This window comes from Pyrus communis, chromosome 14, assembly GCF_963583255.1.
Source record: "Pyrus communis chromosome 14, drPyrComm1.1, whole genome shotgun sequence".
Lineage (NCBI taxonomy): Eukaryota > Viridiplantae > Streptophyta > Magnoliopsida > Rosales > Rosaceae > Pyrus > Pyrus communis.
Genome location: NC_084816.1, coordinates 1989648 through 2112500, shown reverse-complemented (window position 1 = coordinate 2112500; position 122853 = coordinate 1989648). Strand labels below are relative to the sequence as shown.

The window sequence follows — 122853 nt, the reverse complement described above, 5'->3', positions numbered from 1 at the left end:
TGAACAAACAAAGGGATGGGTCCTACACCAAGAGAACTCAAAGATGTCGATGCGGAAGTGCCTTGACGCCGGAATTGTACGTCTCGATTTTAAGTCCTAAAGGGGACGCAAAACAAATATGAGTGGACCAAGTTGATATACATATATATATATATATATAAATAAAACAGTTAGCAGCATACTAATCCCCAAAGTTTTATAAAATCTCAATAGCATAATATATAATAGGTTTTTCCGAAAACCATAGCATGCCATAAAACATTACAAAATGTATCTCGTATATATTGTGCTAACTAGTGGTATCAGTATCAATATCAGTATCTCTCTTCTGCACAGAACAATGCCCTCCACATGCTCGCCCGAAGGCAATATAAGTATCACCTTCCACGTGCACAGAACAATGCCCTACACACGTCCGCCTGAAGGCAATATATATAGTGACCACTAGATACGCATAAAACCATTGAACATAGTGTTTCCACAACATAGGTACATATATCCAAAAGCATCTTCATAGTATAAAGTCATTCATCATCTATACTATAAAGAAGTGTTATAAAAACATGTTCTAAATCGTGTATCGTCATCCATCAGATACCCTACAAAAACATGATTTTGATAGAAAATGAGGTATTTCAAAGTAAGCTCAGTATAGCATGATAATCAATTTCACATAAAACGTAATCATTAAATCATGTTTTTCATGTATGCGTTTCTACTATAAAACATGTATTTTAGAAGGGGTCCACTCACCGTACACCATTGATGCAAAGCCTTACCAAATGGGAAACAACGGAATCATCGCTATTAATTGCAACTAAGCACATAAAGAGTACAATTAACAAAGCTATACTCAAACGAATAAATTTAAAGAAATGGACGTTATAAACGGGTTCAGGACGTCGAAATTAGCTTAGGAGGGATCCCGGACGAAATCCAAAAAAAGTCAACGGTCAACGGATCAGGGTCAAACCGGGTCAAAGGGTTTGGGTTGGACCGGGTTGGGCCTATAGGGTTTTAGGGTTTCTAAATGGGCTGGGCATTGAAGCCTGGCCCAATTGTTTTAGGTTTCAAAACAATAAAATAAAAACAAAATTTAAATAAATAAAAAGGGTTTTGGGCTTTGGGTTTTAAGGATTTGGGCTTGAAAGCCCGGTTTGAAAACTGGGTTGGGTCTTAAAGTCTGGGCTTGGGTTAAGGGGTTGGACCTTGGGTTAATGGGTACCCATTTCTAGGCCAAGATTTTGGTCGGTTTCTGGGCAAACTTCAAACGCCCATAACTTCTTCATTACTCAACCAAATCGAGTGATTCAAATAGTAAAGTTGTAGTACTCGACGAGAGGAAGAGAATGGTACCTTACACGACGGCTAACTCGCCGTGATTTGGCTGGAAAATGCCTCGAAAGAGGTGGTGCTCGCCGGAAAATTTGGAAAAGCTACTCCGAGCTATTTTCTGCAATTCAAACGTATGCACAACTTAAAATAAGCTTCGATCTAACCCTAAAACACATCCCAGGGGTTTTTAGAAGCTTACCAACGTTGGAAAATCACGAAATTCGTCGGGGAAGACGATGAACAGTACCCGCTGAGAGAGAGAGAAGGGTTTAGGGTGTTCTTCCTTTGTTTTTTAGAACACAAGGGTGATGGTGATGGTGATGGTGATGGTGTTTTGTTGTTGTTGTTGTGTGGTTTGATGGTGAGGGAGATCAGGGTTTGTAGAGAGGAAGGACACGAGTGAGAGGGAGAGAGAGAGAGAAAAAATAATGATCTGAGAGAGTCTTGGAGAAAGAGAGAAGAGAGAAAGACAGATAGAGGAGAGTTTTTTTTGGGGGGGGGGGGGTGGTGGGTGCTGCCATGTGGCATCGTGTGAGTGGAGAGGGAATCTCCAATTGAGATCCGGGTTGGGTGAGGTTTAGAGGTCCAAAGAGCACATTTTTATAAAAACTATAAGGGCACAATTGAAATTACCAGGACATTTGGGGGTGGGGTTTCACACAAAGGCTGCTACGATCTTCTTCTCCAAATGACATGTTTCACTTTCCTGTACTTAGTTAAACCGTTCCACGTGGGAAAGTTACATGTAGGGGTAGGTACCGTAATTGACTCTAAGCAAAAATTGCTATGAAGTTCTGAATTTTATATTTTTCTGTTTGTACCTTCTACTTAAGATGCGAATGACTTGGTTAAGAGGTTGAATTTTTATAACTACATCAATACTCAAGCATTACATTGTGCGTATAACTGTGAATATCCTAAGTTAATGATTGATGTAATTCTTAATTGCTCACGTGTGTGCATATAATCGAATCTATAAAAATTCTTCAATATGACTACACAAACATATGAGTGTTTCAAATGAATTTGAATTTACCAACTATCTACATTGACATGATACAATGTGCTTAAAATTTTACTATTATTTAAAGAGTCTAATAGTAGTAGTTGTATAGCTGGAGTTAGTTAGACAAGGGCAGTGTGTAATTAGTTGTAAATGTTATGGTCATTTTTACTCTTGTATTGGTGTCTATATATATTGTTGTAAATGTATTATTTAGGGCACAATGAAATAAGAAGATATTTTTCTACTTCTCTGAGTTCCTTACAAGCTAAGTTTCTACATGGTATCAATCGCCACCGCCTCCCGGCCTTGGTGAATCTTCGATCTTCACGGCTCCGTGTTCACTTCGATCTCTGGTGAATTTTTCTTGGTGATTCTTCGCTCTCTTGTGTCTCTCTGTATTCTGTTTGGTTGGATCTTGCTATTGTCTTCAAGCATGGCGTCCGATTCGTCGTCTTCTCCCTCTCTTTCAAACCCTAATTTGGTGCCTAGTTATACCTCTCTGACGATTCAAAACATTGGGAGTATGGTTCCTCTCAAGCTTAAGAGCTCGAATTATCTTCCATGGCATGCGCTCTTTGCTCCCATTCTCCGTCGTTACAAGCTTCTTGGTGTTATTGATGGATCTAAGCCCTGTCCATCTCCCTTGCTTTCTGATCGCTCACCCAATCCGTTATTTGAACAGTGGTATGAAAAAGATCAGAATCTTTTGATTTGGTTAAATTCTACACTCTCGGAGGAGATCATTCCTTTTATAGTTGGGGTTTTTTCTTCTCGAGATCTTTGGGTTAAATTGGAGCAACGTTTTGGAGGAATTTCAGATGCTCATGTTCATCAACTTCGCTCTCGTCTTCAGTCTCTTCAGAAAGGCTCTCACTCAATATCTGAGTATCTGCAACAAATCAAGGCAATTTCTGATTCTTTAACTGCCGCCGGTGCTGGTGTGTCCGATCGTGACCTCATTGCTGCTACACTTCATGGCTTACCAGAGGAATTTGACTCGTTTGTTGATTCTATCACTCTTCAGCTTTCATCTACTACTCTGGATGAACTGCATGGTCTTCTTCTTACCAAAGAGTTGTCAATGGCTCGTCGCAAGAAATATGTTGCTACTGAACCCTTTCAAGCGTATGCTGCTCAGAATCAACCACCCTTACTTCCCACACCCCATTCCTCTCAGGCTTATGCTGCTCACAATCAACCAATGCAAAATTCTTTTCGGTACAACTCTAATCGCGGTCGGAATACCAATCGTTTTCCCAACAACAGAGGCAATCGTAACTATCAGGGCAATCGGGGCAATCCTTCTAATTCTGGATTCAATAGGTATCACAATCAAGGCTTTCGTTCTCAGGGTTCCTCTCATTCTCGTACTCCTTGTCAAATCTGTGGATCCACAAGCCATGAAGCCATTAACTGCTATGATCGCATGAATCCGGACATCTTTGGGAAAGTTCCTCCTACCAAACTTGCTGCCATGTACACTCAGTATGCATCCAAACCATCCCCCTCTTGGATTCTTGATTCTGGCGCTACCTCTCACATCACTCATGATATCTCCAACATTACTTCTCCTACTCCTTATACTGGTGATGATAAGGTCTATATCGGCGATGGCAAAGGTTTGTCCATTCATCATACTGGCAGCACATCCTTAAATACTGATCATGCTTCTTTCAAATTGAACAATGTTTTACATGTTCCGCAAATGAAGCACAATTTACTCTCTGCATATCAATTTCTCAAAGATAATTCATGTTCTTTGACTTTGAATTCCAATGGCTCCGTTATTAAGGATCGTTCTACGGGGAAGATGCTTTTGCGGGGACTGGTTAGAAATGGTTTCTATCATCTTCAAGGTATTCCTGCTTCTTTCTCTCCATCTTCCTTGCCATCTCGTGCTTTGGTCTGTACTAAAGCCTCTGTGAATATTTGGCACAGTCGCTTGGGGCACCCATCTTCCTCCATCTTCAGGAGAGTTCTATCTACCAATAAGCTTGCTTTGCAAGGGAAGCACTCTGTTGATTTTTTCTGCTCTGACTGTGCAGTTGCTAAGAATCACAAGCTTCCGTTTTCCTCATCTACTTCATTTTCAACTACTAGTTTAAGCTTTGCTACATTGTGATGTTTGGGGCCCAGCTCCGGTTGTTTCTGTTTGTGGTTACAAGTACTACCTTCTCATTGTGGATGATCATAGCAAATATACTTGGTTCTTTCCTTTAAAGGCCAAATCTGATGTATATTCCACTTTTGTTGTGTTCAAAAACTATGTTGAAACTTCTGTTGGCAATAAAATCAAATGTTTGAGATCTGACTCAGGGGGTGAATTTACTAGCAATCAATTTAAATCTTTTCTTCAAGCTCATGGTATATCTCATCAGCTCAGTTTTCCCCACACGCCTGAGCAAAATGGTTGTGTTGAAAGAAAGCACCGTCATTTAGTTGAGACAGCTCGGACTTTATTGGTAGCATCCAAAGTTCCTCATTTGTATTGGGTTGAAGCCTTCTCTACTACCATTTATCTTATCAATCGACTGCCTATTTCTAGTTTGCATAGTTCTCCATGGGAAATTTTATTCAAGTTTTTTCCAGACTACTCCAAGTTAAAGGTTTTTGGTTGCTTCTGTTATCCTTGGTTAAAGCCCTATGTTTCCTCCAAGTTGGAAGGCAAGAGTAAAGAATGTGTCTTTCTGGGATATAGTTTGCAGCACAAGGGATATAGGTGTCTTGCTCTTGATACTCAGCGAATATATATCTCTCGCCATGTGCAATTCAACGAGACACATTTTCCCTTTCATCATCTTTCTTCTGTGTCTGCTCCACCACCAACTCCTTCTTCCTCTGCCATTATTGATTTGCACTTCTCCATTCCTCAGCCATCTCTAGACTTCTCTTCCTCTTCCAGTTCATCTCTTCCACCATCTGTGCCTTCCTCCATTGCACCTGTTTCTTCTCCCTTCCCATTGTCCAACCTTGCGTCTATTCTTGAGCCATCTTCAGATGCTATTAACGCCCATCCTATGCTCACTAGATCTAAGGCTGGTATTTTCAAACCAAAGGCTTATTCTGCAACTAAACATCCATTACCTCTGGCTGTCGATTTTGTTCCTTCTACATACTTACAAGCTTCCAAATATGAACACTGGAGACAGGCTATGCAGGAAGAGTTTAATGCTCTTCAACTCACTGGTACTTGGCACTTGGTTCCTCCCTCTCCATCTCAGAATATTGTGGGTTGTAAATGGGTGTTCAGGATTAAGAGGAAACCTGATGGCACGGTCGATCGGTATAAAGCTCGTCTAGTAGCTAAAGGATTTCATCAGCAAGAGGGTGTTGATTATCAAGATACCTTTAGTCCAGTGGCCAAGCCGGTTACCATTCGAATTTTATTAACTCTGGCTGTTCAATTTGACTGGTTTCTCAATCAGTTGGACATTAGCAATGCCTTTTTACATGGGGAACTCAAGGAAGATGTCTTTATGAGTCAACCACCTGGTTTTCTTGATTCTAATCTTCCTCATCATGTGTGTAAACTACAAAAATCTCTGTACGGATTAAAACAAGCTCCCCGAGCTTGGTTTGATAAACTGTTTCAAGCCCTGCACACATTTGGTTTCACACAATCCTCTTCTGATGCTTCTCTGTTTGTTCTGCAAGCATCAGTTCCAGTTTTTGTTTTGGTCTATGTAGATGACATTCTTGTGACTGGTCCTAATACCAATCTTTGTCAGCAATTTATTCAAAAGCTCAGTCAAGTGTTTCCTGTTAAAGATCTTGGCCCTCTTCATTATTTCTTGGGTTTAGAGGTTCATCGCACTTCTGAAGGTCTTTTCATGCATCAGGGCAAATATCTCCTCGATCTTCTTCACAAGACTAATATGGCAGGTGCCAAACCTTGTGTTACTCCTCTTGGTACTTCAAAACTTGATCACAGTGGTCCTTTCCTCTCTAATCCCACAAAATATAGGTCTATCGTGGGTGGCTTACAGTATCTCACCTAGACAAGACCTGATCTCTCCTTTCCTGTCAATCAAGTTTGTCAATTCATGCATGCTCCCAGGGAACAACATATGCAGGCTGCAAAACGTATTCTTCGGTTTCTCAAAGGTACCCTTACACAAGGTATCTGGTTTAAAAAGGGTTCTTTAGATCTCACTGCCTATTCTGATGCTGATTGGGCTGGTTGTACTTATGATCGGCGATTTACCAGTGGGTTTTGTGTTTTTCTGGGTGCGAATTTAATTAGTTGGGCTGCTAAAAAGCAACCAACTGTTGCCCGATCCTCAACAGAGGCTGAATACCGTTCTTTAGCTCATACTGCAGCTGAACTTACTTGGATCTGCAAGGTGTTTTCTGATATTCATCTCTCTCTGTCTAAAGTTCCTGTAATTTGGTGTGATAATATTTCTGCAATCTCTCTTGCTTCCAATCCTGTTTTCCATGCTCGGACAAAGCATGTTGAGGTAGATTATCATTATATTCGGGAGCTTGTCTTGGCTCGGTTGGTTAAAGTTCTCTATGTTTGTAGCCATGATCAACTTGCTAACTTACACACCAAGTCTCTATCCAAGCACCGATTCTGTTTTCTTCGGTCCAAGCTTCCTCTTGGCACCTTTCATGCACCAAGTCTCAGCTTGAGGGGGTGTAAAGAGTCTAATAGTAGTAGTTGTATAGCTGGAGTTAGTTAGACAAGGGTAGTGTGTAATTAGTTGTAAATGTTAGGGTCATTTTTACTCTTGTATTGGTGTCTATATATATTGTTGTAAATGTATTATTTAGGGCACAATGAAATAAGAAGATATTTTTCTACTTCTCTGAGTTCCTTACAAGCTAAGTTTCTACACTATTGATCAATATGAATATCATTAAAATAACTAATGAAGCTCATAGCTATCCATGCGTGTATGAGAAACTATAATTAAAATAAAGTATTTGACGTATGTACTCAATTAGAATATTTAATTAAGGTATTTTCAATTGATCCTCAATTAATGAATATAGTATACATGGCAAAATAGTTTGTTCTACAATTGTTTTTCAATGATAGATAATTTTATTTCACTATTCGTTTTTCCTTTCTTGATGTGGGTTTTTTAAAGTTCCTTTAGATTATGTTTGAGCAAGAGGGATTTTCAAACTTTAAGGGATAGATGAAATGTTAGTGAGAAATGGAACTGTTTATGTTACGAAGGCATGTATGAGATGAGAAATTTGCAAATAACTATGCTTATGGAGTGCATATCTAATTGTTTTTGATATTTTTGTTCTATTTCTTATATTAATTGCGATGAAAAAAATTTGATACATAAAAGTTTGAAAATCATGATATTTCTAGATAGTAAAGTGAAATTACCCTAAATTTATTGTTTGGTTCTATTTGACCCTTTTTTTTCCACAGCAATAGTCAAATTTTATTGGAAACACCAACCACTTACTACGGTGATAATGAATTTGTTCCACGTAAGTTTTTCTTTTGTAGTTGAAAGTTTTATGTTGTTGTCTTAAATATATAAACAGGCATCAACTCATGTAGATCCTCTTTGCAGTGCAGCTCGCAATGAACGAACCTTGGGTTAACAAACACGCATGGAATCCTTTTGTAACATGTATACTATGTGCTTTGCACACGTGTTTCTACTGAACGGGCAAACTTCACCGAGATAACAATCACGAGAGAATACTATTCATCAAAATTCAAAACATATAAGAATTGAAGGAGCAGTAGTGACAAAACGAAGATAGAGATTTGTATGAATGGAGACATCCTCAAACAATAAAGTTACAATTAAAAATCTAAAAATTTTACAAAACAAACACTTATATATTAATCTATAAAGTTTTTCATACAAAATACTTAGAATCATTGTTGGCGAAGTCAGTAATTGGTACTAAGAGAAATGCTAAAGAGATTCTCTCAAAGTGGGACTTTTCATAGACTTTCCGTCACCTCATGTTTTTGGTACAATGTTTAATAATGTTAGTATGGGGATTGTGCTAAAAACATGAGGTGACGGAAAGTTCATAGAGATGTCTACTTTTGGAAGAGTCTCCTTAGCATTTCCCTTGATACCAATTAACATATAGGTTTAATTTTTATTTTAATTAGGGTTGGTCATTGAGATGCAAAATTGTACAATTTTGCTGCACCCAAAAAAATTTAGAATGGGGGCATCCATCCCTTCTAGGCCTATAGTGGCTCCGTCCCTGAGTCATGAGGTGAAAATTTTATATACGGCTCTGTTTCTACATGTTTTGGCTACATTTCGGCTCCAAAGCGGGTCATCACCTGCTCAACTGTGTGCAAAGAATAGAGTTTGAAAATCTGCCACATTTTCTGCTCGTCATAGTTGTAACCCGACTTGAGGAGTAAATTGGGGAAGGTGAAGTTATAATTCGATTGTCATTCACTCACATGCAGGTAAGGTGGAGCCAATCCAGCCACACACATGATGTACCCTTTTGTAGGTTGATCAGTATGGTAAAATGCTTGCAAAATATTAGCTACATTATCCTATTAAATTTTGAAAAGTATCACGTTCAAAACTAGATCATTACACACCTCAATCACGACGTTAACAGTTTATTCTTAAACTTATGTTATCATAGGCTATTGGGAACTTCATCTTGCACTTGAGTGTTGCTTTGAATTTGAGAGAACACTTCATCATGATTTCCAAATGAAACCATACCTAAGAAATTAGGCGCAACTTCACCTTCACCTTTACTCCTGGCCATTGACCTGGATTTATAGGTTTAGTTTCATCCAAGGACAACATTCAAGCTTCTTTTTCGTGAAGTCCAATTTTAGATAAAACCTAAGTTGTACTAGATGTCTATGGCATAAGATATAATTTATGTTGAAATAACGAATTTGAACCTCCACGTGATAGTCACGCGAGTTTGTTTAATGAAGACTAAATTGGAAGTTTGAGTTTGGACCCCAGTTGCTAATAGCCCTCATCACGATGATTTAATTAACAACTTTTTCACCACGAGAGTGACATTGAAAGTGAAGTGTCATCACAAGAACCACGAAAAAAATTGGCCTAATTTTAAATATATTTTGTCTTTAACGTTAATTGTATAAATTAATAGAAAAGATAATTCACATTAAATTAAAAAATAAAAAAAAAGTTGGGGGTAGAATAATAAAAGATGGATTGAATTAAATTTCTCTTTACCCTATAGCTGAGCTCCACCAGAAACCCTACGCTGAGCCCCTCTTTGCCTTGAGCCTCAACCAACCAGGTAAATTTCCCACCATCGGTTTACTTGCGAATTCCTCTGCTATTATTTTCTTTGCTTGTAATCAGTATGGGTTGGATCAATAGGATGATGCATTTTGGGATTATATTTCTTTCTCTGATCGTTTGATTGTATTATTTTTCTGGGACTCACAACTCCTTTTTCTTAAATGGAGGCGGGGTAATGGCAATGGCTGCTTCCCTTCGTTGTATGCTTCGAAAGACTCTGAATATTAATGAGAAAAGTATTCAGGGTATCAACAGAACTTTTGGGAGCATAGCTGTTACTAATGTTGATGCAACTTCTAGCGACAACAAAGACCACAATAATGTCCAAGCACAAGCAGACGTTCTGTTTAATTCACTGCCTCGTGAGCCTACGACAGGTACAGTTTCCCGAACTGGTTACCGCACTGGCCCTGGGGCCGATCGTATACTCGGAAAAGGGAGGCAACGCATTCTCAAACCTGGACGCAAGAAGGAAACGAGGTATGGACGTGAACCGTCTGATAAACGGTTTGGTCTCAGACCATGTGACCGCCGAGTTGGCTATCACCACGGACACACTCTACCTGGAGAAGGTCTCTTTACCCATGGCGTCCCCTACGAAGTAAGAATATCATTTCTCATTAATTATATAATCAGGATTTCTACATTAAGGATTATTCAGGCAAAAATTTGGCTAAGTTTGTAACTGTTAGCAGTTTGATTATCCACATTTCCTGTTCAGATTTTATTTAATGAACTGTGTTCTTCTGCCATATTAGGGCACCAAATCTACGCAATTAACCACGAGTCTCTATATGTGTCTTCTTATGCGTTCAGGGTTGCCCCAAATGTAGTACACTGAAATGGGAAGAAGTTGACCGTAAGAAAATGGGATTGCCGATACTATTTGCTGCTACAAGGTGGAAGGCTGGGCGTTGTCATCGGTGTGGTGCTGCTACTCCTGCCACTGCTGCTGCTAGAAGAAGAAACAAGGGCAAGGAGGATGTGACGCTGGAAGAACTTATATCATTTGCAACGTACTACGCAGAAAAATATTGTCAAACATATGCGGATCCTGCTGATAATGCCAGGGCAGTGGAACAGGAAGTGCGATGGGCAGTGGGTCCATTGTAAAGTGGATTGCACCATTGTAGAGAGGCTGGCGAGCTTTAACAAAATGAAGAAACCGCAACCGCAAAATGAATGGACAGCAGTTTGAAAGATTTCTAGCTATTTGCCATTAATTAACGGACTGCATTTTTACAACGTTTTTTGTGTGTTTGGAACGGTAGAAATGTTTAATTACTTTTATGGTATGCTATGGGAATGATTAATCATCAGTTTTACTCTCTCTCTCTCTCTCTCTCTCTGTCTCTCCCTCCATCCTTGTATTAGTATACTGCAGCCACAACCCAGGTACTTCCATAATCCTGGGCCGTGAATTCACGATGGAGACCAAGTCGATCTCAGACCACAAAGGCCCCCTCCAACCTGAAAAGGCGTCGTGTTTGCGCATCACATCTTTTCTATCAAGTTTGTCAATTGTTCATGCATCATCATCTTTTCCATATGGTTTTTATGCTTCTTTGGTCTGAATTTCCATGTTCTCATGGCCTCATATGCTACTTCAGCTTCTCTCCTCCATTATCTGAATAAAAATGTGGTGACTTTAGAAGGGTAGACGATATCAATGTATTGGCTTTTGTTAGGGGTAAGAGGTTGGTAGGGGTGCATATGCATAATTGTTTTTCGTCACTGTGATAAAGCGTTATCTGCATGTATTGGCTTTTGTTAGAGAGAAAAAAAATTGCTATACCTAGAGTTTGGTTGTATTCTAGCGTTGTACTAATGGTTTTTTGATCTCCATTTCATTAATGAGGTAATGGTTTCAAAATCTCATTGAACTAAAGAGACACTTGGATTTCATGCTAACCACATGTATTTACTCACATGCGAAATCATTTGGATTACATTTATTAACAGATGAAAATGAAAATTACGCGACACTTACTATATGAAATTTAATACCAAAAGGTCAAGAAGTAGATTAATTGAGGAATAATTGATCTCCTCCTTGCTCTGTCTTCTTTAAAAAGCAATAAAGTGTAAAGTTATATAATTACTAAATTAAAAATTAAAAAAATATATAAAAGAAAATCGGTCTATTTACATCAATAATGTTAGACCAACTTCAATGGTGGGCTAAAAGCCCCTCCAAAATTTCCCTTCAAACTCACTCCAACCCAAGGGGAAATTTTGGGCTAAATGCTAAACCAATGCCAAATTCCCCTAAAAATTTAGCCCAGAAATCGGAGTAGACTCCACCCAATATTTATCGGAATTTAAATTTTTTTAGATTAAAATGTTTATGAAATTAATTTACGATGGTCTACATATTTATTTTTTAAAAAAAAAATTAATTTAACAAAAAAAATAGCCTAAGTTCATTCTTTAATAATCCCAAACTAAAATTTTGGCTAGAACGGTTGAAGCAGAAAAACTATTTCTGGGCTAAAAGCTAAATTTTCCGGACTAAAAAATTTGGCTTTTGGCTCAACCATTGGATATGGTCTTAGAGATACAAACTTATTACAACTATATATAGCAATTTCTTATTTAGTACAAATAAATAAGTTTCAAAGTGATGACATAAGACATAAAATTAATGAAACGTCACCACATTAATTAGCATTTAAAATCAATTTGCACATTTAAGCGCATACTGAGGCTAGTTATAAAAAAGATTACTTTGTTCTTTTGACTCAGGTGGAAATATTCCTATCCTATTGAGATTTGACTAGAAAACCTAGAAGGATTAGGATGAAGTGGTAAGTGGCAACTTATGAAGTTCTAAGGACAATGGTTTTATCGTCATTTTGTCCCTAAAAAAATTCAAAATTCAAAAATAATAAAAAAAAACCCAAAAAATCAGAAATTGGTTAAAATAGGATATTTGTTGTCACTCCCTTCCTACTTATAACTAAAGAGACCACATTCGGACGCATCAATTCATTCAATCTTCTCAAAGTTTGCAGCTTTTGAGCAAGAACCCTCCTTCCTTTCCCAATCCCTCGATTTCCCAGATCTGCAATTTCTCCATTGTTTCACTCCGGGCAACCTAAACCTTTCAATCTTCAACTCTCCCGATCTGAAAGAAAAGAGGTAATTTTTTGGTCAATTTTTGTTTTAGATGTTGATCGATCGTGGGTTTTGTGGGAAATTCGTTATTGTTGGTGTTTTTGTGATCTGATTGTGTAAATCGTATCGGGTTTTCGGTTGTATATGAATTGCAAGTTTTGATTTTTCATACTACCAGATTGACTTTTTAGGGTTAAAATGTGGTTTTTCGTTAGAGTGAACAGTGATTTTCGTTAAAACTCCCTAATTATAAACTGTATCGTCGTCCGAATAGCTAGCTCTTGTACGAATTTTTTGTGCCCTTTTCGTAGGTTTTCGTTGAAATAGCTCAGTCCTGTGCTTTTGTTTTTGGCAGTTTTGTTGGGTTGATTGGATTTGATGGATACCAATAAGTGGAGGCCTTCTCAAGTTGGAGAGGCCGCCATGGATGCCGGCGATTGGAGGAGTCAGCTGCAGGCTGATTCAAGGGAAAGAATTATCAACAAGATGTAAGTGTTTTTCTTTGTCCATTTTATTTGGTTTCAAGCGGTAGTCTAATTTAGCGTAATCTAATCTAAACTATGGCGAGAGGGGTTCGAACTTAAAACATATTTTAGTGGATTGTAACTGATGTTGGTTTTATTGCATGTATAGAATGGATACATTGAAGAGGCATCTTCCCTTCTCCGGACAAGATGGATTGCAGGAACTCAGCAAAATTGCTGTAAGGTTTGAGGAAAAGATTTATACTGCAGCCACAAGCCAGGTGCTTCCATAATTCCGGAGTTCTTATTTCTTATGGTGTATGAAATGTTTGCGTACTGAAATACTTACCTATCTATTACATATATGAATTCTTAAAATAATGTTGTGTATGTTTGAACTTTCTTCATATTTTGGATAGAACTGTATTCTAAGTTTAGCTTGGATTTTATTTTTATTTTTGTAGTCGGATTATCTACGGAAAATTTCTCTGAAGATGCTCACAATGGAGACCAAGTCTCAGAATTCAACGGGCAATCCTTTACAATCTAACTCTGCTGGTAACAGCAACAGGCCCCCTGATCCAGGTAAAAACAACTATTGAAAACTGCCCTTTTCTCTCCCGGCTAGCTTTCTTCTTGGTGGTTAATTTATTGCGAGAAACGTTCTTTCTTTTTCTTAATTATTCTTGCATTTCTTAACTGAGATGATTCGTTCTTGACATCTTTATTCGCTCGTATTTAATGGGTCAAATGATCAGTACAAATGACATTTATTGTATTCTTGTTTTGACGCTTGTTTATGTGGTGTTTATTCTTGCTACTTTACTTGAATAGGGTCTTTTGGTATGCAACCCCAAGTCCCCAATCAAGGTATGCAATCCGAAGTCCCCAATCATGGGCAATCATTCTCTATGCCGTTGCCAGCTAATCAATCTCAAGGACGCCAACCACTTTTATCACAGAACATTCAGAATAACATTCCGCCTGCTGGAGTTCAAAGTTCGTCTGGCTTATCATCCGCACTACCTCCTTCTTCCGGTTTAACCCAGACTCCTATCCCAAGTATTGTTGGACAGAACCCAAACATGCAAAATACGTCCGGAAGTTCACAGAATTCATTAGGGAATTCCATGGGCCAGGGGGTACCCTCCAATGTCTTTGCTAATTCTCAAAGGCAAATGCCAGGAAGGCAACAGGTAGTTCCCCAGCAGCAGCAGCTGCAGCAATCCCAGAATTCCCAGCAGTATATGTACCATCAGCATCCGCTTTTGAAGCCAAAATATCAGCAGGGAAATATGCCACAACTTGTGCAACAGCAACAGCAGCAGAACCTTTTACAACCAACTAAGTTGCAGTCTTCCCAGCAATCTGTTATGCCAACATCATCTGTTATGCAGCCTTCGGTGCAATCATCTCTCTCGAGTCTTCAGCAGAATCAAAAATCTGCTAGGCAACAGTCATCACAACCCATGCTTCAGCAGCATTCACAGCCAGTTCTCAGGCAGCAACAGCAGCCTCAACAGGCTGCTGTTCATCAACAGCAAACACCAATGGCACAACAGCCAATATTACCCCCGCAACAGCAGCAGCCGCCGCTTATGGTGCAACAGCCAACTGCTTCAAACTTGTCCCAGAATCAGATGATTGGACAACAAAATAATGTCGGGGATATGCAGCAGCAGCAACAACAGAGGTTACTAAACCAGCAGAATAATCTTTTAAACCTGCAGCAACAGCAACAGCAGCAGCAGCAGCAGCTGTTAATGGCTCAGCAAAGCAGCCTTTCTAATATCCATCAGCAACAATTGGGCCCGCAGAGTAATGTTACTGGGTTACAGCAACAGCAGCAAAGCAATCTTTCAAATATGCATCAGCAACAGTTGGGCTCTCAGAGTAATGGTACTGGATTACAGCAACAGCAGCACCTTGGAACTCAAAGTGGTAATTCTAGTATGCAACCAAATCAGCACTCTGTACACTTGTTGCAACAATCCAAGGTTCAGGTGCAGCAGCAACAACATCAGAATGCATCTAACATGTTACCGACTCAAGGACAGCAGTCACAACCGCAAGCATCACAGCAACAAATGATGTCACAGATTCAATCACAGCCTGCACAGATGCAACAAATGAGTTTGCGAGAGCAGTCAAATCCACTGCAACGAGATGTGCAGCAAAGGCTTCAAGCATCAGGTCAGATATCAGGAACCATGCTTCAAGCTCAAAACGTAATGGATCAGCAAAAGCAGTTATATCAATCTCAGAGACCCGTTCCTGAGACATCATCGAGTACGATTTTTGCACTCATGCACTTTCCTGATTTTATGCATGTGCTTTCATGATATCTGGATTATCATAGGTGCACATTTTGGACGGAATCTTATTTTATTCTTATTTTACTTTTGTATTATGTGTCATTTGGGTCTGTTATTATAGTTAATACTGTCATTTTTATGTCATTAATCTGATTTTGTTATGAAAATGGTCTTTATTATATGTTTTTATGGGGGCACACATTTTTTGGATGACTTTGGTAAATATATTATTTTGTTGTGGTTGCCCGATGTAGGTGTCTAGACTCTCTATGGAAGTAGTCTAATTTTGGAAATTTGTCTTTACCATATATGACTTCTTGTAGTAAAATGTAACATGGCTGTGCATTGGACTTCGTCAATAGAAATTTTTATGCCTGGCTATCTTGCCAATTAGGCGTGTCCCATCTTCCCACCACTTGTTCATTGTCACCATCACTTTTAAACAGATGCATCATACCTCTCTATCAAACATGCGGATTTCTGTTCTTTTCCAGTACTTCAGCATCTAACCATCATGGAATGGAGAACCAGAGTCCTATGCAAATATCTGGTCACATTAAACTATAGTGCTAAAGCAAGCCTCGGTCTTTCTTGATTTCTTGCTTTTCTTTTTAGAGGTTGATATGTGTAGTGGTAGTGGACATAAAATTTTGTGATTTATATTTGGTAATTGGATTTATATAAAAGGAACAGAGTTAGTCTTGTATGTTGCAGCACAGGGGAGGGAAGATAAAAAGCTAAATCCCAAACTGCAAGAAAAATAAATTCAAAGTTAGTCTTGTATTCTGAATATCCATAGGCTGAATTAGGGTTGAGTAATAGAGATTGACGTGGTTATATAATCTAAAAGTAAAATCCCACAAGGAAATGAAATAATTATAGCAAATAATAATCCACAAGGATAAGGAAATAGTTATTAAACCCGACTAAGAGAATAAATAGCCTAGTTACGAGTTTTGCGCCTACGCCTCAAATTAGGTATACGGACCACCTTAGTTACCATAAGTTTACCTTTCACCTCTTGTGCTTCATGTTTACAATCAGAGTTCTTTCGAGTGATTTACTGGTGAAAGCTGAAGCTTCTGTTGCCTTTGATTTTAGTTTTTGTATCTGTCTTTTCATGAGCTATGGTAATAGAGACGCTGTTCTGACCTAATGTTATCCCATTTCCTCTCGATAACTCCACAATTACTTTTAAACAAAGAAATAGAAACCTTTGAAGTCTTCCCATAAAAAAGTAATTGCCCTCATAAGCAGAAAGTGGAAGCAAAATTGCACCTGAAGTGTTTCATACCTTTGGGTTTTTACTTTTTCCTTTGGGTTTTTACTTTTTATTCTTCAGTTTTGCTTCTATTGGTTTATAGATAAAGAGCTTTCGGTCCTGTTTACTAAATGTCGTTGCCCATGGATTTATTTTCCCCAATCTAGAGCATGCATGGTCCTTTTCCACTGGCTCATGAAGCTTCTTGTTTGTTCTTAGATTGCTTATGATGTATGGAATCATATTTATATTTTGTTTTACAAAAAATACATTTCAACTGTTTGGGAAGGATAATTTTCCAAATCAATGTTCTGCATGCAATGCTTTTTTTTTTTCTTTCTCATTTTTAACCCTCGTGTTCAAATTTCATTTTATGTGCAAACATTGACATATATCTCTCTATATTTTGTAGCTTCTCTAGATTCCTCAGCTCAGACTGGACATGCAAATGGGGGTGATTGGCAAGAGGAGGTCTATCAAAAAGTAAAATGTCCTGACTTCTTGTCCATTTGATGGCTTTCACATATAACATCTAAATATAAAAATACAAATTATTTGGCGTGGGGGTGGGAATAGAGCTACTGGAAAATAATTATGCTAATGCCAAAATTGCCTTGAATGGGGATTTTGAAGAATTACCTGCTAGTTAAGATTCCTTGTGGGGCAGCTTTGTTAAGCTACCATCTGTTGGAAGTTAATTAAAACTTGCTTCATTAGATACAAGCATATATGAATTCATGCTGTCTGAATTCATGCTTGCATGCACGGGCTCATTTCCATTGGCATTGATGTTATGATGGTGTCGGCAAGCATGTAGCTGCAGCAAAGTTCTTTCTAATCATCTTTGTATTTATAACTTTCATTTGCAGATCAAAGTCATGAAGGAAAAGTACTTACCTGAACTAAGTGAAATGTATCAGAAAATTGCTACTAAACTTCAGCAGGTATGTAATCAATTCATTTTTTTCTTCTCTCATAATTTGTTGCTTGAACTTTTAGCAATAAGCAGGGCTTTCCCTGCTAGGTTATTGTGGTGCTGCTCTTTGATAGATTCTACCTTGATCTCCCTTTTAATTATTGTACCCATGTAGACCGCCTACATGGGATTGTTACCTCACCAATAATGCTAATAAGATTTTGCAACAATGTTGTTACTCCTTAAATTGCCATTCTTTTGCTTACTGACGTCTGTTCTTTCTGTTTGCCAGCACGATTCTCTTCCACAACAACCAAAGTCAGAGCAGCTTGAGAAGCTAAAAATGTTCAAAACCATGTTAGAGCGCCTCATATCAATCTTACAGGTTTCCAAGAGTAACATTTCACCTGGTTTGAAAGACAAGTTGGGTTTATATGAGAAGCAGATAGTAAATTTTATTAATACAAATAGACCGAGGAAGCAAGGTCCTCCTCTGCAACAAGGGCAGCTCACCCCACCTCATTTGCACTCCATGCAGCAGCCGCAGTCTCAAATTCCTCAAGTGCAGTCTCATGAAAATCAAATGAACCTGCAGTTGCAAACAATGAATTTACGAGGTTCTGTGCCAACAATGCAGCAGAACAATATGACAAGTTTGCAGCAAAATTCAATGTCTTTGATATCTGGGGTTTCAACAGCACTGCAGAACATGATGAATTCATTGCAGCTGAGTACAAATTTGGATTCAGGACAGGGAAATGCACTGAACTCTTTGCAGCAAGTTCCGGTGGGATCTATCCAACAAACACCTGTCAGTGCTCCCCAGCTAGCTAACATGAATGGTTTGTCATCACAGAGTGGGGTTAGTATGCTTCAGCCAAATATTAACTCCCTTCAGTCAAATTCTGGTATGCTTCAACACCAGCAATTAAAACAGCAGGAACAGCAAATGCTTCAGAATCAACTGAAGCAGCAGTATCAACAGCGAATGCAGCAGCAACTGATACAGAAGCAGCTGCAACAGCAACAGCGGCAGCAGCAACTGCAGCAACAGTTGCAGCAAGCAAAGCAGCAGCTTCCGGCGCAGATGGAGGCGAACCAACACCAAATGCCACAGCTTCATCAAATGAATGATGCAGATGACTTGAAGATGAGACAGGGGATGGGTGTTAAGCCAGGGGTTTTTCAGCAACATATGTCCTCAGGCCAGCGTGCTTATCCTCATCAGCAGTTGAAATCAGGATCTCCATTTCCTATTCCTTCATCATACCAACTCCTTCAGGCTGCATCTCCTCAAATTTCGCAACATTCTTCTCCCCAAGTTGACCACAAGAATCTACTGACTCACCCGAAAGCTGGAACACCATTGCAAACTGCCTGTTCACCTTTTGTCATCCCATCTCCTTCAACTCCCATGGCTCCATCCCCCATGCCATGGGATTCTGAGAAACCTTCCTCACTACCAAATGCTGGGAATATCGGACATCAACAAGCTGCTGGGGTGGGAGCACCAGTCCAGTCTTTTGCAATTGGCAGCCCTGGGATATCGGCATCTCCTTTGCTTGCTGAATTTAGTGTACCAGATGGTAGTCATGTTAATGCTTTGTCAACTATTTCTGGCAAGTCGAGTGTTACTGAGCAGCCTCTTGAACGCTTGATTAAGGCGGTTAGTAAAGTGGTTCTTATTACATATTTCTCTTTTTTTTTTGAGTGCTGTAATGATGTTTCAGTACTTACCATCTAAGTTGGTCTTTTCCTTCCCTCACTTGTGCTTAAATTAAATTTCTGTATTTTGAACTTGCAGGAGAAATCGATGTCACCTAATGCTTTGAGTGCATCTGTCAGTGACATTGACTCAGATGCATTGAGTGCATCTGTTTGCTGCTGTGAGGTGGAAGGGTGGGCGTTGTCATCATTGTGGTGCTGCTACTCCCGCCGCTGCTGCTGCTAGAAGAAGAAACAAGGGCAAGAAGGATGTGACGTTGCCGATAATTAATTAAAAAGACTGCATTTTTATGACGTTGTTTATGTGTTTGGAACAGTAGAAATGTTTATTTACTTTTATTGTATGACTATGGGAATGATTTATCATCAGTTTTACTTTTATATGGTTGAATTAGGCGAGATTTTTCAGTGTGATCGTCACGCGAGGTAGTACACCATGTGTTTATATATAAATGGTGGGATGTGTGTTAAAATGTTAATAATTTAAAAATTAAAATTTTCCACCACTTACATAAAAAAACACATGGTGTATCATCTGTGTTTCCGTCACAACTAAAAATTTCTCTTGATTTAGGAGAGATTTTTCAGTATAACCGTCACGCAAGGTAGTACATTATGTGTTTTTATATAAATGGTGGGATATGTGTGTTAAAAGGTTAATAACTTAAAAATTAAAATTTTCCATCACTTACATAAAAAAAATAAACAGTATATTATTCGTGTTCGCGTCACAACTAAAAATTTCTCGTGAATTAGGGGAGCTCTTGTATTATTATACTGCAGCCACAGCCCAGGTACTTCCATAATCCTGGGCCGTGAACTCACAATGGAGACCAAGTCTCAGACCACAAAGGTCCCCTCCAACCTGAAAAGGCGTCGTGGTCCACATTCGCTGCAAATTCGATCTTTTTCGTATGATCTTTTCTATCAAGTTTGTCAATTGTTCCTGATGCATCATCATCTTTTCCGTACGGTTTTTATGCTCCCTTGGTCTGAATTTCCATGTTCTCATGGCCTCATATGCTACTTCAGCTTCTCTCCTCCATTCTCTGAATAAAAATGTGATGACTTTAGAAGGGTAGAGGATATCAACGTATTGGCTTTTGTTAGGGGTGAGGAGGTTGGTTAGGGTGCATAGACATAATTGATTTTCGTCACTGTGATAAAACGTCATCCGCATGTATTGGCTTTTGTTAGAGAGAAAAAAAATTGCTATACCTAGAGTTTGGTTGTATTCTACCATTGTACTAATGGTTTTTTGATCTCCATTTCATTGGAGGAGGTAATGGTTTCAAAATCTTGCAGGACAAGAGGTTGTTATATTGAACTAAAGAGACATTTAGATTTCATGCTAACCACATGTATTTACTCACATGCGAAATTATTTGGATTCTTCCATTTTTTAACACATGAAAATGAAAGTTACGCGACGCTTACTATATGCAATTTAATACCAAAAATGTCAAGAAGTAGATTAATTGAGGAATAATGAAGTGTAGATTAATTGAGGAATAATTGATTTCCTCCTTGTTCTGTCTTTTTTGAAAAGCAATAAAGTGTAAAGTTACATAACTAATCAATTTAAAATTAAAAAATATATAAGAAAATGAATCTTTTTACATCAATAATGTTTGAGACACAAACTTATTAGACCAACTATATATAGCAATTTCTTATTTAATACAAATAAATAAGTTTCAAAGTGATGATATAAGACATAAAACTAATGAAAAACTGACACATTAATTGGCGTTTAAAAGTCAATTCGCTCATTTGAGCTCGTACCGAGAACCTAATTATAAAAAAGATTACTTTGTACTTTTGACTTAATCGGAAATATTCCTATCCTATTGAGATTTGACACGAAAGCCTAGAAGAATTAGGATAAAGTGACAAGTGGCAACGTACAAAATCCTAAGGACGATGGTTTTATTGTCCTTTTGTCCTCAAAAAAATTCAAAGTAAAAAAAAAAAAAAAAAAAAAAAAAAAAAAAAAAAAACCTAAAAAAATCAGACATTGGTTAAAATAGGATATTTCGTTGCCTCTCCCTTCCTACTAAAAACTAAAAAGACCACATTCGGACGCATAAATCCATTCAATCTTCTCAAAGTTTGAAGCTTTTGAGCAAGAACCCTCCGTCCTTTCCCAATCCCCCGATTTCCCAGTTCTGCAATTTCTCCATTGGTTCACTCCAGGCTACCTGAACCTTTCAATCTTCAACTCTCCTGTTCTGAAAGAAAAGAGGTAACTTTTTGGTCAATTATTTGTGGGTTTTTGGTTTTAGATGTTGATCGATCGTGGGTTTTGTGGAAAATTAGTTATTGTTGGTGTTTTGGTGATCTGATTGTGTAAATCGTATCGGGTTTTCGGTTGTATGTGAATTGCAAGTTTTGATTTTTCATGGCGCCTAAATCGTGTTTAGAATCAGCTTGAATGAATGCAATTTCTGATGCAAAAAAATGCCTGCGTAATTATAAACTGTATCGTCGTCCGAATAGCTAGCTCCTGTACGAATTTTTGTGCCCTTTTCGTAGGTTTTCGTTGAAATAGCTCAGTCCTGTGCTTTTGTTTTTGGCAGTTTTGTTGGGTTGATTGGATTTGATGGATACCAATAAGTGGAGGCCTTCTCAAGTTGGAGAGGCCGCCATGGATGCCGGCGATTGGAGGAGTCAGCTGCAGGCTGATTCAAGGCAAAGAATTGTCAACAAGATGTAAGTGTTTTTCTTTGTCGATTGTTTTTTGTTTCAAGCGGTAGTCTAATTTAGCGTAATCTAATCTAAACTATGGCGAGAGGGGTTCAAACTTAAAACATATTTTAGTGGATTGTATACGAATCCAGTTTTGCTATTATGAATGCTACCCCCGTTTTGGTAGTCAGTAACTGATGTTGGTTTTATTGCATGTATAGAATGGATACATTGAAGAGGCATCTTCCCTTCTCCGGACAAGATGGATTGCAGGAACTCAGCAAAATTGCTGTAAGGTTTGAGGAAAAGATTTATACTGCAGCCACAAGCCAGGTGCTTCCATAATACCAGAGTTCTTATTTCTTATGGTGCATGAAATGTTTGTGTACTGAAATACTTACCTATCTATTACATATATGACTTCTTAAAATAATGTTGTCTATGTTTGAACTTTCTTCATATTTTGGATAGAACTGTATTCTAAGTTTAGCAAGGATTTTTTTTTGTTTTTGTAGTCGGATTATCTACGGGAAATTTCTCTGAAGATGCTCACCATGGAGACCAAGTCTCAGAATTTAATGGGCAATCATTTACAATCTAACTCTGCTGGTAACAGCAACGGGTCCCCTGATCCAGGTAAAAACAACTATTGAAAACTGCCACTTTCTCTCCCGGCTAGCTTTCTTCTTGATGGTTGATCTATTTCGAGAAACGTTCATTCTTTTTCTTAATTACTCCCGCATTTCTCAACTGAGATGATTTGTTCTTGATATCTTTATTCGCTCGTATTTAATGGATCAAATGATGAGTACAAATGACATTTATTGTTTTCTTGTTTTGACGCTTGTTTATGTGGCGTTTATTCTTGCTATTTACTCGAATAGGGTCTTTCAATATGCAACCCCAAGTCCCCAATCAAGGGCAAAATTGCACCTGAAGTCTTCCCATAAAAAAGTAATTGCCGTCATAAGCAGAAAGTAGGAGCAAAATTTCACCTCAACTGTTTGGGAAGGATAATTTTTCATATCAATTCTACATGCAATGCTTTTTTTTTTTTTTTTTTTTTTTCTTTCTCATTTTTAACCCTCATGTTCAAATTTCATTTTATGTGCAAACATTGACATATATATCTCTCTATATTTTGTAGCTTCTCTAGATTCCTCATCTCAGACTGGATATGCAAATGGGGGTGATTGGCAAGAGGAGGTCTATCAAAAAGTAAGATGTCCTGACTTCTTGTCCATTTGATGGCTTTCACGTACAACATCTAAATATAAAAATACAAATTATTTGGCGTGGTGGTGGGAATAGAGCTACTGGAAAATAATTATACTAATGCCAAAATTGCCTTGAATGGCGATTTTGAAGAATTAGATGCTAGTTAAGATTCCTTGTGGGGCAGCTTTGTTAAGCAACCATCGATGGTTGCGAGTTAATTAAAACTTGCTTCATTAGATACAAGCATACATGAATTCATGCTGTCTGAATTCATGGTTGCATGCATGGGCTCTTTTCCATTGGCATTGATGTTATGATGGTATCGGCAAGCATGTAGCTGCAGCAAAGTTCTTTCATCTTTGTATTTATAACTTTCATTTGCAGATCAAAGTCATGAAGGAAGCGTACTTACCCGAACTGAGTGAAATGTATCAGAAAATTGCTACTAAACTTCGGCAGGTATGTAATCAATTCATTTTTTTTCTTCTCTCATAATTTGTTGCTTGAACTTTTAGCAATAAGCGGGGCTTTCCCTGCTACGTTATTGTGGTGCTGCTCTTTGATAGATTCTACCTGGATCTCCCTTTTAATTATTGTACCCATGTAGACCGTCGACATGGGATTGTTACCTCACCAATAATGCTAATAAGATTCGCAACAAAGTTGTTACTCCTTGTATCGCCATTCTTTTGCTTACTGACGTCTGTTCTTTCTGTTTGCCAGCACGATTCTCATCCACAACAACCAAAGTCAGAGCAGCTTGAGAAGCTAAAAATGTTCAAAACCATGTTAGAGCGCCTCATATCAATCTTACAGGTTTCCAGGAGTAACATTTCACCTGGTTTGAAAGACAAGTTGGGTTTGTATGAGAAGCAGATGGTAAATTTTATTAATACAAATAGACCGAGGAAGCAAGGTCCTCCTCTGCAACAAGGGCAGCTTCCCCCACCTCATATGTAAAGTGGATTGCCCCTCCAACCTGAAAAGGCGTCGTGTTTGCGCATCACATCTTTTCGATCTAGTTTGTCAATTGTTCCAGATGCATCGTCATCTTTTCCATATGGTTTTTATGCTTCTTTGGTCTGAATTTCCATGTTCTCACGGCCTCATATTCTACTTGAGCTTCTCTCCTCCATTCTCTGAATAAAAATGTGATGACTTTAAAAGGGTGGAGGATACCAATGTATTGGCTTTTGTTAGGGGTGAGGATGTTGGTAGGGGTGCATAGACATAATTGATTTTCGTCACTGTGATAAAGTGTCATCTGCATGTACTGGCTTTTGTTAGAGAGCAAAAATTGCTATAACTAGAGTTTGGTTGTATTCTACCTTTGTACTAATGGTTTTTTGATCTCCATTTCGTTGGAGGAGGTAATGGTTTCAAAATCTTGTGGGACAAGAGGTTGTTATATTGAACTAAAGAGATTTCGATTTCATGGCAACCACATATATTTACTCACATACGAAATCATTTGGATTCTTACATTTATTAACACATGAAAATGAAAGTTACGTGACGCTTACTATATGCAATTTAATACCAAAAAGGTCAAGAAGTAGATTAATTGAGGAATAATGAAGTGTAGGTTAATTGAGGAATAATTGATCTCCTCCTTGTTCTGTCTTCTTTGAAAAGCAATAAAGTGTAAAGTTATATGACTAATAAATTTAAAATTAAAAAAAAAAAAAATGAGTCTTTTTACATCGATAATGTTAGAGACACAAACTTATTACACCAACTATATATAGCAATTTCTTATTTAGTACAAATAAATAAGTTTCAAAGTGATGATATAAGACATAAAACTAATGAAATGCTAACACATTAATTGGCGTTTAAAAGTCAATTCGCGTATTTGAGCGCGTACCAAGAAGGTAGTTATAAAGAAGATTACTTTGTTCTTTTGACTCAATCGAAAATATTCCTATTACTTTGTTCTTTTGACTCAATCGAAAATATTCCTATCCTATTGGGATTTGACAAGAAAGCCTAGAAGGATTAGAATAAAGTGGTACGTGGCAACGTACAAGATCCTAAGGACAATGGTTTTATTGTCCTTTGGTCCCCAAAAAATTCAAATTTCTGAAAAAAAAAAAAAAAAACCTTAAAAAATCAGACATTGGTTAAAATAGGATATTTCGTTGCCTCCCCCTTCCTACTAAAAACTAAAATGACCACATTCGGACGCATCAATCCATTCAATCTTCTCAAAGTTTGAAGCTTTTGAGCAAGAACCCTCCTTCCTTTCCCAATCCCCGATTTCCCCGTTCTGCAAATTATTATGCATTTCTAAATAGGGCGCAAAACAAATATGAGTGGACCAAGTTGATATATATATAAAACAGTTAGCAACATACTAATCCCGAAAGTTTTATAAAATCTTAATAGCATAATATATAATAGGTTTTTTCTGAAGACCATAGCATGCCACAAAACATTACAAAACGTATCTCGTATATATTGTGCTAACTAGTGGTATCAGTATCAATATCAGTATCTCTCTTCTGCACAAAACAGTGCCCTCCACATGCCCGCCCGAAGGCAATACAAGTATCATCTTCCATGTGTACAGAACAGTGCCCTACACACGTCCGCCCGAAGGCAATATATATAGTGACCACTAGATACGCACAAAACCATTGAATATAGTATTTCCACAACATAGGTACATATATCCAAAAGCATCTTCATAATATAAAGTCATTCATCATCTATACTATAAAGAAGTGTTATAAAAACATGTTCTAAATCGTGTATCGTCATCCATCAGATACCCTACAAGAACATGATTTTGATAGAAAATATGGTATTTCAAAGTAAGCTCGGTATAGCATGATAATCAATTTCACATAAAACGTAATTATTAAATCATACTTTTCATGTACGCGTTTCTACTATAAAACATGCATTTTAGAAGGGGTCCACTCACCGTACACCATTGATGCAAAGCCTTACCAAATAGGAAATAAAGGAATCATTGCTATTAATTGCAACTAAGCACATAAAGAGTACAATTAACAAAGCTATACTCAAACGAATAAATTTAAAGAAATGGACGTCATAAACGGGTTCAGGACATCGAAATTAGCTTAGGAGGGTCCCGAACGAAACCCAAAAAAAGTTAACGGTCAACAGGTCCGGGTCAAACCGGGTCAAAGGGTTTGGGTTGGACCGGGTTGGGCCTATAGGGTTTTAGGGTTTCTAAATGGGCTGGGCATTGAAGCCTGGCCCAATTGTTTTGGGTTTCAAAACAATAAAATAAAAACAAAATTTAAATAAATAAAAAGGGTTTCGGCTTTGGTTTTTAAGGATTTGGGCTTGAAAGCCCGGTTTGAAAATTGGGTTGGGTCTTAAAGTCTGGGCTTGGGTTAAGGGGTCGGACCTTGGGTTAATGGGTCGGGTAGACCCATTTCACGCCAAGGTTTTGGCCAGTTTCTGGGCAAACTTCAAACGTCCATAACTTCTTCATTCCTCAACCAAATTGAGTGATTCAAATAGTAAAGTTGTAGTACTCAACGAGAGGAAGAGAATGGTACCTTGCACGACTGCTAACTCGCCTTGGTTTGACCGGAAAATGCCTCGAAAAGGGCGGTGCTCGCCGGATAATTTGGAATAGCTACTCCGAGCTATTTTCTGCGATTCAAACGTATGCACAACTTAAAATAAGCTTCGATCTAACCCTAAAACACATTCCAAGGGTTTTTAGAAGCTTACCGGCCGAAAGAGAGAAGGGTTTAGGGTTTTTAGAAGCTTACCGGGGAAGACGATGAATAATACCGGCCAAAAGAGAGAGAAGGGCTTAGGGTGTTCTTCCTTTGTTTTTTAGAACACAAGGGTGATGGTGATGGTGTTTTGTTGTTGTTGTGTGGTTTGATGGTGAGGGAGATCAGGGTTTGTAGAGAGGAAGGACACGGGTGAGAGGAGAGAGAGTGTGAGAGAGAAAATGATGATCTGAGCGGGTCTCGGGGAAAGAGAGAAAGATAGATAGAGGAGAGTTTTTTGTTTTTTTCTGTTTTGTGGGGGGGGGGGGGGGGTTGTTGCCACGTGGCAGCGTGTGAGTGGAGAGGGAATCTCCAATTGAGATCCGGATTGGGTGAGGTTTAGAGGCCCAAAGTGCACATTTTTATAAAAACTATAAGGGCACAATTGAAATTACCAGGACATTTGGGGGTGGGGTTTCCCACAAAGGCTGCTACAATCTTCTTCTCCAAATGACATGTTTCACTTTCCTGCACTTAGTTAAACCACGTTCTGCGTGGGAAAGTGAAGGAAAATTTGTTAAAAACAAGTTCATTTGAGCAACATCAACAACATGCAATTAACAATTAAAAGGCGGAATCATGTTTATATGCACTCAAAAACAAAACTTAACCCATGAACTTCAAAGCCTAGTAGATAGGTGAACCAAGACTCAACTCAAAACAAAGTGAGTTGAGAAATCAATACCTTTGTAGATTCCTCTTTGCATAAGCAAAGGCTAATCACCCAAAGAGAGGGCCTTCATTCCTTGCATCTTAGATCCATGGATTTGGATGGATGAAAAGGTTTCTCCAAGTTCCCAAAATTGAAAACCTCTAAGTCTCCACACCAAGGCATATTGTAGAAGAAATGAGTGACCTTGGAGGAGTTTGATTGCTAGATGATCCCTCCAAGGTGGCTGAAATTTTAGAGAGAAAAGAGAGCTTGTGTTCTCATCCTTTCCCCAAAAATTACCCTTAATGAATTTTGGCTATTAAGTCATACTTATTCCTTAATTCATTTGAGTGGCAAACTTGTAAATAAGTCCAAAACCACTCCTTCTTTAACATGGGATTTATTGGGCTATTTGGGCCTTTGTGAATCATTATTCATTAAGTTGTCACACAACTTAAGTCAATGGACTTGACGTTCGAAGCCCATTGGGCCTTAAGGTCCAAAACCATCCCGAGGTCTTTTAACGAACTTATTCGTTTGATTAATAATCATATTAATTAATCCTTGCCATAAATAATTAAACCATTTAATTATTCTTACTCATCTCCGTTGAATCTTCAATCTCTACCTTACACGGTGTACGATCCATTAGGTTCCTTTTAGCGAGGCAGTGGGCGATTCAAACTCTTTCAAATCGATTGTGAATTGGAACTTACTTTCAATTCTCCCGTTAGTGATAATACACTTTTAGGGCTTCCACAAACCATGGTTGACGCCTAGCAGCATGTCATGGTTACCCAAGCTAATCAGAAGAGGTGGAGAACCTATTCAGTTTTAGGATTACAAATGCAATACGGTCTTTCTCTAATACAATACTCTTGACCACATTGTTTGGTTTGATAGTTTATTCATGTCTACTATCCAATGTGAGTCTTGTGCTTATATGATTACCTTGAATGTGATCTGGAACGCATTCCAACATCTCATTCATACTCTGGCCAGAGATTCTAAATCATATCATAGAGTATTCTCCCTCAAACAGTTTGAAGGTTAGAGATCCCTTGTTGCGCATTCACTTGCCTCCATGGCTAAGTGGCTTAACCCCAACGATGCCGTGGACACCCTCCTGATGGAGTGACTTTGACATAATCAAAGATTAAGGACCTAACCACAAGACAACTGTGATGCCTCAGGTCAAAAGACTAATTTGCATTATCCCAACCATGAGTTCTCATGTGACATGAATATGAGAACTCTTCGTTGATCGTGTTCAGTGAACTCATTCTCTATTGAGCACCTACGTACTTGTCTTGATGTCACACACACCAATGACTCGAGACTAGTCACTCTCCCTGAGAGAAGACATAGCACGTACTGATCTTAACGGACTGTCAATGCCCAATTGACAATCCTATGATCAGGAACGTTTAGGATGTGTCAACGAAAGAATGGTCTCATGAATCTAACTTCTTTAGATCGCATTCTTCCAATCACATATTCCTTGGACTTATCGTTTAAGCATATAACATTTATATGAGACGGCTCAAACAATAATCTTTGCCCTTTACATTTAAACTACATTAGTTTGAAATGTCCGTAAAGTATCATCATATGATTGGTTTTAGGGCACATTTCCAACAATCTCCCACTTGCACTAGAGCCAATCAGCTTAGTCATCAGTGATGATACCTCTTCTGTAATTCATTTCATAAATGGCTGAGTAGTAGGCCTAAACAATGGATATCTATATGTTATCCATAGAAGCAACCTTGAGAATAACGACGTCACCATTATACATGATTTTCAATCATGTGGTTCAGTCTCTCATTTGAGTTCGGACCTTGATGAGACCTTGATTCCCTGGCTTGAGCTATCGCCCCATTAGTGTCATACACTTTCTGGTTGGAACCGAATGGAGAGTTCATAAATGAACTTTCCCATCCAAACAACAATGTTGTAAGCTTCTATATGGCAATATATTTTGCATACATGATGGAACACATTAAAGTCATTACTTTTAACATTTCCACCCAAATATCTCTTTAGTCATAATAAAGAGATATCTCATTATCACTTCATTCATAATGAAGAGATATTCTATGATGGATTAGATTCATAATCTAATACATTTACGCTTCCATTACGTTACTCTAATTCTTCCTCATTCTTGAGGAATCCATCCTTAGTATTTCTTAAATACCTAAGGATTCACTTGACAGTTGCCATGGTTCTGATCCTGGGCTTGCACTGATATCATCTTGTACCGTTCTAGGTACAACTTATATCAATGTTTTCATACAATATGAAATACATAAATCACCTTTCTGCGTATGCATAAAGGATTCTATTTATTTCTTTGGGAGTCAAAGGGTACATTCCCTTTGAGAAGAACAACTTCCTAGTCTTACTAGAATTGTCATTCTAATTGAAGTTTATCATCATACGAGAAACTTCCTAGCATCTCTTGTCTATTTTAGGGATTGATATAATCCAATTATATCTTGAAATCTATCATTATAGATTTCCATCCCATGTATGTAGACTATGTCTCCCATATACATTTTATCATTATAGAATGTTTAAAGTCATAACTTTAACGATGAAGAATTCCTTTCATTTTCAAAATTAATATATATCATGTTTATATATATTCAAATTTAGGAATATGATTAACTCCCACTAATCTTTTGTAAACCTAGTAAACAAAAGATTCATTTACATCTTTATGAGAAATCAAACGATTTGATCCTTTTTCTCATAAGATGCTTATAGCTCCCACTAAGTGTAGTCATAAGGATTTTCATTCTTATTTCTTTCGATTTAAGAGGTGTAACTCTATGACATAGTCATAAAGTTCAAATCATTCAACTGAGACGATTTATAAATCCTTCTCGACTACCTTGGAGCTTGTGGTGTAGGAACTAGGTTGTTATATTTGTTGATCATATCAAACAAATATTGCTTATTAGCACACAACCCCAAATCTTAACATGTTTAAGATTTGTCTTTCTTTCCAACTACATCTTATGGAGTTATGAAAATTTTGGAAGATCTTCTAATTGACAATCATATTGTTTTAGAAGTATATATATCCTATATATGGGTAATAGATAACATCCAACGAACTAAATTTTATTCAAGTTCGTTCTTCTCCTAATGGAGAAATTCATTATCTTATGATGCTATTTTCCTTGATATCTTTCAAGGAAACTCATCTAAAGTGTTATCTTTCCTTGGATTTGATCCAAGGAGGTAAATACTTTAGACGTCTTACTCATCAACTTACATTTCTTGAATTCTTTGAAACCTTTTGCAAAGTATTCGGACTTGTGTTTATTCAAAATAAACTATAGTCCAACCGAGAGTGATCTTCGGTGAATGTCATACAACATGAGTAGTATTATGTTGTGGACAAGTGCCACTAACATCTAAGTGAATTATCCTTAACAACTTTGTGATTCTTTCTTCTTTCCAAAAGAATAAAGATTCGAACATTTCGCCTCTATACAATATAACAAGAAGGTATTGGATCCGGATCTAACGATCCAAAGCATCCATCTATGACCAACTCGTAACTTATGTTTTAGAGGTATCATAACTCAGTTGGGATTAGTCACTACCTTGCAACCTTTTGGGTTTTAAGCATCATCGTATTCTAAACAGTTAAACTACCACATCATCTCTACTATAGAGACAACCAATTAAATTACAATAATCTAATTATTGATTAATAAAGAACAATGTTTTGTCAAACAAAACATTTATCCATCTCTACTATAGTGACGGATTTAAGTTCCTTAAAATTGGAATGTAAAGACAATCTTTAGTGTTTTCCAATTTCTTTGGTAGTTCATATGAGGAAGTAAGTACAATCCGCTTTCGCAGAGATCTATATTTTATTCACTTTCCGAATGTGAAGTACTTTCTCTTCTCTCATTAATCTTCTACTTTTTATTAGCACACTTTTACAACAATTGTAAAACATAGTTGCTAATATAGAATCATGTATTCAAGTAGAAGAACCAACTGTTTTGAACTATTTCAAGAACATATTACAACACCTTCGAAAGGTGTGTTCTTGACACTTGCAAGACATTTCTTGCAAATACCCCTTCCAATGTCCATCCTTTCATAAAGAAAGTTTGTTCCCTTGGAGTTATTTTGCCTTCTTCATTTGACTTCTCCTTTGACTACAATAGTCATGGTCCCTAAACTCCCACTATCTTTCTTGAAACTTATTTCAAGTGTGTTATACACATCAAACGATTTGGAGAGCGTGCGGTTATTGTTCACTATATAGTTTATCATAAACTTAGTGAACCATTAGAATAGGGACACAAAGATGAAGTCCTTGCCTAATTTCCGTCTCGTTACGTGGTTTAACACTTCAACACTCAATGATTCAAAATCATCATAAGTCCATGTTGATGTACTATTTTTGTCAACCAACCATTATGTTCTCAACATAATTACAAACTTTCAAGAGTTGTTCAAGGCAACTCTCATTTCTTCATACAACAATTTGTAAATGGAGAATCATGGCACATAAAGTGTCCATGCCCTTGTGCTTACTTCTCAAGTTCCTTGTTCGTGTAACAAAGAGACAAGCACTAGAGTTTGCATTGTCCTCTTCATGGTAGACTTATCTAACATGTTCTTCCATTGATACATTATCAATAGGAAGATTGTGAGGATGAGAGTACTTAGGCACTTTTACAATCCATTCAAGACAATCTATGGGATTGTGGTACCAAGTTCGGAAACTAAAGCGTTCGGTTTTTCTTTGTCAAGTTTTGGATAGCGTTTGCAAATATATTGGTAAACAAATACATAACGAATATAAATTGATTGATTTTAAGCTATTTGATCCGGGTCTTTAAATCAAAATAGCACCACCCACTATTTTTAGCAAATTCCATATCCCTCATCGAAATTCGAGAGTTTTTGGAGGAAACTCTTAGTAGGGTATGGGAGGCTCACTATTACCAAGCCCACCTCACGATGATACGATGTTGGCTAGCATTAATAATAATGAGAGAGTACTCTTACTCATTTGCATCTCTTGCAAGTACCCATCTTATTTGGCCTCTAGAGAATGTTGCCTCACAATGATATGATATCGGCGCCATTGCACTTAGTTAAGTTATTCCCACCATGCTTAGTTCATGAAGGGGTTCAAGAATAGCCTCACAATGATATGATGTTGGCCATCCTCGTTGCCTACACTCACCTCATCATATGCGTATAGACTCCTCTTGAGTGTAAGCATGCACTTTGTACTCCCCCATGATAGGGTGAAGCCGGTGTACAAGTCACAAACGATTGGAGCCTACCACGGTGGAAGGCCACGAAGAGATATTCAAAGCATCTCTCGCTTATCAACTTAATAATGGTTTGTTGAGGGTTTTAGGTCTCATCACATATAAACATACATTTTAATCCAATTAAAACATTTTGGTCCTATTACAACTATTGGTCTATATGATTGATTTAGTAGTATATAATACTTCCACTATGCTTTTAAAACGGTTTTTAAAGCAAGACTATATGGTACTACTAACATAAGATTTGCATTCATTGATAGACTATATAGTTGCCTTAGGGCCTTAGGATGACTATGAACCTTTGATTCGATTCAACACGAGCCTAGTGTTGAATCTCGGTCTAGGGATGGTGATTGATTTTAGTTACGCGTTTAATCACATTAAGGCGTGTTGTCTTATTGGGCGTTGGACCCAACTACTCCAATTTCATGCATATCGAATAAAACAAGAAATGAGTACTTCAAAGTAAATAAGAGCTTATGCTCTTTTACAACAATTGATCAAATCAAATTACTTTAAAGTAAAGAAGAGCTTATGCTCTTTTACAACAATTGATCATATCAAATTACAACCAAAATTTAATCTACACATTCCCATGGTTCAAACAAATTTGAAACGGCCTTTCACATAGCTCAATTATAGTAGGCTTAGGTTCATAATCACCCTTTCTTTAATTAATTAACGCTTTAACTAATTAAACTTGAATGCAACATTTTCATTTGGTTTTTGTATCCATAGAATTGATTTAAATGGAGCTAAATGAAATGAAAATCCAATTCTCATTTAAAGAGACAAAACAATTTTGTTCTCTACCTAATTTGGGCCAAAAACAATGACCTCAACTTGTTTGGGCCATTTTGCAAAAACTTAAACTTTTGGGGTCACTTTGTAAAAACACAAAAGTCCACTACTTCATGTAATTACAACTAGAACCCAAAAAATTTCCACAAAAGCTAAAACTTCATTAAAGGAGCAAAACAATTTGTCCTTTTAGTGATTTTGGACCTTTACGTAAAAACATAAACTTTTGGGTCAAAGTACAAATACACAAAAGTATCAAAACTTTATGTAATTGCATAAAAGCCCCACAAGGACCCTAATTGAGTAGGGTGGTTGGTTTTGAAGCAAAGTAATAAAAAAAAATTTCAAAGTTTTTGTAAGTGGGGTGTGTGAAATGGAATAAATCATTACACACCTACCCACTAAAATTTCTTTAACTTTTCAAAATAAATATCTAATATATTTAAACATAAGAAATATTTCAAAACAAAAACTTTATGAAATAAATCAAAACTTTGAATCAAAACACCAAACCTTTTGTTCTTGGCAAGAACATATCAAGAACAATGAAGAACATCCATGAAAACCCATAAGAGCTCCATGAACATTCTTCACCCAAAAACATACCAAAACCACTCAAACTTAAGAGAAATAACATACAACCATACTAGGGTACATAGAGGTTCCAAAAGTCACTTTAAAACACTTTTAACAAGTCAAACAAGAACCCAAAAATCCACCCTTTGGATTTGGCCGAATTTCCCCAAAAACATGGCACCAAATTTTAGCTCCAAAATTCATGCTCATATGAACTACATCTACAACATTTGAGATGGCAAATTTTCTAACAAAATTTACATTCAAAAAAGCAAGAATAAAGCTTGTAACAATTACAACATTCAAATCACAAACTATGAACTACAAAACCCAAAAGGATTCACCAACTACTAGACCTAGGCTCTTGATACCACTTGAAGGAAAATTTGTTAAAAACAAGTTCATTTGAGCAACATCAACAACATGCAATTAACAATTAAAAGGCGGAATCATGTTTATATGCACTCAAAAACAAAACTTAACCCATGAACTTCAAAGCCTAGTAGATAGGTGAACCAAGACTCAACTCAAAACAAAGTGAGTTGAGAAATCAATACCTTTGTAGATTCCTCTTTGCATAAGCAAAGGCTAATCACCCAAAGAGAGGGCCTTCATTCCTTGCATCTTAGATCCATGGATTTGGATGGATGAAAAGGTTTCTCCAAGTTCCCAAAATTGAAAACCTCTAAGTCTCCACACCAAGGCATATTGTAGAAGAAATGAGTGACCTTGGAGGAGTTTGATTGCTAGATGATCCCTCCAAGGTGGCTGAAATTTTAGAGAGAAAAGAGAGCTTGTGTTCTCATCCTTTCCCCAAAAATTACCCTTAATGAATTTTGGCTATTAAGTCATACTTATTCCTTAATTCATTTGAGTGGCAAACTTGTAAATAAGTCCAAAACCACTCCTTCTTTAACATGGGATTTATTGGGCTATTTGGGCCTTTGTGAATCATTATTCATTAAGTTGTCACACAACTTAAGTCAATGGACTTGACGTTCGAAGCCCATTGGGCCTTAAGGTCCAAAACCATCCCGAGGTCTTTTAACGAACTTATTCGTTTGATTAATAATCATATTAATTAATCCTTGCCATAAATAATTAAACCATTTAATTATTCTTACTCATCTCCGTTGAATCTTCAATCTCTACCTTACACGGTGTACGATCCATTAGGTTCCTTTTAGCGAGGCAGTGGGCGATTCAAACTCTTTCAAATCGATTGTGAATTGGAACTTACTTTCAATTCTCCCGTTAGTGATAATACACTTTTAGGGCTTCCACAAACCATGGTTGACGCCTAGCAGCATGTCATGGTTACCCAAGCTAATCAGAAGAGGTGGAGAACCTATTCAGTTTTAGGATTACAAATGCAATACGGTCTTTCTCTAATACAATACTCTTGACCACATTGTTTGGTTTGATAGTTTATTCATGTCTACTATCCAATGTGAGTCTTGTGCTTATATGATTACCTTGAATGTGATCTGGAACGCATTCCAACATCTCATTCATACTCTGGCCAGAGATTCTAAATCATATCATAGAGTATTCTCCCTCAAACAGTTTGAAGGTTAGAGATCCCTTGTTGCGCATTCACTTGCCTCCATGGCTAAGTGGCTTAACCCCAACGATGCCGTGGACACCCTCCTGATGGAGTGACTTTGACATAATCAAAGATTAAGGACCTAACCACAAGACAACTGTGATGCCTCAGGTCAAAAGACTAATTTGCATTATCCCAACCATGAGTTCTCATGTGACATGAATATGAGAACTCTTCGTTGATCGTGTTCAGTGAACTCATTCTCTATTGAGCACCTACGTACTTGTCTTGATGTCACACACACCAATGACTCGAGACTAGTCACTCTCCCTGAGAGAAGACATAGCACGTACTGATCTTAACGGACTGTCAATGCCCAATTGACAATCCTATGATCAGGAACGTTTAGGATGTGTCAACGAAAGAATGGTCTCATGAATCTAACTTCTTTAGATCGCATTCTTCCAATCACATATTCCTTGGACTTATCGTTTAAGCATATAACATTTATATGAGACGGCTCAAACAATAATCTTTGCCCTTTACATTTAAACTACATTAGTTTGAAATGTCCGTAAAGTATCATCATATGATTGGTTTTAGGGCACATTTCCAACAGAAAGTTACATGTAGGGGTAGGTACCGTAATTGATTCTAAGCAAAAATTGCTAGGAAGTTCTTGGAATTTTATATTTTTCTGTTTGTACCTTCTACTTATGATGCGAATGACTTGGTTAAGAGGTTGAATTTTTCTAACTACATCAATATTTGAGCATTACATTGTGCATTTTAACTCACAACTGTTAATGATTGATGTAATTCTTAGTTGCTCACGTGTGTACATATAACCGAATCTATAAAAATTCTTCAATATGACTACACAAACATATGAGTGTTTCAAATGAATTTGAATTTACCAACTATCTACATTGACATGATACAATGTGCTTAAAATTTTACAACTATTGAGTATTGATCAATGTGAATATCATTAAAATAACTAATAAAGCTCATAGCCATCCATGCATGTATGAGAAACTATAATTAAAATAAAGTATTTGACGTATGTACTCAATTAGAATATTTAATTAAGGTTGTAAACACGAAAAGTTCCTGAAACAAGAAACAAGAATACCGTGTACAAAATATATTTTGTGTTTAATGATTTTTGAGGTTACAATCTCTTTGTAATTTGATCCTCTGATTCTATCTTCGTAGGGTGTAGGTTTGTGGATGAGCTGTTGATCCAAAGGGCCGTCGGGGCTTGATCTAGGGATGAACAGTTGATGAACGGATCTTCGAGGGCTTTTGGGCTTGATCTTGAAGAACAATTGGATGTATGGATTTCTTCAAGGGCTTTTGGGCTTGATCTTGAAGGTTGATGGATGAGCGGATCTTCAAGGGCTTTTGGGCTTAATCTTGAAGAACGATTGGGTGTGTGGATTTGTTGAGGTTGTTGATCCAAAAGGCCGTTGGGGCTTGATCTTAGGATGAACGGATGATGAACACTTTCTTCAAGGGGCCGTCGGGGCTTGATCTTGAGTCGGTGGAAGTTCTTCAAGGGCCGTTGGGGCTTGACCTTTGAAGGAGGGTTTGACGAAGAACGAAGAGTGTTTTCTTGATCCTTCGGGATTTGCTTGAGAGCTTTAGAGTTTCAAGGCTTCAAGGTTTTGGTGTGATGTGAATTCCCTTCTTTCTTTCTCTTCTTCCTTTCTTTTTCCTTCTTCTTCAAATGAATGCCTTGGCTTCCTATTTATAGAATTCCAAAACTTGATTTTTGGATTTAAATAATCAGATGAAATAAATCATTTCTGCCAGATATTGACACGTGTCCTATTTGATGACCTTTCCAATTTATTTTGATTTTTCGTTGAGTCACACGCTACATGTAAAATTTATGTGACACGTGAGCGTTGAAATTTTAATTATTGGTTAACATTCATTTCACCGAAATTTCGATGTCTACAAATGCCCCCACTTCAAGGCGCGTCGATGACATGTGCTTGTCACGTGTAGAAGATGCGTTTTGAAGTCCCTTAATGTAGATGTCAACCCAAGGGCCGTCGAGGCTTGATCTTGAATTGAGCTGGAAATTTCTTCAAGGGCCATCGAGGCTTGATCTTGAGTTCGACTGGAAGATTTTCTGGTTTCCTCCAATCGTTGATTTTCCACAAGCCTAATCTTGAACTGGGCTGGAAGATTCTTTTGGTCTCCTCCGAAAGTCTGAACTTACTCCTTTTATCTGGAGTTGAATTTGATTCAAGGGTGGTGAACACTTGATTTTGAATCAGACTTGTGATTTCTTCAAGGGCCATTGAGGCTTGATCTTGAATTCGACTGGAAAATTTTTTGGTTTCCTCCAATCGTTGATTTTCCACAAGCTTAATCTTGAACTGGGCTGGAAGATTCTTTTGGTCTCCTCCGAAAGTCTGAACTTACTCCTTTTATCTGGAGTTGAATTTGATTCAAGGGTGGTGAACACTTGATTTTGAATCGGACTTGTGATTTCTTCAAGGGCCACTGAGGCTTGATCTTGAACTGGGCTGGAGGATTCTTCTGGTCTCATCCGCTCGTTGATTTTCCTTTGTGCTACTCTTGAACTGGGCAGCAGGATTCTTTTGGTCTCCCCCCGAAGGTCTACGAGCGGTTTCAGGATATGGCAGGCAAGTACGAGGTGGAGGTGCTGACCTGTTTCTTTGTTCAATCTTTCCAATTCGTATTGAATACGAATCGGCAAGATTGAAGTTTCCTTGTCTCTTCTCTGGCAGTGTATCAACCGTTGAAGATGACTACTCGAGAGCAATACTAGGTAAGCAATCAGGAATAGATTCCAGGCAGTCGGTTCCAGATCGGAAGACTGACTCCAAGTGCCGGCTGATTGCTTCTTTCACTTTGCCATGCGAGTAAGAACAAGGACAAAGGAAAAGACAAGGAAAAAGTATGATATGAGATACCTTTGCTTTCAAAGAAGCAGCGAATGAATCAGCACATATATTTGTTGTGCTTGTCTCCACATGCTTCGATGTATCATTTTCACTTGCCTTACTTGCTCCCTTTGCAGAAGTGGTATTTCCTTATGCAGGTTTGGCATCTTCTCTTGTAGTATTTGTCCTCTGATGCAGGAGTTGAATGCAAACCTTGCATTTGAATGGACCATCACTTCTTGGTGGCAGCGCAAGTTTGAGTGGAGGTTCCGACATATTGCTTTCTCTGTCCTTGTCTTGGCAGGTGAGAACAAGGGCAAAGGAAAAGATAGGGAAAAAGCATGATATGAGATACCTTTGCTTTCGCCCTTGATGATATGAGATACCTTTGCTTTTGAAGAACTTAGAGTGAGTAGAGAGAAACAGTGCGAGAAGACCATTGGGAAGCTCCTTAGACTCCTTCCTTGCATCACTGGTGTGAAAACTTGATCCAGCTGGTGCACCATTTACAGGTGTGGATCCTTTTTTTTTTTTTTTTTTTTTTTTTTTGGGCGCTTGATTCCTCGGCTGCAGACTTTAAGATGGGTTTTGACTTGTCATCACCCTTCAGATCATTTGAATTACCAGCAGCTGATGGAGCCACGTGACTCCCAGAGGCACCGCTCTGCTTGCCTGAATCTCCTTCGGTCTGAACCTGGGCATCTGGAATCAAGTACGACAGGCCCATCTTCGAAAAGTAATTAACAAGCTTCACAAGCACCAGATTGGATGATGCAGCTTTTGAAGCCAATTCAATAGGAAACTTCGAAGCGAATTCACGAAGTGACTCTGGTTCAGACTTCAAAACTTTGATTCATCATCGTCGTCATCAATTTGTTGATGGGTTTGTTGGTTTTGGAAAGGAAGCAGACCACAACTGTGTGAGCCAGAAAGTTGAAGCGAGAGGACAGAGACGAGGCTTTGAGCTTGTGGTGTATTCCATTTGGATCTGGTGGATGTTTTGTCATGGGCCTGGATTTGGGCTGCTCCTTTTTGTGGGCTTCAACTTCTGTTTCTTTGAGTTGGCATGGGTCTTAAGTGTAGGCAAACCCACTTTAACATGTATATATATATATATATATATAGATTTTTTTTTTTTTTTTTTTTTTGAGTAGAGAATATTTTTTTTTTTTTCTAATACATAGTAACATATGTATTTTTTTTTTCTTTTCTTTTGTAATAAAATTGACTTTCTTTAATGAAATATTTATTTATTTATTTTGATGTGACTGTACTTGAAGTTTTGAAGTTTCAAGTTGCCTACGTACTCTTCCAACGAAGAGATCAAGTCATAACGTAGTTAAAATGAATGATGGTTTTGATGATGATTTTGCCGTACACAGTTTATGCTCTTGTGGGCCAGGAGCGTTTGGTGCCATTTGCAGTTTCAGCTCATGCAAGCAAGGAGCATTTGTTGTCGCCTTTTATGCTCGTGCGGACAAGGAGCTTTGGTTGTCGCCTTTTAGGCTCGTGCGGACAAGGAGCTTTTGATTGTCGCCTTTTAGGCTCGTGCGAACGAGGAGCTTTGGTTGTCGCCTTTTAGGCTCGTGCGAACGAGGAGCGTTTTGAATTTGTCAAACGATCTTAGAGAGGCATTCCTTGCAATCTTCATAGCAAGGAGTCTTGACTGAGTGATTGAAGAAGTCTTTGGGGAAGAAATCGCGCATCGTGATGGCAACGGACGATCTTTGTGTCATAACTTCATCATCCTCAACACTTTCATGTAGCTTTAAAGGTTGACGGTGGCTGCTTTGCCCCCTTTCCGATTGGTGAACTTGTGGGGGAGACCTATGTTTCTTGTGCATTTTCTTTGGAGTGACATAAGTCCATCCTTCAACTTCACTTGACTTGACTGACATGGTTTTGGAGCATGTCCCCAGCGGTTGAGGTGAAGATTTTGAGTTCAAAGAGCCAGAAGTGATGGTGGTATAGTCTGACTTCACCACATCATTAAGATCTAGCTCGATGATCCATTTCTGAGCCAACTTCATGATGAGATCTTTTAGCACAAAGCACTTTTCCGTCGGATGACTAATGAAGCGGTGGAATTTACAGTACCTTAGACTGTCAGTACGGTTCATATCTTCTGGCCGTTTGCACTCAGGTAGGTCGATCACCTTTTTGTCAAGCAAGTCTTTCAACATGGCAACCACGTCAGAGTCGGGGAATGGATAAGTCTTCTCCTCAAGCTCCTTCAAAGTGCGTTTACGTATCTCTTGATCACGAAAAGCTTCGGTTTGAATCGCCTTGCTTCGTGTATGGATTTTGACTGGAGTTGTGTTGACCGTCATTGCTTCCTTGGTGGGTTTCCATGCAGCCTTATCCACCTTTGGCCCCAAAACTTTGTCATTCTTGTAGTCGGCGATTTGTTCTTTCTTCCCATGACGGGTGATGCTTAACTCCATATCATGGGTGCGGGTGGCTAACTCCTCAAATGTTCGTGGTTTGATGCCTTGAAGGATGTAGTGTAGTCCCCACTGCATGCCTTGAACGCACATCTCAATGGCAGAGGTTTCAGAAAGCCGATCTTTGCAATCCAGGCTTAATGAACGCCATCTATTTATGTAGTCAACGACAGGTTCATCTCTCCACTGTTTCGTACTGGTCAGCTCTAGCATGCTTACAGTACGACGAGTGCTGTAGAAACGGTTGAGGAATTCCCTTTCTAGCTGGTCCCAACTGTTGATAGACTCGGGTTCGAGGTCGGTGTACCAGTCAAAAGCGTTACTTTTCAGCGAACGCACGAACTGTTTGACGAGGTAGTCTCCCTCTGTCCCAGCATTGTTGCAAGTTTCAACGAAATGGGCGACATGTTGCTTCGGGTTGCCTTTTCCATCGAACTGCATGAATTTTGGGGGCTGATAACCCCTTGGCATCTTCAAAGCATCAATCTTCTTGGAGTAAGGCTTTGAGTACAGTGCGGAGTCATGCGAGCTTCCTTCGTACTGTGTCCTGACAGTGCTTGCGATCATCTCCTGTAGCTGCTGGATAGAGAGAGATCCCATGGATGCCGTTGCTTGGTCTAGCTTCGGCTTCTCTTCAACTTTCTCCGCTGGTGGCTCCTCTTCTTCGTCGTCTTCTTTCTTTAATAGGCCAATATTTGGGTCGACTTTCACGTCGGGCAGCGCATCTAGTTGGTTGACAAGTGCGGCAATCTGCAAGTCCTTCTCTTCCACAGTCCGTGTGAGCTTTGCGATTGCTTCATTCATCTGAGCTAGCTGCTCCTCGATTGAAGTTGCTTCAGTGGTCATGACTTGCATGGTTGTACTGCCGCTTGGATCAGGGTCGGAGAGTAGGGACTCTGAGTATTTCCTCGGGCTTTCGTCTTCTTTACCTTCTTGAACCGTGATGTAGAAAACATCTTGGATCTCCTCTTCAGTGCCGTTCTCTTGAGTTTGTTGGCATGAAGATTTGCCAGTGTGGACGATGATGCGCCTCCTTACCTTCAGTGGTCCTTTTGTGTCGACCTCTAGGATTGCTTGGCGCTCCATCCTTGAAGGAATCAAGCTTCGAGCGTCGTCTTTTTCTCCTAACCCATCGAGCTTTTCTCCTTTTGGGGTTGTCTTCCTCTTTCCAAAAGGCTTACCATTATCTTCAAATATTTCTGAAGCTGATCGTCGCAGAGGAGAGATAGCTGTGTTGCTTTGTTTCTTAGGCTTTAACAACCTTTCAAAAACAGAGCTTTGGGATGTTGGCGCGTTAAGCCTCTTGAAGACAGAGGTTCGGTCTTGACCACCAATGCGATTAAGCACTGAAGTTTTGGAGCTTGAATGGCTCATCCTATTGAAGACCGACGTCCGAGGGAAGGGTTTAGGCTCTTCTTGGTCTTGTTCAATGCTCACGCTGATGTGTTGAGCGCTAGCTTTCTTCACTTTGCTTGAAATCTTCACGGGTGCATTTGGTGTGAAGCCAAGTCCAGCTTTGTTGTTGTCAACTCCATAATCATGCTCCTTCAACTTCTTTTGAGTCTCGGTGAGGTCGCGATCTTTGTCGTTGACGGTGTTTGAAACCTTCTTTCCAAGATTTGAAGAGGAAGCAAAGTCATGCCTAGCCTTTGACATGAGTTCGTAGGCATTTGGGTTAAAGCCTTCTTCGATCTTCTTAGTTGGAAGAGAGCTTGGTTTCACTTTGACGCCATGCTGCGCCTCCAGACGGTTGATGAGTCCGGCGGTTTGCAAGTTTTTCTCCTCTGCAGTCTTTATCAGCCTTGCAATTGTTTCCTTCATCTGAACCAGCTGTTTTTCAATGGAGGTAGTGCCGATAGTCATGACTTGTTCTTTGTTTGAAGCCATGGACTGTGCTTGAATATCTTGAACGGAGACAGAGATGAGAGGTAGAGAATGTCCCACTGGGCGTGCCAAGTTTGTAAACACGAAAAGTTCCTGAAACAAGAAACAAGAATACCGTGTACAAAATATATTTTGTGTTTAATGATTTTTGGGGTTACAATCTCTTTGTAATTTGATCCTCTGATTCTATCTTCGTAGGGTGTAGGTTTGTGGATGAGCTGTTGATCCAAAGGGCCGTCGGGGCTTGATCTAGGGATGAACAGTTGATGAACGGATCTTCGAGGGCTTTTGGGCTTGATCTTGAAGAACAATTGGATGTATGGATTTCTTCAAGGGCTTTTGGGCTTGATCTTGAAGGTTGATGGATGAGCGGATCTTCAAGGGCTTTTGGGCTTAATCTTGAAGAACGATTGGGTGTGTGGATTTGTTGAGGTTGTTGATCCAAAGGGCCGTTGGGGCTTGATCTTAGGATGAACGGATGATGAACACTTTCTTCAAGGGGCCGTCGGGGCTTGATCTTGAGTCGGTGGAAGTTCTTCAAGGGCCGTTGGGGCTTGACCTTTGAAGGAGGGTTTGACGAAGAACGAAGAGTGTTTTCTTGATCCTTCGGGATTTGCTTGAGAGCTTTAGAGTTTCAAGGCTTCAAGGTTTTGGTGTGATGTGAATTCCCTTCTTTCTTTCTCTTCTTCCTTTCTTTTTCCTTCTTCTTCAAATGAATGCCTTGGCTTCCTATTTATAGAATTCCAAAACTTGATTTTTGGATTTAAATAATCAGATGAAATAAATCATTTCTGCCAGATATTGACACGTGTCCTATTTGATGACCTTTCCAATTTATTTTGATTTTTCGTTGAGTCACACGCTACATGTAAAATTTATGTGACACGTGAGCGTTGAAATTTTAATTATTGGTTAACATTCATTTCACCGAAATTTCGATGTCTACAAAGGTATTTTCAATTGATCCTCAAATAACGAATATAGTATACATGGCAAAATAGTTTGTTCTACAATTGTTTTTCAATGATAGATAATTTTTTTTCACTATTCGTTTTTCCTTTCTTGATGTGGGTTTTTTAAAGTTCCTTTAGATTATGTTTGAGCGAGATGGATTTTCAAACTTTAAGGGATAGATGAAATGTTAGTGAGAGATGGAGCTATTTATGTTACGAAGGCATGTATGAGATGAGAAATTTGCAAATAACTATGCTTATGGAGTGCATATCTAATTGTTTTTGATATTTTTGTTCTATTTCTTATATTAACTGCGATGACAAAATTTGATACATAAAAGTTCGAAAATCATGATATTTCTAGATAGTAAAGTGAAATTACCCTAAATTTATTGTTTGGTTCTATTTGACCCTTTCTTTTTACCAGCAATACTCAAATTTTATTGGAAACACCAATCACTCACCACGGTGATAATGAATCTGTTCCACGTAAGTTTTTCTTTCGCAGTTGAAAGTTTTATGTTGTTGTCTTATATATATAAACAGGCATCAACTCATGTAGATCCTCTTTGCAGTGCAGCTCGCTATGAACGAACCTTACTTGGGTTAACAAACACGCATGGAATCCTTTTGTCACATGTATACTATGTGCTTTGCACATGTGTTTCTACTGAACGGGCAAACTTTACCGAGATAACAATCACAAGAGAATACTATTCATCAAAATTCAAAACATATAAGAATTGAAGGAGCAGCAGTGACAGGACAAAGCTAGAGATTTGTATGAATGGGGGCATCCTCAAACAACAAAGTTACAATTAAAAATCTAAAAAAATTACTAAACAAACACTTATATATTAATCTATAAAGTTTTTCATACAAAATACTTAGAATCATTGTTGGCGAAGTCAGTAATTGGTACTAAGAGAAACGCTAAAGAAACTCTTTCAAAGTGGGACTCTCCATGGACTCTCCGCCATCTCATGTTTTTGGTACAATGTTTAATAACGTTGGTACGGAGATTGTGTTACAAACATGAGGTGACGGAAAGTTCATGGAGAGGTCTACTTTTGGAAGAGTCTCCTTGGCATTTCCCTTGATACCAATTAACATGTACAATTTTGCTGCACCCAAAAAAATTTTGAGTGGGGGCATCCGCCCCCTCTAGGCCTATAGTGGCTCCGTCCCTGAGTCATGAGGTGAAAATTTTATATACGGCTCTGTTTCTACATGTTTTGGCTACATTTCAACTCCAAAGCGGGTCATCACCTGCTCAACTGTGTGCAAAGAATAGAGTTTGAAAATCTGCCACATTTTCTGCTCGTCATAGTTGTAACCCGACTTGAGGAGTAAATTGGGGAAGGTGAAGTTATAATTCGATTGTCATTCACTCACATGCAGGTAAGGTGGAGCCAATCCAGCCACACACATGATGTACCCTTTTGTAGGTTGATCACTATAGTAAAATGCTTGCAAAATATTAGCTACATTATCCTATTAAATTTTGAAAAGTATCACCTTCAAGACTAGATCATTACCCACCTCAATCACGACGTTAACAGTTTACTCTTAAACTTATGTTATTACATAACTCTCTATGGATAGAAGTAAAAACTAGAAACAATCTTTGAAGACAAATGATGTTAATTGCATGCACCTTAATTAATCGAAGATGATTTTTGAATTGCATTTTTCGACTCAAGGACAGCAGTCACAACCACAAGCATCACAGCAACAAATGATGTCACAGATTCAATCACAGCCTGCACAGATGCAACAAATGGGTTTGCGACAGCAGTCAAATCCACTGCAACGAGATGTGCAGCAAAGGCTTCAAGCATCAGGTCAGATATCAGGACCCATGCTTCAAGCTCAAAACGTAATGGATCAGCAAAAGCAGTTATATCAATCTCAGAGACCCGTTCCTGAGACATCATCGAGTACGATTTTTGCACTCATGCACTTTCCTGATTTTATGCATGTGTTTTCATGATATTTGGATTATCATAGATGCACATTTTGGACGGAATCTTATTTTATTCTTATTTTACTTTTGTATTATGTGTCATTTGGGTCTGTTTATCACAATGTATTATAGGTAATACTGTCATTTTTATGTCATTAATCTGATTTTGTTATGAAAATGGTCTTTATTATATGTTTTTATGGGGGCACACTTTTTTTGGATGACTTTGGTAAATATATTATTTTGTTGTGGTTGCCCGATGTAGGTGTCTAGACTCTCTATGGAAGTAGTCTAATTTTGGAAATTTATCTTTACCATGACTTCTTGTAGTAAAATGTAACATGGCTGTGCATTGGACTTCGTCAATAGAAATTTTTATGCCTGGCTATCTTGCCAATTAGGCGTGTCCCATCTTCCCACCACATGTTCATTGTCACCATCACTTTTAAACAGATGCATCATACCTCTCTATCAAACATGCGGATTTCTGTTCTTTTCCAGTACTTCAGCATCTAACCATCATGGAATGGAGAACCAGAGTCCTATGCAAATATCTGGTCACATTAAACTATAGTGCTAAAGCAAGCCTCGGTCTTTCTTGATTTCTTGCTTTTCTTTTTAGAGGTTGATATGTGTAGTGGTAGTGGACATAAAATTTTGTGATTTATATTTGGTAATTGGATTTATATAAAAGGAACAGAGTTAGTCTTGTATGTTGCAGCACAGGGGAGGGAAGATAAAAAGCTAAATCCCAAACTGCAAGAAAAATAAATTCAAAGTTAGTCTTGTATTCTGAATATCCATAGGCTGAATTAGGGTTGAGTAATAGAGATTGACGTGGTTATATAATCTAAAAGTAAAATCCCACAAGGAAATGAAATAATTATAGCAAATAATAATCCACAAGGATAAGGAAATAGTTATTAAACCCGACTAAGAGAATAAATAGCCTAGTTACGAGTTTTGCGCCTACGCCTCAAATTAGGTATACGGACCACCTTAGTTACCATAAGTTTACCTTTCACCTCTTGTGCTTCATGTTTACAATCAGAGTTCTTTCGAGTGATTTACTGGTGAAAGCTGAAGCTTCTGTTGCCTTTAATTTTAGTTTTTGTATCTGTCTTTTCATGAGCTATGGTAATAGAGACGCTGTTCTGACCTAATGTTATCCCATTTCCTCTCGATAACTCCACAATTACTTTTAAACAAAGAAATAGAAACCTTTGAAGTCTTCCCATAAAAAAGTAATTGCCCTCATAAGCAGAAAGTGGAAGCAAAATTGCACCTGAAGTGTTTCATACCTTTGGGTTTTTACTTTTTCCTTTGGGTTTTTACTTTTTATTCTTCAGTTTTGCTTCTATTGGTTTATAGATAAAGAGCTTTTGGTGGACTACTGTGTTTACTAAATGTCGTTGCCCATGGATTTATTTTCCCCAATCTAGTGCATGCATGGTCCTGTTCCACTGGCTCATGAAGCTTCTTGTTTGTTCTTAGATTGCTTATGATGTATGGAATCATATTTATATTTTGTTTTACAAAAAATACATTTCAACTGTTTGGGAAGGATAATTTTCCAAATCAATGTTCTGCACGCAATGCTTTTTTTTTTTTCTTTCTCATTTTTAACCCTCGTGTTCAAATTTCATTTTATGTGCAAACATTGACGTATATCTCTCTATATTTTGTAGCTTCTCTAGATTCCTCAGCTCAGACTGGACATGCAAATGGGGGTGATTGGCAAGAGGAGGTCTATCAAAAAGTAAAATGTCCTGACTTCTTGTCCATTTGATGGCTTTCACATACAACATCTAAATATAAAAATACAAATTATTTGGCGTGGGGGTGGGAATAGAGCTACTGGAAAATAATTATACTAACGCCAAAATTGCCTTGAATGGGGATTTTGAAGAATTACCTGCTATTTAAGATTCCTTGTGGGGCAGCTTTGTTAAGCTACCATCTGTTGGAAGTTAATTAAAACTTGCTTCATTAGATACAAGCATATATGAATTCATGCTGTCTGAATTCATGGTTGCATGTGTTAAGGAATCTGCTCCATCAACTGCACAATTGGGATACAACCTGGACAGAAGGAATACTGCACGTGGCTGCAATATTCCTTGACAGCAGACCTCATGTGCTCTGATGTATTGCAGCATGGGCAGCAAGCACGCCAGCTTTAGTTTATTGCATGTGTCTTTAGTTTATTGCATGTGTGTGTGTGTGTAAGATGTATATAAAACATCTAACTGTCATTACAATAAAGAAAAGGAAATATATCATTCTGTATATGGTATCACGAGCCCAAAAACTCCAACGAGCAATTTTTTTCTGATCCCTCTCTTTCCTGTCTTCATCTATGGCCACTGACGCCGCTACAACCAACCCTCTACCAGACCTCAACTCCACTACTCCCACCTTGATCACCATAAACGCTACAGCCCAATTACCTGTGAAACTCACACCCACCAATTACCCATCCTGGCGTGCTCAGTTCAACGCCCTTCTTTACGGCTACGATCTCATGGGTTATGTGGATGGTTCTCATCTCTGCCCATCAACCACTCAAACCGTGCTTCGCACCTTTTGGATTCGGCAAGATCAACTCCTCCTTCATGCGATTCTTGCTTCCGTCTCCCCGCAGGTCATCTCCCTTATTGCCTCTGCCAAGACATCCAAGGAGGCTTGGGACAAGCTTTTTCATCTCTTTGCTAGCAAAGCCCGTGCCTGCGTTCTTGGTCTCAAAGAACGCCTTACTCTCCTGCGTCGTGAGAACAAGCCTGTCTCTGAGTATCTACAAGAAGTCTGCATTATTGCAGACGAGCTTGCCATCATTGATGTCCCCCTCTCTGATGATGATCTCCTCCTCTATATTCTTAATGGTGTTGGCTCGGACTTCAAGGAGATTGCTGCTGTAGTTCGCTCCCGCGACACCTCAATCTCTTTTGAAAACCTGCATGACAAACTAGTTGAACATGAAGCTGCTATCAAGTGTGATGATACCATTGTTGTACCCCCAGTGATCACTGCCAATATCACTCAGACATCTCGCTTCCACACCTCAAATCGTGGCTTCCGCTCTCACAACTCCAACTCCAACCGTGGGTCCTTTCTCTCTCGCAATCCTTCTCGTAGTTCCTTTGAGCACCCCCACACATCTTCCATTGCCACCAATTCTCGTGGTTCCTACAAGCCCATCCAACAATCCTTCACCGACAATGGTCGCCGCTCTACCAACATGAACAACACAGGTTATCGTGGTTTCTGTCAATGGTGTGGCACTCAAGGTCATAGTGCCAAACGCTGCCCTCAACTCCAATCTGGACCTTCCAGTCCGCTCGTGGCCAATCCTACCACCCATGGCCGGTCCACCTCTTCTCCAACATGGTTGCTTGATTCTGGTGCCTCTCACCATGTTACCTCCAATGTCAACACTCTCTCTGGTGCAGCCATATATGATGGTCCTGATGAAATAACTATTGGTAATGGTTCAGGTTTGGGTATCACACATGTCGGTTCAACCACTTTACCCTTCTCATCCTCCCAATCTTTCAGCTTATCAAACGTTCTATGTGTTCCTTCTATGAAAAAAGACATTATTTCTATCTCTAAATTTAATAAACAAAATAATACCTCAATTGAACTTTTTCCTGATTTCTTTCATGTCAAGGATCTGAGCACGGGGGCGGTTCTTCTTCGAGGCCCGAATAAGGATGATGTGTACGAGTGGTCTCATAAATCATTTCATCAACCACAAGCTATGGTGGGTGTGGTGGTCTCTCCCAACCTCTGGCATCGTCGTCTTGGTCACCCCAGCCATCAAACTCTCCAACAAGTCCTTCGTATGTCTTCCATTAATGTGTCTTCCAAGTTGTTCAAGTCTGTTTGTCATTCATGTCTATGTAATAAAAGCCATCGTCTCCCGTTTGGAACTTCGTCTCTCACCAGTCATGGTGCATTAGACCTCGTTTATAGTGATGTTTGGGGCCCTGCTCCATACTCTTCAATTGATGTTTTTTCTTACTATGTTATCTTTGTTGATCATTTTACAAAATATATATGGCTCTACCCTCTCAAAAAGAAATCTGATGTGTTTTCCACTTTTGTCACCTTCAAAGCACTTGTTGAAAATTACTTCAAAAGAAAAATCACTAGGTTATACACTGATGGTGGGGGCGAATTTATCAAACTCCAACATTTTCTCTCATCCAATGGCATCACCCATCTTCTTACACCACCTCACACTCCTCAACACAATGGAGTCGCCGAACGACGACATCGTCATATTGTTGAAACTGGTCTCACACTTCTTCATCAAGCTTCTTTACCTCTCACCTATTGGTCTTATGCCTTTAAAACAGCTACCTATCTTATCAACCGTATGCCCACTCCGATTCTTAATAATCTCTCCCCATTCACTCAACTATTTGATGAACAACCCAACTACTCCCGTCTTCGTACATTTGGGTGCTTGTGTTTTCCTTGGTTACGTCCTTACAATTCCAATAAATTACTCCCTCGTTCCCGCCCATGTCTCTTCCTTGGTTACTCATCTAATCAAAGTGCGTTTCAGTGTCTTGATCTTTCCTCCCACAAACTTTTTATCTCTCGGCATGTTCAATTCGATGAGTCCACTTTTCCTCTTGCTAACCTCCCTTCCTCCACTCCCCATGTCACGGTTGATAACTCTCACACTTGGGTCTCTTCTCTTTCTCCAGTTACTCATGTTCCTGTCCACTTACCCACCAGGCCTGTTGAGTCGGTTGTTTCTTCTTCGCTGCCACCACACGTCACATCATCATCATCATCATCAGAATCTGCCCCTGTCTCAGAACCGTCACCATCCGCTGCCCCGATCCCTATTGCTGCTGCTATCCCTTCTCTCTTACCGTCACCCAATCGCCAAGCATTGGTCCCTACCTCTACCGCACCTATATTCACCCCACCACTTTCTCCAAACCAAACTAATCACGTCCAGCCACCTCCTCCCAACAACTCCGTTCGTACATACACTAGAAACCCTCATAGGACTGTTGTCACCTTTCCATCCTCTAACCCAACCTTCCCCAACCCCCCCGTACCTCTTGTGCTCCCCGATCATTCCATGATCACCCGTGCCAAAGCCGGTATCCACAAACCCAATCCTTGGTATGCTATGACTGCTACTAAACATCCCATTCTCTCCTCAGTTGAACCGACATGTGTCTCTCAGGCTGTCAAGGATCCCCTTTGGCGGCAAGCAATGTCCAATGAGTTCAATGCGTTAATTCGCAATGGTACATGGGAGCTCGTTCCTTCCCTTCCCTCTCAAAATCTTATTGGTTGTAAGTGGGTGTTTCGTATCAAACGGCATCCTGATGGCACTATTGACAGGTACAAGGCACGCTTAGTTGCCAAGGGTTTTCACCAACGTCCTGGTGTTGATTTTTCAGAAACTTTCAGTCCGGTGATCAAACCTACTACTATACGCATTGTTTTGCATCTTGCCGTGACTCATGCGTGGCCAATTCGTCAGTTGGACGTCAACAATGCTTTCCTTCATGGCACACTCCGTGAAAATGTCTATATGGTCCAACCACCTGGTTTTGTTGACTCTAATCATCCATCTCATGTGTGTAAATTGAGGAAAGCCCTCTATGGCCTCAAACAGGCTCCCTGGGCATGGTACAAGGAATTACACTCATTTCTGCTCTCCCATGGCTTTGTCAATGCCATCTCTGATGCCTCACTCTTTCTCTTGAAAAAAGGGACTGCTGTAATTTATTTTTTGGTTTATGTTGATGATCTTCTTATTACAGGAAACGATTCCTCACTTGTAGCAAAGTTCATTCACCTGTTGGCAACTCGGTTCTCCGTCAAAGACCTGGGCTCCTTACATTACTTTCTTGGTGTTGAAGTCCTTCCCACAGCCACTGGCCTATTTCTCTCTCAGCACAAGTACATTCATGATCTTCTTGTCAATGCCAAGATGGATGGTGCAAAGGCTGTCAGTACGCCTCTCTCCACCACTCACTCACTCATGCTCCATGATGGCTCCTCCCCAACGGATCCTACTCCCTACCGTCGTCTTGTTGGTGGACTACAATACCTCAGCCTTACACGCCCTGACATCTCATTCACAGTCAATAAGCTCTCTCAATTCATGCATTCTCCTTCCGAGACTCACTGGCAGGCACTCAAGCGTCTTCTCCGCTACTTGAAGGGTACCCTTTCCTTTGGCCTTCATCTTTGTCGTCGCCCCTCTCATCGTCTCTATGCCTTTTCCGATGCTGACTGGGCTGGTGATCGTGATGATCGCAAATCTACGACTGGCTATGTTGTCTATCTTGGTGGCAATCTCATCTCTTGGAGCTCCCGAAAGCAGCGGTCTGTCTCTCGCTCCTCTACCGAAGCCGAATATCGGGCCATTGCTGCCACCACTGCTGAACTCATATGGATTCAGTCCTTACTGCGTGAACTTGGCATTTCTCTCCCCACAACACCGGCTGTTTCTTGTGATAACATTGGAGCCATGTTCTACTGTGCTAATCCGGTTCTCCATTCCCGTATGAAGCATATCGATATTGATTTTTAGTTTGTACGGGATCGTGTCAATCGTGGTCTTCTTTAAGTCTCTCATGTCTCCACTACTGATCAGCTTGCAGACGCTCTAACCAAATCCTTGCCACGTCCACGTTTCCATCTCCTTCGTTCCAAGATCGGTGTCTCCGATGGTGCCACCGTCTTGCGGGGGCGTGTTAAGGAATCTGCTCCATCAACTGCACAATTGGGATACAACTTGGACAGAAGGAATACTGCACGTGGCTGCAATATTCCTTGACAGCAGACCTCATGTGCTCTGATGTATTGCAGCATGGGCAGCAAGCACGCCAGCTTTAGTTTATTGCATGTGTTTTTAGTTTATTGCATGTGTGTGTGTGTAAGATGTATATAAAACATCTAACTGTCATTACAATAAAGAAAAGGAAATATATCATTCTGTATAACATGCACGGGCTCATTTCCATTGGGATTGATGTTATGATGGTGTCGGCAAGCATGTAGCTGCAGCAAAGTTCTTTCTAATCATCTTTGTATTTATAACTTTCTTTTGCAGATCAAAGTCATGAAGGAAAAGTACTTACCCGAACTAAGTGAAATGTATCACAAAATTGCTACTAAACTTCAGCAGGTATGTAATCAATTCATTTTTTTCTTCTCTCATAATTTGTTGCTTGAACTTTTAGCAATAAGCAGGGCTTTCCCTTCTAGGTTATTGTGGTGCTGCTCTTTGATAGATTCTACCTTGATCTCCCTTTTAATTATTGTACCCATGTAGACCGTCTACATGGGATTGTTACCTTACCAATAATGCTAATAAGATTTTGCAACAATGTTGTTACTCCTTAAATTGCCATTCTTTTGCTTACTGACGTCTGTTCTTTCTGTTTGCCAGCACGATTCTCTTCCACAACAACCAAAGTCAGAGCATCTTGAGAAGCTAAAAATGTTCAAAACCATGTTAGAGCGCCTCATATCAATCTTACAGGTTTCCAAGAGTAACATTTCACCTGGTTTGAAAGACAAGTTGGGTTTATATGAGAAGCAAATAGTAAATTTTATTAATACAAATAGACCGAGGAAGCAAGGTCCTCCTCTGCAACAAGGGCAGCTCACCCCACCTCATTTGCACTCCATGCACCAGCCGCAGTCTCAAATTCCTCAAGTGCTGTCTTATGAAAATCAAATGAACCCGCAGTTGCAAACAATGAATTTACAAGGTTCTGTGCCAACAATGCAGCAGAACAATATGACAAGTTTGCAGCAAAATTCAATGTCTTCGATATCTGGGGTTTCAACAGCACAGCAGAACATGATGAATTCATTGCAGCCGAGTACAAATTTGGATTCAGGACAGGGAAATGCACTGAACTCTTTGCAGCAAGTTCTGGTGGGATCTATCCAACAAACTTCTGTCAGTGCTCCCCAACTAGCTAACATGAATGGTTTGTCATCACAGAGTGGGGTTAGTATGCTTCAGCCAAATATTAACTCCCTTCAGTCAAATTCTGGTATGCTTCAATACCAGCAATTAAAACAGTAGGAACAACAAATGCTTCAGAATCTACTGAAGCAGATGTATCAACAGCGAATGCAGCAGCATCTGATACAGAAGCAGCTGCAGCAACAACAGCAGCAGCAGCAACCGCAGCAACAGTTGCAGCAAGCAAAGCAGCAACTTCCGGCGCAGATGCAGGCGAACCAACACCAAATGCCACAGCTTCATCAAATGAATGATGCAAATGACTTGAAGATGAGACAGGGGATGGGTGTTAAGCCAGGGGTTTTTCAGCAACATATGTCCTCAGGCCAGCGTGCTTATCCTCATCAGCAGTTAAAATCAGGATCTCCATTTCCTATTCCTTCATCAAACCAACTCCTTCAGGCTGCATCTCCTCAAATTTCGCAACATTCTCCTCCCCAAGTTGACCACATGAATCTACTGACTCGCCCGAAAGCTGGAACACTATTGCAAACTGCCGGTTCACCTTTTGTCATTCCATCTCCTTCAACTCCCATGGCTCCATCCCTCATGCCATGGGATTCTGAGAAACCTTCCTCACTATCAAATGCTGGGAATATCGGACATCAACAAGCAGCTAGGGTGGGAGCACCAGTCCAGTCTTTTGCAATTGGCAGCCCTGGGATATCAGCATCTCCTTTGCTTGCTGAATTTAGTGTACCAGATGGTAGTCATGTTAATGCTTTGTCAACTATTTCTGCCAAGTCGAGTGTTACTGAGCAGCCTCTTGAACGCTTGATTAAGGCGGTTAGTAAAGTGGTTCTTATTACATATTTCTTTTTTTTTTTTAGTGCTGTAATGATGTTTCAGTACTTACCATCTAAGTTGGTCTTTTCCTTCCCTCACTTGTGCTTAAATTAAATTTCTGTATTTTGAACTTGCAGGAGAAATCGATGTCACCTAATGCTTTGAGTGCATCTGTCAGTGACATTGACTCAGATGCATTGAGTGCATCTGTTTGCTGCTGTGAGGTGGAAGGGTGTGCGTTGTCATCATTGTGGTGCTGCTACTCCCGCCGCTGCTGCTGCTAGAAGAAGAAACAAAGGCAAGAAGGATGTGACGCTGGAAGAATTTATGTCATTTGCAACGTACTACGCGGAAAAATATTGTCAAACGTATGCGGATTCTGCTGATAATGCCAGGGCAGTGGGAAAGGAAGTGCAATGGGCACTGCACAGTGCATTGCAAAGTGGATTGCACCATTGTAGAGATGCTGGCGAGCTTCAACAAACCGAAGAAACCGCAAAATGAATGGACCGCATTTTGAAAGATTTCGAGCTATTTGCCAATAATTAATTAAAAAGACTGCATTTTTATGACGTTGTTTATGTGTTTGGAACAGTAGAAATGTTTATTTACTTTTATTGTATGACTATGGGAATGATTTATCATCAGTTTTACTTTTATATGGTTGAATTAGGAGAGATTTTTCAATGTGACCGTCACGCGAGGTAGTACACCATGTGTTTCTATATAAATGGTAGGATATGTGTGTTAAAAGGTTAATAACTTAAAAATTAAAAATTTTCACTATTTACATAACAAAAAACACAGTGTGTGTCATCTGTTTTTTCGTCACAATTAAAAATTTCTCTTGAATTAGGGGAGCCTTGTGTTATTATACTGCAGCCACAGCCCAGGTACTTGTATAATCCTGGGCCGTGAACTCACAATGGAGACCAAGTCTCAGACCACAAGGGGGCGTTTGTTTGCCCTCACTAAGTTGGATTGGACTGGACTGGACTAGCTATTAGTCCAATACTGTGTTTGTTCCATGATGGGACTAACATTAATGAGACTAAAGAGGACTAGCATGGACAAAACCCTTCACTAAGAGGTCTTAGCGAGACCCCCCAATAACCATGGGACTAGCTAAGACTATCCTCTCTTTCTCGTCCTCGTCATGCTCAACGACCACTCTCGACAGACTCCTCGTCATCTCCGGTCACCTAGATCAATCATTAACTTTCCGACTCTCTTTCAGATCCATTTCACAACCAACTTTCATACAAAATATACCAAATTGAAGCTATGAGTGACAAGATTACGATTTTACCTGAATCGAGGCCAAAATGTGGTCGAATGTGGCTAGAAAATGGCCTGGAAGTCTCAGCCTGTTTGGGCTTCTTCAAATCCATGACAGATTCGAGCATTCAAAGCTAAGATCTCGGTCCAGGGATGGTGATGAATTTTTTGGCGATGCTAACTTCATCCAATTTAACGAGGAAATGGTAGGAAAAAATGAAGAAAAAGATAAGATCATAATAAAATATTAATAATTTATATATTAAATAATATAATAGTATAATTTGTCATTATCCAGCTTCTTAGTCCAATACTGCACCAAACGCTTCACTAAGTTAGTCCAGTTTAGTCTAGTCTAAGCCAGTCCAGCTTAGTCCTTGAAGCTAATCCAGTCCGAGATAGTCCGGCGCAACAAACGCCCCCCAAGTCCACATTCGCTGCAAATTCGATCTTTTTGGAATGATCTTTTCAATCAAGTTTGTCAATTGTTCCTGATGCATCATCATCTTTTCCGTACGGTTTTTATGCTCCTTTGGTCTGAATTTCCATGTTCTCATATGCTACTTCAGCTTCTCTCCTCCATTCTCGGAATAAAAATGTGATGACTTTAGAAGGGTAGAGGATATCGATGTATTGGCTTTTGTTAGGGGTGAGGAGGTTGGTTAGGGTGCACAGACATAATTGATTTTTGTCATTGTGATAAAGCGTCATCTGCATGTATTGACTTTTGTTAGAGAGAAAAAAATTTGCTATACCTAGAGTTTGGTTGTATTCTACCTTTGTACAAATGGTTTTTTGATCTCCATTTCGTTGGAGGAGGTAATGGTTTCAAAATCTTGTGGGACAAGAGGTTGTTATATTGAATTTAAGAGACATTTAGATTTCATGCCAACCACATGTATTTACTCACATGCGAAATCATTTGGATTCTTCCATTTATTAACACATGAAAATAAAATTTACGTGACTCTTACTATATACAATTTAACACCAAAAGGTCAAGAAGTAGATTAATTGAGGAATAATGAAGTGTAGATTAATTGAGGAATAATTGATCTCCTCCTTGTTCTGTCTTTTTTGAAAAGCAATAAAGTGTAAAGTTGCATAACTAATAAATTTAAAATTAAAAAATATATAAGAAAATCAATCTTTTTACATCAATAATGTTAGAGACACAAACTTATTAGACCAACTATATATAGCAATTTCTTATTTAGTACAAATAAATAAGTTTCAAAGTAATGATATAAGACATAAAACTAATAAAATGCCGACACATTAATTGACGTTTAAAAGTCAATTCGCGCATTTGAGCGCGTACCGAGAAGCTAGTTATAAAGAAGATTACTTTGTTCTTTTGACTTAGTCGGAAATATTCCTATCCTATTGGGATTTAACAAGAAAGCCTAGAAGGATTAGGATAAAGTGGCAAGTGGCAACGTACAAAATCCTAAGGACAATGGTTTTATTGTCCTTTTGTTCCCAAAAAAATTAAAAATTATAAAAAAAAAATAAAAAAAAACCCTAAAAAAATCAGACATTGGTTAAAATAGGATATTTCGTTGCCTCTCCCTTCCTACTAAAAACTAAAAAGACCACATTCGGACGCATCAATCCATTCAATCTTCTCAAAGTTTGAAGCTTTTGAGCAAGAACCCTCCTTCCTTTCCCAATCCCCCGATTTCCCAGTTCTGCAATTTCTCCATTGTTTCACTCCAGGCTACCTGAACCTTTCAATCTTCGACTCTCCTGTTCTGAAAGAAAAGAGGTAACTTTTTGGTCAATTATTTGTGGGTTTTTGGTTTTAGATGTTGATCGATCGTGGGTTTTATGGAAAATTAGTTATTGTTGGTGTTTTTGTGATCTGATTGTGTAAATCGTATCGGGTTTTCGGTTGTATGTGAATTGCAAGTTTTGATTTTTCATGGCGCCTAAATCGTGTTTAGAATCAGCTTGAATGAATGCAATTTCTGATGCAAAAAAATGCCTGCGTAATTATAAACTGTATCGTCGTCCGAATAGCTAGCTCTTGTACGAATTTTTGTGCCCTTTTCGTAGGTTTTCGTTGAAATATCTCAGTCCTGTGCTTTTGTTTTTGGCAGTTTTGTTGGGTTGATCGGATTTGATGGATACCAATAAGTGGAGGCCTTCTCAAGTTGGAGAGGCCGCCATGGATGCCGGCGATTGGAGGAGTCAGCTGCAGGCTGATTCAAGGCAAAGAATTGTCAACAAGATGTAAGTGTTTTTCTTTGTCGATTTTTTTTTTGTTTCAAGCGGTAGTCTAATTTAGCGTAATCTAATCTAAACTATGGCGAGAGGGGTTCAAACTTAAAACATATTTTAGTGGATTGTCTACGAATCCAGTTTTGCTATTATGAATGCTACCCCCGTTTTGGTAGTCAGTAACTGATGTTGGTTTTATTGCATGTATAGAATGGATACGTTGAAGAGGCATCTTCCCTTCAACGGACAAGATGGATTACGGGAACTCAGTGAAATTGCTGTAAGGTTTGAGGAAAAGATTTATACTGCAGCCACAAGCCAGGTGCTTCCATAATACCATAGTTCTTATTTCTTATGGTGCATGAAATGTTTGCGTACTTAATAGTTACCTATCTATTACATATATGACTTCTTAAAATAACGTTGTCTATGTTTGAACTTTCTTCATATTTTGGATAGAACTGTATTCTAAGTTTAGCTTGGATTTTATTTTTATTTTTGTAGTCGGATTATCTACGGAAAATTTCTCAGAAGATGCTCACAATGGAGACCAAGTCTCAGAATTTAACGGGCAATCCTTTACAATCTAACTCTGCTGGTAATGCTTTTTTTTTTTTTTTTTTTTTTTTTCTTTCTCATTTTTAACCCTCGTGTTCAAATTTCATTTTATGTGCAAACATTGACATATATATCTCTCTATATTTTGTAGCTTCTCTAGATTCCTCATCTCAGACTGGATATGCAGATGGGGGTGATTGGCAAGAGGAGGTCTACCAAAAAGTAAGATGTCCTGACTTCTTGTCCATTTGATGGCTTTCACATACAACATCTAAATATAAAAATACAAACTATTTGGCGTGGGGGTGGGAATAGAGCTACTGGAAAATAATTATACTAATGCCAAAATTGCCTTGAATGGGGATTTTGAAGAATTAGATGCTAGTTAAGATTCCTTGTGGGGCAGCTTTGTTAAGCAACCATCGGTTGGGAGTTAATTAAAACTTGCTTCACTAGATACAAGCATACATGAATTCATGCTGTCTGAATTCATGGTTGCATGCATGGGCTCTTTTCCATTGGCATTGATGTTATGATGGTATCGGCAAGCATGTAGATGCAGCAAAGTTCTTTCTAATCATCTTTGTATTTATAACTTTCATTTGCAGATCAAAGTCATGAAGGAAAAGTACTTACCCGAACTGAGTGAAATATATCAGAAAATTGATACTAAACTTCAGCAGGTATGTAATCAATTCATTTTTTTTCCTTCTCTCATAATTTGTTGCTTGAACTTTTAGCAATAAGCGGGGCTTTCCCTGCTACGTTATTGTGGTGCTGCTCTTTGATAGATTCTACCTGGATCTCCCTTTTAATTATTGTACCCATGTAGACCGTCTACATGGGATTGTTACCTCACCAATAATGCTAATAAGATTTCGCAACAAAGTTGTTACTCCTTATATTGCCTTCTTTTGCTTACTGACGTCTGTTCTTTCTGTTTGCCAGAACGATTCTCTTCCCCAACAACCAAAGTCAGAGCAGCTTGAGAAGCTAAAAATGTTCAAAACCATGTTAGAGCGCCTCATATCAATCTTACAGGTTTCCAAGAGTAACATTTCACCTGGTTTGAAAGACAAGTTGGGTTTATATGAGAAGCATATAGTAAATTTTATTAATACAAATAGACCGAGGAAGCAAGGTCCTCCACTGCAACAAGGGCAGCTGCCCCCACCCCATATGTAAAGTGGATTGCACCGTTGTCGAAAGGCTGGCGAGCTTCAACAAAACGAAGAAATCACAACCGCAACCGCAAAATGAATGGACCGCATTTTGAAAGATTTCTAGCTATTTGTCAATAGTTATTTGTGTGTTTGGAACAGTAGCTATGTTTGTTTATATTTATTGTATTACTGTGGGAATGATTTATCATCAGTTTTATATGGTTGAAATAGAGGAGCTCTCTCTCTCTCTCTCTCTCTCGTATTAGTATACTGCAGCCCCAACCCAGGTACTTCCATAATCCTGGGCCGTGACTTCCCAATGGAGACCAAGTCTCAGACCACAAGGACCCCTCCAACCTGAAAGGACGTCGTGTTTGCGCATCACGTCTTTTCTATCAAGTTTGTCAATTGTTCAAGATGCATCATCATCTTTTCCATATGGTTTTTATGCTTCTTTGGTCTGAATTTCCATGTTCTCACAGCCTCATATGCTACTTCGGCCTGGTTTAGTACTGAAGTGATTCTGAAAAAAACTAGGAGCTGTTTTGATGTTTGGTAAACATTCAGCTTTAGTTTTTTTTCATAGTTTTGGGTGAAAAAAGCCAAAAATAAGAAGTTGCAAAACGCAGCTTTGAAAAACCGGCTTTTTTTACATCTGTTTTACATAAAAGTTTACCAAATACTAAAATATTGTTTTTTTTTTTCCAAAGCACTTTTACAAAAAAGTTTACCAAACAATCTGCTGTTTTATTTCACAACTGCTTATTCTCACAACACAGCAGAATCAGCTTTTTTTCAAAGCACAACAATACCAAACCAGCCCTTCAGCTTCTCTCCTCCATTCTCTGAATACAAATGTGATGACTTTAAAAGGGTAGAGGATATCAATGTATTGGCTTTTGTTAGGGGTGAGGAGGTTGGTTAGGGTGCATAGACATAATTGATTTTCGTCACTGTGATAAAACGTCATCTGCATGTATTGGCTTTTGTTAGAGAGAAAAAAAATTGCTATACCTAGAGTTTGGTTGTACTCTACCATTGTACTAATGGTTTTTTGATCTCCATTTCATTGGAGGAGGTAATGGTTTCAAAATCTCGTGGGACAAGAGGTTGTTATATTGAACTAAAGAGACATTTAGATTTCATGTCAACCACATGTATTTACTCACATGCGAAATCATTTGGATTCTTCCATTTATTAACACATGAAAATAAAAGTTACGCGGCTCTTACTATATGCAATTTAATACCAAAAAGGTTAAGAAGTAGATTAATTGAGGAATAATGAAGTGTAGATTAATTGAGGAATAATTGATCTCCTCCTTGTTTTGTCTTCTTTGAAAAGCAATAAAGTGTAAAGTTATATAACTAATAAATTTAAAATTAAAAAAAAATATAAAAAACTCAGTCTTTTTACCTCAATAATGTTCGAGACACAAACTTATTTGACCAACTATATATAGCAATTTCTTATTTAGTACAAATAAATAAGTTTCAAAATGATGATATAAGACATAAAACTAATGAAATGTCGACACATTTATTGACGTTTAAAAATCAATTCGTGCATTTGAGCGCGTACCGAGAAGCTAGTTATAAAAAAGATTACTTTGTTCTTTTGACTTAATCGGAAATATTCCTATCCTATTGGGATTTGACAAGAAAGCCTAGAAGGATTAGGATAAAGTGGCAAGTGGCAACGTACAAAATCCCAAGGACAATGGTTTTATTGTCCTTTTGTCCCCAAAAAAATTCAAAATAAAAGAAAAAAAAAAAACCTAAAAAAATCAGACATTGGTTAAAATAGGATATTTCGTTGCCTCTCCCTTCCTACTAAAAACTAAAAAGACCACATTCGGACGCATCAATCCATTCAATCTTCTCAAAGCTTGAAGCCTTTGAGCAAGAACCCTCCTTCCTTTCCCAATCCCCCGATTTCCCAGTTCTGCAATTTCTCCATTGATTCACTCCAGGCTACCTGAACCTTTCAATCTTCGACTCTCCTGTTCTGAAAGAAAAGAGGTAACTTTTTGGTCAATTATTTGTGGGTTTTTGGTATTAGATGTTGATCGATCGTGGGTTTTGTGGAAAATTAGTTATTGTTGGTGTTTTGGTGATCTGATTGTGTAAATCGTATCGGGTTTTCGGTTGTATGTGAATTGCAAGTTTTGATTTTTCATGGCGCCTAAATCGTGTTTAGAATCAGCTTGAATGAATGCAATTTCTGATGCAAAAAAAATGCCTGCGTAATTATAAACTGTATCGTCGTCCGAATAGCTAGCTCTTGTACACGAATTTTTGTGCCCTTTTCGTAGGTTTTCGTTGAAATAGCTCAGTCCTGTGCTTTTGTTTTTGGCAGTTTTGTTGGGTTGATCGGATTTGATGGATACCAATAAGTGGAGGCCTTCTCAAGTTGGAGAGGCCGCCATGGATGCTGGCGATTGGAGGAGTCAGCTGCAGGCTGATTCAAGGCAAAGAATTGTCAACAAGATGTAAGTGTTTTTCTTTGTCGATTTTTTTTTGTTTCAAGCGGTAGTCTAATTTAGCATAATCTAATCTAAACTATGGCGAGAGGGGTTCAAACTTAAAACATATTTTAGTGGATTGTATACGAATCCAGTTTTGCTATTATGAATGCTACCCCCGTTTTGGTAGTCAGTAACTGATGTTGGTTTTATTGCATGTATAGAATGGATACATTGAAGAGGCATCTTCCCTTCAACGGACAAGATGGATTGCAGGAACTCAGCAAAATTGCTGTAAGGTTTGAGGAAAAGATTTATACTGCAGCCACAAGCCAGGTGCTTCCATAATACCAGAGTTCTTATTTCTTATGGTGCATGAAATGTTTGCGTACTGAAATACTTACCTATCTATTACATATATGAATTCTTAAAATAATGTTGTCTATGTTTGAACTTTCTTCATATTTTGGATAGAACTGTATTCTAAGTTTAGCTTGGATTTTATTTTTATTTTTGTAGTCGGATTATCTACGGAAAATTTCTCTGAAGATGCTCACAATGGAGACCAAGTCTCAGAATTCAACGGGCAATCCTTTACAATCTAACTCTGCTGGTAACAGCAACAGGCCCCCTGATCCAGGTAAAAACAACTATTGAAAACTGCCCTTTTCTCTCCCTGCTAGCTTTCTTCTTGGTGGTTAATTTATTGCGAGAAACGTTCTTTCTTTTTCTTAATTATTCCTGCATTTCTTAACTGAGATGATTCGTTCTTGATATCTTTATTCGCTCGTATTTAATGGGTCAAATGATCATTACAAATGACATTTATTGTATTCTTGTTTTGACGCTTGTTTATGTGGTGTTTATTCTTGCTATTTTACTTGAATAGGGTCTTTTGGTATGCAACCCCAAGTCCCCAATCAAGGTATGCAACCCCAAGTCCCCAATCATGGGCAATCACTCTCTATGCCGTTGCCAGCTAATCAATCTCAAGGACGCCAACCACTTTTATCACAGAACATTCAGAATAACATTCCGCCTTCTGGAGTTCAAAGTTCATCTGGCTTATCATCCGCACTACCTCCTTCTTCCGGTTTAACCCAGACTCCTATCCCAAGTATTGTTGGACAAAACCCAAACATGCAAAATATGTCCGGAAGTTCACAGAATTCATTAGGGAATTCCATGGGCCAGGGGGTACCCTCCAATGTCTTTACTAATTCTCAAAGGCAAATGCCAGGAAGGCAACAGGTAGTTCCCCAACAGCAGCAGCCGCAGCAATCCCAGAATTCCCAGAATTCCCAGCAGTATATATACCATCAACAGATGCAACATTCGCTTTTGAAGCCAAAATATCAGCAGGGAAATATGCCACAACTTGTGCAACAGCAACAGCAGCAGAACCTTTTACAATCGACTCCGTTGCAGTCTTCCCAGCAATCTGTTATGCCAACATCATCTGTTATGCAGACTTCGGTGCAACCATCTCTCTCGAGTCTTCAGCAGAATCAACAATCTGCTATGCAACAGTCATCACAACCCATGCTTCAGCAGCATTCACAGCCAGTTCTCAGGCAGCAACAGCAGCCTCAACAGGCAGCTGTTCATCAACAGCAAACACCAATGGCACAACAGCCAATATTACCCCCGCAGCAGCAGCAGCCGCCGCTTATGGTGCAACAGCCAACTGCTTCAAACTTGTCCCAGAATCAGATGATTGGACAACAAAATAATGTTGGGGATATGCAGCAGCAGCAACAACAGAGGTTACTAAACCAGCAGAATAATCTTTTAAACCTTCAACAACAGCAACAGCAACAGCAGCAGCAGCAGCAGCAGCAGTTAATGGCTCAGCAAAGCAACCTTTCTAATATCCATCAGCAACAATTGGGCCCGCAGAGTAATGTTACTGGGTTACAGCAACAGCAGCAAAACAACCTTTCAAATATGCATCAGCAGCAGTTGGGCTCTCGGAGTAATGTTACCGGATTACAGCAACAGCAGCACCTTGGAACTCAAAGTGGTAATTCTAGTATGCAACCAAATCAGCACTCTGTACACTTGTTGCAACAATCCAAGGTTCAGGTGCAGCAGCAACAACATCAGAATGCATCTAACATGTTACCGACTCAAGGACAGCAGTCACAACCGCAAGCATCACAGCAACAAATGATGTCACAGATTCAACCACAGCCTGCACAGATGCAACAAATGGGTTTGCAACCGCAGTCAAATCCACTGCAACGAGATATGCAGCAAAGGCTTCAAGCATCAGGTCAGATATCAGGAACCATGCTTCAAGCTCAAAACGTAATGGATCAGCAAAAGCAGTTATATCAATCTCAGAGACCCCTCCCTGAGACATCATCGAGTACGATTTTTGCACTTATGCACTTTCCTGATTTTATGCATGTGCTTTCATGATATCTGGATTATCATAGGTGCACGTTTTGGATGGAATCTTATTTTACTTTTGTACTATGTGATTTGGGTCTGTTTATCATATTGTATTATAGGTAATACTGTCATTTTTATGTCATTAATCTGATTTTGTTATGAAAATGGTCTTTTATTATATGTTTTTATGGGGCACACTTTTTTTTGGATGACTTTGGTAAATATATTATTTTGTTGTGGTTGCCAGATGTAGGTGTCTAGACTCTCTATGGAAGTAGTCTAATTTTGGAATTTTATCTTTACCATATATGACTTCTTGTATTAAAATGTAACATGGATGTGCATTGGACTTGGTCAATATAAATTTTTATGCCTGGCTATCTTGCCAATTAGGTGTGTCCCATCTTCCCACCACATGTTCGTTGTCACCATCAATTTTAAACAGATGCATCATACCTCTCTGTCAAACATGAGGATTTCTGTTCTTTTCCAGTACTTCAGCATCTAACCATCACGGAATGGAGAACCAGAGTCCTATGCAAATATCTGGTCACATTAAACTATAGAGCTAAAGCAAGCCTTGGTCTTTCTTGATTTCTTGCTTTTCTTTTTAGAGGTTGATATGTGTAGTGATAGTGGACATAAAATTTTGTGATTTATATTTGGTAATTGGATTTATATAAAAGGAACAGAGTTAGTCTTGTATGTTGCAGCACAGGGGAGGGGAGTTAAAAAGCTAAATCCCAAACTGAAAGAAAAATAAATTCAAAGTTAGTCTTGTATTCTGAATATCCATAGGCTGAACTAGGGTTGAGTAATAGAGATTGACGTGGTTATATAATCTAAAAGTAAAATCCCACAAGGAAATTAAATAATTATAGCAAATAATAATCCACAAGGATAAGGAAATAGTTATTAAACCCGACTAAGAGAAATAGTTAGTCTTATATATATATATATATATATAAGAGAATAGAATATATATATATATATATTTATATATAAATAGCCTAGTTTCGAGTTTTGTGCCTACGCCTCAAATTAGGTATACGGACCACCTTAGTTACCATAAGTTTACCTTTCACCTCTTGTGCTTAATTTTTACAATCAGAGTTCTTTCGAGTGGTTTACTGGTGAAAGCTGAAGCTTCTGTCGCCTTTGATTTTAGTTTTTGTATCTTTGTCTTTTTCATGAGCTGTGGTGATAGAGACGCTGTTCTGACATAATGTTAACCCATTTCCTCTTGATAACTCCACAATTACTTTTAAACAAAGAAATAGAAACCTTTGAAGTCTTCCCATAAAAAAGTAATTGCCCTCATAAGCAGAAAGTAGGAGCAAAATTGCACCTGAAGTGCCTTTCATACCTTTGGGTTTTTACTTTTTATTCTTCAATTTTGCTTCTATTGGTTTATAGATAAAGTGCTTTCGGTGGACTACTGTGTTTACTAAATGTCACTGCCCATGGATATATTTTCCCCAATCTAGTGCATGCATGGTCCTGTTCCACTGGCTCATGAAGCTTCTTGTCTGTTCTTAGATTGCTTATGATGTATGGAATGATATTTATATTTGTTTTACAAAAAATACATTTCAACTGTTTGGGAAGGATAATTTTCCATATCAATGTTCTGCATGCAATGCTTATTTTGTTTCTTTCTCATTTTTATCCCTCGTGTTCAAATTTCATTTTATGTGCAAACATTGACATATATCTCTTTTATGTTTTGTAGCTTCTCTAGATTCCTCAGCTCAGACTGGACATGCAAATGGCGGTGATTGGCAAGAGGAGGTCTATCAAAAAGTAAAATGTCCTTACTTCTTGTCCATTTGATGGCTTTCACATACAACATCTAAATATAAAAATACAAATTATTTGGCGTGGTGGTGGGAATAGAGCTACTGGAAAATAATTATACTAATGCCAAAGTTGCCTTGAATGGGGATTTTGAAGAATTACATGCTAGTTAAGATTCCTTGCGGGGCAGCTTTGTTAAGCTACCATCGGTTGGAAGTTAATTAAAACTTTCTTCATTAGATACAAGCATACATGAATTCATGCTGTCTGAATTCATGGTTGCATGCACGGGCTCATTTCCATTGGCATTAATGTCATGATGGTGTTGGCAAGCTTGTAGCTGCGGCAAAGTTCTTTCTAATCATCTTTGTATTTATAACTTTTATTTGCAGATCAAAGTCATGAAGGAAAAGTACTTACCCGAACTAAGTGAAATGTATCACAAAATTGCTACTAAACTTCAGCAGGTATGTAATCAATTCAATTTTTTCTTCTCTCATAATTTGTTGCTTGAACTTTTAGCAATAAGCAGGGCTTTCCCTGCTAGGTTATTGTGGTGCTGCTCTTTGATAGATTCTACCTTGATCTCCCTTTTAATTATTGTACCCATGTAGACCGTCTACATGGGATTGTTACCTCACCAATAATGCTAATAAGATTTCGCTACAAAGTTGTTACTCCTTATATTGCCATTCTTTTGCTTACTGACGTCTGTTCTTTCTGTTTGCCAGCACGATTCTCTTCCACAACAACCAAAGTCAGAGCAGCTTGAGAAGCTAAAAATGTTCAAAACCATGTTAGAGCGCCTCATATCAATCTTACAGGTTTCCAAGAGTAACATTTCACCTGGTTTGAAAGATAAGTTGGGTTTATATGAGAAGCAGATAGTAAATTTTATTAATACAAATAGACCGAGGAAGCAAGGTCCTCCTCTGCAACAAGGGCAGCTCCCCCCACCTCATTTGCACTCCATGCAGCAGCCGCAGTCTCAAATTCCTCAAGTGCAGTCTCATGAAAATCAAATGAACCCGCAGTTGCAAACAATGAATTTACAAGGTTCTGTGCCAACAATGCAGCAGAACAATATGACAAGTTTGCAGCAAAATTCAATGTCTTCGATATCTGGGGTTTCAACAGCACAGCAGAACATGATGAATTCATTGCAGCCGATTACAAATTTGGATTCAGGACAGGGAAATGCACTGAACTCTTTGCAGCAAGTTCCGGTGGGATCTATCCAACAAACTCCTGTCAGTGCTCCCCAGCTAGCTAACATGAATGGTTTGTCATCACAGAGTGGGGTTAGTATGCTTCAGCCAAATATTAACTCCCTTCAGTCAAATTCTGGTATGCTTCAACACCAGCAATTAAAACAGCAGGAACAGCAAATGCTTCAGAATCAACTGAAGCAGCAGCAGTATCAACAGCGAATGCAGCAGCAACTGATGCAGAAGCAGCTGCAACAGCAACAGCAACAGCAGCAGCAGCAACCGCAGCAACAGTTGCAGCAAGCAAAGCAGCAGCTTCCGGCGCAGATGCAGGCGAACCAACACCAAATGCCACAGCTTCATCAAATGAATGATGCAAATGACTTGAAGATGAGACAGGGGATGGGTGTTAAGCCAGGGGTTTTTCAGCAACATATGTCCTCAGGCCAGCGTGCTTATCCTCATCAGCAGTTGAAATCAGGATCTCCATTTCCTATTCCTTCATCAAACCAACTCCTTCAGGCCGCATCTCCTCAAATTTCGCAACATTCTTCTCCCCAAGTTGACCAGCAGAATCTACTGACTCACCCGAAAGCTGGAACACCATTGCAAACTGCCGGTTCACCTTTTGTCATCCCATCTCCTTCAACTCCCATGGCTCCATCCCCCATGCCAGGGGATTCTGAGAAACCTTCCTCACTACCAATTGGTGGGAATATCGGACATCAACAAGCAGCTGGGGTGGGAGCACCAGTCCAGTCCCTTGCAATTGGCACCCCTGGGATATCGGCATCTCCTTTGCTTGCTGAATTTAGTGTACCAGATGCTACTCATGTTAATGCTTTGTCAACTATTTCTGGCAAGTCGAGTGTTACTGAGCAGCCCCTTGAACGCTTGATTAAGGCGGTTAGTAAAGTGGTTCTTATTACATATTTCTCTTTTTGAGTACTGTAATGATGTTTCAGTGCTTGCCATCTAAGTTTGTCTTTTCCTTCCCTCACTTGTGCTTAAATTAAATTTCTGTATTTTGAACTTGCAGGTGAAATCGATGTCGCCTAATGCATTGAGTGCATCTGTCAGTGACATTGGCTCAGTTGTTAGTATGATTGATAGGATAGCAGGGTCAGCCCCAGGTAATGGATCTAGAGCTGCAGTCGGTGAGGATTTGGTTGCGATGACAAAGTGTCGTCTGCAAGCAAGAAACGTTATGACTCATGATGGATCAAATGGGACTAGGAAGATGAGGCGCTACGCTAGTGCCATGCCCTTAAATGTTGTGTCTTCAGCTGGCAGTATGAATGATAGTTTCAAGCAGTTGATCAATTCAGAGACATCTGACCTGGAGTCAACTGCAACATCTCGTATCAAGAGGCCTAGGGTTGAGGTATTAATCATTTTTTTTTTTACTCACTAGAAATTACAGCTGCTCTAACTTTAGGCAAACTTAAAATAATTAAAGTTTCACATTAAAAATGTATATTTCCAGCAAGACTTCAAAGCTAGTTGTTTTGCTGTGCACCTACACATACACTTGATGTGACTGGAGTGCTTTGGCAATTGGTACATTCTGAGGGGCATTCGGCTGCGAGTTAACTGTTCAAGATGCTAACTTTTGTTAATGATTATTTTTTTGGGGTGTATGCATGTCACTGTCTGTCCATTGCTGATTTGGACTGAATGTTGCTTATTTAAAGAATTCCTTTTTCGGAGCTTTTCAATGTCTGACAAAAAAGGGCTTTTCCTGCTTCTTCATTGGACATAAGTGTGCGGCTTATCTTGCAGGCTAATCATGCTCTTCTGGAAGAAATAAGAGAAATAAATCGGCTGCTTATCGACACAGTTGTTGATATCAGTGATGAAGATGTTGACCCTAGTGCAGCCGCTGCTGAAGGGGGTGAGGGGACTCTTGTCAAGTGCTCTTTTGATGCTGTGGCTCTCAGTCCAAGCTTGAAATCGCAGTATGCTTCAGCACAAATGGTAGGCTCTCAAATGTTAATGCCATGAATTTTTACATTTCTTCAAAATATTAAATGTATTGTATTTACTTGGCTTTTAATATTTTGCAGTCACCAATTCAGCCATTAAGACTACTTGTTCCCACAAATTACCCCAACTGCTCTCCAATACTCTTGGACAAGTTTCCAGTTGAAGTCAGGTGAGAAAATAAGGATTCTGACTTTAGATGTTGCTGCTGTTACATAAACTAAGGGCTGGTTTGGTATTGCTGTGCTTTGAAAAAAAGATGCTTCTGCTGTGTTGTGAGAATAAGCAACTGTGAAATAAAATAGTAGAGTGTTTGGTAAGCTTTTTTGTAAAAGTGCTTTTGAAAAAAAAAAAAAAAACAGTATTATAGTGTTTGGTAAACTTTTATGTAAAAAAAATGCGAAAAAAAACCGGTTTTTCAAAGTTGGGTTTTGCAACTTCTTGTTTTTGGTTTTTTTTCACCCAAAACTGTGAAAAAAAGCTGAAGCTGAATGTTTACCAAACACAAAAACAGCTCCCAGCTTTTCTTAATACCAGCTTTTTTCATAATCACTTCATTACCAAACTAGGCCTAAGGGACCTGGCATTTCCTACTGCGCATCCTGGTGAAATCCTATTTCAAATGTTATCTTTTCTCGATGAAAAAAAAGCTCATTAGATGCATGCTCTGTTTCCCAATTCAATTTATATCGTGTCTCACTAGAAGATGTGGTGCCATGACGATGAGGCAGAATGTCTCAATTATTTTTTCATTCTCTTAGAGTTTTATGTACTCATTTTGGTTTCACGTGTTAAATTTAAAAGCCTAAATTTGACTGTAAATGTTCTACTTTTACAGTAAAGAGTATGAAGATCTTTCTGTGAAGGCCAAATCGATGTTTAGCATATCTCTACGAAGCATTTCACAGCCCATGTCCCTTGGGGAGATAGCAAGGACTTGGGATGTTTGTGCACGTGCAGTTATTTCTGAGCATGCGCAGCAAAGCGGTGGAGGAAGTTTCAGCTCAAAGTACGGGACATGGGAGAACTGCTTGAGCGCTGCTTGATCGATCCTGTATTTATCCCTGAACAAAGGTATTCCGAGGATTGTTGTGATAACGGCGGTGATATTTCGCTGTGATGTTTGAAGCAGTTTTTTGATAGTCTATAGGCAGACGTGTATAGGAGGAACTTACCTTAGTCCGTTGTGGGAAATAATCTTGGGGGATTTATTTAACTTCTTGTTGGTTTTTGTTGAAAATGCGGCCTCAAGCCGCTTTGTGACGTCTGTTTGTAAAGAGTACTGTGTCAATATTTTCCTTGGGTTGTTTATAAGATGGGGATATCCAAGTAAAGAGTAATTGAGCTTGGCGGAGTCTGGTGAGATCAAAATACATGGAGTCATATGTTTTTGTTAAAAAAACCTCTATGAATGATGTGGTCGAACTCATGTGATGAGAAGAGCTAGCAGTAGTAATGCATGTTGCACACTCAACGTATTTTGACACCTTGATCAATGTGGGTCTCACAATGGATCCCACACTCATCTACCTCTCATAGCACATCAGCTACGAGAGGTTCTTGGGTACGGCACCTCCAATCCGAGTGGAGAGATTTTTCAATGTGATCGAAAGATGGGGTGGTGTTAAAAAAATTAATAACTTAAAAAATACAATTTTTCATCGCTTATATAAAAATACGTGATGTACCATTCGTGATCCAATCACAATGAAAGATTTCTCATCCATATGGTGTGAGGGGAGGGCGATCAAAAGTGGTCAGGATAGCATGACAAATTAGGGGGGTGTGGGGTAGAGAATGATTTTTCGTGTATGGATCTGTAGGGGTGAGGTGGTCCGGAAATCAAACCTTGGAATTTCCCATCAATACTAATACTCCTTATGCAATCACATTTGGTAGAGTCTCACATCGGAGATAGAACAAAATAATACACAGTGAGGGAGAGGATTGTCGTCCTTGTATCATGGTGTGGGTTCAGACTCCGTTGGCTCTAATACTCCTAATATATCGTTTGATAAAAAAAGATATCATTGATAACATTTTTGATATAACCCAACAGATTGTATTAGGAGGTTAGGTTTGGAATAATATATCGAAAACTTTTATAATATAACCCCACACCTCGTATTAGGTGGTTAAGCGCAAAACAATATCAGCTTTTTGGTAATGGGTCATGCTGAACTTAAAGTTTATCACATTAATATTGCTTGATTAATTTTAATGCTTAGAAAAATTGTAACTTAATGAATTTAGGTCATGGACAAAATTTTAGTCGGAAAAATTCTCGGAGTTAGACCGAACTAATTATATTTTGGACGGAGTTTCATCCGATGGGTATTAGACCGGACAGCCACATGGTCCGATCGGCCGACGAACCCCTCCAAAATGAGCCAAGTCAGCCTAGCATTACCCAAATAATAAATAGATAGAATATTGGCATTTCCAATAGAGAAAAACAAAAAACAAACTGAAGAAAAAAAATACTTGTTCCGCACGCATCAATTTGAATTCGAGCCTTTGATCCGGATCCCTCCCTTTCTGCAGTTTTCCTATGAATTTTCATATCGCTCCAGTTCAAGCTGCCTGCATTTTTCAATCTCCAACTCTTCTCAAAGAAAACGGTAATTATTATTTTTATTTTTTGGTCAAATATTTTTTTTTTCTTTTGAATTGTAACCGAAAACACCGTTGTTGTGCATTTTTATGTCCTCTGATTCTTGTAAATCGTAATTTCGTTTCAATTGCATACGAATCGAAAGTTTGGGTTTTTGTTCTTCATCTGTGAATTTATGGATTTTGTATTGGGGATTTTTCATGACAGAATCATGTTAAAAACCATCTAAAATTGATACATTTTCTGACATTAAAATAATAAAATGCATTAAAAAATGTGAAATTATATCATCCATCGAATAATTTTATCAAATTTTCTACAAATTTTGTGCCCTTTACGTAGGTCTCAATTGAACTTCCCCAGTCTTCAAGTCTTCTCAAGAAAAAGGGCTTTTCTTTGGGCTTGATTTTATATTCTTTTGAACATTAATCGATTAGGGTTCTGTCATTGTTTGTTAATTTCTTTTTTCTTGTCCTCTGATTGTATGTGAAAATTGTAAGTTCTAAACCAAAATCATGTTTAAAATCAGTTTAAACGGATATATTTTATGGAACAAGAATGCCTTCATATTTAGAAACTCTATCATCCTTCAAATTTATCGAATTTTGTACAATGTATGAGCCCTCTTAAGTGTGTTTCATTTGAAAGTTGCTCAATCTTGTGTTTTCTTTGTTTGACAGGAGGTCGGGTTTCTTGCATTCGATGGATACCAGCAATCAGAGGACTCCTCAAGCTGGAGAGCCCTCCATGGATTGGAGGAGCCGGCTATGGCCAAATGCAAGGCAAAGAGTTGTCAACAGGACGTATGTGTTTTTGTTTTTTAGATAGCTTGCCGCGTTGAATTATTTATCATGAACTCACTTTTATTTGTTATGAACATGTAAAGAATTGAATTGTTGAGGAACCATCTTCCTGACTCTAGTCAAGCGGCATTACAAGAAGTCAAGAAAATTGCTATAAGCTTTGAGGAAACAGTTTACACTTCTGCCACTAGTAAGGTACTTCCACAACTCTCTTTGGCCGTAAATTTAATTCTTGATGTAAGGGTACTTACATATGTAATGCATTCTAAGTTTAGAGTGCCATGGACTGGATTTTCTGTGCAGTTGGATTATCAGAGCAAAATTAATCTGTATTTGCACACATTGGAGACCAATTCGCAGAATACAATGGCCAAATATTTGCAATTGAACTCTGGTAGTAATAGCAACAGGCCCCGTGATCCAGGTAAACAACTATGAAAGCTGTGCTCCTATTTCATGCACCTCCATAGATTTGAGTTACTCTGTCAACTACCTCTTTTGTCTCCTGGTATGCGTGCTTTATGAAATGGATGAATAGTTTTTTGTATTCGACATAATGAGAGAGAAGTTCTGCCATTTCCTTGATCATGACATTTCTTACCTGAGATGAGATTCATTGTTGATATGTGTATCTGCTTGTATCGTGTAAATTCAAGACTCGAATCTAGTTGCTATGTACATTTTTTGTTAACAATTTTCATTCCTTTAAAGCAACGGATCAATGTTGAGTGTGTGTGATGGTGTTTATGATCTTGGTTTGACACTTGATTATTTACGGGGAAATGTTTATTTGGTGTTCTTTCTGTTTTATTTGAGTAGCGTCTTTTGGTATGCAACCCCAAGTGCTGAATCAAGGGCAATCACTCTTTATGGCGTTGTCAGCAAATCAATCTCAATCACACCAACAAGTGTTGGCACAGAACATTGAGAATGAAGTTCCACCTGCTGGAGTTCAAAGCTCTGCTGGCTTTTCATCTGCAATACCTACTTCTTCCGGTTTAACCCAGGCTCCTATTCCAAAAATAATTGGACAAATTTCAAACATGCAAAATATGTCTGGAACTTCACAGACCCTTGATATGATTTCTAATTCTCAAAGCCAAATGCAACAGATAGTTCCACAACAGCAGTGGCAGGAGCAAGGATATATCCCAAAACTTGTGCAATCTCCACTTGAACAGCAGCAACAGCAACCAACTCAGTCGCAGTCCTCTCAGAAATCTGTTAAGCACATATTAAATCCTATCAAACCTTCCGTAGTGAAATCATATCTATCTAGTCTTCAACAGAATCAACAATCTTCCATTCATCAGTCAACACAATCTATGCTTCAGCAGCATCCACAGTCAGTTCTCAGGGGTCCCCAACAAGCGAACAAGAGTACCTTGTCATTACAGAGTGGGGTTAATACGACACAGGCAATTGATTCCCTTCATTCGAGTTCTGGTATGCTTCAATACCAGCATATAAGACAAGATCAAGAAGAGCAAATGCATCGGAATCTACTCAGCCTACGATTTAAGCAGCAACAGATGCAGATGCTGGAATGGCAGCAGTATCAGCAGCGATCACAACAGCAAGCGAAGCTGTTGCAGTCACAGCACCAAGCCATGCAGCAGCAGCTACAGAAGCAGTTAGAGCCGCAAGAAAAGCAGAAGCTTCTGGTACAGCTGCAGGTGCATGAAGAACAAACACCAAAGGTTCATCAAATCCATGATGCAAACTTGAAGATGAGAGCGGGGATGGATGTTACGCCAAGAGTGGTTCTTCATCAACATACCTTCACAGATTCCCCTCAGCAGTTGAAAGCAGGATCTCCAGTTCCTACTTCCTCAACCACCCAACTCCCTCAGGTTGCATCTCCTCAAATTTTGCAACGTTCTTCTCGACAAGCTGACCAGCAGAATCTAGTGACTCGCCCAAAAGCTGGAATCCCTGGCCATTCTGCAAGTTCACCAATTGTCATCCCATCTCCTTCAACTCCCATGACTCCATCCCCGACGCCAGGGGATTCTGAGAAACCTTCCTCACTCTCAAATGCTGAGAATGTTGGACATCAACAAGCAACTGGTGTCGGAGCACTGGTCAAGTCTGTTGCCATTGGCACCCCTAGGGTATCAGCCTCTCCTTCACTTTCTGAAACTAGCAAACCAGATAATCCTCATGTTAATGCTTTGTCAACTGTCTCTAGCAATTCGAGTGTTACAGAGGAGCCTCTTGAGTGCTTAATTAAAGCGGTTAGTAAAGCTGTCTTTTTGCTTCTCACTTCATTGTAGTGGTTATAATGATGTTTTAGTAAATACTAAGCTCTCGTTTTCCTCAAAGTTTTCCTGCAGTGGTGTGTGACATAAAATTTCTGGATAATTTTCAGGTGAAATTGATGACACAAGATGCATGGATTTCCGCTATCAATGACATTAGCTCAGTGGTCAATATGATTGATATAATACCAGGGTCAGCACCAGGTAATGGATCTAGAGCTTCAGTTGGTGAGGATCTGGCTGCGATGACAAATTGTCGTCTGCAAGAAAGCAATGTTATGACTCGTGATGGAAGAAATGGGACTAAGAGAATGAGGTGCTCTTATAGTGATGTGCCCTTAAATGTTGTGTCATCTGCTGACAGTACGGATGATAGTTTCAAGCAGTTGACCGGTTCAGAGACATCTGACCTAGTGTCAGATGCAACATCTCGTATCAAGAGGCCTAGGACTGAGGTACTAATATTTTGTTTGGTATATACTTCTAAAATTGACTGCTGTTGCAGTGGTAAGGCTGTGATTGGGCCCTATTAAATAGGTAACTTGCATGAAGAAAATGAAATTTCTAGTAACGCAGTTAAGTGTTAAGCTAGCTAGTTGCTTTTCCGCGCACCTATGCATACACTTTTGAGTGCCTGGAGGGCTTTGGCGCATTCTAAGATGAGGCATTTGATTCTGCGTGAGTCGGCTGTTCAAGATGTTTCCTTGTTTTTGGATTGGAGAAGAAAAGAAATATTGTTGAATGAAGTTATTGTGCTTAAGAAAAATAAAACAGCATTTGAGGGCATAATGTTTCTTTTTCCTGTGAGGGGAGAGAGACGGAGAAAAGAGAGAGAAAGAGATTCATTATTCGATCAAGAATTTGCTGAATCAACCTTAACATATATCCTACATCGGTGGTCTTAACTTAATGTTGTTTTTCTTTTTGAAGAATTTCCCATCTTGGTGTATTTCAATTTCTGGTCAATAGGCTTATGTTTGTCATTGGACATAATGTGGCTTGTCTTGCAGGTTAATCACGCTCTTTTGAAAGAAATAAGGGAAATAAATCAGTTGCTTATCAACACAGTTGTTAGCAATGATGAAGATGTTGATCCTAGTGCAGCAGCCACTGCTGAAGGGGATGAGGGAACCATCTTCAAGTGCTCTTTTGGAGCTGTGACTCTCAGTCCAAACTTGAAATCACAGTATGATTCAGGGAATATGGTGGGCTCTTAAACGTTAATGCAATGACTCATTACCTGTCTTAAAAATATTTTAACTTCATATTTACATGCCTTTAACATTGTGCATTGTGCAGTCAAAAATTCAGCCACTAAAACTGTTTGTTCCCACCAATTATCCCGAGTCCTCTCCGATACTCTTGGACAAGGTTCCAGTCGAAGTTAGGTGAGTAAATGAGGACTCTGGCTTTACATGTTGCAGCTGTTACATAAACTAAGAGATGTTGTATTTCCAATTGTGAATTCTTAGCCACACGGGCTTGTGTCTTTTTTATTTATTGTGGTGAAATCTTTTCGTTTCAAAAAGACAATACCCAGTAAACGCATGCTTTATTCCCCAGTTCAATTCATAGTTTGTCAGTAAAAGTTATGAGATGCCTCAACGGTCAAGCAAAGAATCGATTAATGTTTTTCGTTTCAGTTTTGAGTTTGTAAACTTATTTTACTTTCATGTGTTTAATCAAAATTTTTTTCTTATGATTTGACTCTAATTTACTTTGACAGCAAAGAGTGTGAAGATCTTTCTGTGAAGGCAAAGTCAAGGCTTAGCACATCTCTACGAAGCATTTCACAACCCATGTCGCTTGGGGAGATAGCAAAGACTTGGGATGTTTGTGCTCATGCAGTTATTTCGGAGCACGCGCAGCAGAGAGGTGGTGGAAGTTTCAGCTCAAGGTATGGAACATGGGAGAACTGCTTGAGCGCTGCTTGATCTTTTCTGCAGACCTAAACAAATCTATCTTAAGGGTAGTTATCTTGTTATGAGAACCGCTATGAAAAATTTTCTTCCGCTGTTTCGCTGTGATGATTGAAGCAGTTTTTGGATGGTCAGTGGGCAAGCGTGTATAGGATAAACTTACCAGAAGTAAATAATATTGGGATCGGTTTTAACTTCTCCATAGGTTAGTTCCATGGGTTATACTTTGAATACTGTAAATCATCTGTGATCGCCTGTATGTTTTCGTTGGCTTGAAAATGCCACGCAATGAATGCAATGTTTTCCGACGTTGATCTGTTTGTAAGTTTGGAGAAGTTTACACAAAAAAGACAGTCAGAAAAAGCACAAATGCAACACATGCCATCAACTGGCTTTATTTCAAACCCAAAGACACTGAGAAAAGCACAACTGCTGCAAACTTACTGCATGCATACATGCCAATAATTGGATTTATTGCAAACGTAAACAAGACGACGAGAAAAATGCAAATGCAGACCGGAAGCTGGCCTAATTGTTCTCAGATCAATTTGTTCTTCGTAGCAATCGCGGCAGTTTTGTTCTATGTCTTTGATGGCTTTAACAAAGTGGTGTAAACCAGTATTCGGAGTTGGATTGCGCTCCAGCAGGCAAAGCAAGTACCATGATTTAATTCTTTCCAGCGTTTGTAAGTTCAATCCACGGTGTAATGGTCCAATTGAAAGTAATTCTGGAACATAAACTTTGTCGTTGCCATTACGCAACACATCAGGAACTCTAAATATAGAATGCTGAGCTCGCAACGGAGATTGCTGCTGATAAACTTTGTCGTCACCACTAATTTTACCGTGCTTTGTTTATGTAACACTTCTTCACACTGCTTCTGATAAACATATATATATATATATGTAAATACACACACACACACACACACACACATGTATATGTATGTAAGTGAAAAGAAGAAGATATGAGAGAACATTCAGACAGGGTCGTATAAGTCTATGTAGGGGATCAAAACTTACGCAGAGATGATCGAATTTCGAAGCAACAATCCTCTTTGCAGGCTCTTGCTTGGATTTAGAGCATTATCTCCATATCTCATGCAGATCGGAGTCTTTTTGTTTTTTCTCACTGGGGAGAGCAGAAGGAGAACGACAGAGAGATTGAAAGATGTCACATTAACAGTGTACAAAAAGACTTGTATGATCAAAGGCCCGACAACACCTGAAGAAATTTCATTACTTAGTACTTACACCTATGACGTATATGATACATCGTGCATGACTAAACGAACTCCAATTTGGAAGATTATTTTTGTAAGAATGATCTTTTAATGTAGATAAAGAAATTGGACAGTTCTAATTATGAAATATGTACAAGAAAGATACGTTATTTGAAAGTGGTGGAATGAGCTCATCCTAAGGAGAGAAAGCAATTGTTATCCAAAAAATAGCCGGAATCGTTCAATTTCTTAATCTTCATTTGAAGATCACTTCTACAAATGTAGCAAATAGATCAATAATGTAGGTACTAAATAATATATTTCATGATAAACGGTCCATACGGTTGATTTCAAGTCTTTCTATATACTGGTAGAATACTCCCCATAAGAGTTAACTACTTTTCTTTGGTTTGGCATGGTCTTAGCTTCTTTATTTTCTTCTTGGCTTGGTGCTCACAAAAGAAAAATAAATGCAAAAAGAAAAGGGGGCTGGGGTTTCTACTAAAAAATTATTGCATGTGACTGTAACACGATGCATCGACCCTCTTCACTTGTACTCGAGGCTCTCCTATTCTTAATTTCACTTAGAACTCTACTTGATTGAGAAATTTTTTTAGTATCGGAAACACGGTCAATACAATAAATGTGATAATACAATTTATTAAAATTTTGAAGAAATTTATTTTTTAATCAATTGTATTATTATACTTGATTTGTTGAGTTGTGTTTCTGATTTATTGAAAAATTATTTCACCAACTTTTAGACAGTGCACACTGAATTAAATTTCAAAAAATAGAGAAAACCAGTATGGTCCAACCCAAATAAAACCAAGTCGGGGGCCTTAACCCGATAGCGCCGCCATTCTTTCTTACTAACCTCTTACCATACGATATGGCAATTGGCTCTTTTGATTTTTTATTTGAAAAAACAAAATAATAATTTTTTTTATTTTTTTTTAATAAAGTTAGTTACTGAAGTTGGTTTTTTTTTTTTTTTTTTTTTTTTTTGAATATTTCTTATTTTATTTGAAATTTTAATGGGAGAGGGCAATTTTGGGGTTATGAATGTTTCACCATTTTTGCTTTCTCCCCTTGTATATATAGATATGTTTACAAACAACAAAACGGTTCGTTTCCTATCTCTTCTTCCTTCCTCTTTTGTTCGGAAGCGGCTCGCTTCTCTCTGGTCTGAGTCAATCGAAGAACAATTTTGAACCAGGTTTGAACCAGGTAAAACCCTAATTTCCAATCAATAGGAACTCGAATTCAATTATTTACCCATGTATTCAATCTTATGTTCGTGCCAGTTTTTGTACTTTTATAGTTATTGATTTCTAGGAACAAATCCGAATATTGTTTAGGTTTACGTTTGGATGCTGAGAAAAGCCCGGTAGAAATTCAAAATTTTGTTAGAATAATTGGGGAAATTAAGAGAGGATTGTTACTCATCTGTTTACTTTATATAATCTTTCATGAATTTGTTTGATTGGTTGCTGGAAAACGCATGGATACGAAGAGAAATTGAAATTTTGGGTTGCATTAACTTGAAATTGGGCTTGATTTTTATTGGGTGTTTTGCTAGAATCTTTCCGCATCCTCGGCTTCGTGTTTGTCGTGCCACCACTAGGAAAAGAACACTACTGTCGGATTGGTGTGTGTTTTTCATTTGATAGGAAATAAACTTGAATTTCAACACTCTTTCCCGTTTATGTATACGTACATCGTCATTGTATTTTGATGTGCTCATTGCACTCAGATGTATATGATGAGCATTTTGCAAATATATGTAGTCATTGCAGGCTTGTGGATGATTTATGGATATTGTGCTTATTGTTTGGTTGTCAGGTGTTGTAAAGACAGGTAGAAGACATGACGACAGCAGCTAGACCCACGTGGGCACCTGCTAAAGGTGGTAATGAACAAGGTGGTACTCGGATTTTTGGCCCGTCACAGAAATACTCATCAAGGGACATGGCTGCCCATACATCTTTAAAACCAAGGTAGATCTTTGTCAGTTACTGATTTTGATGCTTGTTAAACTTTTTAGAGTGCATGACGTACAAGTCTAAAATCCATGATTAACAAATGCAACTCTGCATATGTTAATACTTCTTTTTCCCCTCCAAATTTCCAGTATTCTGTGTATCTTTCTGGTTCTGGTAATATGTGAGTGCGTTTTCCCGGGATTCTAATTTTGGACTTTGCCTTTCTTGGCATGCGTGTCTAACAGAAAGCCGGGGCAGGACACCCAGGATGAGTTGCAGAAGAAGAACCTCCGGGAGGAACTGGAAGAGAGCGAAAGGAAGCATTATTCATCAAAGGATAAATCTTATAGTTGTATGATATCTTCCTCGCATTTTTTACAAGCACTTGGGGGCGAGTTGACTAGTTTTTATTGTATTTTTTTGATATCTTGAGTCTATAGGGGATGTGATGTTATCTCTTCATTGTTTCTAATTGATATGTGCATTGTGCAGATGACAGAGATCGCAGGAGGGGTAACCAGCTGTTATTGGAAGGTGTATATTCTAGCTCTTATATTTTACATTTTTAAGGCAGCAAGTTCATAAATAAGTAATCGCTAAATTTACTAACTACATAAAATATTTGTGCTCATAGGGGGCAGAAGGGACACTGAAATTGTGCCACGTAATATAGATGCTGATGATTCTGACGTGGAAGCCCAAAGTGATGATGAAAGGTTGGTATTCTTTGCATATACACTTGAATCCAAATGTATAACTATAAATACTTCCAGTGAATTGCCAGCATAGCTTTGATGTTGAAGTATTAAAGTTCTATCAAATATTTTGATGCAAGACATGCTTGGATATATGGTTTTGTGACCAAGAAGAATTGCTTATGTATTGACTAGATGAACATTTATGTGTTCTAGTTCTTTTCATGGTTGCTGTGGGCTTTATTTGCTTAACTTTCAACATGGAAACAAATGCGCATAATTTCTTTGTTTACAATCACTCATGACTTGTCTGCTTACAGTTTATTTTGGATATTTCTCAGTAGATAATATAAACATTTATGGTGGGGGTTGGTTTGCGTAGTTATGAACTTCTTGTTTCCCGGCTTTCCATTTGAAACGGTAACAATATCTGCAAATCAAAAATAGCTATGACAGACTATTAACTAGCCTTTCATTTGTCGATAGTAATGTTTTCTTTGCTTGCATAGTTCAATCCATTTCTTGCGGTGTAATGATATTACTACGTGTTTTTCTCATATATTTGGAACATTTACTTTGATTATAGTGGTGAAGATGATGATGACGAGGAGGATGACATGGAAGCTCTATTGGCCGAGCTTGAACAAATAAAGAAGGAAAAAGCAGAGGAGAAGTTACGGAAGGTGAGCTTTCAACGAAGTGATGTGACAGAATATTTAAGATTATCAATTGCTTTGATATCGCTGAGTATAACAAAAATGTACTTTATGCTTTCCACAGGAAAGACTAGAGAGGGAGGAAGAGCTTAAAGTCAAGGAAGCAGAGCTTATCCGAGGAAACCCATTGCTTAATGGTGCAGCACCCGCATCGTTTAGTGTGAAAAGAAGGTTAGTTGCGATTTTACTCCTAGCTTGTTCTGTGATCAAGTTAGGATTTTCCAATGGCTCCCTTCGGTCACTTTTTTTAATAGCTCTCGTCTTTGTGGATCTTATGGCTCAGATGGGATGACGATGTGGTGTTCAAGAATCAGGCCCGTGGTGAAACCAAGACTCCTAAGCGCTTCATCAATGACACAGTCAGGAGCGACTTTCACCGCAAATTCCTGCAGAAATACATGAAGTAACATCTTAACGTAAATCGCTCTCTTGAGACGTGACCCTGAAGTATCGAAGACCAAAGAAACTTTTCGTCTTTAACAGTTGTATCTACTGTAATGTTGGAATTGAATGCAGTAAAGATGTAAGCTGGATCTTGAGATTGAATGTTACCTATTTATGAATGTTTCGGATTTGGAAATGCGATTGTTTATATCTGTTATGTTTACTTAATTGCTTCGACGAAACAACGTACGGTTTGGTTCAATTCGGTCTAAGATTACACTCCTTTTAGTGTTAAAACCAAATCAAACCGCGCAGCTGGTTCAAATATCTTGGCCGGTTTCTTGCTCATCTTATGCAAGTGATATTCTACACTAACTCATCTATATTACAAGAACGGAAATTTGAACCCCCATCTTATGCAAGTAATATTCTACACTCACTCATCTAAATTACAAAAACGGAAATTCGAACCCCCGTGCATTGAGGCATGCTGGTGATATATATTTTGGAGCTATATCACAGTGACAAAAAACAATTATGTTTATGCACTATAGTACGAGTTTGATCTATTATTCTCTTCTAACAACTAACTATTTAATCAACTAATGTTAAAAACCGGAATGAGATGTATTTTGGAGTAAATATCATAAAAAAAAGTTGCTCAAGAAACGACGTCGAATCAAACTCTTTCCGGCGAAACGAACAGAACAAAGAACTCAAACAACCGCCACTCTACACTGAAAATCCAAAACTCGCAGAAAATCTCTTCAATTCCATCAATCGGCAATGGAAGATTCGCGGGAAATACTGCTGAAGTCGTTGGAGAGCTCCGGCGTATGTGCCCCGGACGACGTTCGTCTGTTAAGGACCTGACGCTGGCTGCCTTGGTCTCTATCTGCGGCCAGTCTCTCAACCTCACCGGCCGAACGACGCCGTTTCCCACTTCCCTCCCCGACTCCTCCGTCGCCGACCAGTTCAAGCTCTGTACGGACATTGCCTCCGGGATCAAGAGCCTCGGTTACCTCGCCGACCTGAGCTTCCATCAGGTAAGAATCGTATCGTTTGCTTCTCAAGTTACGATTTTTGGATTACGTGTTTGGTGTTTGTTTCCAGAGAAAATGCGAGAATGTGAGAGAAAAACTAATAGAAAATAAGAAAAGGCAACGCCTTTCAATTTTTCTGATACTAAATTGAATTGGGTTTATGGAACTAGAAGTATATAATTTACGTACTGTTGCAAAATTAACTATGAAATTTAGTTTCTTTTTGTTTCAAGGAGAAAGCTTTTCTTACTAAATCAAAGTTAAGCTTGATTAGTGTAGTCCCTGGCTGTTAATGTTAGTGAGAAACAATTCGAGAATCAAACTTTAGGGAGAAAAAGCCCCTGACCTGTCAACTGCGAATGTTGCGTGCAATAATAGTCGGTAAATTAAGAATAGTTAGGTCCATGGGAGATTTTGTTTTCTTCGAAATGGCGTTTGATGTGTTAGTGACTATAATTTGGTGTTTTGAGGGGTTTATTTGTTAAGAGTCCTGAAAAAATTACAAATTGCGTGACACTGAACTATATATGTATACCAGGGTCTGGCGCGGGATGTTTGCTCACCTTGTACTCACTTTGATGTGTATATAAACTATAATGTCGCCAGACTGTCATTTAGGACCGTTTTGATTGTGTGAAGTCTGGATTGAACATGCGGTTTCAAACTGTCTTGGTTTATTTGTATGGTGACGGACAAACTTCCAGTGTATTCAATTGAATCTTTGAATTGTATGAGATTGCTTATAATTTGATTTAAAATTTCTCTCTGTGTGCGTGTTTTCTTTTGCTTCTGAGTGTAGTTCTTGTCATTCTTATTGTTCTGAAATTGTGCTTAGAAACAGACTATATGTGTTGCTTACGGCAGTTCTTGTATCCATCTGAAGAGGGCTCGTACAAGTTGATAAGGTTCTTGGTGGAGAGGCTTTCAGATTTGTCTGAAGTTGGCGGAAAAGCTGGTCCAGAGGGTGTCAATGATGAAAGGAAAGAGAAAGAAGGTAGCTCTGGAAGCAATTTGGAGGACCAAACAACTGGTGACAAGGAACCAGATCTTAGTCGTGACAAAGTTCGAGTCAAGTTGGACAAACTCACATTGAAGAGTGAAGTACCTGAAATAAGCGTTAATGATGTGTGCACCTCTAGCACAGGAAGATTCAACAAGGACAGACAAACTAATGTATTTAGCGGGAATCATTCGACTGAAAAAGTGCAAAATCAGGAGCAACTGCTCATGGAGGAGGTTAAAGCAAAAACTTCAGAACTTGAAGAAGAGTTGGAATTAGTAAAAGAAGCAGCAGATATGGCATTTGACGTCCATCATTCTATTGAATTTCACCTTGAGAAACTTAATGAGCTAGTAGATGTTCGAAGGCATCACCTTGGGGAATTGACGTCACAGTGGTGAGATGTAAATCTTTATTTAATTGTTCATGATGATTAAGTTAGTTGTATATCGGACTAATATATACCTTTATAAAAACTAAACTTTAACGACTCGTGTCTTCATGCGCTAGATATAAATATTGCAAACGGTGCTACCTTCGCCAGCATATATGTATGTATTGTTTCATCTGTTACCAATGATTTTTCTCAGGGAAGCAGTCAGAAAGCCCTTGGAAGCAAAAAAGGAAAGTCTTCAGGTGTCTGTATATGCAAATAACCCATATACTCAGGAAAAGCTCCGTAAGCTAAAAGATTATGAACTGGAAAAAGAATCCATCTTATTTGAAATTCGAAAAAGGTACGTTTCTCAAAATTAAATAAATGCAATTTCTAGGTCATATTGTCTATGCTCCTGCTGTCTTCGAAACTTCTGTGGTTGGTGATATAGTTTGGGAATCTTCAGTTTTTAGAAAGTAACATATTTTGTTATTAAAGGTACACGATGGAGGGGATATAGAAAACTTTCTTGTATAAATTGTGATCAAAGATTGCCCATTGTCTGTTTCATTATCTTACTAATATTCAATTTCACAACTTCGGTTGCTTGCTTGTTGGTGACGCATTTATGATTCTGTAGGGAGGAGGAACTTTCTAAACTGTCAACGGATCTAGAGAAGCAGCCCAAGCTGGCATCAAGAAAGTCCTACATTGAAAGGGTCAAGGAGATCACAAAGAACAGTCGGAAACAAGAAGCTGACATAGAGCAGATCTTAAAAGACACCAGGGAGCTTCAGTTAGAGAATAACTCTATTCAAGAACGTCTTCATCGGACGTATGCTGTTGTAGATGAAATGGTGTTCAGGTACGAAATTCATTTACCATAAACTGTCCGTGACTTAAAAATACGTAGTTACGACAAGTCCATCACGGTACTTATTAATTTGAAGGGAAGCAAAGAAAGATGCAGTTGGGAAGCAGGCTTATAGGCTTCTCACTAGCATCCACAAGTGCTTCGAACAGATTCGTGAGAAAATCTTGGCAACTGATAGAATACGACGAGAAGTAGGTGAACATGAAAAGAAGCTAGCGGCCATGGCCTCGCGAAGCTTAAATGTAGACAAACTACAAGCCGATCTTGATGCCATCAGGAGGGAAAATCAGTACCTAGAGAAATGTCTCCAGGATCAATAAGTGAACTCTTTGTAACTATTATTCATTCTTTCGATCATCGATTTACATTATTTTTGGTTTTGGTTCTCAGTTTTGAATTTATACACTGTATAACAGATTTAGTTCCAAGTGCCATATACATAATCTTATGGTCTAATCTTCAGCAGCAAGGCAGTTGGACTGCGCTCGCTTAAGAATTCTCCACCAAATTACTTCCTCCTTAAACATGATCAACGAAGAGAATCAGTCAAATAATACACCCTATGAAAATTACAATTTCTGATGTGGAAGTGTAGGCTGATGTGGAAGGCAACCCCCGTCGCGATATTCTTCTTGCTGGCTCTCATGGCATGGTTGGATCCACCAGGAGTCATACTTTTCGAGTGGATTTCAATAACTCAACCGCCATTCCTTGGCTTTCTCCTCCATTGGTCAGGAGCTTTGGCACTCGGGTTAGTCTGTTTTTGTCATTTTCTTCCAGTTACATTACTTTTGCACGTGGCTTTCTTCCAGTTTTATGGATGGGTTGACTGACGGATATGACTATGCTATATCCAGCTTCGAAACCTTCCAATATAACTGAAAAATAGAGAAAGTAGAAATTTGAATTACCCATTCCACAATGAGTGATCCACCAACTGTGAAAAATAAAATAAAAATATGAGTCACCGTCCACCAACTAAAAAAAAAAAAAAAACAAGATTGATTCACACCCCACTTTCTTTTTTCTTCACCTAAAGCAACCCTTGTGTTCCCTTTGGTCATTTAGCTTAATTTCTTTGCATCAGTCTGCAACTCTTCTCCTCTAAGCAATCTTTATCACAGCATCTCTTGATCAAGGTAAGAACACCAACTTCCCTCTCATATATATATATGTATGTATGTATGTATGTATGTATGTATGTATGTATTAGATTCTTTTCTTTGTATCCAATTAATCCACTTTTCAGGTTGATTAATAGTTGACTTGTTATGTTCTTAGACTTGGGTTTTCCAGTTCAATTTTGTTTCCAAGTCTGATGGTGTGTGTGGTTGGTCAGTTTTGATGGACATCAATAACCAGAGACCTGCTCAAGGTGGAGAACCTTCAATGGAGGCAGGTGATTGGAGAAGTCAAGTGCATCCAGATTCACGACGTAGAATTGTCCGCAAGATGTAAGTATTGTTTGAAGAAGAAAGGGAATATTGATCATCTGTGTACTGCTTTTTGGCTGAATTGAAACCCTGTGTAGATTTTTGGAAATATACACAATAAAAAAATCCGTTAAAAACATTTAATCGAAAAAGGAACTCGAGGAGACACTGGAGTACTGCAAATAAAGTACATGTATTTTTATTAGAAATTTGATAACTTATGTTTGTACATGTTTTCCTTTAGTCGACTCCTTTGTTCACTGTGATTTAACTTTTGCTTGTTAATCATGGTGAGTAACTTATTTAATTGTCAATTACAGCCAGATTTGTAACACGCAGAATTGTTCCCGAGATCAGTAACTTTCGTATGTGAGAAAAATAAAGTCTAGAAATCATGGACTGCATTAAGGGGAGAAAAATTTAACCCTCTTACGTATCGAACATATGCAGAAATTGAACTTTGAGAGACGCAGGAAATAGAATAAAAGTGGTACTAAAACATTTTATGTGTGTGTGTGTGTGTACTGTTTATTGTCTGTTTAACTAGAGTAGTCCAGTTCTGTTTTCTGTTAGGAATTTGTAACGAGTTCCATCCGGGCTTATTTTCCCTATATTTTTCGTTTTGGACAATGTGGTCAGTCCTTTATTCACTGTGATTTTACATTTCTATGTTGAGTAATCTGCCTGCATTCCTTACTCATGGTCAATAACTTATTGAATGTATTGCATACAAAGAACTGAAACGTTGAAGAGGCACCTTCTCTCCGAGGGCGAGGAGGGATTACGTGAACTCGAGAATGTTGCTGTAATGTTTGAGGAAAAGACATATGTTGCTGCGTCAAGCCAGGTACTTCCAGAATTTGTGGAGTTCAAATCTCTTTGTGTTGCATTTCAATATTGCATGTCTAGATGTTTATTTTTCAACTTCATTGGTACGTATTGTGATCGATAGCGCTGTAATCAGAGTTGTGTGTGAATATCTTTTTTCCAGTCCGATTATCTGCGGAAAATTTCTCTCAAGATGCTCACCATGGAGATCAAGTCCGGAGTGTCCCCAACACCCCCCTCCAACCTGAAACGCCATCGCGTCCGTGCTTGACTTTCTTAGGTACCCATTTTTCAAAAATGGTTGTCTAGAAAATGCAGCTATGTATGAAATAAATAAATAAAAACTGCAGATTTGAGAGTTTCAGAAACTCAACGGAAGCTCAAATGATTACGTTGGTCATTGAAAACCCTAAGGAGTACTTGATGTGCAAGATTTAATGGTAATTCTTCTTGTTCTGCTCATCTGTATATCAACCATGTAAAATTGATCATGTCTTACATATGTGACTAGTTTTGCTTTTAAATTTGTTATCTTCGTTTTTTCTTGCATCCGCCTTTTTTTCAATTTGCTTTTGAGATCGAGCAACCATGGATGTACTCCTTCCAATTTGCATTTAAAACTAATTAAACCATTGTACCTAAATAGTCGAATTTGCTTTAGGTCGTCATTTTCTTCTCTTTTATGTTAATATATATAAATATTAACGACAGTGCTAGTAACTTTTTTCGCTCACTTGTAAATAAGAGTTTTTAAATTTGACTTTTATGAATGACTAATTTGATGCTAAATTATAATTTCATCTGAACAAATTATGACTCAAACTCCCGTAGATTTCAATATCAAAACGTTCAATTTTTACCTTTGCTTCTCCTTTTATCTATTTAATTCAGACATTAGAATCAAACATAAATGTACGAGAGGAAAAGTAACGTGTCGTAAACACTTTCCTGTATATTTATTTTGTTTATCACCTTTGCTTCTCATTTGTATCACTCTATAACTTTTGAACACTTTGGCCCCTGTCGCGGGAGAGATTTTTCATTGTAACCGGTACATAGGGTGGTACATCACGTGTAACTATATAAATGGTGGGTTATGTGTGCTAAAAAGTTAATAACTTAAAAAATAAAATTTCTCATTACTCCTATTAAAACGCGTGATGTACCACTTGTGTTCCCGTCACAACTAAAATTTTCTCCACGGGACTTGGCCTCTTGTGTTATGGTACCAAGGGACTCCCTTATGTTTGTTTAATTTGGATCCGGGGTTTGTGAGCATTTACGGGCAAGTTGCAGCCCTCTGCAGAATGTCTGTTTACACATTTGCGGGCAAGTTACAAAACCATTTTTGTGTGTTTTGAGAGAGAGAATACTTGACGCAGGAGAGCCAAGGGAGCCTCGAGGAGACTATATAAATACCTGGGAATCACTCAATAAGGGGCAACAGATTCGCTCAATATTGCTAATCGTGGATTGCTTAACACCAAGCTTAATACTTGATTTAAGAGGAAAAGTCACTCTCTTCTTCGATTAACTTTAATTTTGGCCACTTCAAGGATACATTTGGAACCCTTTAAATAGGGAGATTACAAAGCATTGGTAGAGTAAATATGTAATAGTAGGATAGTAACTAGGCAACTCAATTAAAAGAGAAGGTGACAATTAAAGGTTTTGAGAGATAAGAAATCACTAAAGCTTTAAATATATTTGTTCCCCGTACACTGCATCAATACCAAAATTGTTGTCTAAACTCAAAACGGACAGAATCAGCTTTTTTATCCCTTTTTTTTTTCTGTGTTTGAGGGAAGAGAGAGATCAGGCAGAAGAGACTAATTAAGTACATTTTTAATTTAATTAACTAAAGATCATTTTATAAATCAATGATGTGGGTGCAAAAATTAAGGCTCAAGCAATGAGCCACTTCCTAAATTTGGGGGAGTGAACTAGAATAAAGGAGCATGATCAAACACTTTCATGGCATATAGAACATGAAGAAATAGAAGAAAAGTGGAACTTGGAAGTCCAAATATTTTATGTCGTCTAGTCACACTCATATTGTCTCAAATTTAACGACTTTGGGCAATCCAACAGTGGTTATTAGTAGTGGAACCATTCATTTATAAGTACATAGTATTTTATTCTGTCAAGTTTCCGACATGGGTTTTTACACTCTTCAACAACAGAAGTTTGTGATATCACTTTGAACATGAGTTCACCAGCATAGATCTGCAGTTGTCGAATGAAAACAAAATAGAGAAGCTAATTCTCTTACGTAGACAGTTACATGTTATGGTTCAATATTCTTTCCTAATCATAATAGTGTGACATCAGAAAGGAAAAATTGGTAAATCTTCTTAGTTTTACTATAACATCTGAAGGAATTACCGAGTTTGAAAGCTAATCACTCATTTCCCACTAGCTGCATTTTATATTTACACTCAGATTACGCCAGATATCAGATTCCCAACTTATTTACCTGGCTGGGAAGGCTGAGTCGTTGGACCGCAATTGATAAGAGAGTGAAGGTGGAGTATATCCAATATGCAGTGGTGGAATTGAACCCATATCTAAACACCTCTAAATTATTTTACTATTGACTTTGTCAGAAGTAGGGGCAAATAGTCTTCACTGGTTTTTTGTTATCCCAAACCAACAAGGTTTTCCGCTTTACGAGAGTCGGGGGAGTAACGTCTATTGTACGCAGCCTTTGCAAAAAGGTTGTTTTCACGACTCGAACTCGTGACCTTTTGGTCACAAATGTTATTTAAACAACTCCAGACAATTTGAAACTGGAATAGTGAAATTTAGCCACTAGAGTTAGCCCAATCGTGTGAATGGGATGAGTGATGGACATGAATAAGCTATATCCAACTTCGAAACCCTCCAATAAAATGTGAGTCACCATTCGCCAACAAAAGGAAACGCTAGATTTATTCACACTTCACTATCTTTTTTATGCACTTAAGGCTTTCTTTGAGTCAGCCTTGTTGTTCCCTTTTGTTGAAACTTTTTAGATCAACGTGCTCGGGGGCCTCACTCTAACGACACATTTAGATCGATGGGTCCAGGGGCCTTACTCTAACGACACCGATAATGTTCCCAGCTTTACCACATGCCCAATCCGTCAAGTGTGAATTTTTAAAAGGCATCGGTATTAATTAGAGTGGGGTAATCCTATTTAAAGTCATTGCTTTTCTTTACCCCCACCGATGTGGGATTGCTAACACGCCCCCTCACATGTAACCCCATTTAGTTGTTCACACGTGGAGATTCACACATTGGCAATTGAAACTCAGAGGTCGGGTCCAAGAAGTCCATACTTGTTTTCAATCTTTTCAAGAAGTGACTCTTAAGAACTCAGATGGCGGCTCTATGTTAAGAGTCTAAGCTTGTTTCCAAGTCCACACTGCCAGGTGACAAGCCTTTAGCTTGCACAGGCCCGTAACCGTTTGCTATGATATCATGTTGAAATTTTTTAGATCGACGAGCCCGGGGTGCCCACTCTAACGACACCGATACTGTCTTCAATTTTACCAACTGCCCAATTCATCAGGTGTGAGGTTTTACCACAAAAGGCATCGGTATTAGTTAGAGTGGGGTAATCATATTTAAACCCCATTGTTTTCTTTTCACCCATCGATGTGGGATTCCAACACTCCCTCTCACGTGTAATCTCATTTAGTGGTTCACACGTGGAGATCCACACATCGGCAATTGAAACTTAGAGGTCGATTCTATGTTAAGAGTCCAGACTTGTTTTCAATGGAACTCAGAGGCCGGCTCTTTATTAAGAGTCCTCACTTGTTTCCTTCTTGGTGACAAGTCATTGGCTTGCACGGGCCCAAACCTTGACTCTGATACCATGTTGAAATTTTTTAGATCGACGAGCCTAGGGGCCCACTCTAATGACACCGATACTGTCCCCAACTTTACCACCTGCCCAATTCGTCAGGTGTGGGGTTGTACCACAAAAGACCTCAGTATTAGTTAGAGTGGGGTAATCATATTTAAACCCCATTGTTTTCTTTTCACCTACCAATGTGGGATTTCAATAACTCAACTGCCATTCTTATATTCGTACTCCTTGGTTTTCTCCTTCAATGGTTTGGAGCTTTGGCACTAGGGTTAGTCTATTTTCGTCATTTTCTTCTAGTTACATTACTTTTGCACGTGTTCTTACCGGTAAGAACACGTTCAATATCTGAGTTAAATATCACAGCTTCTTACTGGTAAGAACACATGCATTATCTGAGCTGAATATTTACATAGGTTCTTACTGGTAAGAACACGTGTCTTAGCTGAATATTTACAAAGGTTATTACCAGTAAGAACGTTTCATATATTTCCTAGATTTTGTTTTTAAATTATTCCAAAATAGTAGACAAAGTGTTAGAAAAATGCATGGCGTGTAATGACTCGTCTTGACATGCTAACCCTTGCATCGTGGCACGTCATAACATGCCTCGTGAATTGTCGACAAAATGGTTGGCGTGTCATGACATGCATTCTACCGACAATTCGCGACACTTGTCATGTCATGGCTAACAATCATGTTTTGGCGTGCCACGATGCAAGGATTATCGTGTCATTGGCAATAACCCCACACATAGTTAAGTGCCCGAAAACGAGCACGAACACCATCCCCAACCCTCCCCTTGAGCAGCACATAGCTCTTCTTCATAGTGGAAATCCCGTAGACGAGCTCGAGCACAAAGACCACGAGGGTCAAGTGCCAGAGTGTGGTGATGTAGACTTGACTGAGCAAGAAGAGCAGAAAGATGACAATGCTGGAGAAGAGTAGCGGAACTAATCTCTATTTTTGGTGAAGGAGACAGGCTTGGAGGTGTAGGGGAGATTATCCTAATTTTCATTTTAATTGAAAACCACATTTTAAGAATATATTAGTCATTTCACATTAATTTTTTGTTATAATTATTATAAATTAACATGGTAACTATAATTTTAGGGTAAATTACACTTTCGTACCTCAAGTTTGAGGTCTATTTCAATTCCTTACAACATCTTTAAAACATTTCACTTTCATACCTTAAGTACTATTTTATATCAAAATAATACCTCCGTTACATTTTCCATCTATTGATATGTTAAATACTGACTTGGCTGCCAAATGTCTGCCACGTGGAAAATAAAAATATTTTTTAAATTTTTTTTTAAAAACCTAAATTTTCTCAAAAAAAAAGAAAAAAAAATTGAAATAGACCCCCATCCCATCTTCCCGCAACCAACCCCCACAAACCCATAACCCTTACCCACACCCGCCCAGCTCATCTTCCCCCTTCCTCCCGACGACCCACCTGAGCCAGAACCCCGACCCTCATTTCGCCCGCACCCCCTACGGCGTGACCCACCTCGACGTCTCCCCCCCCCCCCCCGCTACCTCACCCTACTTCCTTCCCCACCTCGCGACCTTACCCTCCTTCCCCCCCCCCCCCAGAAACCTCAGCCTGCTTCCCTCCCCCCCTCCCCGGCGACCTAACTCCCTGCGTCCGACCTCGCCCAGAACCCAGATCCTGACCCAGGTGACCCACCTCGCCTAGAACTCGACCCCCACCCTCCTCTCATCTGCAACACCCACCCTCTTCTCCTTCCCTCATCCGTGCCATGCTCGTCGACAAGTCGGTCGGCACTGACAATGAGGTATGCATTTAATTTTGTCCTTCAAATTTTGAATTTTTTTGGTGCTTGGTTGGTGGTGGTCTGGATGGAGTTAGGTTTGCTAAGGGTGGGTGGGGGTGAAGAAGAGAAAGGGCTCGGGGAAGGTGGGGGTTTGCTGGGTTTCTTGATGGGAGGGGAGGTGAAGAAAGTGAAGGAGAGGGATGTGGGTCGGGGGAGGGGGGAGAGGATTTAAGGTTTTTGGGTTTGTGTTGCAAGGGTGGGGGGTTGCGGGGAGCTAGGTTTCGGTTTTTTTTTTTAAGATTCAGGTGGTTTTTTTTTAATTAAAAAATTATTATTTTTGCCACGTGGTGTGCCACGTTGGCAGCCATGTCAGCACTTAACGGATCAATGGATGGAAAATGTAACGGATGTATTATTTTGAAATAAAACAGCACTTAAGGTATGAAATTGAAATGTTTTGAAGATGTTGTAAGGAATTGAAATAGACCTCAAACCTGAGAGGTATGAAAGTATAATTTACCCATAATTTTATGTTGGTCACAAATTTTAATTATTTTTCTAAATTTTCAGTAGCAAATCGACTTGAAGTGAATGACATAAAAATAATAATTGGAATTAAAGTAGAGTCAAGAAAATAACCACTTATTACTATGGTCTAGTGATATACCTCATCTTCATTTGTGAGTGAAAGGTCTTAAATTCAACTATCGTCAAAGGCGAATTTGAATCATAATCACATTATTGCTTAGCCCATTGTAAGACTAAACGCACTCTTCCTCCTCGATAATATCGTTAAAAAAAAAAAAAAAAGATAGAGTCAAGAAGCTAAAGGACAGAAATGTAAATTATGTAATCACGAGAAAAAGGTTAAGCCACTTCGAAAGTTGAGTCAGCCATTTTTGTCCCCTTTGGCCTAATTTTGTTATTCGCAACTTTCTTTCCTTCTGGTCTGCAGCTCTTATCCTCAAAGTAATCGCTCTCGATCATCTGGATCAAGGTAAGAACATGTTTATATTGACTTTTTGCTTACTTCCCAACTAATCCAGTTCTCAAGTAGATTTATGGTTGACTTCTTTTCTTAACAATCGTGATAATTTCCCATTTTTTTATCTTCTTAAAACATATTTATTCCAATTCAATTTTATTTTTTTAATTCTGATGGTTGTGTCTGGTTGTTCAGTTTTGATGAATACCAATATTCAGACCAGACCTCCTCAAGCTGGGGAACTTCCAATGGAGGCAGGTGATGATTGGAGGACGCAATTACAGTCAGAGTCACGACATAAAATTGTCGCAAAGATGTATGTTTTTATTACAAGTGATATTACTAATCCAAACTATACAGTGTATTCAATTGGGAATTAAAGTGATTTTAATGGATTTATAAATCCATAGATTTTTATGGAGTTTAATTGATTTGTAGAGATTTCATGTAAAATTTTGATTCAATTCCCTCAAAATCTCTTGGAGAGAGGTAAGATTTATAAATGCTTAAAATACACTACAAAATCTCTCAAATTCCCTTTAATTCCTCAATTTTTTCAAATTATTTAAAATCAAATTCTAAATGTATACATTTGGAATGTTATAAATTTTTTTAAAATTCTAATTGAATACACCGGATTTCTAAGGATTTTAATAAATTATCCTAAAATTCTGATTGAATACACGTTGAATTTCAGAGAATGACTTAAATTCCTAATTGAAGACTGCTAGATTCATTAAAAGAATTAAAATCCCTCAAAATCTCAATTGAATACACCTCACAAGGTTTAAAGCTGGGACGCAGTATGTTAGAAATACAGCGTCTAGAAATTACGGACAGACTATCCTTGTTACTCCTTTTTAGCTGAAATATTTAACTCTCGTTCATGAAGTCTGGAAAGAGAATAAAAAGTGGTACTAAACCGTGTTGTGTATACTGCTTGTTGTTCTAGAGTACCCCAATTCTGTTTTGTATTAGAAATTTGTAACGAGTTCCATTCGTGCGTATTTACCTACACTTTTAGTCTGTGACTTATTGAATGTTTTGCATACAAAGAATTGAAACGATGAAAAGGCACGTTCCCTTTGATGGTCCGGAGGGATTACGTGAAATCGAGAGGATTGCTGTAACGTTTGAGGAAAATATGTATGTTGGTGCCTCAAGTCAGGTACTTCAAGAACCCTTGGAGTTCAAATCTTTTTATGTTGTCATTACTGACATAAATGTTTTATTTTCAAGTTTATTTGTATTGTGGATACTCGATAGAGTTGTAATCTAGATTATGTGGGGATCTCTTTTTCCAGACAGATTATTTACGGAAAATTTCTATCAAGATGCTCACCATGGAGACCAAATCTCAGATCGCAGTCTCCCACATAACTCTTAATCCAGGTATGAACACCGACTTTTGTTTCAAGTTTATATGCATTAGATTCTTTTCTGAATACTCGGTTAATCCAATTCTAAGGTTAATTTATAGTTCACTCCTTCTTTTCTTAGATTTGGTTTCTCCAATTCAATTTTTTTTTTTTTTTTTTCAAGTCCAATGTATGTGTTTGGTTGGTCAGTTTTGATGGATGGCATATATCAGAGACCTCCTGAAGGTGGAGAACCTTCAATGGAGACAGGTGATTGGAGGAGCCAAGTGCAGCTAGATTCACGACACAGAATTGTTGCTAAGATGTAAGTATCATTAGAAGAAGAAAGAGAATCTGGAAATCTTCGAATATTAATTCTTTGTACTCCTTGGAGAGATACTGAAAATACAATAGTCTTTTGTTTGGGCAATGAAAGTACAATACAAGAGGTACCAAATCGTGTTATATATATTGCTTATTGTCAGATACATCATCTTCCCCAGTTTTATTTTTTACTGGAAATATGTAACTAGTTATATTTGTACATATTTTCCAATATTTTCGTTTGGAACAATTTGGGTCGAGTCCTTTGTTCAGCGTGATTTAACTTTGTTTGTTCATCATGGTCAGTAACTTATTGAATATATTGCTCATTTGCATATACAGAATGGAAACATTAAAGAGGCACCTTCCCTTCAATGGGGAGGAGGGATTACGTGAACTCGAGAAGATTGCTGCAAGGTTTGAGGAAAAGATGTATGTTGCTGCCTCAAGCCAGGTTCTTCCCTAACTCTTGGGGTTAAATATGATTTTTCATGGTGCATTACATATTGCCTATGTAGTTTTTCTTACATAAATGTTATTTTTCCAAGTTTTTTGTATTGTGCATATATACGTACGGGGATGGATTCTAATCTAGGTTGTGTGGATCTTTTTTATCAGTCGGATTATCTTCAGAAAATTTCTATGAAGATGCTCGCCATGGAAAACAAGCCTCAAGGTGGAGAAACTTTAATGGTCACAAGCAATTGGAGGAGCCAATTACAGCCAGATTCACGACACAGAATTATTGCCAAGATGTAAGTTAGAAAAAGAAAGTCTAGAAATCATGCAGAAACAGAACTGGTTATAAACTTTTTAATAAATCTAAAATTTCGAGAGACACGTACTGGAAGTAAAATAAAATAAAACTGGTACTAAAACTTGTTATGTATAGTGCTTCTTGTCTGTTTAGAGTACCCCAGTTCTGTATTTATTAGAAATTTGTAACGAGTTCCATTCCTTAATTAGGTTTAGTCCTTTATTCATGTGATTTTAACTTTTGTTTGTTGAGAACTCTGCCTCCATTCCTTGATCATGATCATTAAAGTATTGAATGTATTGCATATGAAGAACGGAAGTGTTGAGGAGGCACCTTCCCTTTGCTGGTGAGGAGGGACTACATGAACTCGAGAGGATTGCTGTAAGGTTTGAGGAAAAAATCTACACTGTTGCCCTCAGCCAGGTACTTCCAGAACTCTTGGAATCCAAACCTATTTGTGTTGCCTTGCAATACTGCAAATGTTATTACTTACATAGATGCTTATTTATCAACTTTATTTGTAATGTGGATACTGGATAGCGTTGTAACTTAAGTTGTGTATGGATCGCTTTTTCCAGTCGGATTATCTACAGAAAATTTCTCTCAAGTTGCACACCATGGAGAACAAGTCTCAGACCGCAGCGTCCCCAACACCCAACTTGAACCTGAAACGGCGTCGTGTCTTTGCCTGACTTCCGTATGTACCCATTTTAAAAGAAACGGTCCCCTAGAAATTGCAACTATGTATGAAATAAATGAATAAAACTTCACATTTCCGAGTTTCAAAAACCTTCAATATTTGATGCCTTTAAGTAAGGAGACTTCGATGTATACAAATCGATGCCTAATTCATTAAGTAACATCGTATTTTTATTTCCATGATGTCTATCTACTGTAGTCTAAAATCAAATTTTTGGTGTGTCTTAATGCCTTTTTCTTGTCTGTTTAGTGTCCTTTTTGTGAAACCGTTACCGTATGTGTATTTCTGATTAATATTTGAGAAAACAAGTATTTGATTCTAATAATTGAGAAGAACAAATCATTGCTCAAGTCTTGTGTTGATACTGCTAAGGGGCTACCTTATGTTTGTTTAATTTGGATCCGGGTTTTATGAGCATTTGCAAGGAAGTTATGTGCTTCCTGCAAGAATCACATAGCACTTCTAGAGCTTTTTCAGGATTCTCTTGCATTTTTACTAAGGATTGATTTCCAAAAACGCTCTCATCAATGTGCTTTCAGTCATTTTAAAAGCATTTTCAAACCAGTTTGTTTACACATTGCTAAACCTGCAAAAGTCACAAGACAGTTTGAGCAAGCATCGGCCGAAGCAAAGCTTACCGACGTCAAAATCCATAGCTACCGACGAATAAAGTGTAGAATCAGAAGTAGAGGGTAGTACAACTGTTGTCTATAGACTGAGCACCAAGCAGCAGGCTTACAAAACCATTTTTGTGTGTTCGAGAGAGAGAGAGAGAGGATACCACAACCGTTGTCTAAACTCAACCGAAAGAAGAAGCTTTTTTAGCCCATTTTTGGTGTTTGAGGGAAGAGAGAGATCAGGCAGAAGAGACTAATTAAGTACAGCTTTAGATTTAATTAACCAAAAGATTATATTATAAATCAGTGTGGTGGGTGCAAAAATTTGTGGCCCAAGTAATGAGTCACTTCTTAATTTGAGGGAGTGAAGTTAGAATAAAGGAGCATGATCAAACACTTTCATGGAATATGAAACATGGAAAATAGAAGGAAAGTGGGCCTCAATAGAAAAGTATTTCTAATTGATTAAAAACTGATTACATTGGGGTATTTATACACAAAAGTTAATAAAGATTAGTTACCAACTAATGTAACTAATTAATCTTAATCTATGATTAGTTACAAAACAGTTACAATAAACAAACTTCTTCAAAGTAATTGTTGACTGTGTTGGTGACTTGTAGTCTAGTTGGCACTGTTGGCTGTACTAAGGATGATGTGTCTTTACACCTCCTCAAGTTGAATGGAGGAGAGCCAAGTGAAAGGTTGGACCTAAGAAACTGAAATCGAGCTTTTGACAAAGACTTGGTGTGAATATTTGCAATTTGATGGTGACTGGGAACAAACTGAACTTGGAGAAGATAGGCTAAGACAAGTTCCCTGATATAGTGATAGTCAATTTCCACGTGCTTAGTGCGAGCATGGAATACTAGATTGGATGCAAGGGAAACTGCAAACACATTGTCACACCAAAGAATTGAAACTTTGGATAGTGGAAAACCTATATCCTTGAAAATCGTACAAATCCAAGTGACCTCAGCAGATATGTGAGCTAAAGAGCGATATTCAACTTCAGTGGAGGAACGAACAACAATGTTTTGCTTCTTTGCACTCTAGCTAATCAAATTACTACCAAGATAAACACAGTAGCCACTAGTGGAGTGTCGATCAAACACACATCCTGCCCAATTAGCATCCGAGAAGGCAGTGAGATTGAGTGAACTTTTCTTGAACCAAAATCCTTCAACAACAGTCCCTTTGAGAAACCTTAATACTCTCTTAACAGATTGAAATGAGTATCTCTAGGACAGTGAAGAAACTAACGAAGTTAATTAACAACAAATGAAAGGTCATGTCGAGTCCAAGTCAAATATTGCAATGGCCCAACAATTGATCTATATCATGTGGATTTGACAGTAGTGTTCCACTATGATCGAGCTTTTGAGTACCAAGAGGTGCAGTGCAGGGTTTACTTCTATCCATGTTTTTCTTGAGAAGTAGATCCATTGCATACTTGTGTTGAGATAGAAAAATGCCTTCTAAATTTCTGTGTACCTCCAAACCCAGGAAATAATGTAAAGGGCCTAAGTCTTTGACTGGAAAAAGTTGACTGAGCTTTTGAATGAAAGCCTTGCAGACTCGAGCACTGGGTCCAGTGACTAGTATGTCATCGACATATACTAGTACAATGACAAAAGTAGGCTCAAAGGTAACAAACAAAGAGCAATCAGATTGAGAATTGTGAAAACCCAGAGAGATCAAAGTTTGAAACAACTTATCATACCAAACCCTGGGGGCATGCTTTAGGCTATACAGAGATTTGTTTAGCTTGCACACATGAGAGGGCTTCGATTTCTCAATAAAACCAGGGGGTTGTTGCACGAAAACCTTATCCTTGAGTGTACCATGCAAGAATGCATTACTGATGTCCAACTAATTCAAAAACCAATCAAACTGCACTGCCAAAGTTAAAAGTATTCTGATAGTTACAAGTTTTGCAACTGGACTAAAAGTCTCTTGAAAGTCAATACCCTCTTGTTGATGAAATCATTTTGCTACTAATCGAGCTTAGTATCTATCCACGCCATCTGGTTTCCTTTTAATACGAAAGATCCATTTACATCCTACCAGATTCTGATTTGGTGAAGATGGCACAAGATACCAAGTTCCTATGGATTGCAATGCTTGAAACTCCTTAGCCATTGCTTTCAGTGATCATGTTTAGAGGCTTGTAAGTAAGTGGTAGTAGGGGTGGGCACGGTGCGGTTCGGTGCGGTTCCATCCCTAAATTGGAACCGGAACCGAAATATATTAACGGTTCGATTCGGTGCGGTTCCACTTAAATTTATGACTAGAACATTACGGTTCGGTCTACACCGGTTTCGATTCGGTTCTTGCCGGTTTACGGTTCCTAATAATAAATTATTTGAACACCAAATCATTATGCATTCAAATACATCTTCTAAAACTGATTACATAAAGTTGCATACAACACATCTTTTTTAATGCAAATGTCTTTGGTAGTGGCATCAAGTCAACAAAAAGAGACAACTAAAATACATATGCACTGGTCAATCAGTCAACAAACAAAAAAATGATGAAACAAATTGCAAGTTTTCAGACTTCAGAAAGCAAGCAAGAAGCAACAGCTCCTGTACACAATTTTTCAACCTATTTTTCAACCTATTATACCATGACATGTGTGTGTATATATAATTTATTTATTTATTATTAATAAAACGGTTTGGTTCGGTTCGGCCGGTTCTTGGTCATTCGAAACCGGAACCGGAACCGGTTTGAACGGTTCGGTTCGGTTTTTCACTCAAAGTTGACTTTTCCGGTCAACACGGTTTTTTTCGATTTTTTTTCTTACGGTTCGATGCGGTTTTGCGGTTTGACGGTTTTTATGCCCACCCCTAAGTGGTAGGAACAAAATTTAATGTATCAAGGGGATGTTTAGAGCCTTGGAGCTTGTCAGATAGAGAGTTATGACATCACTCTATATTTTACAATAAGCATCCTGAACAAACACTAATTTGAGCATGATAGTATTTTATTGTAGGTGCCTCCCTTCCTTGTTGATGGCAAGCGAAAGATAGTGTCTAGAATTTCTCAACATGTTCAAGATTACTTGCTGGTAGTGAATTTGAATACTCAAAATTTTCAATTCCAACAAATGATACGCGAATGAATGAGCTGTAAGCTTCTGCCAAATGTAGTTTTCATTGGTATATATACAAGTGTAGTTTAAACAACTCCATACAATTTGAAATTGAGAATAGTGAAATTTAGCCACTAGAGTTAGTCCGGTTGTATGGATGGGTTGCATGACGAATATGACTGTTGTATTCAGCTTCGAAACCTTCCAATATAATTAAAAGATAGAGAAGGAAATTTGAATTGTCCATTCCACAAATGTGTGATCCACAGAGCATTGTGAAAAATAAAATAAAAATGTGAGTCACCATCCACCAACCCAAAAAAAACAAAAAACAAAAAAGATTGATTCGCATCCCACTTTCTTTTTTGTGCACCTGAAGTTTTCTTTGAGTCAACCTTTTTGTCCCCTTTGGTCCTTTAAAGCTACTCTTATCCTCTAAGTAATCTTTATCACATCATCTCTTGATCAAGGTAAGAAAACCAACTTCCCTTTCACATTTATGTGTATTAGATTATTTTCTTAATATCCAATCAATCCACTTCTCAGGTTGATTAATAAGTTGACTTGTTATTTTCTTAGATTTGGGTTTTCCAGTTCAATTTTGTTTCCAAGTCTGCTGGTGTGTGTGGTTGGTCAGTTTTGATGGATCTCAATAACCAGAGACCTGCTCAAGGTGGAGAACCTTCAATGGAGGCAGGTGATTGGAGAAGCCATTTGCAGCAAGATTCACGACGCAGAATTGTTCACAAGATGTAAGTATTGTTTGCAAAAGAGAGTGAATATTGATCATCTGTGTACTGCTTTTTCGCTGAATTGAATCCTTAAGTAGGTTTTTGGAAGTATATATAAACAAAATCGGTTATAAGGTTTTAATCGAAAAAGAAACTTGGAGAGACACTGGAGTATTGCAAATACAATACAAGGGGTTCCAAAGCTTGTTATATATTGTATTTTAAGGTTTATTGTCTGCTTTGTGTCCCCTCCTTCTATTTTTATTAGAAATTTGCAATTTACATTTGTACATGTTTCTTTAGTCGAGTCCTTTGTTCACTTGGATTTAACTTTTTTTTTTTTTTTTTTTTTTTGTTAATCATGGTCAGTAGCTTATTTAATTGTCAATTACAGCCAGATCTGTATCACACGGAATTATTCCCAAGACGTATGAGAAAAATAAAGTCTAGAAATCATGGACTTCATTGAGGGGAGAAAAATATTTACTGCTGGAATATCTTTTTAATTCTTTTTAGCTGAAATATTTAACCCTCTTACACATTGAAAATATGCAGAAATAGAACTTTAAGAGACGCAGGAAATAGAATAAAAGTAGGATGCATGGACAATCCCCTCGTATCCCCGTGTCCTGTCGTGTCTTATTTGGTGTCGTATTGTATTTCCTTGTGTTCAAATGACAATTCTTCTTGTTAATTAGACGCATCCCCGTGTCATGTCGTATCCCAAGTCCGTGTCCATGCATCATAAATACTAAACCATGTTCCGTATATATATTGCTTATAGTCTGTTTAATTAGAGTAGCCCAGTTCTGTTTTCTATTAGAAATTTGTAGCGAGTTCCATTTGTGCTTATTTCCCTATATTTTTGGTTTTGGACAATGTGGTCAGTCCTTTATTCGCTGTGATTTTACCTGAGTAATCTGCCTGCATTCCTTATTCATGGTCGCTAACTTAGTGTATCAATTGCATACAAAGAACGGAAACGTTGAAGAGGTACCTTCCCTTCGAGGGGGAGGAGGGATTACGTGCACTCGAGAACATTGCTGTAAGGTTTGAGGAAAAGATATATGTTGCTGCCTCAAGCCAGGTACTTCCAGAATTTGTGGAGTTCAAATCTCCATTGTGTTACATTCCAATATTGCATATGTCTATGTTTATTTTTCAACTTCATTGGTACGTATTGTGGATACTCGATAGCGTTGTAATCAAAGTTGTGTGTGAAATCTCTTTTTTCCAGTCTGATTACCTACGGAAAATTTCTCTCAAGATGCTCACCATGGAGACCAAGTCTCAGAACGCAGTGTCCGCGACACCCCCCTCCAACCTGAAGCGCCATCGCGTCCTTCCTTGACTTTCGTAGGTACCCATTTTTCAAAAATGGTCCCCTAGAAAATGCAACTATGTATAAAATAAAAAAAACCTTCAGGTTTCAGAGTTTCAGAAGCTCAAAGATTACATATATAGTAGCAAGAAACAGATGTTTGTAATATCCATCACTATTCTGCCTCATTGACCTCATTTAGAAAATATCCATTAAACTTTGGTCATTGAAAACCCGAAGGAGTTGATGTACAACATTTACTGGTAATTCTTCTTCTTCTGCTCATCGATTTATCAACCATGTAAAACTCATTTCTTAATTATGTGCGACTGGTTTTGCTTTTAAATGTGTTATCTTCGTTTTTTTCTTGCATCTCGCTTTCTTCAATTTGCTTTTGAGATCCTTCGAGCAACTATGGATATAATCCTTCTAATTTGCATTTTAACCACAACCATGGTACATAAATAGTCAATTTGCTTTGGTTCGTGATTCTCTTCTCTTGTATGGTAACATATATATAAACAGTAACCACCATGCTAGTAAATTTTTTCACTCACTTGTCAGTAAAAGCTCTTTAAGTTTGACTATTATAAATGATTAATTTGATATCAAATTATAGTTGACTCGCTATAACAAATTATGACTTAGTCCAAATTCCTTCAAATTCGGTAGAAATTTCAATATCAAAAATCAGAATCAAACATAAATGTACGAGAGAATAAGAAATGCCTAGTAAACACTTTCCTATATTTTGAGAGGAGGAAACATGCATATAATTGTTTTGAGAAGAGGAAATAAGCAACATGTCCTTTGCCTTCACTTCCAAGAAACTATTTTGTTACATCTCTCTATATATATTAACCGCCACTCCTTTTCTCAAACCAAAATCCATGTCCCTCTCTCTCGTTCTTCTCTGTCTTGAGCAAGCAAGCATGCATCAGCCAAACGACGACCACATGATCGAGATGGCGTCTGCCGAGTCCACCACCCGCGGTGATAGAGTTAGCCTCAACAAGTTCTTTGCCAATGTAGAGTCCACTAAGGCCATCTCTAATGGACCCGGTCAAAGGTCCATAGGGGTAAAAATAACTCGGAATGGCACAAAACCGTCTCCAACCAAGGACTAGATCAAAAGGCTTATGGGCCTCACCAAACCAAAACCCCCAAATCAGGCCAGTGAGCTGGCCATTTCTAGCCAGCCAGCCCTCCAGCGTCATAATGTCAAGCTTGACATTTTTCCAACCCTCCAGCTCAGCCCACTTGAATGGCGTTAGTATGGCGCCAGCTAGCAATGACTAGTTGCTGTCAGGTTACCATTGAAATTTGAATATTTTTATTTTTTGGAAATTTAAAAAAAAAAATTCTAATTTTTTTTTTCCTATAAATACCTAAGTTGAAATCATATTGTCCGAAATTCTAATATTTAGCAACACATGTCACTCGAAATCCTATAAAAAAATTATTGAGATTATATAAAGATAAGAAATCTGGAGGCTTATTCATTTGACGACAAGTGACACTCAAAATATGTCTGAAAACCTTATTTTAATATGGTAATTTAATTTAATTAACCATATTAATTCAATTAAAATAATAAATTATGTTTGGCCTATGGTTCTTTAGCCCCCTCGGTTGGAGATGGTTTTTTGTCAAGGGGCTATGTTTGGAGATATTTTTCAGTGTGACGGGCACATAAGGTGGTACACTACGTGTCACTATACAAACGGTGGAATTTGTGTATTAGAAAGGTAATAACTTAAAAAATAAAATTTCCCATCACTTACATAAAATCATGTGGTGTATCACCCATGTTTCAGTCATAATGAAAATTTTCTCCTATGTTTGGCCTATGATCCTTTAACCCTTTTGGTTGAAGATGGTATAAATTATCGTCTGTCACTGTTCTTTAAAATATAATTTATTGCAAGATTATAGGGCTAAAAGAAACCCTTTGACCCTCATTCTGTTGGAGATAGCCTAACTACATGCTCAACGGCGGCTCCAAGTCAACCTTAAAGCCTCTCACGAGCAGAGCAAGATGGTGCTCCTAAATTCCAACGTCGGCAAGGGCCTCCGATCTCGCATGGATGAATACTTCTATATCGCTCTGGAGACGGCTAAAGTCCTCAAGCTCCAACTCGATGCCCTCCACCGCTCTAACCATAGCTTGCCAGATTGCAGACTCGGTTCGGTAATGGACCAGACTCGGAACTCTGCTATCAACTGCCTCCGAGAGAAGCTCGTGGCCTCCATGAACAGCTACAATGCTATGAGGCAGAAGATCTCATCCGAGTATCGCGAGGCGGTACAGTGTATGTACTACATTGTCTCGGCTGAAAACCCTAGACAGCCTCATCTCTACCGGTAAGGGCAAATCCTTTATTTTAAAACCCCATCATAATTACGTAAAACTAGAAATTTTTCGATTAATGCTAGTCTAGCAACTAAAATTTTCGACTTAAATTAAAGTCTCCCCACAAGCTTCATGAATAAAATTTGGCCTTTATAGTGCTTATAATAATAAATAATAAATTAAATGTTTAAATGAAAAATGCTAGGGAGTTCATCTTTTAAATTACGTTTTGTAAACTACATGATGTGGTAATAAAATAAGACTATGATTTAAAGAACCACATCATGTGGTTCAAAATGGCGGTCTCGCTAGCGTTAACTGTTTAATATGTGTGTGTTAAATTCAAATAATGGCTGAATTTTCAACATATGTTTTAAGAAAGTTGTCGAATAATATTTTTCTGTATTTTGATATGAATCACCTCTAACTCTATAAGAGAAAGTGGTCAATTTTGTTGTCCAATTAGCATTATTCAAATTTGTCACTCACACTCACAACTATTATTTGTGGCTTAATTAATGATTTTTCATGCATTCATGCAGGAGAGGGGGAAACCTTTCTGCAGAAGGCGACCCAGGAGCAAGAGAGATGAGGAGCCAAGTCCTGGCCACGGCTCAGGACCTGGACACGTTCAAAGAGTTCCAAGAGCGGCACGACGCCGTAAAATACATAAAGAAGAACTTGCAGGAGCTGCACCAGGTGTATTTGGACATGGCTTTGTTGGTTGAATCCCAGGGCGAGCAGCTACGAAACGAGAGCGATGAACCCAAACAGAGAAAGACACCTGCAATGGAGCTGAGAGGTGTGAACAACGGGAAGAAGAAGCTGAGAGGCGTCGAGTCTTACCGGGAAAACGTCCGCAAGTGGATTGCGTTACGATTATGTTGTTGCTGCTGATTGCGTTGATTTACATTGTCAAGGTGAAGCCATGGAACAATAAACACCACCATAGGTTAAGACATAAGAGAAGAGACCACTATTAGTTGAGACGTTAATTTTATTTTTATTTTTTCAATTGAATTGCAAACTTAAGTTTTGTATAATTAGAGTGAAAGTTCTAGTGAAATTTTTATTTTTTGTGTTCTAAGATCTTATAAAATTTTATCAATATTTAGGCATCTATTTTCACTAGGATAATGCTTGTGTCCTCCATGGGGAACTTGCTTATTTCTCCATTTATAATTAATATATATTTACCGTATCAACTTAGAAATAGTTAATAATTTTTATCATCATCTAAAAATCATATCTGCAAAAATCATTCAATTTAAAGATCTGTAACAATTCATTGCATAAAACAAATAACCGACTTGTCGTGAGGATACTACTTGTTACTAAAAATGTGGATTGATTTGACATGCACGGATGGCTAGACGATATTCAAATTGAATGATTTTTTTGTATGTATGATTTAAATAATAAACAATATGAATGATTGCGATTTTAAAGTTTGTATAGTTAACATACGTTTATAAGCGACGAGACAAGTTCCTCCAAAGTGGAACACAAGTGTTATCCTTTTCACTATTGTGCCAAAGTGAAATTCGCTCAAATACCACATGATAAAAGATCATGTGTATATTTGGTGCTTAAAAAAGTTCAATTTATCAACCAAACTTTGGTGCCAATGTGCCTCCTCTGTTTTTTTTTCTTCTTTTTTTTTTTTTAAATGACAACTGGAGGTATGTCACGGTTATCCATCATTTCTAATGGCCGGGAAGACTCATAGAGGCATTTCAGCCTCCCTCTGGCCACAAGCTTGGCTTCCACACCAGCAGTGAGTTTCGAACCCCAAGACCTCCAATTTTTAGTTTGAAGGAAGCCTCGCAATCTATCATTTACCATTGGATCACCAGCTCGTGGTTAATGTGTCTCCTCTGTTAACTTTCGTTAGTTTTTCCGTTAAAAAAAGCCTCTTGTGACATTCATTGGTGACGTTTCAAAGCCATTTTTGTATTCTTGTCTCTCTCTCTTACTTATTTTTTTAATGATAATATTTGCATCCACTTCTTAATATTTATATTCTTTCCTTTAAATAACGTATCTTTGTTGTACAAATTTTATAATTGGAATTGTTTATTTCCTTATTTTCATTTGAAGATCATCCTTAACCAAAAAAAAAAAAAAAACAACATCATTAGAATCGAAGATCATTTAGTCATCTATGATAAACCTTCATTCATTTGATGCATTTTGATGGTTAAATGATTTCAGTTCTAATGAACTTTCGTAAATATGATTTAAACAAATATAGAAAAATTGAACGGTTCTAATAATAAAATGTGTAGGGGAGAAATGCATTCCAAACGATACGTCGTTAATGTGCCAAAAGAAATGAGGTTAACAGAGGCTTACACCTCATCTGCTTCCTTGGTACTTTTTCAGCGCCTCCACAGCAAAGCGGCCGCCACGGCTGTGTAATGTGCAGACTTTTCCGGTCACAAGACTCAAATGGAAGGACATTTAGATGGTTAGTGTGTGTGGAGGATTGAAATTTTTTGCACAAGGAATGAGAGACTTTCAATAAGGGCGTCATGTGGTTGGACTTGGTGGATCATTGAACAATAACTCATTCGTAAACGTGTTTTTAAATGACTTAAAACACTTTTAAAGAAAATACATTTTAAACCAATCCTAAGTAAAAATGCAAGTCAACCTTAGAAAAAGTACATAAAATGCTTCTTGCAAGAACCACTTCAAACATTTTTGAAACATTTTTTCTAACCAGGTTAAAGAAAATACAAGGGACTGTATAATTATGAAAGAGATGGACCCGCCGGGGTTGGGGAATGGTGAAGGGAGTAAGATTTTATTCCTTTCAATCTCTTCCTAATTAAACGGTTACTATTTAACATCTTGTGTTAACTTCTTTATAGAGAAAAAACAAAAGAGAGGAGGGAGGGAACTCAAGGGGAGAGAATTTGAGAGGAAGAGAATCGGACTCCGTGGAGAAAAGGGACATTCTCTAGTTTCAGAGGGCACATTTACACAAGGGGAATGGGAGTCATTCATATTTCACGTCACTCTTGTGTTTACCAAAACCGGTGGAATCAAAAGTCCGGAATGACATTCCACACATAACCATTGCTAATTGAGTTACAAGAAACTAATCACACTTTTCAGATTTACTTAGGTATTCACTCACGAAAATTCGACGTTGTAAAGCGAAAGACGATTGTAAGATGAAAGTAAACAGAGAAGCCAATTCTCAATATACCAATTACAATCGTATAATTCGACATTTTCTCGCTATCATAATAATATACAGGTGAGACAATCAGAAAGGAAAAATGGGTACATCCCACCCAACTCTAAACTCTATCATCCTCAGTTTTCCCTACAACATTTACTAAGTTCCACAAGCTAAAGACTCGAATTTTCCCATCAAATTTTACTTTTTGAATTAAAATTGAAAACAAAAAAACAAAAAAAGGCTAAGAAAAAGACGAGAAAGACGAAAAAGACGATGAAACCTATCTTCTTTCAACTTCAGATGGTCATGATGATATTCCAAAAATTTCTGGGCAGCATTTCATATATACACTCAAAACATGCCACTTGTCAGATATACCCAGTTTAACTTGATCCTCGGAAGATGAATTGTTTGCCAAATGTAAAGGTACCTAATTCCAGTTTGTCTGCGTATGCTGAGCGTGGTGATAAGGAGCGGACTGGGGCCCTATCGTTTCAGCAGCTCCCGCAACAGCTGGAGACTGTTGTTGCAGAAATGTCGGAGAAGTAATTGTTTGCCCCGGTGGATACATCCCAGGCATGCCACCGTGACCAGCCTGCATAGGTGAGAAAGTGAGGCGAGGCCCCTGAGTAAGGTTGTACATGGAACTCATCTGCAAGCCGGACATATCTTGTCCTGGAGCAGGTATCCAAACAGCTGAGCCTTCTGTCTGCGAAAACATTAAGAGAGGACGGGGGAATAAGTAATATGATGATTGGTCCAATATAATTCATACAGACAACACCCCACATAGATTCATTCAAGCTTTGTTAGCATGCAAGGAAATTAAAAACTTCAAATAAAGATGGAATCAGAGACCAACCGGCTGTCCAGTTGTGTAGACATGATTTTCCTTCAGTTGAGATGCTCCACGATCCTCATTACCAACCGAGTTTCCAGATGTAACTGTTGGGCCCGAAGCATAACCGCCAGCGGTGGTGATAAATGGACCACCAGATTGAAAACTGTATTGAGTCGGATGTCCAGCATTGGTACCAGGCTTGAGATGCGAAAGAGAATACTTAACCCCAGAAGCAGCTGCCCCTGGTGGTGACGGCTGTGGTAGATATACATTCCCAGTTGAAGGCTGAGCAAAGCCACCGTTGTGACTTAAGAACTGCTGCATAGGTGGCATATAATATGGAGGGAGATAGTGGCCATATGGGTAGAAATTAGGGGGATAAGTCTGCCTGTACATAGGAATGGACTGCTGAGAGACAGCTGCCGCGCTTGGCAGTGGTGGTGGAGTTGAGTTCGGGCTAGGCACAGTGGTAGGATTGCCACCCTACAATATGAATTAGACAGATCAGAAACATACAATAACAACAACAAAAGGAACTGGAAAGTTGCACTTCAAGTACAAATTTACTCTTAGTCGTTACTTACAACAAAGCTCGGAAGGCGGGGTGTTTCATGCGCCGGATTATTGTGTCCTTCCGCCTGTAAAAGCTGGCTCCCCAAAATCGACGGAAAGATACCCAGATTATAGCTCGGGGCATTTAAAGCAGTTGGGTTCTGGTAACCTTCTGGTGGCAACTGCAATTCCTGCTTCGGCAGATCAACTTTTGAGTTTGTACTTGATACATTATCCAATGGTGGTAATTTTTCAAGCACATTAGCTAAAGACACTGGATTTTCAGAGTAATCTCCTTGAACATGAGAGGATACAATATCATTGCTGCATCGAAAAACACAGCCAGATGAGTAAAAAAATTTAAGAAAATAATTCCACAGCTTAGAAAGGGTCCTGTTATAGGTAAATACTAAATATAAATAATTTATGCTATGGAAGATAAACCATGATCAAAATATTTAGATAAAAAGTCGAACTTATGTTATCTTATCAATTATCATTAAGCAGAAGAGAAAAGCACATAAATCATATATCAAACAAGCCAAAACAGACATATACAGAAGCAAAAATCACCAACCTAAGAGAAGGTTCTTTAGCAGTATCATCAGTATCCTGGGAAGACTCAACAGCACCCATTGAGAAATTATCGCCACCAGTACCCTTATCAGAGTCTACTCTCACTCCAAAAGGAGCATCGATACTTCCAAAGGTCAATACATTTTTCAAAGCTTCAGGCACTTGGATATGATTTGGGAAAGTAACATGTTTTGCAACTGAGATTCTCAAGTCACGAGGCAGTTGAGGAGTAGCTTCAACGGCATTTGTTGCAACCTCCGGTAAGTCCACTGTTTAAGAAACATAAGATACGTGAACAAACCTGCTAACAAAAGTAATGAAAGATGCTAAGCACCAAATTCCAATAAGGATACCAAACAAATAATAAACATAACGAGCATAGCAATAATTGTGACAACATATACTGAGCGCGCGCACACACAAGGATAGCAATAACACATGATAAACCTGCTGATAAAGAAATTGCCGACACAGCACATGCAAGGATACTAATTATGATTGACTAACAAAAGTGAGGGGGAAAGAAGGAAAACTCTCAAGTCTGAAAAAAATTTCCTTCGGTCCAAAGTAAATTGATGCTATAGATAGAGGGGGCCAAAAAACCAATCGAGAGTGTCTGGGGCCTTATGCAAGCATTGGTAGGGCATACATGATGAATGACTTTCAATGAATGCAGCACATGTGAGAGCATCAAGACAAAATCAGCTGACTAACATGTTAAAATACCTTTGGCAGGAAAAGAAGGATTTTGCAACTGTTTATCACCATTAGAAGGCATTTGCGACTGTGTATCACTATTATAAGGCATCAGGGCCATGGAAACACCATGATTTGATGGTAAATTGGGTTGTGAAGGCTTAATATCCCCATTGTTTTCAGCCACCTTGGAATCAATTGAAGTCTTTCCAATTTGCACAGAATTAACAGAGCTTGGGGTGGTTTTTTCACTCTTGGACAACTCCAAACCAACAGCATTACCAGAACCATTTTTGGATCCTTGAGTATGATTTGACATAGCAGGATCTGAAGCAGAGGGAACGGTTGAAGCAGAGTCTAGTATGGCAGAAACTGGAAGCTGGTTAGGTATTGACACAAACTTTTCATCATCCAGTGAACCAAAGGTAGGTGTAGATGCTCCCACAGCAGGACAAGGTGCTGCAGCCCCTGACTTCTTTGCAACTATAGCTGCAAATCCTTCACGAACATTGTTGTCAACAACCATAGGGGATTTGGGGGAGCCACCATGAGTAGAGTTCCCATTTGGTAGGTTCTTTAGCCCATTCGGTGCGCCAGTTGAAGCTCTGTATAGAGAAATATATATCATAAATTAAGAGGAAAAATTAGACCTAATATTCTTCTCAAGCATGCAGTAGGATTAAGGTTATGGTTAGGACACAAAAGAATTCCTCAAAGATTAAAAAAGCGTAGTATACAAAATTGAGAAAAGCTTACTTTGTGCCTGGAGCTGCAGCAGTATTTTTTGTTTTCTGAACTGGCTTAACAGGAGAGGACATGGGACCTCTATCTGCAAAGTTATTGGCCCCATTTTCCCTCCGAGCAGAATAATTCCTCCCACCACAGGCATCTGAAAGTTCATTTGTAAAACAAGAAGTTACATCAAAGATAAAGCAGAAATCCATATCAACAACAATATCATCACAAAATCTAGATAGCAAGATATTACACAGAAAATATATACGTGTTAAACAGAGCAAAAGTTTACCAGAAGAAAAGTTGGAAGAATAATTCCCTTGGCCACCACCCCTAGACACTCGCTTCTGTGTGCCTGGTGGCATTTTAGAATCTTCAGATGCTCTGCCCTTCGAGTTCTGTAACAGTAACAGCTCTTACTATAAACCAGCCTAGCTAGCTTAAGATGGTGCATGTGCGCACAAATGAAAAGACGATAGAAACATAATAACCTTTACTATGCTAAAACAGCATTAACAAATAAGCATGCATAACTGGATGTATATATCCTCATAGAAGAACACAAGATATTTACCTCCTTTCTCCGATCTTTTCTGCTTTTGACCTCATGAAAGGTATCTGCCAACACAAACAATATGCTAATTAGTTCAGGAGTTAAAAGTAACATTCGGTCGGTGTCTTGTGTGTGAAGCACGAGTGTTATGCATGACAACGTCTACAAAACAATGATGAGGAAGGACACAAGTAGAGACTGACAAGGCAATCTGTAGACAGTAAGACAACTAAAGGAATGATCCTACTCAGGCAATCTGCAGTAAGACAACCAAAGGAGCAATCCGACTCAGACAATATGCAGTAAGACAACTAAAGGAGCAACCCAACTCATACATGTAGATACCAAGTCAACTTCCCTAAAGATATAAATATGCAGTAAGACAACTAAAGGAGCAATCCGACTCGGACAATATGCCATAAGATAACTAAAGGAGCAATCCAACTCATACATGTAGATACCATGTCAAATTCCCTAAAGATTTATGTGGCCCAAGCTAATCATGAATCCCATATATTTCAATCGCTTACACCAAACAAAAGGATGATTTAAATGCAAACTAGTAATCATATAACAAAGGTCTCAGTTATGTAGTAACTTGTCACCACAAAATTATTTCAGGAAACATGTGTAATATTGACATAGTAACCAATTTACTATCACAGATATGAGTTCACCGATAAAAATGTCCTATCAAAACCGAGGTGAATTATGTGACAAATAATACCACATCTTACTCGAAAATCTATACTTCACACAACTACTATGCAAGATTAAGATACAAAATAAACCAATTAATGAATTCAAACGCATGAGAACCAGAATGACAGGAGCATTCAGATGAGCCAAAAAAAAAGGCCCCAGCATTATTAGAACATTCCTAATGATCAATGCAAAAACATAGACATAACAAAAAGTTATCTTGCACCTTGACAACAATTTTCTTGAAAAATAAACATTCTGCAAACAAAATAACATAGCTAGTACGATTCTCATTAAATTTTACCAATCCTTGTAAAGGGGAAAGCTAAATTACATGTTTTTACATTTCTAGGGTCAATTTCAAATCTTCAGTTGCACAAACTAGCATAAAAACACAAACTTTATACACACTCCCACCCACCCCCCCCCCCCCCCAGTTCCTCAGCAGCCAAACAGAACCAAAAAGAAAAACAACAAAGGAAGCTTCTTTTCGACTTTGTAAACGCTCTTCCCCTTCATAAATTTGAAGAAATTATTTTTCAATTTTCTATTTGTATCTTCGATGTTCTCCGAAAACAGAGACGAACCCATTAAAGAAAAATCAAAACCCAGAAGAACCCATCGATCACAGGACAAAAACAAAACAAACCCAATAAAAATCAGCGCCAAAAACACAGAACCCAGAAACCCATCGGCATAAAACCTAATGTAAACACAAAACCCATGCCGAAAAATAGCCCCCTTTACCTAAATACAGGAGCTTTTGCGCGGTCTCGTTGGGATCCATAGAGCACTCCCTGAGCACGGCGTAGATTTCATCGTCGCTATGCTGCTTCCCGGTCATATCCCTTATGTTCTGGATCGTGAGCTTTACATTGTCTGGGATTGAAACCCTAGTCTCCCCACCGCCGCTCATGTTCTGTTTAGCCGAGAGAGAGAGAGGAGAGAGAGGGGAGAGAGAGAGAGAGAGAGAGAGAGAGAGTGTTTTATTGGGTGTATTTTGGTGTATTGAGAGAGAGACTTTGGTTTGGTGTGAGAGAAGAGAGAGAGGCAGCTCAAATAATAGGAGGAGGAGGTACTTATAATAAAATCGAAAATAAAAAATATATTGGTGTGGGAAGGACTTGGGAAATTTATTGTGGGGCTTCGGCTTGTACAAGGAGAACCTTGGGAGATACGGATTTGGATTTGTGTGTTGTTTTGCTGGGAAAGAAAGGAAAAGGGCAAAAAGGGTAAGGACATAGAGAGAGAAAGTGACAGGAAAGAAAGGGCATGACTGGATGAGAGAGAAAGAGACATATGTGTGCGCGTTTACTTTTTGACTAAGGATTGAGGTGTCATTGGGATTTTGTAGAGATTTCAGTGTGCGGGAAATGCCATACGATTCATTAAGTTTAATAATATAATTGGTTGAAAAAAAATTTCATTGATTATATTATTATACGTAATTTATTAAGTTGTGTTTTTAGTACTTTGAAAATTTTCTTGAAGTTTTGGGAAAGGTAGTGAGGAAAATAGACCCAGTTTAATGTGGGAGATTTACTTGTAGAGGTAGGGTCCCTAGCCCTAATTCTAGATATTAGAATTTTGGGGCTTTTAGATCTAGGTCCAAAAATGTAGAGTGTTTTTAGGAGTGAGTCCAGTTATCTAATTATATGTTTTTATTTCTTTTATACTCATTTTATATTTTCTAAAAATATTAAAAATCAATTAAAATCTTCTAATATTATGCATTTTCCAACTCCAAAAGAATATATTTAATATCTTACAACAAAAATACTAATATACTAGCATAAATTTATCTACAAAACATTCTACCCTAACTCAAGTAACAAATATATGAATGTATATAATACCTATACGTGAGATATGAAACCTAATTAAAATGTAGAAAAAACATAACATACCTACAAGTAAGACACATTAATTTGTGACAGGTTGATTATAAAAAAAGAATCTGTCATATAGGTAGATAAATATAATTAACCTGTGATATAGGTTGATTATAAAAATTAAAAATAAAATCTATAAATGGGGTTTAAAGTAGGAGGAAAAACGAGAAATAACAAAAAGATAAATAAAAAGAGATAATTGGGAAGAAATTTGATTTTTATAATAAATCTTATCATTGAACATATAACTATTGATAATTAAATAATTAAATATAACAAATTGGACTTATTTTAATAAACTGGACTGTTCTTACTATTGGCTCAAAAAATTGGACTTATATCAAGTTTCCCCTAGAATTTTTATGACATTCTTGGATTTTTATGTTTATGTTTTTCTTGTGCATTCTAGATTTGATATAAACGAATTACTAGTTAAGGGGTTGAATTATCTTAAAAACTTATTACGTTATCCGTTTTAACTCATGACGGTTGAATGATATGAATCTCGTGAAAAATTATTGTATCATAGTTGTCCGGGTGTGAGTGGATAACTTAAGCTAGTAAAATGCTTTTATGGAGTCTATACTAAAACATATGAGAATTTCAAATGATTTTGAATATTCTGCTTTCTGTTGTACAGCCTGAATTCAATATAAATGACAATTAATTCATGCATTGAATTTTGTCAACAACATATATTCACATGCTGTAATGTGCGTGAAAACTCACAACAGTTCATTGGTATGAAATTATGAATATATGGAATGACTAATGGAGGTCACAATTATCTATGCTCGTGTGAACAATTATAATAGAAAATTTGCTTAATTTATCTACTCAATTACTGTACTTATTGTATTTTTCATACTCAATTAACATATATATATATATGATGCAAATGACGTTTTATTACAGCGAACAAAAATAATCATGTTTATGCATTCTGGTGCAAATTCAATTATATTTCCCTTCGATTTTCCTTCCCTTGATAACTAATTATTTAACCTACTAACATTGTCAACGGACTAAAAACATATATAATAGTGTAGCCAAATTGTTTTTTGTTTGTTTGATTTTACTATTGGTTTCTTTCTTGATGTGGGCCTTAGTGGGCATTTTCTTATTTGGAAAGGAATTCACTACGGATCCCTTCCATCAAATCCACCAAGTCTGGAGATCCAGACTGTTGAAATTTGATCCAACGGTTACAAACAGGGGCCTATTTAAAAGTTATAATAACTGTAGTCGTTGAATCAAATTTCAACGGCTCGAATCCCCAGACTTGGTGAATTTGGTGGAAGGGATCCAGAGAGGATCCCTTTCCTTCTTATTTGATGTAAGCCTCCATTGGTAAAATAATTTCACCGAACTTGAGGTTTGACGTTCGATTTTTGACACATCCCGACCCGGGCCCCCACCACATCCCGGGCAGGGATGTGTCAATTTGGTATCAGAACCAATCCCTGGCGGGAAGTGTGCCAACGAGGACGTCGGACCCTTAAGGAGAGTGGATTCTATAAGCCTTATATGTATATTCTCATCCTTACCTAGCACGAGGCCTTTTGGGAGCTCACTGGCTTCGAGTTCCATTGGAACTTTGAAGTTAAGCGAGTTCACACGAGAGCACTCCCATGATGGGTGATCCACTGGGAAGTTCTTGTGTGAGTTCCTAGAAACAAAACCGTGAGGGCGTGCTTGGGACCCAAAGCGGACAATATCGTGTTACGGTGGAGTGGGCCCGGGATGTGACAATTTCTGTTAGTTTTAATATTTTTCTATTGGTTTTTTCTTTCTTGATGTGGGCCTTAGTAGGCATTTTTTTATGGGAACTTTAACGAAATGCTCCCGGTACTGTTTATTTTAACGAAAACCCACATTTTTCCACTAAAAAGTCAATCCTGATACTATTCATTTTACCATTTATTTTATCTTTATCATTAAAACTCAAAGTTTTCAAATCATTTTCATTAGTTTTTCTTTTTTTTATTTGTTAGCTACCTACCACTAAGTATTAGTTATGTCACGCCCCGACCAGCGAATAAAGACTATTCAGGAGATGGTGTGAGCCATATCTTAGCTATAGAAATAAATTCTACAACCAATAAATGGTGGAAAATAAAATAAAATTATAACAATTACACCAAACATCAACAAAATCTTACATACAAGTTTTTAAAATATGTAGCGGAATAACTATAGTGCACAAATTAATTCATAACAAAACTACCAACTAAAATAATAATTGAAATGAGTAGCTCTTGCAAATACATAAAATGTATGCCATGAGATGCATGGAACATACGCAAATAAAATGGATGAATGTACTCATTCCCTTCTAATCCCGTCAATACCTATCTAAGGCACCCAAGCCTGCACGTCTCATACCATGCTTATACCACTTGGCTCCGAGTACGTTAGAATATGAGTTAACTCCTGTTCATCCCTTAAACCCAATTTTTGTAATTAAACTCTCAACTTCTACTTTATTAAATAGGCACTTCCCCCGACACCCAATTGTATATTCAAGCCCTACACCCTACGCCTGACATATACAAGATTTCATTATTTTTATAATCCACCAATTTGTATACTCAAGCCATGCACCCTACGCCTGACATATACAAGATTTCATTATTTTATATTCAAGGCAAACTTCAGCCCTTGAATATCCTCACAACGCAAACACTTTACAAACTCAACACAACTCTTTTTCTTGTTTTGCAATGCATATGTCATGTTCACATAGATATCAATACTCACATGTGATCTAACAAACCTACAAGCTTCCACATAAATCAAATTGATTAGTAACAAGAGTAATATAATCATAATATTAACAAAATAATAATCTTTAATGTAAATGATAAGCAATATGTTACCATTTCCTCATTTCATTGTTTCAATTTCATTTCCTCCTTCTTGTTTTCTTCCTTCCTTCACCACTTCCCCTTCCTCTTCTTTAATATAGCTGAAATTCTCAACCAAACATCAGTTGTTCGAACTGGGATACAAATTAGCACATAGATTGGATTGTCGTGGTTTTTGGATATGTTATAGATCAGATGATAAAGAACAGCTTTTGTGAAGGAAATGTTTTGATCAGAGCAACAAAAAATGGGGTTTTGGTACTCATAACATGGCTGTCCAGTTTTCTGCGAGATTAGAGACTGAGTTGGTATTTCAAACATATTGAACGATCACACCGTTGGATTTTTTTGAAATTTGGATATATCATGGTAGAGAGACAGATGAACAACTCTCATGAAGAAAGTATTATGATATAATCTATGAATGATGGTGTTTTGATCTGTTAAAAAGGCTGGACGAATTTCTAGTTTTGGATATCTTTCTTTTGATAGATGGAGTTTGGTGGAGATTTGTTGGGTAAGGTTTCATGTATTTCTCTGGGATTTGTCTCACACTCTTGTACATCATTCTCAAGTGAAAATAAATGGAGATTTTTGATAGTTTGGTGGAAGTGCTTCTTATGGAAATGATCTCAAAATGTAAACGCATAAACACACAAGATTTAAGTGGTTCACCAATTTGGCTATGTCCACTAGGGTTGTGTTTGTATTTGTATTTTTCTAGGTAATGAGGATTTATGAATACATGACAATGGCTAAGAAGCCTTGACAAAATATAAAAAAAACAATGATATGAGAAGGACAATTGTTGCTTCCTTTTTCTTCCTTCTCTCCGTGCTCTCTCCTCCTCCTTTATATAATGAGCGTTTGTGTTCCTTCCCTTGAATTCCCTCTCTTTGAAGCTCTATACGTATAGATTGACCTTGTTTTGCTTCTTTTCTTCATGATTCATGGCACATGTGTTCCAATAGCAAGTCACCAAATGTAGTTCCATGATATGTGTTCCAATACCAAGTCACCAAGTGTTGTTCTCATCATTAACAATGAAATGTGGTCCAATAGACAAACAACAAATGTTAAGCAAAACCTTAGCTCTAATATGTGTTCAAATGGCAAAGCGGCATGTGTGAAGTTAATCAATATTATGCAAGGTGGATACAAGCATCCAAGGCCACGTTCATCTCTAAGGAATATGCATCCCACCCGTTCTCACCTCATTGGAAAATTTGGAAAGAGAGATTGAAGCATTGAAGAGAGAATATAAACAATTAATTGAAATTCCCCTAGGCTAGTGAGTAAGCACTTTAAAACAACAACATATTGCCATATGCATGCCAATACATACACATACGTAGCTATGGCTCTATATAGACTCACACCTCTCCAATGTTTAGGGGTGAGTGATCTCTCTACATTAACTCAACTTGCTAACTCACTCCTACTTGGTAAAAATATCAAACCAAACTCAACACCTAGCCACACGTATAAGCCGAAGGTTTCCCACCTCCACACCCTAATTATTAGCTTCTATTAATTACCAACTTCCACCTTAACCTATCTAGAGTAGGGACTAACTCCTCTTTATTATCTAATGGTTGCCAAATGCCACTGAGCCTTTGTGAGAAAAATCTAGCCAAACTCATCATAATCCCCTTCTCCAACTCAAACTAAAAATATCTCTAATTACATATGAACATGAAATACTACTAGCTAGTTTTTGAAATAATTTGTATCAAAAAAAAGATTTTACATTGAAACTATTTCACATATCGAAAGTAGGTTTTTGCACAAAAATAAATCAAATTAAATCATTACGTAGAAATAATCACCCACATACACACACACGTATATATATATATATATATTTATATTTATACGGGGTATTACAAGTGGAAATTGTTATTGGCACTCTAAAAATCTCATTCTACACTCCAAATTTCCTATATTTGGAAAGAAAAATACACTTGTGAGAAGTGTAGAATGAGATTTTTGAAGTGCCAATAACATTTCCCTTACAAGTTAGCTAAAAATAAGATTACATGACCAAGTAGACGAAGCAAAACTGTTAATCCTTTTTTTATTTGTCGAAATAAATAAAATCCATTCCCATAAAGATAGTACAAGATACAGAAGGCCTAAAAGGCAGTTCAAAGTAACTAAGTACAAGCAAAGCTAAAATAAAGAAAATTCAGGGAAAGTCTCACAAGTAGCCGGCCTATAGCAAGAACAATCTAGATCTGGAGTACTATTTGCCTCAACCAACTGCGCCTCCATCGCAAAGATGCCACCACCACTAAGAAGAACCTACGAAACAATTGGATGAATGAAAAATGGTGATGAGCCGGTCACTCGTGCAAAAAGCATTCCTTAATCTTTCTTAAATAGTGCTAATAGTATTTTAACAACCACCCAACACCAAGCGCACTGTTGAGGAGAAGCAACATGAGAGCCGGGTAACAGAGGTTGGTGGTTGAAGTTGAAGACTTGCGACGGAAAGCAACATGAGCATGGGAGGGGCATGAAAGTCCAAATTTGAGACAAGCTCAAAAGAATTTAGACAAAGCTAAAAAATGTTGGAAAATTTAATAATAATAATATTATTATTATATTAAATTTATTAAGTGAATGAAAATTAGAAGTGGAGCATTTTGGTATAAAGATATGTCTGCTTAAATGAAGTGTTGCAACTTTTGACTCTTCATGAATAGTCACATGTTTTCCAAAGAGATATCTCACATTCTATGAATAAGGAAGCCCCCTATAATCACCAAAAGAACTTTTCATTGTTTTACATAATTACTAAATATTAGAGAATCACATTGAGTCCATATGAAAGAGTTTTCAACAAAATTGTGGTTCATAGAGCTTGTGATTTGGAGTGCTACTATTACAAAGATGTGGTCGTTGTATCTTGGGAGACATGTGCCGATCAACTATGAGCACCATATTTTCTAGGTTTTTCTAATCCATTATATCATGTTCATTTAACATTGGTTACTCCATGCATTATTGTGATATATATATATATAATTGCATGAATTATTTCTTGATTTTTTATGTAATTTAGTATAACAATTAGACCTTATTTTTCCAACAACAAAAAAATAAATAAATAAAGGCCAAAGTAAAAAAGTCGGGCATAAACTAAAAGGGTAACAGAGAAGGAGGAGAAGTTGGGGTTGGTAAGGAAGACTGGAAGGGGGTTTTGCCACGGATCTCCACCCAAAGTAGTAGGAGTCGACGGCAAGGAGAGTTAGGGTTTTTGTGCTTTCAGTGAGATATAAAAGGGCAAGAAAAAATTGGAGTAATTAGCAAAACTGTTAATCCAACAGTCAATACAATAGCTCAAACAGAGTTGCCTATGCAACTCCTTATAAGTTATAAGACATCCAACGAGAAATGCTAGCTCATTTGAGATTACTTATGAAAGAAACAATTATGTTCCAAAGTATTCTTCACGAGAGAAGCAATAAAAATAGTCATAAATATTAATTGAAAAAAAAAACATTTTTATATCGAAAATTTATTTTTCTCAATTCTTAAACATAAGTGACAATCGTCACTTAGTACTACAGTTTAGTGGTAATACTTATTCACTTGTAAGTGAGATGTCTTAGGTTCGATTCTCGCCAAAGGTGAGTTTGAACCACATTATTGCTAACTCATTGTGAGGCTAAACTCACCCTCTCCCCTTAGCGTATATAATATTACTTGTCCAAAAAAAAAAAAAAAAAAAACATAAGTGGTAATCTGAGCAATGAAAGCATATTTTATTATCATCCCTTTACGTTCGTATTGCTGACTTAGGCCACTACAAGAGCAATTATTGACAATTTTTTACTCCCCATTTGGCAAATTGGATACAATGATTACATATTGTTTTCCATCTGTTACAACAGTTCATGCACAAATTGGCAAATTTATCCCTATAAAATGATATTTTATATATATATGTATCTTGACCAATTCACCCTTGGCTACAAAAATTAGAGATAGGACCCTTTTCGGATCCCTATGTTCAGAGTTCAAGAATTTAGAGATCCGGACTGTTAAAGAGATCGAAAGAGAGGTCCAGACTTTTGATTTGAGTGAGGTAGGACAATGGAATAAACCAATGAGAACTGAGTCTCCGAATCCATCGACTCCAGACACAATTGTCTAGAATAGATCTCAATTCCTAAAACTATATACCCAATTTGGTAG

At 38.2% G+C, this 122853-nt stretch overlaps 10 protein-coding genes, 1 long non-coding RNA gene and 2 pseudogenes across 15 annotated transcripts; 12 read left to right on the top strand and 1 right to left on the bottom strand.

Annotated features, from left to right (window-relative positions):
• The first annotated feature begins 9722 nt into the window (after nucleotides 1–9722).
• On the top strand, nucleotides 9723–10916 carry LOC137714112 (uncharacterized). The gene is made up of 2 exons (XM_068453399.1): nucleotides 9723–10192; nucleotides 10408–10916. The coding sequence occupies exons 1-2, from the start codon at nucleotides 9767–9769 to the stop codon at nucleotides 10702–10704; spliced, it is 723 nt and encodes a 240-aa protein (XP_068309500.1). The 5' UTR covers nucleotides 9723–9766; the 3' UTR covers nucleotides 10705–10916.
• Nucleotides 10917–12566: 1650 nt separating this feature from the next.
• LOC137715461 (mediator of RNA polymerase II transcription subunit 15a-like) lies at nucleotides 12567–19797 on the top strand. 2 transcript variants are annotated; one of them, XM_068454804.1, is made up of 9 exons: nucleotides 12567–12732; nucleotides 13064–13196; nucleotides 13342–13453; nucleotides 13637–13757; nucleotides 14007–15461; nucleotides 17170–17231; nucleotides 17618–17692; nucleotides 17957–19330; nucleotides 19469–19797. In XM_068454804.1, exons 2-9 carry the CDS (start codon nucleotides 13087–13089, stop codon nucleotides 19613–19615), a joined length of 3456 nt encoding a protein of 1151 aa, XP_068310905.1. In that variant the 5' UTR covers nucleotides 12567–12732; nucleotides 13064–13086; the 3' UTR covers nucleotides 19616–19797. The 2 variants fall into 2 exon arrangements, with proteins under 2 accessions (XP_068310905.1, XP_068310904.1); XM_068454803.1 differs by having other exon boundaries at nucleotides 12568–12732; nucleotides 17161–17231.
• Nucleotides 19798–21400: 1603 nt separating this feature from the next.
• LOC137715463 (mediator of RNA polymerase II transcription subunit 15a-like) lies at nucleotides 21401–55366 on the top strand (annotated as a pseudogene).
• Nucleotides 55367–57763: 2397 nt separating this feature from the next.
• On the top strand, nucleotides 57764–60410 carry LOC137715462 (mediator of RNA polymerase II transcription subunit 15a-like). Its single transcript, XM_068454805.1, has 7 exons — nucleotides 57764–57981; nucleotides 58316–58448; nucleotides 58647–58758; nucleotides 58941–59034; nucleotides 59146–59216; nucleotides 59603–59677; nucleotides 59943–60410. The coding sequence occupies exons 2-7, from the start codon at nucleotides 58339–58341 to the stop codon at nucleotides 60177–60179; spliced, it is 699 nt and encodes a 232-aa protein (XP_068310906.1). The 5' UTR covers nucleotides 57764–57981; nucleotides 58316–58338; the 3' UTR covers nucleotides 60180–60410.
• Nucleotides 60411–62015: 1605 nt separating this feature from the next.
• LOC137715460 (mediator of RNA polymerase II transcription subunit 15a-like) lies at nucleotides 62016–71354 on the top strand. Its single transcript, XM_068454802.1, has 12 exons — nucleotides 62016–62179; nucleotides 62517–62649; nucleotides 62847–62958; nucleotides 63142–63262; nucleotides 63512–64993; nucleotides 66752–66822; nucleotides 67209–67283; nucleotides 67548–68930; nucleotides 69064–69408; nucleotides 69807–70001; nucleotides 70091–70179; nucleotides 70846–71354. The coding sequence occupies exons 2-12, from the start codon at nucleotides 62540–62542 to the stop codon at nucleotides 71051–71053; spliced, it is 4191 nt and encodes a 1396-aa protein (XP_068310903.1). The 5' UTR covers nucleotides 62016–62179; nucleotides 62517–62539; the 3' UTR covers nucleotides 71054–71354.
• Nucleotides 71355–73302: 1948 nt separating this feature from the next.
• LOC137716554 (uncharacterized) lies at nucleotides 73303–73834 on the top strand. The gene is made up of 3 exons (XR_011065690.1): nucleotides 73303–73424; nucleotides 73508–73619; nucleotides 73728–73834. It is a non-coding gene; the product is annotated as an uncharacterized lncRNA (long non-coding RNA).
• A 427-nt stretch (nucleotides 73835–74261) lies between these two features.
• LOC137716553 (mediator of RNA polymerase II transcription subunit 15a-like) lies at nucleotides 74262–77904 on the top strand. Its single transcript, XM_068456008.1, has 5 exons — nucleotides 74262–75661; nucleotides 75796–76140; nucleotides 76696–76890; nucleotides 76985–77073; nucleotides 77412–77904. Exons 1-5 carry the CDS (start codon nucleotides 74294–74296, stop codon nucleotides 77617–77619), a joined length of 2205 nt encoding a protein of 734 aa, XP_068312109.1. The 5' UTR covers nucleotides 74262–74293; the 3' UTR covers nucleotides 77620–77904.
• Nucleotides 77905–79909: 2005 nt separating this feature from the next.
• LOC137715980 (uncharacterized) lies at nucleotides 79910–82817 on the top strand. 2 transcript variants are annotated; one of them, XM_068455360.1, is made up of 8 exons: nucleotides 79910–80045; nucleotides 80672–80826; nucleotides 81057–81163; nucleotides 81304–81345; nucleotides 81446–81527; nucleotides 82093–82189; nucleotides 82287–82393; nucleotides 82506–82817. In XM_068455360.1, the coding sequence occupies exons 2-8, from the start codon at nucleotides 80696–80698 to the stop codon at nucleotides 82627–82629; spliced, it is 690 nt and encodes a 229-aa protein (XP_068311461.1). In that variant the 5' UTR covers nucleotides 79910–80045; nucleotides 80672–80695; the 3' UTR covers nucleotides 82630–82817. The 2 variants fall into 2 exon arrangements, with proteins under 2 accessions (XP_068311461.1, XP_068311462.1); XM_068455361.1 differs by having other exon boundaries at nucleotides 79960–80045; nucleotides 80683–80826.
• A 1675-nt stretch (nucleotides 82818–84492) lies between these two features.
• LOC137715459 (uncharacterized) lies at nucleotides 84493–88691 on the top strand. 3 transcript variants are annotated; one of them, XM_068454799.1, is made up of 8 exons: nucleotides 84493–85046; nucleotides 85240–85386; nucleotides 85666–85890; nucleotides 85976–86219; nucleotides 86316–87038; nucleotides 87239–87353; nucleotides 88068–88179; nucleotides 88324–88691. In XM_068454799.1, exons 1-4 carry the CDS (start codon nucleotides 84496–84498, stop codon nucleotides 86217–86219), a joined length of 1167 nt encoding a protein of 388 aa, XP_068310900.1. In that variant the 5' UTR covers nucleotides 84493–84495; the 3' UTR covers nucleotides 86316–87038; nucleotides 87239–87353; nucleotides 88068–88179; nucleotides 88324–88691. The 3 variants fall into 3 exon arrangements, with proteins under 3 accessions (XP_068310900.1, XP_068310899.1, XP_068310901.1); XM_068454798.1 differs by having other exon boundaries at nucleotides 85976–87038; XM_068454800.1 differs by having other exon boundaries at nucleotides 85976–87038; nucleotides 87181–87353.
• Nucleotides 88692–94662: 5971 nt separating this feature from the next.
• LOC137715458 (uncharacterized) lies at nucleotides 94663–98096 on the top strand. Its single transcript, XM_068454797.1, has 9 exons — nucleotides 94663–94794; nucleotides 94978–95098; nucleotides 95839–95950; nucleotides 96087–96174; nucleotides 96351–96465; nucleotides 96807–96918; nucleotides 97083–97219; nucleotides 97533–97644; nucleotides 97800–98096. The coding sequence occupies exons 2-9, from the start codon at nucleotides 94983–94985 to the stop codon at nucleotides 97911–97913; spliced, it is 906 nt and encodes a 301-aa protein (XP_068310898.1). The 5' UTR covers nucleotides 94663–94794; nucleotides 94978–94982; the 3' UTR covers nucleotides 97914–98096.
• A 3963-nt stretch (nucleotides 98097–102059) lies between these two features.
• On the top strand, nucleotides 102060–103878 carry LOC137715457 (mediator of RNA polymerase II transcription subunit 15a-like). Its single transcript, XM_068454796.1, has 4 exons — nucleotides 102060–102108; nucleotides 102218–102390; nucleotides 103345–103456; nucleotides 103607–103878. Exons 2-4 carry the CDS (start codon nucleotides 102281–102283, stop codon nucleotides 103718–103720), a joined length of 336 nt encoding a protein of 111 aa, XP_068310897.1. The 5' UTR covers nucleotides 102060–102108; nucleotides 102218–102280; the 3' UTR covers nucleotides 103721–103878.
• A 777-nt stretch (nucleotides 103879–104655) lies between these two features.
• LOC137715601 (syntaxin-121-like) lies at nucleotides 104656–107026 on the top strand (annotated as a pseudogene).
• A 2200-nt stretch (nucleotides 107027–109226) lies between these two features.
• LOC137715159 (GBF-interacting protein 1-like) lies at nucleotides 109227–114948 on the bottom strand. The gene is made up of 9 exons (XM_068454395.1): nucleotides 114639–114948; nucleotides 113211–113254; nucleotides 112929–113034; nucleotides 112658–112790; nucleotides 111932–112506; nucleotides 111207–111474; nucleotides 110662–110953; nucleotides 110099–110560; nucleotides 109227–109945 (listed from the first exon to the last, which is right to left on the bottom strand). Exons 1-9 carry the CDS (start codon nucleotides 114805–114807, stop codon nucleotides 109667–109669), a joined length of 2328 nt encoding a protein of 775 aa, XP_068310496.1. The 5' UTR covers nucleotides 114808–114948; the 3' UTR covers nucleotides 109227–109666.
• Nucleotides 114949–122853: the final 7905 nt, after the last annotated feature.

What these genes read in the sequence shown, in the direction of transcription:
- LOC137714112 (XM_068453399.1), top strand. Translation starts at nt 9,767, where the DNA reads ATGGCAATGGCTGCTTCCCTTCGTTGTATGCTTCGAAAGACTCTGAAT. An exon ending in CCCATGGCGTCCCCTACGAA is followed by an intron (nt 10,193 to 10,407) that starts GTAAGAATATCA and finishes TTATGCGTTCAG; the next exon opens with GGTTGCCCCAAATGTAGTAC.
- LOC137715461 (XM_068454803.1), top strand. Translation starts at nt 13,087, where the DNA reads ATGGATACCAATAAGTGGAGGCCTTCTCAAGTTGGAGAGGCCGCCATG. An exon ending in CGTTCCTGAGACATCATCGA is followed by an intron (nt 15,462 to 17,160) that starts GTACGATTTTTG and finishes TATATTTTGTAG; the next exon opens with CTTCTCTAGATTCCTCAGCT. An exon ending in AAGAGGAGGTCTATCAAAAA is followed by an intron (nt 17,232 to 17,617) that starts GTAAAATGTCCT and finishes TTTCATTTGCAG; the next exon opens with ATCAAAGTCATGAAGGAAAA.
- LOC137715462 (XM_068454805.1), top strand. Translation starts at nt 58,339, where the DNA reads ATGGATACCAATAAGTGGAGGCCTTCTCAAGTTGGAGAGGCCGCCATG. An exon ending in TTTACAATCTAACTCTGCTG is followed by an intron (nt 59,035 to 59,145) that starts GTAATGCTTTTT and finishes TATATTTTGTAG; the next exon opens with CTTCTCTAGATTCCTCATCT. An exon ending in TTGATACTAAACTTCAGCAG is followed by an intron (nt 59,678 to 59,942) that starts GTATGTAATCAA and finishes TCTGTTTGCCAG; the next exon opens with AACGATTCTCTTCCCCAACA.
- LOC137715460 (XM_068454802.1), top strand. Translation starts at nt 62,540, where the DNA reads ATGGATACCAATAAGTGGAGGCCTTCTCAAGTTGGAGAGGCCGCCATG. An exon ending in AAGAGGAGGTCTATCAAAAA is followed by an intron (nt 66,823 to 67,208) that starts GTAAAATGTCCT and finishes TTTTATTTGCAG; the next exon opens with ATCAAAGTCATGAAGGAAAA. An exon ending in TTGCTACTAAACTTCAGCAG is followed by an intron (nt 67,284 to 67,547) that starts GTATGTAATCAA and finishes TCTGTTTGCCAG; the next exon opens with CACGATTCTCTTCCACAACA.
- LOC137716553 (XM_068456008.1), top strand. Translation starts at nt 74,294, where the DNA reads ATGGCGTTGTCAGCAAATCAATCTCAATCACACCAACAAGTGTTGGCA. An exon ending in TCAAGAGGCCTAGGACTGAG is followed by an intron (nt 76,141 to 76,695) that starts GTACTAATATTT and finishes CTTGTCTTGCAG; the next exon opens with GTTAATCACGCTCTTTTGAA. An exon ending in AGTATGATTCAGGGAATATG is followed by an intron (nt 76,891 to 76,984) that starts GTGGGCTCTTAA and finishes TGCATTGTGCAG; the next exon opens with TCAAAAATTCAGCCACTAAA.
- LOC137715980 (XM_068455360.1), top strand. Translation starts at nt 80,696, where the DNA reads ATGACGACAGCAGCTAGACCCACGTGGGCACCTGCTAAAGGTGGTAAT. An exon ending in CATACATCTTTAAAACCAAG is followed by an intron (nt 80,827 to 81,056) that starts GTAGATCTTTGT and finishes CGTGTCTAACAG; the next exon opens with AAAGCCGGGGCAGGACACCC. An exon ending in CAGAGGAGAAGTTACGGAAG is followed by an intron (nt 82,190 to 82,286) that starts GTGAGCTTTCAA and finishes TGCTTTCCACAG; the next exon opens with GAAAGACTAGAGAGGGAGGA.
- LOC137715459 (XM_068454799.1), top strand. Translation starts at nt 84,496, where the DNA reads ATGTGTTGCTTACGGCAGTTCTTGTATCCATCTGAAGAGGGCTCGTAC. An exon ending in GGGGAATTGACGTCACAGTG is followed by an intron (nt 85,047 to 85,239) that starts GTGAGATGTAAA and finishes GATTTTTCTCAG; the next exon opens with GGAAGCAGTCAGAAAGCCCT. An exon ending in GTAGATGAAATGGTGTTCAG is followed by an intron (nt 85,891 to 85,975) that starts GTACGAAATTCA and finishes ATTAATTTGAAG; the next exon opens with GGAAGCAAAGAAAGATGCAG.
- LOC137715458 (XM_068454797.1), top strand. Translation starts at nt 94,983, where the DNA reads ATGAATACCAATATTCAGACCAGACCTCCTCAAGCTGGGGAACTTCCA. An exon ending in ATGTTGGTGCCTCAAGTCAG is followed by an intron (nt 95,951 to 96,086) that starts GTACTTCAAGAA and finishes CTCTTTTTCCAG; the next exon opens with ACAGATTATTTACGGAAAAT. An exon ending in ACACTGTTGCCCTCAGCCAG is followed by an intron (nt 97,645 to 97,799) that starts GTACTTCCAGAA and finishes CGCTTTTTCCAG; the next exon opens with TCGGATTATCTACAGAAAAT.
- LOC137715457 (XM_068454796.1), top strand. Translation starts at nt 102,281, where the DNA reads ATGGATCTCAATAACCAGAGACCTGCTCAAGGTGGAGAACCTTCAATG. An exon ending in CGCAGAATTGTTCACAAGAT is followed by an intron (nt 102,391 to 103,344) that starts GTAAGTATTGTT and finishes TTGCATACAAAG; the next exon opens with AACGGAAACGTTGAAGAGGT. An exon ending in ATGTTGCTGCCTCAAGCCAG is followed by an intron (nt 103,457 to 103,606) that starts GTACTTCCAGAA and finishes TCTTTTTTCCAG; the next exon opens with TCTGATTACCTACGGAAAAT.
- LOC137715159 (XM_068454395.1), bottom strand. Translation starts at nt 114,807, where the DNA reads ATGAGCGGCGGTGGGGAGACTAGGGTTTCAATCCCAGACAATGTAAAG. An exon ending in TTCTTCCAACTTTTCTTCTG is followed by an intron (nt 112,791 to 112,928) that starts GTAAACTTTTGC and finishes ATGAACTTTCAG; the next exon opens with ATGCCTGTGGTGGGAGGAAT. An exon ending in TCTACACAACTGGACAGCCG is followed by an intron (nt 109,946 to 110,098) that starts GTTGGTCTCTGA and finishes ATGTTTTCGCAG; the next exon opens with ACAGAAGGCTCAGCTGTTTG.